Source organism: Bombina bombina, chromosome 4 (assembly GCF_027579735.1).
Source record: "Bombina bombina isolate aBomBom1 chromosome 4, aBomBom1.pri, whole genome shotgun sequence".
NCBI classification, from domain to species: Eukaryota; Metazoa; Chordata; class Amphibia; order Anura; family Bombinatoridae; genus Bombina; species Bombina bombina.
Window position 1 is genome coordinate 48,870,817 of NC_069502.1, and position 144,179 is coordinate 49,014,995.

Consider the following 144,179-nt stretch of genomic DNA (forward strand, 5'->3'; position numbering starts at 1 on the left):
TAGGCCTAGATTTAGAGTTGGGCGGTAGCCGTCAAAACCAGCATTAAGGGCTCCTAACGCTGGTTTTTACCGCCCGCTGGTATTTGGAGTCAGTCAGGAAAGGGTCTAACGCTCACTTTGCAGCCGCGACTTTTCCATACCGCAGATCCCCCTACGCCATTTGCGCATCCTATCTTTTCAATGGGATCTTTCTAACACCGGTATTTAGAGTCTTGGCTGAAGTGAGCGTTAGAAATCTAACGACAAAACTCCAGCCGCAGAAAAAAGTCAGTAGTTAAGAGCTTTCTGGGCTAACGCCGGTTCATAAAGCTCTTAACTACTGTGCTCTAAAGTACACTAACACCCATAAACTACCTATACACCCCTAAACCGAGGTCCCCCCACATCGCTGCCACTCTATTAAAAAATTTTAACCCCTAATCTGCCGCTCCGTACATCGCTGCCAGCTACGTTATCCCTATGTACCCCTAATCTGCTGCCCCTAACATAGCCGACCACTATGTTATATTTATTAACTCCTAATCTGCCGCCCCCGCTATCGCTGACACCTGCATATTATTATTAACCCCTAATCTGCCGCTCCGTACACCGACGCAACCTACATTATCCCTATGTACCCCTAATCTGCTGCCCCTAACACCGCTGACCCCTATATTATATTTATTAACCCCTAATCTGCCGCCCCCAACGTCGCCTCCACCTACCTACAATTATTAACCCCTAATCTGCCGACCGGATCTCACCGCTACTATAATAAATGTATTAACCCCTAAAGCTAAGTCTAACCCTAACACTAACACCCCCCTAAGTTAAATATTATTTAAATCTAACGAAATAAATTAACTCCTATTAAATAACTTATTCCTATTTAAAGCTAAATACTTACCTGTAAAATAAAGCCTAATATAGCTACAATATAAATTATAATTATATTGTAGCTATTTTAGGATTAATATTTATTTTACAGGCAACTTTGTAATTATATTAACCAGGTACAATAGCTATTAAATAGTCTATAACTATTTAATAGTTACCTAGTTAAAATAATTACAAAATTACCTGTAAAATAAATCCTAACCTAAGTTACAATTAAACCTAACACTACACTATCATTAAATAAATTAAACTACCTACAATTACCTACAATTAAACCTAACACTACACTATCAATAAATTAATTAAATACAATACCTACAAATAAATACAATTAAATAAACTAACTAAAGTACAAAAAAATAAAAAAGAACTAAGTTACAAAAAATAAAAAAATATTTACAAACATTAGAAAAATATTACAACAATTTTAAACTAATTACACCTACTCTAAGCCCCCTAATAAAATAACAAAGCCCCCCAAAATAAAAAAATGCCCTACCCTATTCTAAATTTAAAAAGTTCAAAGCTCTTTTACCTTACCAGCCCTGAAAAGGGCCCTTTGCGGGCCATGCCCCAAAGAATTCAGCTCTTTTGCCTGTAAAAAAAACACATACAATACCCCCCCACCAACATTACAACCCACCACCCACATACCCCTAATCTAACCCAAACCCCCCTTAAATAAACCTAACACTAAGCCCCTGAAGATCTTCCTACCTTATCTTCACCTCGCCGGGTATCACACCGATCCGTCCTGGCTCCGATGTCTTGATCCAAGCCCAAGCGGGGGGCTGAAGATGTCCATGATCCGGCTGAAGTCTTCATCCAAGCGGGAGCTGAAGAGGTCCATGATCCGACTGAAGTCTTCTATCAACGGCATCTTCAATCTTCTTTCTTCCGGATCCATGTTCATCCCGCCGACGCGGAACATCCATCTTCACCGACAACTTCCCGACGAATGACGGTTCCTTTAAGGGACATCATCCAAGATGGCGTCCCTCGAATTCCGATTGGCTGATAGGATTCCATCAGCCAATCGGAATTAAGGTAGGAAAATTCTGATTGGCTGATGGAATCAGCCAATCAGAATCAAGTTCAATCCGATTGGCTGATCCGATCAGCCAATCAGATTGAGCTTGCATTCTATTGGCTGTTCCGATCAGCCAATAGAATGCGAGCTCAATCTGATTGGCTGATCGGATCAGCCAATCGGAATGAACTTGATTCTGATTGGCTGATTCCATCAGCCAATCCGAATTTTCCTACCTTAATTCCGATTGGCTGATGGAATCCTATCAGCCAATCGGAATTCAAGGGACGCCATCTTGGATGACGTCCCTTAAAGGAACCGTCATTTGTCGGGAAGTCGTCGGTGAAGATGGATGGATCCGCGCTGGAGGTCTTGAAGATCAGCCGGTCGTCATCGGATTGAAGAACATAGAAGATGCGGCTTGGATGAAGATGTTTGCCGGTCCGGATGTCCTCTTCTGCCCGCTTGGATCAAGACTTCAGCCGGAGGATGGATGTCACTCTTCAGCCCCCACTTGGGCTTGGATCAAGATTTCGGAGGCTTGGATCAAGACTTCGGTGGACGGATCGGTGAACCTGGCATGGTGAAGATAAGGTTGGAAGATCTTCAGGGGCTTAGTGTTAGGTTTATTTAAAGGGGGTTTGGGTTAGATTAGGGGTATGTGGGTGGTGGGTTGTAATGTTGGGGGGGGGGTATTGTATGTTTTTTTTTACAGGCAAAAGAGCTGAATTATTTGGGGCATGCCCCGCAAATGGCCCTTTTCAGGGCTGGTAAGGTAAAAGAGCTTTGAACTTTTTTAATTTAGAATAGGGTAGGGCATTTTTTTATTTTGGGGGGCTTTGTTATTTTATTAGGGGGCTTAGAGTAGGTGTAATTAGTTTAAAATTGTTGTAATATTTTTCTATTTTTTGTAACTTAGTTCTTTTTTATTTTTTGTACTTTAGTTAGTTTATTTAAATGTATTTATTTGTAGGTATTGTATTTAATTAATTTATTGATAGTGTAGTGTTAGGTTTAATTGTAGATAATTGTAGGTATTTTATTTAATTTATTTATTGATAGTGTAGTGTTAGGTTTAATTGTAACTTAGGTTAGGATTTATTTTACAGGTAATTTTTTAATTATTTTAACTAGGTAGCTATTAAATAGTTATTAACTATTTAATAGCTATTGTACCTGGTTAAAATAAATACAATGTTGTCTGTAAAATAAATATAAATCCTAAAATAGCTACAATATAATTATTTGTTATATTGTAGCTATATTAGGATTTATTTTACAGGTAAGTATTTAGCTTTAAATAGGAATAATTTATTTAATAAGAGTTAATTTATTTTGTTAGATTTAAATTATATTTAACTTATAGGGGGGTGTTAGTGTTAGGGTTAGACTTAGCTTTAGGGGTTAATACATTTATTATAGTAGCGGTGAGATCCGGTCGGCAGATTAGGGGTTAATAATAATATGCAGGTGTCAGCGATAGCGGGGGCGGCAGATTAGGGGTTAATAAATATAACATTGTGGTCGGCGATGTTAGGGCAGCAGATTAGGGATACATAGGGATAATTTAGGTTGCGGCGGTGTACGGAGCGGCAGATTAGGGGTTAACAATAATATGCAGTGGTCAGCGATAGCGGGGGCGGCAGATTAGGGGTTAATAAGTGTAAGGCTAGGGGTCTTTAGAGTCGGGGTTCATGTTAGGGTGTTAGGTGCAGACTTAGAAACTGTTTCCCCATAGGAAACAATGTAGCTGCGTTAGGAGCTAAACGCTGCTTATGCTGCTTTTTTGCAGGTGTTAGGTTTTTTTTCAGCTCAAACAGCCCCATTGTTTCCTATGGGGGAATCGTGCACAAGCACGTTTTTGAAGCTGGACGCGTCCGTAAGCACCGCTGGTATCGAGAGTTTCAGTGGCGGTAAATATGCTCTACGCTCCCTTTTTGGAGCCTAACGCAGCCCTTCTGTGAACTCTAAATACCAGCGGTATTTAAAAGGTGCGGGAGAAAAAAAGCACGCGTAGCTAACGCACCCCTTTGGCCGCAGAACTCTAAATCTAGCCGTAGGTGTGTTCAGCTAGCTGCGAGTAGTGCAATGCTGTTCATACAACAAAGAATTAATGAAGAATATTTGATAAAAGAAGTAAATTAAAAAGTTGTTTTAAATGGTGTGCTCTACCCAAACCATGAAAGAAAATGTGGGGGTTTCCAGTCGCTTTTTGAGATGGATAAAAACAGATGTTTTCATTACCAATGTCTGCAAGTCACAAAGTCAAAAATACATTACCTGGTCCATTACACCAAGCCCACTGACCATCTCGGTCATAATTGTCTGTGAGTGAGCACCAATAGGACCTCGCTTGTCCAGCCAATGTGCACGCCGTGTATGTGATTCCATTAGCGATGAAAGGGAAATAACAAGGTGGCGTACGAACTGAAAATAGATTGTATTATGTTTCTATTAACACAAGAATTTTATCAAAAGAAACAAGATATATGACAAAAGCTACTGATTTATTATAAAGGTTGTGAAAATTTAAAGAAACGTGAAACACAAACTTTTTCTATGATGATTCAGATAGATAGATAGATAAATATATAGATAATAGATAGATACAGATATATAGAGATATAGATATATTGATTGATAGATAGACAGACAGATAGATAGATATTTAGATAGATATTTAGATAGATAGATGATACATAGATAAATGATTGATAGATAGATGATAGATAGATAAATATATAGATAATAGATAGATGATAGATAGATACAGATAGATAGAGATATAGATATATTGATATATGATAGATAGATGGATAGAGATAGATAGATAGATAGAAAGAGAGATTATATAGATATATGATAGATAGATAGATAATAGATATAGAAATAGATAGATAAATATATAGATAATAGATAGATTATAGATAGATAGATGATAGATAGATAGATACACATAGATAGAGATATAGATATATTGATAGATATATAGATATATGGTCTATGATTAAGGCATTTCTAGCCGAAACGCGTAAGACCGGCTATGGCTTGATCTGATGGCACTAGCTATTTTTATCTTTTTTATGTCGATGTGTTGATTTTATACCTGATGTCCAATAAATGAGTTTATGCTTTCAAGATGGTTCGCTGGATTTCCATTATTTGATGCCATATAGATAGATAGATAGATAGATATATAGATGATAGATCGATGGATATATTGAAAGATAGATAGATAGATACATAATAGATGATAGATAGATATAGAGATAGGTAGATAGATGATAGATAGACAGATACAGATCGATAGATAGATAGATAGATAGATAGATAGATAGATAGATAGATAGATAGATAGATAGATAATAGATGACAGATATAGAGATAAAGATAGATAGATAGATAGATAGATAGATAGATAGATAGATGATACATAGATACATGATTGATAGATAGATAGATAGATAGATAGATAGATAGATAGATAGATAGATAGATGTTAGATAGCTAAATATATAGATAATAGATAGATGATAGACAGATAGATAGATAGATAGATAGATAGATAGATAGATAGATAGATAGATAGATAGAGATATATAGAGATATATATATACTGATAGATAGATGGATAGATAGATAGATAGATAGATAGATAGATAGATTGATAGAGAGATTAGATAAATAGATAGATGATAGATAGATAGATAGATAGATAGATAGATAGATAGATAGGTAGATAGATAGATGATAGATAGATAGATGATAGATAAACAGAGATAGATAGATAGATAGATAGATAGATAGATAGATAGATAGATAGATAGATAGATAGATAGATAGATAGATAGATAATAGATTAATTAATAGATTAATGATAGATAGATTATAAATAGATACAGATAGAGATATAGATATATTGATAGATAGATGACAGATGGAAAGATAGATATATGATAGATAGATAGATAGATTGATAGATAGATTGAAAGGGAGATATAGATAGATGATAGATAGACAGATAATAGATGATAGATAGATAGATAGATAGATAGATGTAGAGATACAGATAGATAGATAGATAGATAGATAAATAAATAGATAGATGATAAATAGATGATAGATAGATAGATAGATAGATAGAGATATATTGATTGATAGATAGATAGATAGATAGATAGATAGATAGATAGATAGATAGATAGATAGATAAATAGATATAGATAGATATATAATAGATAGATAGATAAATAGATGATAGATAGAGAGATGTAGATAGAGAGAGAGATAGCTACAGATAGATAGATAGATAGATAGATAGATAGATAGATAGATAGATAGATAGATAGAGAAGTTTCTCTGTCAGAAAAATATTGTTACCTTTGCAAATTGTACCATTCAAAAGCAAATATATACATTTGGTGACTAAATTGAACCTCAGTGCTTTGGTACCTTAATGTTACCTTAAAAAATGGTGTCAATTTGGCCTTTTAAGGGTAATGCCCCAGTGACAAATTTGGACTCAAATTATATTAAAGGGATCAGTCAAGTCCAAAAAAAACTTTCATGATTCGGATAGGGCATGTAATTGTAAACAACTTCCCCCTTTACTTTTATCACCAATTTTGCTTTGTTCTCTTGGTATTCTTAGTTGAAAGCTAAACCTAGGAGGTTCATATGCTAATTTCTTAGACCTTGAAGGCCGCCTCTAATGAAAATGCATTTTGATAGTTTTTCACCACTAGAGGGCATTAGTTCATGTGTTTCATATAGATAGCATTGAGTTCATGCACGTGAATTTACCATGGAGACAGCTCTGAATTCAGCTCTAAACTGCAAGTCTGTGAAAAGAACTGAAATAAGGGAGCAGTCTGCTGGGGCTTAGATACAAGGTAATCCCAAAGGTAAAACGTGTATTTCTATAACAGTGTTGGTTATGCAAAACTGGGGAATTGGTAATTAAGGGATTATCTATCTTTTTAAACAACAATAATTCTGGTGTTGGCTGTCCCTTTAAAAATGCTTAAAGGCTGTTCCATCAAATGTATTAAATAACATTCAAATATACATTCACCTGCTGTGCTCTTGCTCAGTAAGTTAAGTAAGTATGTGACTAGCATTAAACATAAAGTTAAGGCTGTGACACACTGCAAGCGGAGCGGTGCGCAGCGTGTAGATGCAGCTGTGCGCGCTCAGTGTGTCCTGCCTTTTCATCTCTGAGCACTCTGCTGCGTCAGGTCGCATAGCTAAGCGCTCAGAGATGAAATATTTGAACTTCAGAAGCGATGCGCCGCGGAGCGAAGCAGCTGCTTCGCCTCGCGCAGCATCGCTTGCAGTGTGTCACAGCCTTTATCAATCGTTGGCGCTGTGCTACTCAATGGCAAGGAACTTTCAACCAATAGATGGCGCTGTCTTACACAATGTATAGCCCCTTATAGGGACATTAAACCCAAAAATGTTCTTTCAGGATTCAGATAGAGAATACAATTTTAAACAACATTCCAATTGACTTGCTTTTCAGCAAAGGATATCAAGAGAATGAAGCAAATTAGACAATAGAAGTTAATTAGAAAGTTGTTTAAAATTGCATGCTCTTGAACGACTTCCGGTGGGAGGGCCAAGGGAGAAGCAGCAGGCGAGAGGAGCTCCGCATACAGCAGCACAGAAACTAACTTTAAAACCTATTTTGGGCTGCCTCTTGCCTTGCTGTTATAACCCCTGTGGTCACTAATAAACAATAGGCAGAAGTTTGCTGCCCGGAGCGGAGGAGAAGTGGGAGAGACCCCCCTCCGCATTTAGTTCAGGAGCCGCACACCGCTCCACCACCGAAGTCACAGTCTTACAAGAAGCGCTGAAGTGGCGCACTAAAAACCCACTACACCGGAGGCAGCAACAGGATTTGCTTACCAGCTCGGATCAGTGGTATTGCTCAGAGGGAGACTGACCCCATCGGGGAGACACCTGCCGAGAGGAAAGCCCTGCCGCAACCCCACGTGGACTACGACCCTCTCCTACCTCTACACCGCTACGGGAACACTCACCCAGTTCGCTGACTACCCAATTCCGAGGTGGACCTGCTGGACACCAGACACGGCATCGGCCGATCCGTCCAGACTGATCCCACTGGGGCGCAAGATACGGAGGGAGCTCCGATTGGCGCGAGAACAGGCGCCATCTTGAAGGAGAGGCTCTTCACTCTGGCGGCTGAAGCGGGTTCCGGAGCGCACACTGGGTAAAGTAAAGCTTTGCACTCACACACTGCTTGGGAAACCTCTACCACAGCTAACATCTCTGCTCCTGGGGACATTTACACACTGCTACGCCAACAATTTATTTATGGGACTGGGGAAACCGGCCTTATCGCTGCAGACATTGGGCCTAGCATTGCATGAGAGAGGCCTGATTTTACCTAAAGTAACAGCCAACAGCGACAGCATTCCCCAAAGGAGGTTACCAGGGTCAGGTAGTTTGGACCTTGCAAGGCTTTGCATAAAAAGAACCTGGGAACAAATTTCAGTCTATCTTTTGGCTATACCATTCAGCCCACCTGACCACCCCTTCTCACTCCTGGTAGTGAAACTGTGTAATTCCTACTGCAGGCCGCATTTACCACACCTTTAATGGCGGACGCTAACCCTGCCACCATATGAGTGAGTCTTGTCCCTGTCTCAAAGAACTGGCAGTACTGGAGGCACAACGCACCCCAGGGGACATTACTAAAAGCAGGAACCTTGATCCTTGCAACACCTTTACATAGACAGAACTTGTGGGCAAATTGCAGTGCAACTTTTTAGGTACCACACTCAGTCCAATCAACCTGTTCTCCTCATCTCTTGCAGCCAAGCCGTAGTAAACTGAAAGACTGTACTACCGGACAACACTGCTACCCTCAGCCCATATACAACCAAACACAGGGCCTCCACCCTCCTGAAGGGGCATATGAAGGACGCTGTGCTGACAGGCTTGTGTTGCCCCCCATTTACTCTAGAGGGGGAAGAGTTGTATAAACTGTATAACCATTATTGTGTTGTTTATCTGTACTAACCCATGTCTTTCTCCCATTAACACATGGTTTCCCTCACTGATAGGACATTGCTATTATTGGTTAAGTCACTCACATACATTGTGTCATATATTGGTTGAAAGTGGTCTTAGTAGCCTATTGTTAGAACAACATCTGCATATGTTAACTGTTTTGTCACTTGTAAAGGTATATGGAGAAATACTTAACGAATACCCCCATGGCAAGTCGCAGCAAAACTAGCTCTGGCAGAAATAAATCTGGAGCTGACTCCTCCAACGTGGGAGCTAGCACAGAAAACTGCCCAGATAACGTTTCAATTGACACACACCCCATTGTTAAGCAGATATCTTTACTATTTATGCCCAAAATTGACAATCTGCAGAGGGGGGTTGATACTCTCACAGACGATGTTAAACAGTTCTACACACGTGTAGCAGAAGCTGAGAATAGAATCTCTGACTTGGAAGATTCTAATGTGTCTAACTCAAATAAAATTGAATCCTTAGAAAGACAAGCCATGCCCCTGCAATTAAAAATAGATGACCTGGAAAATAGGTCAAGACGCAATAATGTGCGCCTCTTGGGTCTCCCTGAATCAGTAAAACCAGCAGACATCATCCACTTTGTTGAAAATATACTTCCCACATTATTGAAGATCCCTACACAGGATCTTGAGGGTGGGGTGGAACGTGCTCATAGAGTAGGTCCTGAAAGGGCTGGCTTAGATAACTTACCCCAACCCCGGCCAATCATGATCAAGTTTCTACATTTCCAGACCAAAACGGCATTATTAAGAGCTTACAGAAAAATGGACAATGTGATGTATGAAAATGCACGCTTGCGCCTGTTTCAAGATTTCTCGGTGGATCTTATGAAACGCCGAAGGGAATTTTCACCAATCTGCTCACAACTTCATAGGGAGGGTAGACAAGCCTTCCTGCTATACCCAGCTAGGCTTAAAATTATGACCCCCAGAGGCCCAAAATTTTTTGACAATCCAACTGCAGCCCAAAACTTCCTAGAAGGTGGGGGGGTCCCCCCACGCAGCCCACGCCAGAATCACCCAAGAGGGGAGGAGGGTTGAGAACTGTAGCGGAATAAGAGTCTGAGACACCTTCCTTAAAGGGACAGTCTACACCAGAATTCTTATTGTTTTAAAAGATAGATAATCCCTTTATTACCCATTTCCCAGTTTTGCATAACCAACACAGTTATAATAATATACTTTTAACCTCTGTGATTATCTTGTATCTAAGCCTCTGCAAACCACCCCTATTTTTCAGTTCTTTTGACAGACTTGCAGTCTAGCCAATTAGTGCCTGCTCCCAGATAACTTCTCGTGCACGAGCACAGTGTTATCTATATGAAATACGTGAACTAACACCCTCTAGTGGTGAAAAACTGTTAAAATGCAATCTGAAAGAGGTGGGCTTCAAGGTCTAAGAAATTAGCATATGAACCTCCTAGGTTAAGCTTTCAACTAAGAATACCAAGAGAACAAAGCAAAATTGGTGATAAAAGTAAATTGGAAAATTGTTTAAAATTACATGCTCTATCTGAATCATGAAGTTTATTTTGGCCTAGACTGTTCCTTTAAATAGGGACTCGCTCTAGGTTTAAAATCAAACAGTCTGTCCTGATGGCCACTGAAATAATTGACAATGGGTCTGCGGCTACACGCAGACCCAGAGCTTTGAAGTTAAGTTTAAGTTTGAGTTTTATATGTTTGTATGTTACCATGGGTTACTTTCAAGGTTTAGGGCACTTAGAACGCATAAGCAGAGGAGATAGATCATTTATGTGTGAATACGGTTGGGCGGTAAGCCTTTATAAACCACTTTTCTTAATTACACCCCAAGCACAGGTTATGTTAGAATGTACAGTGCTGATGAGAGATTTAATATGCTCGCTTGGTTATTGGAACGAAGCAACTCATCTGTTAAATGTTTCATGGTTTTTGAACACATATGTCCATATACATTATTTACAGGTTATAACTTACTTGGACATAGTCCGATCTGTGGAATCTATTACAACCTGTATGAAAGTTCTTATTGTTCTTCTACTGCTTCTCCATATGCATGTTAAACAGTTCACGAAATATGTCAGGGTAACAATTCTTCTATGTTTCTTCATTTTAGAACTACTTTTAATTTATGCTAGTAGAGGCCGGGCGGTGGTGCATAGTGGTAGAGGACTGAACCGGGAGTCTGACTGCTGCGGTGAGATTTTTTTTTTTTTTTTCTCTCTCTCCTTGTTGCCCTTTCCTCTCCCTCCTATCCTTCCCCTTTCACACCCTCACACTTGGAACATTATTCACATATCCATATACCAGATACCAAAACAAGATACAGGACCCAGTTAAAAATTAAAATTTAACATCTATTCCTGGAACATTGGGGGCCTTCACTCCCCAATAAAAAGAAAAACAATACTCACACAGCTTAGGAAAAAGAAAGCAGAGATCGCATTTCTTCAAGAGACGCATCTTTTAGATGCAGAACATGAGAAGTTGAGATCTGACTGGGTGGGGAGGGTTGAATACGCCTCATATAGCTCTGCCAGTAGGGGGGTCGCAATACTTCTAGGTAAAAGACTTGAACACGAGGTCAGGGAGGTACTTAAAGACCCGGAAGGCAGATATATAATAGTGCAAATATGTGTTGCAGAGCAAACCTATACACTGTGCAACATTTACGCCCCCGAACTTAAACGATAGGGGGTTCTGGAATAACATTGTAACAGTTCTCTCTCCCTAACTGGCTACACACATTATACTGGGGGGTGATTTTAACCTCACTCCTAATCCTCATTGTGATAGGTTAAGAGGGACACATAGTGGGAAGCCTAGAAAGACGGCTAAAACCTCAGAAAAATTTGAAAAGGATACTTTTGCGCTGCTTGGGAACTCCCTGGGCATGGTGGACATATGGAGGCAACTGAACCCTGATGGGAAAGACTATACCTGTGCATCACGCGCATCACCCTCTATGTCCCGCATAGATATGTTTCTAATCTCAAATTCTCTCATTACACATATCATAGACACCAAAATTGGGGAAGTGGCGGTCTCAGACCATGCACCCATAGCGCTTTTCATAGATAAGAATCCGTCGGTTAGCAATAGACGAACCCTTAAATTCTCAAAATACTTACTGTATTCTCAGGAATTCCAGAGCCACCTAACTCATTGTTGGGATGACTACTGGGTGAACAATGCCCAGCATATAAGCTCACCGGAACTATTCTGGGCAACCGCTAAGGCTGTCTTGTCGGGCAACATTGTTGCCTATTTGGCGCGCAGGAAAAAGCAATCCACTGAGAAAATTAGGAAACTGAGAGACCGCCTAGCGGAGACTTACTGCACCTATTGTGCGACCCCCTCTAGTCTCAATTACCGCAATTACATTGACACAAAGAAGGAATATGATGCCTTACTGGCCAATCAGGTCTCACAGGCTCTCCTGCGAAACAGGGGTAAATATTATAGATTTGGGGATAAGTCAGGGAAGCTCATGGCAGCGTTAGTGAATATGAACACGTCCTCTAAACATGTCTCAGCCCTGAAAAGGCAGGGAAAATTAGTGAGAGACGCTGATTCAATAGCAGAAGCATTCGCGTCTTATTATACCACTCTATATACCAGTGAGGGCTCCCCAAACGCCGAGCTAAAAGATACGTTTTGGGAAAATATCAACATTCCACAGATCTCAGATTCTCAACTGGAGAAACTAAATGCCCCCATAGGGGAGGAGGAGATCCAGAGAACGATAATGTCCATGTTGCTGGGCAAAGCCTCAGGCCCGGATGGATTGCCGATAGAATTCTATCGGCTCCTAAAGGATCAGGTCTCCACGACATTGGCGAGTTTATATACTACTTACTTCGAGGGGGAGAAAGCACCGGTACCGGAATTCTCTGCGGCATATATCACTCTCATACTCAAGCCGGGGAAGGACAGCGTTCTACCAGAGTCCTACCGGCCAATCTCTTTACTAAACTCTGATTACAAGATATTAACTAAACTATTGGCAGAAAGACTTAAATTTAGACAACCTGACATTATCCACATGGATCAAACGGGATTCATGTATGCAAGATCGTCAGTGGTCAATGTCCGTAGGGTTCTACAGGTCATCCAACACTTTTGGACCAAAAGGAAGGGTGATGTAGTGAGAGATGACACGGAGGCCTTCCTGCTGTCGCTTGACGCAGAGAAGGCCTTAGACCGAGTGGAGTGGGACCACCTTTTCTACACCTTGGCTAAGGCTCGCTTCTCTGGCCCCTTTCTAACTTTTATCAAAAATTTGTATCGTGCCCCCTTTGCTAATATACAAGTCAACAATATATTCTTGGCAAACATCTATTTACATATTGCCCTTGAACCGCTGGCTATCAAGTTAAAACAGGTCTTCCCTGGCATAGATTTGGCAGGACACCCACAGCATCTGGCGCTATATGCGGATGACATGCTCTTGTTTGTACAAAACCCCCATACATATATACCACATATACTAGAAACTCTCACAGACTTTGGCCTGTTCTCAGGTTATAAAGTCAATATGCATAAATCTGAGATCCTGTGGCTTCTCAGAAAAGTTGACTCAAGCAGGGAATTCCCATTCTTGGTGGCTAAATATTATATCACATATCTTGGCATTAAGATTTCTGCAAACCCAAACAAGCTATACGCTAATAATTTGACACCTGTATGCGCAAAACTGCAGGTGCAGATGAATAGCTGGAGATCACTTCCTTTGTCACTCTCAGGTAGGATCAATCTCCTTAAAATGGTGATACTCCCCCGCCTTCTTTATCCGCTTCTTATGCTCCCTCTACTCTTAAGCAAAGCAGATGTCAAAATGTTAAACTCAGCGGCGACCCGCTTCATTTGGAAGGGGGGTAAGCCACGAATCTCGAGGGAAAAATTGAGCATGGGTTTTCTTAATGGGGGTCTGGCTTTGCCAGACTTCAGGCTGTATAATTGGGCGGCCCCAATTCGCCTAGTACTGGACTGGCAGGTGGGAACTCATCACTTTTGTCGACCCTCTCTGGAGCAGGCGGTTCTGGGGGACGTTTCCCTAGCATACCTACCACATATCTCAAATATGAGATCTGTGAGGGCTCTGGGCCTTAATATGTTATTCAGCGAACCATTAAAGGCTTGGCATCAGGCTCATAAGTTTCTGAAGAAATCCTGTCATGCTTCAAGCTACCTGCCTATTGTCAAAAACCCGGACTACCGTCAGGTTCGGAAACCCAGCCCTTTATGGTCTGGGAGCAGAAAGGACTGAAATCACTCAAACAATTATTAACCCCGCTTACAAAGGAGGTAAAAAATTTTGGTGCCTTACAGAGAGAGTTTGGGATACCGAGAACACACTTCTTTGCCTTCCTACAGGTACGCCACTATATTAATACTCTAATTCGGAACACACCTGAATTTTGGGAGGGTTCACCCTTCCGCATTACACAAACATTGTACAAAATGGGTAAGTTCTCCTTATCGGAAATCTATCAGACACTCATACAGCAAAGAGCACAGAGCACAAGGGCAAGCAGGGTGGGCTCGTGAGAGAATTGAGGGCATTACTTGGGAGGACATAAGAAGAGGTCTCGAAAGAACTAAATCAGCCACGTTGTCCGCCATGTACAGGGAATCCCAGATACGTTTCCTCCATAGGGCCTATCTCCCACCAAGAGCAATAGCCAAATGGGTGCCTATGCGCCCTAATCAATGCGTGAGATGTGCAGTAGAGGCCCCTACTCTCTTACATTATATGTGGGAATGTCCAGCAGTCAGACAATACTGGAGTAAAATACAATATTGGATTAATAAGTCCTTACAGATACACCTCACGCTCCGTCCAGAAACTATCTTCTTTTTACACTGGGAAACACAACACAGACAACAGGACGCAGTATTGAGTCTAGTAATATTGTTAGCTAGAAAATGTATCTTAAAAAACTGGACAATAAGGAAGAGCCCTTCCTTTGCGGGCTTTAGGAACCTACTTAGAACACAGATATTTACGGAACAAATGGATGTTAGGTTGGATGTTCAGAACAGACTGGGTTTATTCCTGCGTAAATGGCGCAGACTCATACTTAAATTTGAATTGGAGATTCAAAGATTGATTCTGACCCCATTTAAAGACTCAGTTCTTTTTACTGAAGCGGAACTGAGAGGGGAGTGGGCACATTTATTTTAAACGACAATTACTCCGTAAGTGGAATGACTCCCCCTCCTTTCTCCCCCTTTCCCCCCATCCTCCCCTCCCCCCCCTCTTTTTTTTTTTTACCACCGCTGGGCCTCAAGAGTAACAACACTGGATTTATAGGTTTATTAATGTTGTTAGTTAGATTTGGTTAAATATAGGTTTAGTCTTAATTGTGATAAAGATAATGGAAAAAGATTATGTCGGGGAAGTGTAGTCACACAGACCAGAAAGATATCAAGTAAGATAGAAGTGTAGACAAAAGAAGAAAATACTTTGCACTCAACAATTTGACATTACTTTGTGTTATCCTGTGTATAATTTATGAGCTGCACTGTAAATTGTATCACCTGACATGATGACCGCACAAACTGTAATAACTGGAATGTGTGTATTGCCTTACCGGACAACAATAAAAAAGATATTTAAAAAAAAAAAATTGCATGCTCTTTCTATATCATGAAAGAAAAAATTTTGGTTTCATGTCTCTTTAAGGACAGGGCATTTCAGACAAAAACTTCCCTAAAACACCAGAGCATTTTTAGCATTTTTGCCATCACTACATTTAAACAGAAACAGAGCCTTTATTATTTTTACCTATCAAAACTATATATTTTTTTTAGTAGACACCCCAAAGTATTGATCTAGGCCCATTTTGGTATATTTCACGGCACCATTTCACCGCCAAATGCGATCAAATAAAAAATAAACGTTAACTTTTTCACAATTTTAGGTTTCTCACTGAAATTATTTACAAAAAGGCTGTGCAATTATGGCACAAATGGTTGTAAAAGCTTCTCTGGGATCCCCTTTGTTCATAAATAGCAGACATATATGGCTTTGGCGTTGCTTTTTGGTAATTAGAAGGCCGCTAAATGCCGCTGCGCACCACACTTGTATTATGCCCAGCAGTGAAGGGGTTAATTTGAGAGCTTGTAAGGTTAATTTTAGCTTTAGTGTAGAGATCAGCCTCCCACCTTACATATCCCACCCCCTGATCCCTTCCCTCCCCCACCTTACAATTGTCACCGCCATCTTAAGTACTGGCAAAAAGTCTGCCAGTATGAAAATAAAAGCCTTATTTTTTATTTATTTTTTATATATGTTTTTTTTTTAAATATATTTGCTGCAGTGTAGGTTCCCCCCTAATCCCCCAAGCTCCCTGATCCCCCCCCCAAAAAAAAAGCTCACTAGCCCTCCCCCTCTACCTATTTTACACCATCTTAGGTACTGGCAGTTGTCTGCCAGTACCAAGTTTGCTGCAAATTAGGCTTTTTTTTTTTAATTAATTGAAAATCCCCATTTTTTCTGTAGTGTAGTTGCCCCCCTCAATACCCTCCCACCCTCCCAGATCCCTTTATGATAATGGATCCCACTGTGAATCCCCCTCATTGCCCCTACCTCCCTCCTTCCCCCTCAATTACGCCATATATTTTTTTGTAGCGTGGCCAAGCGGTCCAGCCCTCCTCCCGCCTCCTCCAGCAATGTGCCACACACCCGCCTCCCTCCTTTCGCTCCCACCCACCAACAATCGGCACCACAGTTGTGCATGCAGAAATAGCGTAATCTTGCTATTCTGAGCGAGATCGCAGCAGAGAGAAGCCCAGGACTGCAGCAACGTACAGGGTATGTTGCTGATCCTTAAGGGCATAAGGGGTTAGGAACAAATTATATGGACTTGCAGGTTTGACAGCCTTGAACCACCCATTCCCCTCACTCTTTTGGTAACACAAGTGATTGTACCTTTTTGGAGGGATTAAATGGTACAAACATGGACCCTTTGACAGTTGGAAACATATTTGTACCTTATTTACCCCTAAATGGTACATATTAGTTCCTTAAGGTGTAATTATGACCCATTGAGTGTACAACCACAGCAGTTGGGGTCCATTTCACAAATGGACCCCAACCATACCCTTTTTTCTGACAGGAGAGATAGAGATAGAAAGCGAGAGATAGAGAGAGAGATAGATATTATGTTCTAAAAAGCATTGACCATATAACAGAACATTTTATTATTATCGTCTATATTCTACTTACCTGCAACTCTCTTGTTTCTTCCTTCCATACTCCATGAACCATTTGTGGAAAAACTGATGTTTCTCTAACAAAATATCAATCAAAGTTAAAATATTGTACAGAAGAGGAAATGTTTAGATTCACAAACTTAAGAACTTGTGAGGTGAGAGAGTGTTAAAAAGGGTTAAAATGTGTTTTTGTTAAAGACTAAATTATTCTACTTCACTCTAACCTTATTCATGACACCAGTTAGTTCTAAGCACCACTGACCAAATAACATTATGTTATGCAGTGAACAAACTAAGGGGTCAATCACAATCCAAATATGCAACAAAATTGGTCATTGAGTCTTTAAAATATTGTTTCTGCCTATGAGACCCTTAAACGAAAGTGCATTTCAGAGTACTTGCTCCTATCTTATGGAACTTACTTTCGCAAAGGCGCAGTGCAGTTTCCAAGTCCCATAATGTAGGTGCAAGCACAATGAAACACACTCTTTTGACCTTGTTTGAACTTTTAGGTGCGTCCCCAATAAATAAAATGGTCACAAATGGTTATAAGGCAGCGGGTTCAAGATTTACAGTTTAAGTAATATTAAAATTCAGTATAAGAAGAGCTCAAGAGTGTGCACATGTCTGCAATGGTATATAACAGCAGCAGTTTTATAACAATGTTATACATTAGCAAGAGCACTAGATGGCAGCAGTTTTATAACAATGTTATGCATTAGCAAGAGCACTAGATGGCAGCAGTTTTATAACAATGTTATACATTAGCAAGAGCACTAGATGGCAGCAGTTTTATAATAATGTTATACATTAGCAAGAGCACTAGATGGCAGCAGCTTTATAATAATGTTATACATTAGCAAGAGCACTAGATGGCAGCAGTTTTATAACAATGTTATACATTAGCAAGAGCACTAGATGGCAGCAGATTTATAACAATGTTATACATTAGCAAGAGCACTAGATGGCAGCAGTTTTATAATAATGTTATACATTAGCAAGAGCACTAGATGGCAGCAGTATTATAACAACGTTATACATTAGCAAGAGCACTAGATGGCAGCAGTATTATAACAATGTTATACATTAGCAAGAGCACTAGATTATTTCTTTAATAAAGAATAATATGAGAATGAAGCTAATTTGATAATAGAAGTCAATTGGAAACTTTTTTCAATTGTCCGCACTTATCTGAAACATGAAATAAACATTTTGGGTTCCATGTCTCTTTAACAAACAACAGAAATAAATAGTCAAAAACACTACTTGTCAAAGATTAAAAGCGACCATAAGGCAATAGTAAAATGGTGAATAGTTCCCACGAGTGGAAAGTAAAGGAGCTCACAAAAAAGGGAAACTTTGCAGGGTAGAGTGAAGTTAGCAGTCAGCAGAGGGAGCACTTTAAAAATGAATTAAGCCGATATAAAACCCATTACGCTGCTTTCTGCATATAGCATCTTACACTTGCCTATATTTATTATATAATAAGTACAAATTTCTAAGTTTTGTTTGCACATCCTGTGTACTTAAAGGGACAGTCTACTCCAGAATTTTTACTGTTTAAAAAGTTAGATAATCCCTTTCTTACGCATTCCCTAGTTTTGCATAACCAACACGGTTATATTAATACACTTTTTACCTCTGTGATTACCTTCTCCCTAAGCCTCTGCAGACTGCCCCCTTATCTCAGTTCTTATGACAGACTTGCATTTTAGCCAATCAGGACTGACTCATACATAACTCCACTGGAGTGAGCACAATGTTACCAATAACCAACATGACACACATGAATTGGCGCTGTCTAACTGTGAAAAACTGTCAAAATGCACTTTGAGGCGGCCTTTAAGGCGTAAAAATTAGCATATGAGCCTACCTAGGTTTAGCATTCAACAAAGAATACTAAGAGAACAAAGCAAATTTGATCATAAAAGTAAATTGGAAAGTTAGGTTAAGATTGCATTCCCTATCTGAATCATGAAAGTTTCATTTTGACTAGACTGTCCCTTTAAATTAATTTTTTTTTTTTTTTTTTTTTTTTTTTTTATATTTAAAGTTTTTTATTGAGGTTGTTCAAAGATACAGCTCCAATTAGATGTTCAATAGCAAAAACAACATATACATTGAGTTGCACGATTATGACTTGCAAATACAAACAAAGGGTTACTATAATAAATAGAAAGCAACCTAACATCATCACACAGAAAGCTACTGAACACTAGTAATGGACCTCATTTTATGGTTTTAACAAATATACTGTATGTGCGCCCCAAAACCTCAAAAGGCCACTTATGGGCCCATGTAAATATGAGTAACTCAATAATGGGGACCCTAATGATAGATACGGTCACTTTTGGACCTTAGAACTTGGTGATTAAAGTTTGATATGTGGAGTGGTCGCATATGGACCAAAAAGTTAGTAAGTCTTTACACTTAAGTGTTACAAAAAGTAAAAATAGGTCAGGCACCTAGTGTTATGGGCATGGGCAAAATCCATTTTAAAAAGCAACAGGAACACTCCTAAGCCACCATTTTGAGCACAACTCTAGTGTCCAAGTAGCACAAAGGCGTAGAAGGGGTAAGAATGGCATGTGGGCTATAGGGGGCCGAAGGTAATTTATGTAGGAATATATACCGGTGTCCACTTATATATTGTGGAATCATCTAGTTGATATAAATAAATACCATGGTACAGGGGCATCTTCAAGTTGAACAATAACAGCAAGATATATAAAGGCAAAACCTAGCAGGGTATGAGCATCAAGACCTTGGGCTACTCATACATATATAATACTCTAAACATAACATGCACAAATATCTACACAGGTGATCTCCAATAGTAAAATATACAAAGGCTAGGCCTAGCATGATTTAAGTAACTGAACTCTGGGCTATTCATGCAGATATGGTCCTGTAAACATGGTATATAGAAATAAGGATACAAACAATCTCTTATAATAAACTATATAAAAGCAAGACCTAGCACAGCTGGAAGTTCTAAATGATAATTCAACATGCATACTTATAAACTATGAAACAGTTTAACAGACCTATAAATGAACAAGCCTATATAACAAGGAAGGGAGAATAGGTTTCCCCCAAGAATCAGGCAAAAACGCCATCATTAATAGAGAGTAACTCTCTGGGGAATGTTATGTGAAGTCAAAGTGAAATAGGTCCCAATGTGGATTCAAATAAAGTTTTCTTATAAAGTCACTGTAAGGGCTAGTACCTGCCATGTAGCCATCTGAGCAAGATATGTGTAACCCAGGCTCGACAATTATCTGGTTTTCCATGAAAAGAGCAGCCTACCCAATACCTTGTCGCCAATCTCTGAGGGCTCTCGTAGGAAGAATGTCTCGGTCAGTTAAATTACCTTTCTTTATAATCGGCAAACAGTGGTTCTCTTGATGCCTTGGGATAGAAGAGGGAAGTTCCTCCGATTGAGGTGCATTATTTGTTTTTCTGGGCAGTGTTGTAGTTAGGCCCTTCCCTGTTCCTGCGGCCATGCCGGGCTGGAGTTGCTTATCGAGCCGCCCTACGCCAATTACCGGTACTTCTGCGGGCATTTGGCTAGTCTCATCTAACAGATCAGCCATCTTCACATAAAGAGGCCGTCTCGTCACTCCGACCCCTGGAGGTGCGGCAGAGCGTTCTGCTTGTTCCGGCACTGCCGTTATCCGCCTAGTCTCCTGCGGGTTCTTGGGTGCTGTGTATACTTCAGTAGTCAGAGCCTTTTCCAGCACGTTCTCTGCAGTACTCTCTACGGTGTCGAAGGTTACCACTCCGCTGTCCGTGGGAGATGTGTCTGACCTCTGGCATGTAGGAGTGTTGTTCCAGGCATTTTTTATACTTTTAGATAGGCTCAAAAAATGGTCTTGTAGTATGCGTTGCATGTCCTGTGCAGTAATGGCATCTCTAGGCGCCGTCATATTACCGTGTAATTGTAGATGCAATTTGCAGTAGTAGCAGTAATTAGTACTGCTCGTAACCCCAGTCACCTAGGGGGGGGGATATGCGGTAGCCCCGGCTCCACGAGCTGCCAGACACCAGATGAATGCAGCAGCCGCGTGGCCTAACTGCAGAGCATAGGCAGAGATGTGAATCCAAAGAATTTCCCCCAGGATTATCAATTTCTTGAATCCTATAGCAGTCTGCTGGTCTCCAGTCATAGAATGATATACTTTCTTTATAGAAAACAATAAAATATTGCATAAAACCCTATGATAGAACCAGGAGCTCCCACAAGACACGTCCTGCCGCTACAGCTGTAGGCTCCGCCCCCCTCAAATTAATTTTTTTGATGTGCATATTTAATACGATTTATTCATGTCTATTTTACATTTAAAAAATTAAATTTTTGATAAAAACATAATTTATGTAAGAACTTACCTGATAAATTCATTTCTTTCATATTAGCAAGAGTCCATGAGCTAGTGACGTATGGGATATACGTTCCTACCAGGAGGGGCAAAGTTTCCCAAACCTCAAAATGCCTATAAATACACCCCTCATCACACCCTCAAATCAGTTTAACGTATAGCCAAGAAGTGGGGAGATAAGAAAAAAGTGCGAAAGCATAAAAAATAAGGAATTGGAATAATTGTGCTTTATACAAAAAAATCATAACCACCACAAAAAAGGGTGGGCCTCATGGACTCTTGCTAATATGAAAGAAATGAATTTATCAGGTAAGTTCTTACATAAATTATGTTTTCTTTCATGTAATTAGCAAGAGTCCATGAGCTAGTGACGTATGGGATAATGACTACCCAAGATGTGGATCTTCCACGCAAGAGTCACTAGAGAGGGAGGGATAAAATAAAGACAGCCAATTCCGCTGAAAAAAAATCCACACCCAAAATAAAGTTTAAATCTTATAATGAAAAAAACTGAAATTATAAGCAGAAGAATCAAACTGAAACAGCTGCCTGAAGTACTTTTCTACCAAAAACTGCTTCAGAAGAAGAAAACACATCAAAATGGTAGAATTTAGTAAAAGTATGCAAAGAAGACCAAGTGACTGCTTTGCAAATCGGATCAACTGAAGCTTCATTCCTATACGCCCAGGAAGTAGAAACTGACCTAGTAGAATGAGCTGTAATCCTTTGAGGCAGAGTTTTACCCGACTCGACATAGGCATGATGAAACAAAGATTTTAACCAAGATGCCAAAGAAATGGCAGAAGCCTTCTGACCTTTCCTAGAACCGGAAAAGATAACAAATAGACTAGAAGTCTTTCGGAAATCCTTAGTAGCTTCAACATAATATTTCAAAGCTCTAACTACATCCAAAGAATGCAACGACTTTTCCTTAGAATTATTAGGATTAGGACACAATGAAGGAACCACAATTTCTCTACTAATGTTGTTAGAATTCACAACCTTAGGTAAAAATTTAAAAGAAGTTCGCAACACCGCCTTATCCTGATGAAAAATCAGAAAAGGAGACTCACAAGAAAGAGCAGATAATTCAGAAACTCTTCTAGCAGAAGAGATGGCCAAAAGAAACAAAGCTTTCCAAGAAAGTAATTTAATGTCCAGCGAATGCATAGGTTCAAACGGAGGAGCTTGAAGAGCCCCCAGAACCAAATTCAAACTCCAAGGAGGAGAGATTGACTTAATAACAGGTTTTATACGAGCCAAAGCTTGTACAAAACAATGAATATCAGGAAGACTAGCAATCTTTCTGTGAAAAAGAACAGAAAGAGCAGAGATTTGACCTTTCAAGGAACTTGCAGACAAACCTTATCCAAACCATCCTGAAGAAACTGTAAAATTCTAGGAATTCTAAAAGAATGCCAAGAAAAATGATGAGAAAAACATCAAGAAATGTAAATCTTCCAGACTCGATAATATATCTTCCTAGATACAGTTTTATGAGCCTGTAACATAGTATTAATCACAGAGTCAGAGAAGCCTCTATGACTGAGAATCAAGCGTTCAATCTCCATACCTTCAAATTTAAGGATTTGAGAACCTGATGGAAAAAAGGACCTTGCGAAAGAAGGTCTGGTCTTAACGGAAGAGTCCACGGTTGGCAAGTGGCCATCTGGACAAGATCCGCATACCAAAACCTGTGAGGCCATGCTGGAGCCACCAGCAGAATAAACAAACGTTCCTTTAGAATCTTGGAAAAAGAACTATAGGCGGAAAGATATAAGCAGGATGATACTTCCAAGGAAGTGACAATGCATCCACTGCTTCTGCCTGAGGATCCCTGGATCTGGACAGATACCTGGGAAGCTTCTTCTTTAGATGAGAAGCCATCAGATCTATTTCTGGAAGTCCCCATATTTGAACAATCTGAAGAAATACCTCTGGGTGAAGAAACCATTCGCCCGGATGTAGCGTTTGGCGACTGAGATAATCCGCTTCCCAATTGTCTATACCTGGGATATGAACCGCAGAAATTAGACAGGAGCTGGATTCCGCCCATACAAGTATTCGAGAGACTTCTTTCATAGCCAGAGGACTGTGAGTTCCTCCTTGATGATTGACATATGCCACGGTTGTGACATCGTCCGTCTAGAAACAAATGAACGACTCTCTCTTTAGAAGAGGCCACGAATGAAGAGCTCTGAAAATTGCACGGAGTTCCAAAAATGTTGATTGGTAATCTCGAGATTCCCAAACCCCTTGTGCTGTCAGAAACCCCCATACAGCTCCCCAACCTGTCAGACTTGCATCTGTTGAGATCACAGTCTAGGTTGGAAGAACAAAAGAAGCCCCCTGAACTAAACGATGGTGGTCTGTCCAACACGTCAGAGAGTGTCGAACAATCGGTTTTAAAGATATTAATTGAGATATCTTTGTATAATCCCTGCACCACTGGTTCAGCATACAGAGCTGAAGAGGTCGCATGTGAAAACGAGCAAAGGGGATCGCGTCCAATGCAGCAGTCATAAGACCTAGAATTTCCATGCATAAGGCTACCGAAGGGAAAGATTGAGACTGAAGGTTTCGATAAGCTGAAACCAATTTCAGATGCCTCTTGTCCGTCAGAGACAGAATCAAGAACACTGAATCTATCAGGAAACCTAAAAAGGTTACCCTTGTCTGAGGAATCAAACGAACTTTTTGGTAAATTGATCCTCCAACCATGTTCTTGAAGAAACAACACTTATAAAAGACTGGAAAGGTTCTTTCTAGTGAAAATGAGCAAAGGGAATTGAATCCAATGCTGTGGCCATAAGACCTAAAACTTCTATGCATATATAGCAACTGAAGGAAATAATAGAGTCTAAAGGTACCGATAGACAGAACCCAATAACATTATCCCTTGTCTGATAGAGACAAGGACAGTGACACAAACTATCTGGAAACCTAAAAAAGGTGACCCTTGTGTGAGGAATCAAGAGCTTTTGAAAAGAAGATCCTCTAACTATGTCCTGAAGAGTAAGTGAATCATATGAGATTCCGCATCCTCAGAAAATAATCTGAATGAAAACAGAAAAATGAAAATATGCATTTATTGTATCTAATGAAAACAAATAATGCTATCAATGACCATAAAAAGGCAAAATAGTTTGAATAAAACTCCAAAACCCGGTTCCTCAAAAGGAACTGGAAGAAATACCCCAGAAGATTACAGGTCTGAGCAGCGCTTGAACCCCATGGGTGCCCAGCCATGCTTCAACAGTACAAAAAATATATAGGACAGAAACACAGTTAAAGAAAGTGTTAGCCTTACTAGAATAAAATCAAAGAAATTTGGACAAAATAAATTTCAAAGAAGCCTTAACCTGCCCCTTACCAGCCAAGCTGGAATACGGCACGTACATCACAAAATTAGGGAGCTGATTTCGAACTCCAATTATAGACATGTTACTTGGGAAAGAACTCAGGAATTCGTTCCTTAATAAGAACAACCAAACCAGTATAAGCTTAAAGTTTTAGTCTTAGAACTCAACCTTGAAGCCCAGAGTAAAAGTTAAGAATTGAATCCAATTATAAAACAAATAATTGATTATCTTAGAACAAAAGAAATTTATTTTTATTTTTTTTAAATCACAAAATTCTTCTAGCTAAAAAAGCTAAAGACATAGATTAACCCTCATTTGCGAAAATATTCAATAAAATGAAGACACAAATTAAATTATTAGCATGATAGTCCAGTTTAAAGGACCAGCCAATACAGTGGACTTGCATAATCAATAAATGCAAAACAACAAGACAAATGCAACAGCACCTAGTCTAGTAAATGTTGTCCCTTTAACAATGCTAAAATAAATCATAATCTGATACTTGATCTTAAAGTAAACAGAGAAAATGAAGCAATTGCAATATCCAAATAAATCACAGGACCAAGAAAAGTACCTGAAACTAAATAATTTTCCATAAATAAGATACAACTATCTAAATGAAAATAAATACTATTTTGCTATAGAAACAATAGCATAATTAGTAGAATTAGAGATAGCCCCAATAAATTGGAGAACCCTCCAAATTGAGTTTAACTGCTGGCAAAGAATATAGTTTAAAACCTTTGAAGAAGGAATAAAAGAAAATTCTCAGCCTATTCCATTCCCTAGTATAGGGAATTTGGAAAGAAAACCTCTGAAAACACAGAAGAAATAAATAGGCAGAAATAATGTCAGCTAGTCTTAAAGAACTAGTTACCTTAATATCCAAAATAATCAACACCTTTTCAACAAAGAACAAATGTACTTTAATAATAGAAAAATAATAAAAAAGTAGATTTGTTAGTGTCAATATCTGATGAAGAAAATTTCTGAAAGAGAAAAAAACATCATCAGAGAAGGATAAATCAGTATGTTGTTGGTCATTTGAAACTTCAATAATTAAAAAAGAAGTGAAAAAGACCTAAAAATTTTATTAGAAGGCACAAAGTCAGACAAAGCCTTTAACATAGAATCAGAAAAATATTTCTTATAAGTCTTCTAAATATTTCTTGTAAGAAAAGAATATATATTAAGCATAAATACTAATGGATTCCGCATGTAAAAGTATAACATAATAACTTATTACAAACCATAGCTAAAGATAAACATTTATAACATTAAAATAAATGAACTTAGCTTTGGTAGAACTGAAACTCAGTTAAGCGTTTTTCCAGAAGTGGCTTCTGATTCAGAGTCCATCTGAGACATCTTGCAATATGTAATAGAAAAAACAACATATAAAGCAAAATTGATCAAATTCCTTAAATGACAGTTTCAGGAATGGGAAAAAAATGCCAATGAACAAGCTTCTAGCAACCAGAAGCAATAAATAATGAGACTTAAATATTGTGGAGACAACAATGACGCTCAAATTTTTTAGCACCAAAAAAGCCGTCCACATTATTTGGCGCCTAAATGCTTTTGGCGCCAAAAATGGCGCCACATCCGGTAACGCCGACGTTTTTTGGCGCAAAAACGTCAACAAAATGACGCAACTTCCGGCGACACGTATGACACCGGAAATGACAAGAACATTTTTGCGCCAAGAAAGTCGGCGCCAAGAATGACGCAATAAAATGAAGCATTTTCAGCCCCCGCGAGCCTAACAGCCCACAGGAAAAAAAGTCAAATTTTAAGGTAAGAAAAAATTGAATTATTCATATGCATTATCCCAAATATGAAACTGACTGTCTGAAAATAAGGAACGTTGAACATCCTGAGTCAAGGCAAATAAATGTTTGAACACATATATTTAGAACTTTATATAAAAGTGCCCAACCATAGCTTAGAGTGTCACAGAAAATAAGACTTACTTATCCCAGGACACTCATCTACATATAGTAGAAAGCCAAACCAGTACTGAAACGAGAATCAGTAGAGGTAATGGTATATATAAGAGTATATCGTCGATCTGAAAAGGGAGGTAAGAGATGAATCTCTACGACCGATAACAGAGAACCTATGAAATAGACCCCGTAGAAGGAGATCATTGAATTCAAATAGGCAATACTCTCTTCACATCCCTCTGACATTCACTGCACGCTGAGAGGAAAACCGGGCTCCAACCTGCTGCGGAGCGCATATCAACGTAGAATCTAGCACAAACTTACTTCACCACCTCCACAGGAGGCAAAGTTTGTAAAAACTGATTTGTGGGTGTGGTGAGGGGTGTATTTATAGGCATTTTGAGGTTTGGGAAACTTTGCCCCTCCTGGTAGGATTGTATATCCCATACGTCACTAGCTCATGGACTACATGAAAGAAATGAATTTTTTGGTGAACAATTTTTTAATGACATTTGATGCACCTTAACAATACAATCTCTCCTGAGCTCACCTAGGATTACTCTTTAACAAAGGATACCAAGAGAATTAATCAAAATTCATAACAGAAGTAAATTGGAAATTTGTTTAAAATCTCATGTTCTATCAAGTCAATTTCAGTTTAATTTTGACTTTACTGTCCCTTTAATTTAAAGGTTTACTAATTTTGGATTCAAATGGTTTAACAAACTAAGCTGAGTTTGTTTACAATCTACTGGATATACAACATAAACTCATTTTCTTTGCCGTTTCAAATACCTAAGCTCTTTATTTTTGCATTAATTACTTTACTAAACTTTACATATAGCATAAAAAAATGTAATGACCTTTAAATCTATCTTTAAAATCTCATGAAGGACCATTTGCATACAGAGCATATTTGTAAACATTAAAGGGTCCTAAATAGTAACTGACCTTTGGGGTAGATTTATCATAGAGCGAGCGGACATGATACAATGTAGCGTATCATGTCCGCCATATATCGATAAATGCCAACAGCATACACTATTGGCATTTATCATTGCACCAGCAGTTCTTGTGAATTGCTTGTGCAATGCTGCCCCCTGCAGATTCGCAGCCGCTAGCAGGGGGTGTCAATCAACCCGATCGTATTCAATGGGGTTGATTTCTGTCTGCCAGACAAGGCCTCTTTGCATTAACACGGTAAAGGATGAAACCATCAGAAAAGCATAAAGTATAAAACCAAAGTTTTATCTCAAAACAGAACTATCCATTTTACAAAAATAAAAAATGTAATAAACGTTTGAATGTCCTATTTAAGAAGCAACAAAAACACATTAAGGTCCCTTTAAACAGACAGTGCACCCTAAAATGTTCTCCCCTTTCATTTGTTCCCAACTATCCATTTTACTTGTTGGAGCGCATTAAATTGTTAACAGCCCTTCTATTTCCCTGGTGGAATGAAATAAAAACACTTTTTACGCAGGGTGTCTCGCTATGGGACGTATACTGCATTTTCGTATGGGGAGGAGATGCAGATATTACTAAAGTGCACAATAAAATAATAAATATGCAGGATAAAATTGTATTGTTAAGGTGCATCAAATTCATAACAAAATTGTTCACCAAAAATCATATTTTATAAAAAATAAATTGTAGGTAATTTACACAGTAATAAATCGTATTGACTATGCACAGCATAAATCGTAATTTAAGTACACTGGATGTGCGGAAAAAGGCAAGTAATTTGTACTTAAAAGGACAAAATACAAAGCGTAATTGTTGAACATGGGCGTTCCATGGGCGTATATGAAACTGTCTCTCAACTCCAGACGTAATTCTATAAACATTTTCGCACTACAGTTCTCACTGTTTTTTCTCGCCAGTTAAAAGGTGATGAGATTTAACCAAAATGCTCAAAACACAAATTACTCTGAAAGGAAAACGTATGCAAAGGAAAATAACAGAGAATTTAAGGTACAGTACTCTGAAACAACGTAATTTAATTTGTATTAAGCGTAATATTCATATTTTAAAAGATACCAGTTCCCGCCCCCGACATTGTGAACTGAGCTCTCATTATTTGTATCGGAGGCATCTTGCTACTCACAGGGAAAGCCACTTTTTTATAGAATTTCATGAGAGCTGCCCCTAAGAGTGTTATTGTGAAAAACTCCGTCTTGACCAGCAAATATTTTAGAATTGGGCCTAAGTATTTTGATTTGGTTGAAAGAGATACTTTAAAGAATCATGTGTGTGTATGGAAAGTGATAAAATACGGAGATATGATTTGCCTACAAGCTCATCCCATTTAGGGCCAGATTAAAGTAGAGCACACTAACTCTGCTAGAAGAAAGCTTTTTGCGCGTGTTGGGTAGTGCTTGTATTACAAGTTGAAAGTAAAAGGTTTTCGCTTGCGTGCTAACCTGATGCGAGCAAAAGTCCGATCTTCAAATATCGCATTAACGTATTCCCTCATAGAAGTCAATGGAGCAAAAAAAAGTGAAAAAAAACCACCCCACTCACACCCAAACCGAATCGCATATTCTCGTGTGCACTAATCCAACATAAAAATATAAATATTTCACATTTCATTGTACTTCACATAACAGAATATGTTCTGTTTCTTTAGAAATACATATTTCTACATATATCTGATGGTATTTTGGTACAATACATATCTATCTATCTATCTATCTATCTCTATATATATATATATATATATATATATATGCATGATTATATATAGGTTTAGATATTTACAGATATACCTATATATATGAATATCTATTTATAAATAATTAGATTTACATTTATAAATACTTAGACTTACATTTTCCTCTATGTGCAGAGCATTGGAATGTGAAATATTTACAGTAAATACACAGTATAACACTTTATTTAAAATACATTTTTCATAAATCTGCATTTTCCTGTTTTCATCTACTTAGCTGCAAAGGGCTCCAATGCATGTATATATGTGTGTATACATGTATTCATATGTATTTATGTGTTTATATGTGTATATATGTCTGTAAATACATAAATACATATGTACACACATATAGACATTAATATAGATATTTAGGGATGTACTGTATATGTATGTATCTCTAAGCCCTTTGTCTGACTTTTTTTTCTAACACTTGAGGTGCGTTAACTTAAATTTCACTCAAGAGATTGTGTTTACTTTTAACTTGTAATACGAGCGCTACACCTGAAGCGCGCATAAACCCTTGATAAACCCCTTTTGCTTGCACATTACTGTTAGCGCACCACTCATAATCTGTACATAAATGGGTTGTGGTTTCAAAGAACAGCTCTTTCATATACAAAAATAAACTCCATGAATCATTTTTATATGCTGCAACTGTTAGTTGGAAACGCATTAAGGAAAAACTATTTTACAGTACACTCTCCTTTTAAGACAATTTTTTGATTTATTACTTAAACACACACAACTATAAACATTTTAACTTAGCAACAAGTTGAAAACTTTAATTTAAACATTTATGTGGTGAAGAAGATATACATTTTGGAATTTTAATTAAAGGGATATGAAACCCAAACATTTTCTTTAATTATTCAGATAGATCCTGCAATTTACTTATATTATCAATGTTTTGTTCTCTTGGTATCTTTTCTTGAAAAGCAGGGATGTATGTATGCTTAGGAGCTGGCCATTTCTGGAGCACTATAGATTGTTATCTATTTCCAAGAGCACTAGAGGGAAGCACTATGTCCTGTCATGTAGTGCACCAGATGCCTACCTAGGTATCTCTTCAACACAGAGTATCATGAGAAAGAAGCAAATTTTATAATAGAAGTAAATTGGAAACTTTTTTAAATGATTTGCTCTGTCTGAATCACAAAACAAAATGTTGGGGTTTTATATCCCTTTAAGTGACTAGTAATTCTAAAGTTTTAGGGAAAGATAGCATTCAGTTTATTCTGTATGCGATAATAATAATGTTATTCCACTGAATGACATGACAATATTTTGTTTTCATGCTTAAGAGGCGTCTCCCTGTTGTCTGCCAGAAATAAAGCTAACTACAGATGCATCTTCTGATGGTTTCAAGAAAAATGTAAACCTATGCATTTAACCTGTGTGCATGCAGAAGTATTTTACTGTGTTTCATTTTTGTTTGGCTGTAAATGCCCCTTTAATTATTTATTTTGTAATTATGACAAGCACATGGTAAATAAGTTTTGAAGAACTAATTTCAAAATTGATAAATCTTTATAAAAGTGTTCACCAGTAACAACACAAATATTTCCCAGCTTTAATAATTCATTCAAATGTTGTATAGGAATAACTTTGTTTTTATAACTAATCTGACTTGTTTACTAACTAATATCTGAACGTGATATTATTTTCACAACTAAAGAAAAAGCCAATACTCACAGGAAGTTTTATTTCTTCTTCCAAACGTTCTACAGCCTGCAGGTGACGGATCAATATGCATAAAAACAGATTCCTGATCATTATCACTGGCCAATCCATGCTACGTCCTATACAATGAATCATATAGACTGAGCTAATCCCAGCACCAATACTGCAGCTGTAGAAACAATGCAAATTTGCACACACAGATCTAGCAAGGACGTACACTGTCAGCGCGACAAAATTATGTGAAAGAGTAAAAGGTTTAAAAGGGACATGGAAGGAATTTAAAATGAAATGTTCATAATTTTCAGGGAGAGCATAAAAATACTTTCTAATTTACCTTGTTATGTTTTGTTGAAACTATGAGAGCATAATAGGGTACATGGATACACTATATATAAAATTGTATCAAACATTGTTGCAAATATAGTTGCCATATAGTGATTAAAGAGATAGGGGCCTTTGTTAAATAGAGGCCGTAAGACCTTTGTTAAATAGAGGCCATATTCTGCTCTTTGTGATACGTTAAAGGGATAGTAAAATCCAAATTAAACTTTCATGATTCAGACAGTGCATATCATTTTAAACAACTTTCTAATTTACTTTTATCATCAAATTTGCTTTGTTCTCTTGGTATTATTAGTTGAAAACTAAAGCTCATATGCTAATTTCTAAGCCCTTGAAGGCCGCCTCTTATCTGAAAGCATTTGACAGTTTTTCACAGCTAGAGGGCGTTAGTTCATGTCTTTTATATAGATAACATTGCGCTCAAGCACGTGAAGTTATTTATTTATTCTAATTGCCTGAAATGCAAGTCTATCAAAAGATCTGAGATAAGGAGGCAGTCTGCAGAAGCTTAGATACAAAGTAATTACAGAGGTAAAAGGTGTATTTCTATAACAGTGCTGGTTATGCAAACTGAGGAATGGTAAATAAAGCAACTATCTCTCTTTTTAAACAATAACATTTTTGGTGTTTACTATCCCTTTAAATTATACTTAACTTAAAAATTTGTGTTTTATTTTAACCACTGCATTATAAACACTCTGGACCCGATGATCAAAAGTTTGCAAGTGAGAACATTAAAAACCACGTTTAGCCTCACAGGGACAGTCTTGATGCAGTTATCAAATAAATAGTCTGTCCCTGCGAGTGATGAGATGTCTCCCATAGAAATAATGTCTCAGATATGTGAAAGTTCGCAATGGAGAACGAACTGCACAGGAAGAAACCAGAAGTCTGTTTTTTTGCTAAGAGGTGACGTTTTCACCTCTTAGCCAATAGCCGTGCGGTAAATTTACCGCACAGCTATTGGCTAAGAGGTGAAAACGTCACCTCTTAGCAAAAAATGTTTTAGCCGTGTGCTGCAGTAGCAGCTCAGATTGACGATCGATTGAAACAAATAAAGGAGCTTTCTACATGAAGTATCTTATACTTCATGAATAAAAGTCCCCTTTATTTGTTTTAAAAGTCAATCCTAGCATTTGTAAAACTCTAGGATTTACTTTCACTTTAATACAATGTGTTTTGAGTATTTTAATAAAAGATTGCAACCTTTTAATTTGCGAGAAAAACAGTGTAGGGTGAAAATGTTTAGATAATTACACTTGAATTTCAGACACAATTTTATACGCTCCCATGGAACGCCCATGTTCAGCCCATTTTACCAAAAAAAAAAACAATTACGATTTTAAAGTGTGCTTTTGCACATCCAGTGTACTTAAATTACGATTTAAGATGTGCATATTTAATATGATTTATTCCTGTTCCCTTCACATACAAATTTTACGATTTTGATAAAATATAATTTTTTGATGATAAATTTTGTTATGCTTTTTGATGCACCTTAACAATTATTATTATTATTATCAGGTATAGTAAAGCATCAAAAGATTCTGCAGCGCTATAAACATAGGTGGCATACAAGATTACATTTACAGAGATCAAATGGGTAGGTGAACTACAAACAGATGGGCTCATAGGCTTACATGCTTAGGGGTTCAAGGGGATAGCAGTGGAGATAGGAATGTTAGTGTAGGTTGTAAGCGTCCCTGAATAGTACAGTCTTTAGGGAGCACTTGAAACTTTTAAACTAGGGGAGAGTCTTGTGAAGCGAGGCAGAGAGTTCCATAAGATGGGAGCCAGTCTGGAGAAATCTTGTAAATGGGAATGTGAGGAGGTAACAAGAGAGGTGGAGAGTAGAAGGTCATGAGCAGAGTGAAGGGGACGGGAGGGAGAGTATCTGGAGACAAGGTCTGAGATATAGGGGGGAGCAGTGCAGTTGAGGGCTTTGTATGTCAGAGTGAGAATTTTGTGTTTGATCCTGGAGGCAAGAGGAAGCCAGTGAAGGGACTGGCAGAGAGGTGCAGCAAATGAAGAGCGACGTGTAAGGAAGATGAGCCTGGCAGAGGCATTAATTATAGATTGTAAATGAGCTAGGCGGCAGCTAGGGAGACCAGAGGATAGAGTTGCAGTAGTCGAGGCGGGAATGGATTAGAGAGTGAGGAAGGAAATGTCTAATTTTAAAGATGTTTTTAAGGTGGAAGCCGCAGGCTTTAGCCAAGGACTGAATGTGATGAGTGAAAGAAAGATCTGAGTCAAGTGTAACCCCAAGGCATCGGGCATGTGGGGTAGGGGTAATGATGGAGTTATCAACAGTTATAGAGAAATGGGGGGTGGAGATTTTGGAAAAAGGGGGGAAAATAAGGAGCTCAGTTTTGGAGAGATTTAGCTTGAGATATGAGAGAGACAGTTAGTGACATGAGTTAGCCAGGAAGGAGATAGATCTGGTGCAGAGAGGTAGATTTGGGTGTCGTCAGCATACAAATGATATTGAAACCCGTGGGATTTTATTAAGGAACCTAACAATGACGTGTAGATTAAGCAAGAGAAGGGGACTGAGGACAGAGCATTGCAGTACCCCAACAGAAAGTGGTTAAGGGGCAGAGGATGCCCCAGAGAAGGCTACACTTAGACAGGTACAGTACAAGGTACAGTTAGACAGATAGGAAGAGAACCACGAGAGAGCTGTGTCGCAGATGCCAAAAGATTGGAGGGTTTGGAGCAAAAGAGGGTGGTCGACAGTATCAAAGGCTGCAGACAGATCAAGGAGGATAATCAATAAGAAGTAGCCTTTGGATTTTGCTTTAAGTAGGTCATTGGTAACCTTAACAATTGCTGTCTCTGTTCAGTTAAGGGGGCGAAATCCAGATTGCAGTGGGTCAAGCAGGGAGTTTAATGTAAGGAAATGGAATACAGATGCATATACTAGCTTTTCAAGAAGGTAGTAGGGAAATAGCACGGTAGTTGGATGGGGAGGTTGGATCGAGGGAAGGTTTTTTTGAGGATAGGTGTGACCAGTGCTTAAGAAATGAGGGAAATATACCAGTGCTGAGAGAGAGGTTGAAGATGTGTGTGAGTATAGCGTTAAGGGTAGAAGAGAGGGAGGGGAGTAGCTGTGAGGTTATGGGGTCGAGGGGACAGGTAGTGAGGCGAGAGGACAGTATAAGGGCAGAAACTTCTTCCTCTGTAACAAGGGCAAAAGAGCTAAATTTATGATTCAGTTTTTTCCCGCGGATATCTGTAAGATTTTTGATAAATGTTATTGTGTAATGTATACCTCTCCTACCCATACGAAAATGCAGTATACGCCCCTTAGAGAGACACCCTGTTTTCAGGGTAAAAAGTTGCTTTAGATCATTCCACCAGTGAAATAGAAGTACTGGCACGCATTCATAAATTATCTCGCCAGCCCAGAGACTTTTAGATTATCGGGCCCTAAACCGTTACCCTTATTTTAAAAAAAAACTATTATTGTAGTAATAATAATAACAATTGTAAAATAATAATAGTAATAACCATTGTACAAATAATAATAAAAATAATAATAAATCTGCATATTATTCTAAGGTTCATCTTTGCTTTGAATACATCATTATTAATTTAGAGCCAGATCACGAGCGGCGCGTTAACAGTTATACGCGTGCGATAAGGAATATTTTGAGGGTGTTTGGGTCAGGTTTTCCACTCGTATTACAAATTGAAAGTAAACGCGATCGCTTGAACACGATTGAAGTTATCGCTCATCAGGTTAGCGCAACCTCAGAGCTCTGGTCTCATAAAATGCATCAAAAGTGCATTACAAAGTAGATTTACACTCATAATAACACTGTCTAATAAAAAGTATTGGAAAAAAAAGTTGCATAAAAAAGTTATAAGGGCTCAAAGATATGAGGCAGGCAAAGGGCATTAACATGAGATACAGTACATACATATACATGTCTAAAGATGTATATGTATGTATATTTATATGTACATATATGTGTACATATGTATTTATATTTATTTACAAGCACATACACACATATAAACACATATATACATATGTACACACACATATATATATATATATATATATATATATATATATATATATATATATATATATATATATATAAATATATATATATATATATATATATATATAAGTGCATTGGAGCCCTTTGCAGTTAAGTAGATGAAAACATTGAAAATCATATTTATGCAATATTCATATTAAATAAAGTGTTATACTGTGTGTTTACTGTAAATATTTGACATTCCAATGTTCTGCACATAGCAGAATATGATCTATGTATTTATAAATAGATATTCCTATATATATATCTGTATATATCTATACTTATATATAATTGTATATATATATATATATATATATATATATATATATATATAGCTATATATTGTACAAAAATACCATCAGATATATGTAGAAATACGTATTTATGAATAAATAGAACATATTCTGCTATGTACAGAACATTGGAATGTCAAATATTCATATTTTCATGTCGGTTTAGTACACTTGAGAAGATGCAATCAGGTTTGTGCGTAGAGTGTTTTTTTGCTCTATTGACCTCTATGGGGGAATACGTTATAGAGTGCTCAATATTCTAAGTTCGTCTTTTTACGTGCATCGGGTTAGTATACAAGCGACAATAGTTTACTTTCAACTAATAATATGAGCGCAATGCGACGCACGTAGAAAACATACTTATAGTGATTAATGCCCCTTTAAGACATGCACGCTCCTGAGACTTCATCATGTTTTTTTCCTCTCCTGTAACTCTATTTTGGTATGTGAATATATTCCTCGTCACCCCGCAAAGTATTCACTGCGCTCTGGTTTTTTTCCTCTCCTGTAACTCTATTTTGGTATGTGAATATATTCCTTGTCACCCTGCAAAGTATTCACTGCTCTCTGGGTTTTTTCCTCTCTTCTAACTCTTTTTTTGGTATGTGAATATATTCCTTGTCATCCTGCAAAGTATTCACTGCACTCTGGGTTTTTTCCTCTCCTGTAACTCTATTTTGTTATTTGAATATATTCCTTGTCACCCTGCAAAGTATTCACTGATCTCTGGGTTTTTTCCTCTCCTGTAACTCTATTTTGGTATGTGACTATATTCCTTGTCACCCTGCAAAGTATTCACTGCACTCTGTTTTTTTTCCTCTCCTGTAACTCTATTTTGGTATGTGAATATATTCCTTGTCACCCTGCAAAGTATTCACTGCACTCTGTTTTTTTTCCTCTCCTGTAACTATTTTGGTATGTGAATATTTACATTTAGCAAATAATTCTAGCTTGTTAATTTAGTCTCACATTTGTTGTACTATTATTCAATGTCATACTTCTAATGTTTTGTTAATTGCCATGTGTTGCTCAATCCTTGTCAATACTTGCTATTATTCTAAATTTTATAGCTGTCTTATGCCACAGTTTTAACCCCTCCAAATGTTATTGTCTTTTTACTTAGCATCTCACCCTGACCAGACCAGAATCTAACTTGCCAATTGTCTTAGATTAAGCAATCAACTACATTTAGTGGACTCAGCTGACTGCCCTGTCTACATATATTTCACACTAGTCTGGGCTGTGCATTGCTATAACAACATATGTTCACATTTTCAAAGTGAACATTTTATAAGTGAGGCATTATCAATAGAATTATACAAGAATTGAACAAACATTGGGCAAGACACAAGGCAAGTACTTCTGTAATATTATGTTTCATATACCTTTTTGATTTCTTATGCAATTGCTAATGTACTTCTGTGTCTTTTGTGTTTAACTGGTTCCCACTTTTGTAAAAATGCTCAAAATATTCATATTCATTTTTGCTACCTCTTGTCTCTATAACAAACAACATTATTTAATCACTCCTTCTCCCTCTCCACCTGCACTGTTCATTAGCCCATCTCTTTTAAACTCACCTTACTTTTGTACTCATGAACTACCTATTCCTAAACACTCTCTCTCCGCCCTGCAGCTCAACTCAAAAACAGTCTCACTACTGCAAATCCGTATCTCATGTCACTCTCCCTCTTGCTTTTACTTACTGCTGGTGACATCTCCCCTAATCCTGGTCCTCAACCACTGCCTAGCCGTGCACATCCATTCAGAAAACAAAACTCTGCAAACCTTACTCACATTCCTTATGCATCAAAAGCCACTACCCCTTTCACTTGCGCACTCTGGAACTCTCGCTCTGTTTGCAACAAGCTCACTTCTATACATGACCTCTTCATCTCCCGCTCCCTCAACCTTCTGGCCCTAACAGAAACCTGGTTCTCTCCCCTAGACACAGCATCCACTGCTGCTCTGTCACATGGGGGTCACTTCAGCCACACTCCTAGGTCTGGTAATAGACAAGGAGGTGTTGTAGGTATTTTACTTTCCTCTTGTTGCACCTTTCAACAAATACATCCCATCTCCTCCCTCATATTTCCCTCATTCAAAACCCACATGATTTGCTTATTTTCCCCTCTCTCTGTACGTGTTGCAGTCATATACCGACCCCCTGGCTCTGAAACTCAATTTCTAGATCACTTGGTTGCCTGGCTACCTTATTTCCTTTCCTCAGACACCCCTGCCCTCATTCTTGGTGACTTCAACATCCCTCTTGACAATCTCACTGCCTCATCTGCAAAACAACTTCCGCAACTCGCTTCCTCTTTCGGTTTGTCACAATTGACTGATTCTCCCACTCACAAAGATGGTCACTCTCTTGACCTGATCTTTAGCTATCGATGCACTCTCTCAAACTCCCCCTTTCCTCTTTCTGACCACCATCTCCTTACTTGAAACATATCATCCCTCCCTACAACTCTCCCTCCTTCTACTCCTCACACCAAACTTCACAGAAGCATTATGTCTTTAGATCAGCAACAGCTTGCTAATTCCCTCAAACCTCTCCTCTCATCCTTCTCCTCCTTTTCCTGCCCTGAAAGATCTATCTGCCACTATAATTCCACCCTTATATCCATCCTTGACAATCTCGCCCCTCTTACCATAGCTCGGAAATCACACATTCATCCTCAGCCCTGGCATACTCCTCTGACACGGTACCTATGCAGATGTTCCCGTACTGCTGAACGGCACTGGAGAAAATCTCGGCGTTCAGCTGATTTTCTTCATTACAAATTCATCCTGAACTCCTACTATTCTACCCTTAATCTCCATAAGCAACACAACTTCTCTACTCTTATCTCTAATCTTTCTTCAAACCCAAAACGTCTGTACTCTACTTTCAATACTCTCCTCTGCCCTCCCCCACCTCCTAATACAACTTCTCTGTCAGCTCAAGACTTTGCCAGCCACTTCAATAACAAAATTGACTCCATCAGAAATTAAATCAGCTCTCAACATAATTCCATTCTCTCCCCCCCCCTCAAATGCTCTCACTCAACCACAACCCACATAACCTTAAACTTAGCTCATTCTCCCCTGTTACTGAGGAAGAAGTTTCGGCACTTATACTGCGCTCTCACCTCACTACCTGTCCCCTGGACCCTATCCCCTCACAGCTGCTCCCCTCCCTCTCTGCTACCCTTACCCCTATACTAACACACATTTTCAACCTCTCCCTCAGCACCGGTATATTTCCCTCATCGCTGAAACATGTACTGGTCACACCTATACTCAAAAACCTTCCCTTGATCCTACCTCCCCATCCAACTACCGCCCTATTTCCCTCCTCCCTCTTGCCTCAAAGCTTCTCAAAAAATGAGTATATGCACGCCTATCCCATTTCCTTACGTTAAACTCCTTTTTTGACCCACTGCAATCTGGATTTCATCCCCATCAGTCCACAGAGACAGCTATTGTTAAGGTTACCAATTACCTACTTACAGCAAAATCAAAAGGTCACTTCTCTCTGCTTATTCTCCTTGATCTGTTCGCAGCCTTTGACACTGTTGACCACCCTCTTTTGCTCCAAACCCTCCAATCCTTCGGCATCTGTGACACAGCCCTTTCATGGCTCTCTTCCTACCTGTCAAACCGTACCTTTAGTGTAGCCTTCTCTGGGGCCTCCTCTGCCCCGTCACCACTTTCTGTCGGAGTACCGCAAGACTATGTCCTCGGTCCCCTTCTCTTCTCAATCTACACGTCATCACTAGGTTCCCTAATAAAGTCCCACGGTTTCCAATATCATTTGTATGCGGACGACACCCAAATCTACTTCTCTGCACCAGACCTATCTCCTTCCTTGCTAACCTGTGTCACTAACTGTCTTTCTCACATCTCTTCCTGGATGTCCTCTCACTACCTCAAGCTAAATCTCTCCAAAACTGAGCTCCTCATTTTCCCCCCTTCTTCCAAAATCTCCACCCCCAATCTCTCTATAACTGTTGACAACTCCATCATTACCCCTACCCCGCATGCCCGATGTCTCGGGGTCACATTTTACTCAGATCTTTCTTTCACTCCTCACATTCAGTCCTTGGCTAAAGCCTGCCGCTTCCACCTTAAAAATATTTCTAAAATTAGACACTTCCTTACACAAGACAAAACTAAGATTTTAATCCACTCTTTCATTTCTTTCCCACCTCGATTACTGCAACTCTGTCCTCTCTGGTCTCCCCACCTGCCGCCTTGCTCCTTTACAATCCATAATGAATGCCTCTGCCAGACTCATCTTCCTTACACGTCGCTCTTCATGTGCTGCACCTCTCTGCCAATCCCTTGACTGGCTTCCTCTTGCCTCTAGGATCAAACACAAAAATATCACTCTGACATGCAAAGCCCTCAACTGCACTGCTCCCCCCTATATCTCAGACCTTGTCTCCAGATACTCTCCCTCCCATCCCCTTCGCTCTGTTCATGACCTCCTACTCTCCTCCTCTCTGGTTACCTCATCGCACTCCCGTTTACAGGACTTCTCCAGACTAGCTCCCATCTTGTGGTACTCTCTGCCTCACCCCACAAGACTCTCCACTAGTTTTGAAAGCTTCAAGTGCTCCCTAAAGACTCTACTGTTCAGGGATGCATACAACCTATGCTAACCTTACTTTATACCAGTTCCACTCCTCCATTGCTATCCCCTGAACCCCCTTAGCATGTAAGCCTAAGAGTCCAGCTGTTTGTAGATCACCTTCTTAAGAGCTGACTACAACAGTGCAACTCTTGGCATGGCCCTCTACCCAGTTGATCCCTACAATTGTTTTGTTGTACTCCCCCTTTGTTTATAGCGCTGCGGAATCTGTTGGCGCTCTGCAAATAACCGATAATAATAATAAAATAATAATGTTCGTTTGGAAAGGTAAGTTTGAACAAAAGATAAAAAGTGAACAAAGTATATCTGGCAACAGGCAATCATTAGTGGAAAAGATGGGCCCCCCGGCCCATGGACCTTGGATAAAGATGGGCCCGACGTCAGATCAAGAGGAGCCGGACTCCCCATCAGATGCGAGTAACACTTTTGGGGTTAGATAGGGTTTTTTAAGGGTGGGTTTTTTATTTTTTAAGAATAGGCTTTGTTATGTTTCATTTTATTTCTTAGGCTAGTTAGATTTTTTTATATTGGGGGATGGGGGGTTACTTTAATGTAGGTGGGGGTTTTTGTACCTTTTTATTTTTTATGCAAAAGAGCTGGGGGCAATGCTCTACAAAAGGCCATTTTAAGGGCTATTGTAATTTATTTTAGAGTTAGGGTTTAGAGATTTTTTTTATTTTGGGGGGCATGTAGTTTAGTGTTAGGTATAAAAAAAGTTTTGGATAATGTAGTTTATTATTTTTTGTAACTTAGCTTTTCTATTTTTTGTAACTTAGTGGGGTTAGTTTAGAGGGGGAGTTTAGTTTAGAGGGGGGTTAGGTAGAGTAGGGTTAGGGTTATTTTTTATTTTCAGTTTAGGATTATTTTTTTTTAGTAAGATTTTGTTTTAATATTTTTAACTTAGGGGTTTAGTTTAGAGGGCGGTTAGGTGTTAGTTTAGTTTGCATTTGTGGTTTATGGCAGCATAGAGTGTTAATAGTTAGATCCTGCAGAGCGTTTATGGCGGCATAGGGGGTTAATATTTAGGACTTGGGGTGGGTTTATGGCGGCATAGGGGGTTAATAGTTAGGACTTGTGGAGGGTTTATGGTGGCATAGAGGGTTAATAGGACTTGTGGTACATTTATGGCAGCATAGGGGCTTAATAGTACTTGCGGTGGGTTTATGGTGGCAGAGGGGGTTAATAGTTAGGACTTGCGGTGGGTTTATGGTGGCATAGGGGGTTAATAATTAGATAGTGGCGGTGGGTATGTGGCGGCATAGGGTTTAATAGTTATATAGTAGGGGAGGGTATGTGGCAGCATAGGGCTTAATAGTTAGATAGTAGCAGTTGGTATGTGGTGGTTAAGAGGTTAATAGTAAGCGACTTGCGGTGGGTGTATGGTGGTTTAGGGGTGAATAGTTAGCAACTTGCTGTGGGTGTTTGGTGATTTAGATGTTTATTAGTTTAGTGTTAGTTTGCGATCATGGGGTACTTAGGTTTAGGGGTATTAGAAATAGCGCATAGGCAGATGACAGTTATTTAAAGGGATCATTTACTATACATCGCCAATATAGTAAGTGATGATGAGTGTTGTCTATAGCCAGCATCGCAAACCAATGGCATGAATAGTAAATATCTCACTGCAAAATGGCTATGCCGGGAGCTTGGAATATTCCGACAAGCTTGCTCGACATAGCCACGGATCACATGGAAAATTCCGCCACCTTTTAGCATTTTCCATCATCGGGGCCTTGGTACGCTACTAGAGTGCTAGACGAGAGTAGAAATATATAATAACAATAATTACCCAGTGCTGGCTATTGCATACAGTGCATGTATATGTTTATACTGTTACTAGCATACTATATTACTTTAGTACTCCTCGTATAATTGAAACTATATGTGTTATTGCTGGGGGGGCACCATGATCCTCATCCCTTGGAAGTGTATTGTGTGGGTTTGTGTACCAGATGCCTACCTAGTTCAGTAACTCTGCTACCTGCTTCTCCTGCTCTTGTCCATCCAGCCCAGTGGTGGTCATCATCAGTTAAATCCAAAAATCATATTGAACTGTTTGCTGCTGGGTACATGGCAGTGACGTTATGGTGAGGATAGAGGCTGGTGAGGCACTAGATTTGATACACCGGAGAAACACATAAACCGCAAGTACCCACAACAGTGCAGGTTTTAATTATAGCTGAACCAGTGCATATATTAAATAATCAGCTGATGTGTGAGAACAGGTTAGTAACCATGGTGTTACTGATCAGCTGATTATATCACCTGTGCACTGGTTCAGCTATAATAAAAACCTGACCCGCTGGGGATACTTGAGGAGCACAGTTAAGATACATTGCACTAAAGCACCAGCTCATCTGCAATATGTTAATTACATGGAGAATAAAGCAGGTTGTAATAGTGTGATCATATATTGCAGCAGTGGAAAATTGTATAGCAAATTAACTTTTTTAAAAACCTTTTTATTGAAACATTTCTTGATAGAATGTTTTTAAGTATTTGTCATATTACAAATAGTAATATATACACTCATGATAGGCATCTGACACTTATGCATGGCCCCATTTACTAAGCTTTAAAGGGACACTGAACCCAATTTTTTTCTTTCCTGGTTCAGATAGAGCATGCCATTTTAAGCAACTTTCTAATTTACTCCTATTAGCAAATGTTCTTCATTCTCTTGGTATCTTTATTTGAAAAGCAAGAATGTAAGTTTAGATGCCAGCCCATTTTTTGTGAAAAACCTGGGTTGTTCTTGCTGATTAGTGGATAAATTCATCCACCAATAAACAAGTGCTGTCCAGGGATCTGGACTTTCTTTTTCAAATAAAGATAGCAAGAGAATGAAGAAAAATGGATAATAGGAGTAAATTAGAAAGTTGCTTAAACTTGCATGCTCTATCTGAATTACGAAAGAAAAAACTTGGATTCAGTCTTCCTTTAAACCTTCAACATATCTCACAATGCAAACAGATCTTGTGGCTAGTGATTAGCTAATCCACAACCAAAGTTATCAAAAACTGAATACACTTGCAGCATTAAAGGGACATTTTACACCAATTTTCATTGAACTGCATGTAATAGACACTATTATAAAGGATAATATGCAGAGATACTGATATAAAAATCCAGCATAAAACAGTTTAAAAAATTACTTAGAAGCTCCCAGTTTAGCTCTGTTAAAAAGGTAGCTGGAAAATCTACTGCAAGTGGAAAATAGCAGCAAACAAGATATGCTCAGATACACAGAGAGGGTACTGGATCTAAACTAATATCTATAAGAGATAAATAGTAAATCAATAAAATATAACTAGATATATATAACAGACACAGTGGTATGCACACAATTATTAAAAAATATTAAAAAAAAATTAAAAAAAGGGGGGGGCGGAGATAGCTACTAGACCGGACGTTCGCATATTATTAAAGCTCTGTGCAAATGTGACAAATTGAGAAGCTAAATAGTATAAACTATGATGTACACCTGCAATATTATTTGGCTACTCCTTGCTTATGAGACTTTGTGACACTGACGGCATACCCAGCAGCAGTGGTCGTCCATAGCAAGCAATAGCGACTATCAGCATTAGGTGACCTGTTGCCCCGCTGTGACTTTGGAGAGGATACTGAGTAACTGCCACCCACACTTAGACACCGGAGGGTTGGGGCTCCGCTCCGGGTCTTTTTTCTAAACAGCCGCAGTTCAGAAGAGTAACTTACGTTCTGCAGCACACACTGTGGCAGTGTCGTTCAGGAGCATATCCGAGTCTCAGTGCTCAAATATTCCGGATTCCCTTCAGGTCAGAGGTCCGCTAGCTACCGGCTTTGAAGCTCTACGTTCCATCGATAGCAGCGGTGATTGATTTGAAGGAAAGGACCATCAGCATCTTTATTGCTGCATAAGCAGAACACCTCCAATATTATCATATTTGTGGTCTTTAGAGCTCTCTTGTAGCTAACACTTTTTCCAGATTGCCAACGCATTTGGGAAGGTTTATGAATATCACGTTTAGACTACTATCTTACAAATGTCATATATGTAGGCACTGAGACACATTCATGTACTGGCAGTAATACCCTTAACCAAGAAACCTGCTGCTAACTCTCCCCCTAGGTTGCCTTAGTCTATACTTGCTCAACAGGACTCTAATCCCAAAATGAGGGAGTAGGATGCTCCGCTAGGAGAGGGAGAAAGCCCCAATCCAAACATACTAAAGAAGCCTATCTCAGTGATATTCTCACCTATCTTAATACAGGTAGTAAACGGTGAAGCCTATAGTTATGTCTCACTCTAACAGGAGAAAGAACAAACATGCAGAAGGCACAAAAAGGACCGTAGCAGATCATTTTCACAGTAAATTCATGTCTGAAAGAGATATGTCTGATTAAGACTCCAGAGACTCACCGTCAAGAAAGGGGGAAGATGAAGCACATAACATACGCAAACGCACCCTGGACAACACAGAAAATGTCTCTCTTAAGGAACTCATAAACTCACTGTCTGTTAAAATGGACTCTCATCATACATCTTTAAAACAGGAAATTAAATCTTCAGTGGCGGAACTAAAGAGGGATATTTCTACCCTGGGTGAAAGGACAGACATCCTTTAGCAAAAGCATGAAGAGCTAGCGACAGACCATTCTAACCTCCTGTCCTTCACCCAATTGTTAGCTGAAATGACCTAGAGATGAAGCTTGCGGACTTAGAAGATAGGTCGAGGCGTAATAACATAAGTATTCGGGGCATACCCGAAAGTGTACCTACTAATGACCTCCCTACGTATCTCTCTGAATTGTTTGAAGCACTGCTCGACTCACCACAGGATCCTGACTAGAAAAGTGATAGAGCTCATAGAGAAACTTTAAACCACCCATTGGACCAAGGGGGTTATTTTCTAAGGTTAGAGAGCCAGTTATCTACTCTGCTGTATTGGTATATTACAGGGATAACAAACTAGGTGTTCACTGGGCCATTATGTAAGTCTAATATCATATTAATAGTTACCAGTAATTACCATAGGCCCCTGGACATGGTAGAGTAGGCTATCCGGGCATTTCCTTTTATCTCTCAAGATGTGAATAAACCACCAGAGTAAGTCTTCAATTAACTAAGAATAATGTGGGAGTAAGTAAAATTTGGATAGACATAATTTGTTTGGACTCTATATTAGCTAGGTTCACTTGAAACCCCCAACAATATCTGACATTATGATAATTTAGATTAATGGTCAAACTAGACACCCCTCCAAAGGCAAACTCCCACATCTTCGTTAATTATTTTTACAGGTTTAGCAGATCAGTTAAATGCATTAACGCAGCAGGTTTTAAAGCAGCTTCTTTGTTGTTATCTTAACTTTAACCATTGCGAAATTGGGGACTATCCTGCCTCCTGCTTGTTACTCAAAAGGGTTATTTTTCACACAGTGTAATTGTACTTATTTGTTTCTTCTCTCTTTTCTCCCTTGCTCACTGCTCTTTCTATAATCATTATTTTCCCTTATCGTTCTATCTTATCTTACTATTTGGTCATCCGCACCCCCGACGACCATTACTATCTCCCATATCATTATATCATATTATAAATATATGATAAAAATAAACACTTAGTGGTGCTTATCCGATAAATATTTCCCACTCTTCCCCCCCTCCTTTTTAGTTTTTTGCAACTTATTTTATGTTTTTCTTTCATTATTTACTCCACTTGCAATACATTTTAAAACCCTTTAAGAACTCAAGGTACTAGGATATCCAGACTAAATACCTGACACTCTTCCTCCTCCAGTATCATATACTACCTCCCCCCCCCACCTTTTTTTTCCCTCTCCTGTGATGGATCTGCAGGTAATTACTCACAATGTACAGGGCCTTAACTCCCCTACTAAAGAAGCCTCCTCGCCAACAGTCTTAGATGCTCCAAAGCCAATGTGGTATTTCTACAGGAGACCCATTGGACTAAGACTCCAGGTATCCCTTATTCCTTTAAGCATTTCTCCACTAAATTGGAAGCCTCACACTCTTCTAAATCAAAAGGCGTTGCCGTCTTAATTAAGGACGACCTAAAGGTAGAATGTAGAAACCGACCCAGGTGCCAGATATGTCATAGCTATTTGCAAACTGAATGCCCGCAAATACACGCTTGCCAACCTGTACGCTCCAAATACCCGGCAGATACCCTTCTTAAAAAGTGCACTCAAACTCATATCTAAGATTAAACAAGGAACCTTGATTATGGGGGGTGACTTTAATTTGCAATGGGATCCCCTAGTAGATAGAAAAGGGATTAAAGAGCCCAGTTCGGACCACTCAGTCAGCTCCTTGGCTTATGCTTTTAGATTCTTAATGTCTCAATATGCTCTATATGACGTATGGCGTGCTATGCATATGTCAGATAGGGACTACACGTTCTACTTGCACTCGCACAAAATGTTTTCAAAGATTGACTATTTCTTTGTCGAACCTTGGACATTGAACGAGATTCACAACTCCAAGATAGAATTAATACCCTGGTCTGATCATGACCCTGTCATTGTTACCTTTCCACCCCCCCAGTCGAGCCCAAACAGAACATGGAGATAGTCTGAGTGGATTCTAACAAACCCTGAAACCTTGCAGGAAGTTAAAAAAGAGATACTTGAGTTTCTAGAGTTTAACGATAAAGAACAGATTGATGTGCAGTATATATGGGCCTCGCTGAAAGCGTTTCTTAGAGGCTCCTTAATAAAAAAAACGAGCTTGCATTAAAAGAGAACAGGGTAAGTCACTGGCTGAATTAACTTGCTCTTACAGAGCTCAATCCAACCTACTAAAGTTAACTCCGACACTCCAGGGTGCGAGATACTTAGAGGCAATTAAAGCTGAACTTAATAAACTTGAGCTCGTTAGGGTTCAAAAGACTCTTAGTAAGTTTAGGCAAACTTACTATTTTCATAGCAATAAGGCTAATACATTATTGGCATCTCAGACTTCGACAGGCCCAGCATACCATACCCTCGATTCTCCATGAGGATAAATTGGCAGTTTCCCCTAGAGATATCGGGGAGTTATGCTAAACTTTACAGTTTGGACAGTGAGGCTCCTACAAACGTTTCTTCTATCGAGGAAATACAAAAGTTTCTGGAGTCCCTAGCCTGTACTAGATGAGAAAACAACAAAAATGTTGCGAACCACAATCTCTATGGAGGAACTAAAAACCGCTATCTCACAACTAAAAAGAGATAAAGCCCCGGGCTCGGATGGGTACACAGGGCAGTTCTACAAAACTTTTAGAGAGATCTTATGTCCTATACTCCTAAGGACTTTTAATGCTTTTATGGCCACTGGATCCTGTCTTAGTTGAAAGTCTTTGCCTGGTTTTAATATAGTTGTTATATCCGCCTCAAGAAATTCTCTATGTCAGAGTTATAGGTCCATTTCACTAATTAGTTCAGACATCAAACTATACTCCAAAATCTTGGCCAATCGTCTCTCGACGATACTGGGACTTGACAATACTGTAGACTCTTCTCTATACTATATGAAGCTAAGAGAAAAGGAAGTTCCCCTAGTGTTTGGCCCTGTCTCTTGACGCGGAGAAGGCGTTCGAGAGGGTCAGGTGGGAGGTCTTGGGGGTGTTTGTTATCCCCCCTAAATTTATTAGAGTGACTCAGGCTCTTTACTCGACTCCTTCAGCTAGAGTAAGTGGGGTGGGATTTGTTTCAGCCCCCTTTGAGATTTTAAACAGTACCAGGCATTGCTGCCCCCTATCCCCACTACTTTTGGCAATGTCCATAGAACCTCTAGCTCAATCAATTAGGCTTAACCCTAACATTTTATGTATGGAATTTAGAAGAAAAAAAGAGACAGAGGCACCAACATGGCCTAGTACCATCAGACAAGTGGATATTAAAATATAGAAGAATGGGTACTCACAAACGCAGCGCACCCAATGGTGCTAATGGGGCAGACTGGATCTTTGTAGTGGTCCAGCTCACACGGCACATATACACAGACTTGGTCAGCAATACATCAAAGGTGTCTGTAAAAGGTTACAAAAAGAAAAGGGCTACCATAGCCTAGTACAGTCCAATCAAGTGTAAGGGTAATATAAGGTCACGCTTACAGAAAGTACTGCACCTCCAGGTGCAGTAAAAGCAAGAAGGGACTTCTCAGTCACCCAGTAGACCACTCTCTTGACAAACAGAATCCTCACCAAAACTCCACGAACCGGCGTGAAAATAATCCATACGGCAGCGAGTGTATCATAAAAACAGATATTTTTATTTTAAAACAAAGCAACGCGTTTCTCAGCCTCGCAGGGGCTGTTTCCTCAGGCTATTCAGTGTGAAAATTACTGATACACTTGCTATTTAACAAAGCTGTCTTAATCAATGATAGGCTAATTAGTGACTACCAACAGCTGAGAGTATAATGCTGTTGCAAGGGTTGCCATGGTGACTAAAGTAAACTCCCATCTAGGTGAACAACAACATTTTGTTAAAAACAAAAGCCATCATGTCAACCCTGCATCAGCAGTGATGATAACAATACATATATATATAAAAATACAATAAAAAACAAATGAAAAACAAATCAGTGCATAAATTTGTAATGAAACTGACACAATCGGAGAGTATTTAGCCCAGAATTCTGATTAATATGTTATCTGTGCCATCATACAAACATAACTGCGAGATAGCAGCAAGAAGTATATATGCATACAAAAAATTATGCTAATACAAAATATACACATAATATATACATAAAATAAAATGCTGCATTGAGTGAATTTATAATTCTTAATTCTAAAATTAGTTCATATACCTATACATCAGACTAATTGTAACTAAATGTCATCTTATAACATAGATCTGGGAAATGTGATGCATTCGATATACCTAATAATAAAAACCCCCGGCACCTACCATCTAAAAAGTGATGATCTGGACATGCGATCGCAATCATAACATTACACTCAACTAAAAAGGACTTATCTCAAAAAGGGGTGTGTAACGGTTGTCACCCAGTAAGAACAGTCACTTGAGGCTAACATAGATGAATTGGTTACATCAGCGCCTACACCCACAGAGGCCCAACCTCCATACATTACCAAGTCATTCTATACTTGTGGAACGAGATACGTGCTAAGGGATTTATACATAGTGAAGACATCCTAACGCCCCACTGTGTATTTATAATACTACATCTATCCTATCAAACTTAGTTGCAATAGACCCTCGATCGGTCATTATCATACAAGAGGGTGTGTGTGTGGTGAACAGACCAATCATACTGAGGCTAAACAAGCCACCATAAGGAAGGTGATCCGATTGGTCAGCTATACGAATCGCCACCCCCAAAGTGAAAAAGAACTCCCTATGACGATAGAGAAAATACGCTTAATCTGTAAATGACCTGTCAGCAAACTAACGCTATGGTTAAAGTAGCCAACACAACGTGTCACTATTTGACGATAATGAAGGGATAGAGAACAGCCCCATTAGCACCATTGGGTGCGCTGCGTTTGTGAGTACCCATTTTTCTATATTTTAATATCCCCTTGTCTGATGGTACTAGGCCATGTTGGCGCCTCTGTCTCTTTTTTTCTTCTTCAGAATTTCGCTTCCCAGGGAATGACCATCCTTCACCAGAGAGCAGCCACAACAATGGACTCTTAAGATTTTATCACTGTATTTTATTTTATCTTTTTATCCTATTTAGTCTGGTTATTTTTGGTAAATATTTGTTTAGGGATATATGGTTGTGTTGTTTTATTATATTTCTATTTGTACATCTTATAGTAATTAATATCCACATACGCTTTTAGTAGTATACACTTAGGAAGCGCCCCCTATGGGTTGGATGCCTTGTTGCATTTTTCCCTAATTTTTATTTTCAGGTATGGAATTTAGTGGATCACAGCACAAAATCGCTCTATTTGTGGATGATGTGACACTGCTTCTTACTTCCCCCACAACGTCTATGCCATCAGTTTTCAAAAACATAGAATAATTTGCACAATGTAGCTACTACAAGCTAAATTATACGAAAACAGAGGTGCTTTATATGAATATTCCACTAAGCGAGCTAGAATCTTTACAAAAAAAATACCCTTTCAAGAGGTAGTCTATTTCTATTAAACACTTGGGTATTCACTTAAGCCCAGACTTTAATACCATGATATTGAGAAATTTCTCTGATCGCTTACCTGAGTTTAGAAAACTTTTGGAAAGTTGGGAGTTTAGGGAATTCTCTTGGACGGGCAGAATTGCAGCAGTCAAAATGTTGCTGCTACCAAAACTCACATATCTTTTCCGGTGCATAACCATATCGGTCCCTAGACCAATTCTGAATAAACTCCAAAGCCTTATTTCTACGTATATTTGGAAGGGCGGGAGACCTAGGGTGGCTACCTCGGTTATCCAACAACCTATACACAGGGGGGGACTGACATATCCAAGTATATTACTCTATCACGACGCTGCCCGGTTAGCCCACATTACAGGCTGGAATATGAAAGATCCTTTACTTTGTTGGCAAGAAATGGAACTATCATTTCTTCCTAAAGGCCTGCTTCTTTCAGATTTGCCCTGGATTCCAATTCACATGTGTAAAATGCTAAACTTAGATCAACCAATTATGTTAGACACTCTGAAGCTCTGGGATAATCACAACGATTTTTCCTCATCCCTCACCTATTGAAAGAATTCGTATTGTCCTGGTCTCAATGTTTGAGACCCATGTGAGTGCGTGGTCGGAAGCTGCTGACCTACCTATCTCCTCTCTATATAGAGATGGCGCTATCATAACCTTTGAAGAAGCGAGACATAAATTTTCTCTGCCTCCCTCACTTCATTTTGAATTTGTTAGACTAGCAAGCATCCTCAAATCCTGGGGATTAGCTGAACAATCTGTTCGGACACCCATTAAATGGGAACAGAGGTGGGATGTAGGTAAATCACTTAAAGGCTCCCTGTTGTTCCACTATAACTTAATGATTTCCTCCCCAGACCAATTAAACATAGCCAATACAGAGCATGGGATAGGGACCTTAATGCAGACGTGGAGATAACTGTATGGCTTGGGGAACTGACTAAAGCCAAAAATTTACTGCATTGTGCTACTATGTGGGAATTATACTACAAATTGACTATACATTGGTATCTGGTACCGGTCACTTTACAAAAATTCTATCAAGCATCTTCTTCCCTATGCTAGAGAGAGTGCGGTAACTTGGGGACACACATACATATTTGGTGGGAGTGTCCCAAAATAAGAGGCCTTTGGAGGGGTGTTTTTGGACTTTTGAATTCACTAAACATCCCAGTACGGATGAGTCCTGCTTTGGGTCTCCTGCATCACAGCTACCTAAATATGACTGAGGTGGAGAGAATTCTCACTACTTATTTACTCATGGCCACGAAGTTGGCTATAGCTATAGACTGGAAACAGTCTCCAACCCCAACATTGAGAAAAGTCAGAACTATTGTCGAATACATAAAAAGCATGTTGGAATATGCCTTTCGATCTTTAAACAAAATAGAACTATACTATGAGATTTGGCGTAAGTGTAATAAATCCAGCCCTTCCTAAAACCCACAGACCGCCTGCGTTTCTATCATGGAGAGGTGACTGTTTAATAATTTATTTATTTTTCCTTCCCCTCTCTTCCCTTTTCTCCCTTCTATCCCATGCTGTTTGTTTTAAAGTATTTTAATAAACTTTTTAATCATCTTCTCACTGCTGCTTTGTTTCTCCTATTGGATCCTTTGGACATTTGGTTTCAGTTGGCATCCCCCTGCCCTTGACTGGTGTCTGGGTGATTCCTGTGGCCGTGAGTGGATATCCCTGGACTCCTACTATCGTAGTACTTGGAAAACCCCTCATACAGCTTTGCCTGAGTGTCTGCCGGATGACTTTGTGAATCCGGCCTGCCTTACTTGCACTCTCTGTGCATTTCATCACGTGAGTAGGATTGACCTCTCTCTACTACTATCTTGGTGTGATATACTGATTTGCGCTATGTGGCGCCCTCTATTTTTTGCTTCTTGGAAAATAGCAGACACTCCCCTTCCCCTTCCTTTGCATATGAAAAGACCCTTTAAACAAACAGGAGCAAGCTGGAGTTGGTATATGTCGGTATTCTCCTAAAACTTTGGGGCTTGGTTAGGAGTCTGAAAATCAGAGCAATGTTATTTAAAAATAAGCAAAACTATACATTTTTAAAATAAAAAAAATGTATGGACTATATAAATAGATCATCTACAAAACATTTATGCATAGAAAAATCTAGTGAATAATGTCCCTTTAAGTTGAACACAAACATCTGCTATTTGTTAATAACTAATGGAGACATAACATACATGAATATTCAAGGTTATCTTTTCTTGAACATTAAATTCCAAAGGTTGTTAATAATCACATTATACTGTGTATTTTCCTATTCCCCTCAGTAAGATTTCTTTGCTCTGCCATATTGAAGGATGTATGCATAATATAAGTCTATTCAGATCTCTCAATGGTCTATCAAAATACTAACGGCTAGATTTAGAGTTTTGCGTTAGAAGGGGTGCGTTAGCTACGCATGCTTTTTCCCCCCCTGCACCTTTCAAATACCGCTGGTATTTAGAGTTCTCTGAAGGGCTGCGTTAGGCTCCAAAAAGGGAGCGTACAGGCATATTTACCGCCACTGCAACTCTCAATACCAGCAGTGCTTACGGACGCGGCCAGCTTCAAAAACGTGCTTGTGCACGATTCCCCCATAGGAAACAATGGGGCAGTTTGAGATGAAAAAAAACCTAACACCTGCAAAAAAGCCGCGTTCAGCTCCTAACGCAGCCCCATTGTTTCCTATGGGGAAACACTTCCTAAGTCTGCACCTAACACCCTAACATGTACCCCGAGTCTAAACACCCCTAACCTTACACTTATTAACCCCTAATCTGCCGCCCCCACTATCGCTGACCCCTGCATATTATTTTTAACCCCTAATCTGCCGCTCCGTACACCGCAGCAACCTACGTTATCCCTATGTACCCCTAATCTGCTGCCCCTAACACCGCCGACCCCTATATTATATTTATTAACCCCTAATCTGCCGCCCCCAACGTTGCCGCCACCTACCTACAATTATTAACCCCTAATCTGCCGACCGGACCTCACCGCTACTATAATAAAGTTATTAACCCCTAATCCGCCTCACTCCCGCCTCAAAAACCCTATAATAAATAGTATTAACCCCTAATCTGCCCTCCCTAACATCGCCGACACCTAACTTCAATTATTAACCCCTAATCGCCGCTACTCTAATAAATGGATTAACCCCTAAAGCTAAGTCTAACCCTAACACTAACACCCCCCTAAGTTAAATATAATTTTTATCTAACAAAATAAATTAACTCTTATTAAATAAATTAATCCTATTTAAATCTAAATACTTACCTGTAAAATAAACCCTAATATAGCTACAATATAACGAATAATTATATTGTAGCTATTTTAGGAATAATATTTATTTTACAGGCAACTTTGTATTTATTTTAACTAGGTACAATAGCTATTAAATAGTTAATAACTATTTAATAGCTACCTAGTTAAAATAATTACAAAATTACCTGTAAAATAAATCCTAACCTAAGTTACAATTAAACCTAACACTACACTATCAATAAATTAATTAAATAAAATACCTACAAATAAATACAATTAAATAAACTAACTAAAGTACAAAAAATAAAAAAAGAACTAAGTTACAAAAAATAAAAAAATAATTTACAAACATTATAAAAATATTACAACAATTTTAAGCTAATTACACCTACTCTAAGCCCCCTAATAAAATAACAAAGCCCCCCAAAATAAAAAAATGCCCTACCCTATTCTAAAATAAAAATTGAAAAGCTCTTTTACCTTACCAGCCCTTAAAAGGGCCTTTGCGGGACATGCCCCAAAGAAAACAGCTCTTTTGTCTGTAAAAAAAAACATACAATACCCCCCCCCAACATTACAACCCACCACCCACATACCCCTAATCTAACCCAAACCCCCCTTAAATAAACCTAACACTAAGCCCCTGAAGATCTCCCTACCTTATCTTCACCACGCCGGGTATCACTGATCCGTCCAGAAGAGGCTCCAAAATCTTCATCCAAGCCCAAGCGGGGGCTGGAGAGGTCCATCATCGGGCTGAAGAGGTCCATCATCCGGCTGAAGTCTTCATCCAAGCCCAAGCGGGGGCTGAAGAGGTCCATCATCGGGCTGAAGATATCCATCATCCGGCTGAAGTCTTCTATCAAGCGGCATCTTCAATCTTCTTTCCTCGGGATCCATCTTCATCCCGCCGACGCGGAACATCCATCCTGGCCGATGACTTCCTGACGAATGACGGTTCCTTTAAGGGACATCATCCAAGATGGCGTCCCTCGAATTCCGATTGGCTGATAGGATTCTATCAGCCAATCGGAATTAAGGTAGGAAAATTCTGATTGGCTGATTGAATCAGCCAGTCAGATTCAAGTTCAATCCGATTGGCTGATCCAATCAGCCAATCAGATTGAGCTTGCATTCTATTGGCTGTTCCGATCAGCCAATAGAATGCAGCGAGGTCCGGTCGGCAGATTAGGGGTTAATAATTGAAGTTAGGTGTCGGCGATGTTAGGGAGGGCAGATTAGGGGTTAATACTATTTATTATAGGGTTTTTGAGGCGGGAGTGAGGCAGATTAGGGGTTAATAACTTTATTATAGTAGCGGTGCGGTCCGGCCGGCATATTAGGGGTTAATAATTGTAGGTAGGTGGCGGCGACATTGGGGGGGCAGATTAGGGGTTAATAAATATAATATAGGGGTCGGCGGTGTTAGGGGCAGCAGATTAGGGGTACATAGGGATAACGGAGGTTGCGGCGGTGTGCGGTCGGCAGATTAGGGGTTAAAAATTTTTATTAGAGTGGCGGCGATGTGGGGGGGACCTCGGTTTAGGGGTGCATAGGTAGTTTATGGGTGTTAGTGTACTTTAGAGCACAGTAGTTAAGAGCTTTATGAACCGGCGTTAGCCCAAAAAGCTCTTAACTCCTGGCTTTTCTCTGCGGCTGGAGTTTTGTCGTTAGATTTCTTTTTTTTTTTTTTTTTTTTTTTTTAAACAAGCTTTATTAAACATAAAGAAACATCATACAAAGACAAAATGTTACACCATCATAGTATACAAGAGGGCTTGTGTTTAAGTTATCCAAAAACTGAAAGCTATGGAGAGATATTGACGTGAGTCCAATATTAAACAGTGTTCAGAAATGTGCCCTCCCCGAGGTCGGAGAGGGCGAGTCCTCTGCTGTGTTAACTACAATGTCCTCTGGTCATTAGTGAGAAAATTATCTCTGGCGTAACATTCAATATAATAAAACTCGGGTTTTTATTGCTAAACAGTTCAACATTTTTTTTGTACTTTGCTTGTTCTTGAAAAGAAGTAAACATTTTAACACGATACGGAAGACAGATAAGATAGGGTTCAGAGCGTTTAAGAAGGGAGAGAAAAAAAGGGGGAGGGAAGGGGAGGAGAGAGAAGTGGGAAAAAAAAATTGTCGCATTCTGGAAGAAAAAAAAAAAAAAAGGGAGGAGGATGGGTAGGGAAAGATATCGGACGATTAAAGTGTAAAGAAGGGTTAGTGAGGGCAATTAAAGGATATATGAAAGAATATAGTTTAAAGGTATAAAGAAATAGAAAAGAAAAGTGTACAGTCAAATACTAGTTAAGCATTCAACAAAAACAGTGAAACAAAAGTACTAACGGGGTAGTAACCCTCAGGCTAATTCAAACAATAGATACTTTCGTGTCCCCTATCATGGGTCTAGCCCATTCTCTATAGGGTATTTGTACAGTTGGCATATGATAATATATGGCGAGGGGAAAGGGGAGGGAGGGGGAAGGGAAAAATGAGGGAGGTTAGGGTAGGGGTAGGATAGGTTATGAGTGAGGGGGTGAAGGGGAAGAGGGAAGGCTATATGGAAAGGAGGTAACAATCTAAAACTATTAATAAGAATATTTGAACTTATTCCCACCTTTGATAACATGCAGTAATCAACATTATAAACCTTATATTAATCAATTTTATATAATCTAAGTGCAACAAATTCTAGAATCCATGGGTCTCTAGTTGAAGGCAGTCTCAACATTAAAGGCATCATGGTACATCATAAAATAACTGTGGGCCCTTATTTCCAGGTGAACCAGGAGGGTCACCAGGGTCATATATTTGACTAAAAGCGTAGTCAAATGAAAAAGGATACAATTTAGGCAGTTCTTGAAGTAAAGTTCCTGTAATCTCAATATGGGAAGTTTCCTGCTTTGGTTGTTGTTGATCACAGGCGTGAAGAAGAGTGTCCCTGAGGCGCCTCTGGGCCGGGCAGAGGCTCAGCAATGGAGAGGCTTGTATAGAAGGCTTGCAAGTCTGCTCCTGGGCTGAACACTGCAGTCTTGTTCTGGTGTGTTGCCACTAGTGATATCGGGAATCCCCAGCGGTACTGGATTTTATGTGCTCTTAATCTGGATGTAACATGACTCAGCTCCCTTCTCTTTTGGAGGGTGGTAGGTGACAAATCTGAGAAGACTTGAATTTCCTCACCTGCATGGTGAACAGGGCTCTTAAGGCAGGCAAATTTGAGGATCTCTTCCTTGTCTTTGTAATTTAAAAAGCGAACAATTATGTCCCTAGGGGGAGCCTTAGGTGGTGGCTTAGCTCTAAGAGCTCTGTGTGCACGTTCGAGCATTATATCTGGAGCTGACGGAGAGTCTTTTAGGGTTCGAAATAAACTTTGGAGGTATCCATCAATTGCCGGTGGATGAACAGATTCAGAGACCCCTCTGAAGCGTAAATTGTTACGGCGGCCCCTGTTATCCAGGTCCTCCACCTTGTCTGAGAGCTGTTGTATAGTTTCATTTTTGTGTTGGAGCTCCGTGTTCAATAATTGTACCGATGTTGCTTGTTCATGTTGCGTCGTTTCCACTTGCGAGACCCTGGCATCCAGTATTGTGATGTCTTTTCTAAGGTCATTGAAAAGGGTACGCATCTCTTGAACTGCATTTTTGATGTCCTCTTTTGAGGATAGATGTTTTAGATCTTCTTTCGTTATGCATTCACTGTTAGAGGCCATTTTGTCAAGATCTTTTTGCTGTACAGCAGAGTATGGCAGATTAGTCTCCACAATATCAATAGTTGGAGAGCAGGGTTGTTCCACTTGCTTTAGATATTTATTTAATGTGCTTGCAGTTGTAATTTTGTCAATTTTAACTTGTTTCTTGCCAGGCATTACTCAGTCTCTTATTGAAAGGAGGGGAAAAAAAAATCTCACTTTTCTCTTCTTTTTCTTCTCTTTTTTTTCCTTTTATTTGTTATTTTTTATTCTCCTTCCTCCTTCCCACTTTATTTTATCCCTTCCTATGAAGCTGCCAAGACTCTGCTGTGTTAAAGTAATGTGGATAACTTCACTTTCTCTTTATACCAATGCATATATTCTTACTTGGCCTGAAAGTTATGACTCATTAATATTATGATACATCGATGGTAAAAAAGAGTTTGCTAGACTAGAGTGATAATGTTAATGTATATCTCTAATTTTAATCTTAAAAATTGATGCAGTTTTTACACCTCTCTGAGTGATGTCAGACTTATAGTGCAGTATAAGTTACAGAAGCAATCAAAAAGATTCCCAGTAAGAAAAGGTGTCAGCCTGAGCAATGGGCCTTAATTACTCCGGTTAATTGTCAGGTGGCCTTCTCATGCATGTCATTGTATTGTTGACATGGGATAGCAGTGTGTTGGTGCCTCTAATCCCCTTATCAAATCTAGAGGTGGCTGTAGTAGCTTGTGAAGAGCTTGTGAAGATGCGTGACGCAACCAAGCCCCAGGCTGTATAATGCGGCGCGGCCGCGTGTAAAGCTGTGTATCCTACCTCGGGTCTGTGCGAGAAGGCTATAGTATCACTGAGAAGTCAGGCGATAAGCGTTATCTTCTTTTGCTTACTCCTCCGGTCCGCACGAAGGAGCGGTGTATAATGTATTATGTCGGCGCCACCGCACTTTCCTTGCTGAGTGTTCAGCTGCCTGAGGCCTGATCGCGGCTGTCTGCCCTATCTCCAAGGGGTCTCCGTCGGCAGTGGGGATTTGGTAGTCTAGCAAGGGGTGCTGTACAATTGTTCCTCCTTTTGAAAACTTTGAGCCATAAAATAAAAAGATTATGCCATTTTTATGTTAAATTCGCCTGAGGGTTTAAGGAGCAGACTTAAAACACAGCCATCTGCCTGCGTGGCTTGGCTCCGCCCCCCATGCACTCTTGTCGTTAGATTTCTAACGCTCACTTCAGCCAAGACTCTAAATACCGGCGTTAGAAAGATCCAATTGAAAAGATAGGATACGCAAATGGCGTAGGGGGATCTGCGGTATGGAAAAGTCGCGGCTGGAAAGTGAGCGTTAGACCCTTACCTACATGACTCTAAATACCAGCGGTAGCCCAAAACCAGCGTTAGGAGCCCCTAACGCTGGTTTTGACGGCTAACGCAAAACTCTAAATCTAGGCGTAAGTATATAGTATTCAATTGTAATACTATTCATGTCATTATTTAGAGGTAGCGTCATTTAAAAGATTTTAACCCCTTAGGGACCAGACCCCTTTTCCATTTGTTGACAGTCTGGGACCAGGGCTATTTTTACATTTCTGCTGTGTTTGTGTTTTGCTGTAACTTTCCTCTTACTCATTTACTGTACCCACACATATTATATATTGTTTTTCTCGCCATTAAATGGACTTTCAAAAGATACATTTGTTTTCATCATATCTTATAATTTACTATAAAAACAAATTTAAAATATGATAAAAAATGGAAAAAAACACACTTTTTCTAAATTTGACCCCCAAAATCTGTTACATATCTACAACCACCAAAAAACATCCATGCTAAATAGTTTCTAAATTTTGTCCTGAGTTTAGAAATATCCAATGTTTACATGTTCTTTTCTTTTTTTGCAAGTTATAGGGCAATAAGTACAAGTAGCACTTTGCTATTTCCAAACCATTTAAAACAAATAGCAATAGTTACATCGGAACACTGATATCTGTAAGGAATCCCTGAATATCCCTTGATATGTATATATTTATTTTTAGTAGACAGCCTAAAGTATTGATCTAGACCCATTTTGGTATATTTCATACCACCATTTCACCACCAAATGCGATCAAATAAAAATAATTGTTCACTTTTTCACAAACATTTTCACAAACTTTAGGTTTCTCACTGAAATGATTTACAAAAAGCTTGTGCAATTATGGCACAAATGGTTGTAAATGCTTCTCTGGGACCCCTTTGTGCAGAAAAAGCAGACATATCTGGCTTTGGCATTGCTTTTTGGTAATTAGAAGGTCACTAAATGCTGCTGCCCACCACATGTGTATTATGTCCAGCAGTTAAGGGGTTAATTAGATAGCTTGAAGGGTTAATTTTAGCTTTAGTGTAGAGATCAGCCTCCCATCTGACACATCCCACCCCCTTATTCCTTCCCTGACCCCCCTCAAATAGCTCTCTTCCCTCCCCCACCTCACAATTGTCACCGCCATTTTAAGTACTGGCAGAAAGTCTGCCAGTACTAAAATAGAAGGCATTTCATATTTTTTTCATTTATACTGTATATATATATTTAGTCTGCAGTGATGGATCCCCCCTTAGCCCCCAACCTCCCTGATCCCCCCATACATCTCTCTAACCCTCCCCCTCTACCTATTTTATATATATTAACTTTATATGTACTTTATAATGGAATTATACTATTATTAAGTGATATGGCATATTTTCTCAGTCTGAGCACACTCGTAGCTAGGGATGGGCGAATGTTTCTAAACATTCGAAATTTAAAACAAATTTTTATACATTCTTTTGTTCGAATCGAATTTCGAATGTTCGTTTTCAAATTTTTCGATTACATTCGAAAATATTTGTTCTAATAATAGAATGGTTGGCTTTGTATTATATTCAATATTCGAATTCGATATCTATATTTCACATTCGATTTCGAAATGTAATATTCGAATTTGATTCAATATATCACATTCGATTTCGAAATATAATATTCAAATTCGATTCCAATATATCAAATTTGATTTTGTTATGTAATATTCAAATTTTTCGATTTTAATTTCGAAATAGTATTTCTAAGCTACAATTTTCTTTTGTAATGTAATATTCAAATTTGAATTAGTTTTTATAATTCAGTTATCTTATAAATATTAGAATTATTTAATATTCAAATTTAAATATATAAATCAACTTATTCCCTCCCATATGCAAATGTTGTAGTTGTTAAAATTTCATTTGACAGGTTTAGTTTTGGAGAAAAGGGACGTACTGGTTTGGTGGTCGTGTTGGAATATTTTGATACTGATTTTTTTCTATATACTACTATTATCTATTTGCTCCTGCGTCATCTTTTATTTTTGTGTGGACACAACTGTGGAGGGTGGACTGCACACCATGAGAAGACGCATTTTTTATCTTCATCTTCAATCAATTTCATATATTTTTGGAGAGTTAATATGTGGTCTATTAGTTTTTTTATAGGCTAAAATGCAGGTGACAGTGATAGGTGGCTACATGCTTTTAATTTGTTCATTTATTTAGTTGTTTTTTCTAAGAATTTAATTTTAAAAATTATTAATCTTTATATTGTAATTTTGGAAGTCTAATCTACATTAGTGTTTCTTAACCAGAAGTGGCCCTAACAGGCCATATTTCCATGATGTCTTAAAGGGCCATCATACCCAAATGTTTAAACACTTGAAAGTGATGCAGTATAGCTGTAAAAACCTGACTAGAAAATATCACCTGAACATCTCTATGTAAAAATTGTAAAGGATTTCTAAGCAGCATTTTAGTGTGTCTGTCCTAGGACAGCTTAGGGGATGAGCCTCGTGAACTCTCATATTATTTCACCAATCAGGTAAAGGAAGCTTACTATGAAATCTCATGAGAGTTAAGTCAAATATCATGAGATCACAGTAAGAGTTCATGACCTCAGCACCGCTGATGCTGATTGGCTGCTGTTCATTTCTTCATTTTTTTTTTATTTTTACCTGCAGCTGGGAGCAGGTGAAGTATAACTTTTTACACAGAACTTACTCTGGTGAGCTGAGGATATTGTGAGGTAAAATATCTTCCTTTTTTACATAGAGATGCTCAGCTGATATTTTCCTGTCAGCTTTTTACAGTTATACTGCATCAGTTTCAAGTGATTTAGCATATTAGTATTATGTCCCTTTAACTAGAGCACTGTTAAAATAATCAGTACCTATGGTGAGAGCAAGGTTAGTTACCATGGTTACTGATTATTTTACATGTGCTCCAGTTAAGACGTTCTGAAGATATTGCCTACTAGCCTAGGTTTACTTGAGGACTGTGGTTGAGATGTACTGATGTTCACCATAGAGATGTTGTACTTGTAATGTAGTGCGGGTTGTGTTTTACTGTGCTAATCCTGCCTTGTATCTGGGTACTATTGAATGGGCATTGGCAGCCAGTGATGCTGACTGACTAGGGTCTAATTTATATTTGTAGACTAGATTTTCTTTTAGATTTGTGAAGCATGATATGTTAAAAAGATACATTTTGATACATTTCGAATATACAATTTCAATCAAATGTTTTCGAATGTTATATTCGATTTTCAGTCATATTCGAAATAATGCAATCCATTATGAATGTTCACAAAAAATCGAATATATACAATCAAATTTCGAATGTGTATATTCAATCTTTTATGTACAATCGAAATTGAAAGTGACATTCGTAATCGAATATACACATTCAAAATCAAAAGTGACATTCGAAAACTGTAATTAACATTCGAAAATAGAATTTTTAAGAATATTCGTTCTTATCAACATTTAAATTTGTAATTTGAATTTCGGTAATAACATTCGTTCTAACATTCAAATTAGAAAATGTACAGGGAGTGCAGAATTATTAGGCAAATGAGTATTTTGACCACATCATCCTCTTTATGCATGTTGTCTTACTCCAAGCTGTATAGGCTCGAAAGCCTGCTACCAATTAAGCATATTAGGTGATGTGCATCTCTGTAATGAGAAGGGGTGTGGTCTAATGACATCAACACCCTATATCAGGTGTGCATAATTATTAGGCAACTTCCTTTCCTTTGGCAAAATGGGTCAAAAGAAGGACTTGACAGGCTCAGAAAAGTCAAAAATAGTGAGATATCTTGCAGAGGGATGCAGCACTCTTAAAATTGCAAAGCTTCTGAAGCGTGATCATCGAACAATCAAGCGTTTCATTCAAAATAGTCAACAGGGTCGCAAGAAGCGTGTGGAAAAACCAAGGTGCAAAATAACTGCCCATGAACTGAGAAAAGTCAAGCGTGCAGCTGCCAAGATGCCACTTGCCACCAGTTTGGCCATATTTCAGAGCTGCAACATCACTTGATGCCCAAAAGCACAAGGTGTGCAATACTCAGAGACATGGCCAAGGTAAGAAAGGCTGAAAGACGACCACCACTGAACAAGACAAACAAGCTGAAACGTCAAGACTGGGCCAAGAAATATCTCAAGACTGATTTTTCTAAGGTTTTATGGACTGATGAAATGATAGTGAGTCTTGATGGGCCAGATGGATGGGCCCGTGGCTGGATTGGTAAAGGGCAGAGAGCTCCAGTCCGACTCAGACGCCAGCAAGGTGGAGGTGGAGTACTGGTTTGGGCTGGTATCATCAAAGATGAGCTTGTGGGGCCTTTTCGGGTTGAGGATGGAGTCAAGCTCAACTCCCAGTCCTACTGCCAGTTTCTGGAAGACACCTTCTTCAAGCAGTGGTACAGGAAGAAGTCTGCATCCTTCAAGAAAAACATGATTTTCATGCAGGACAATGCTCCATCACACGCGTCCAAGCACTCCACAGCGTGGCTGGCAAGAAAGGGTATAAAAGAAGAAAATCTAATGACATGGCCTCCTTGTTCACCTGATCTGAACCCCATTGAGAACCTGTGGTCCATGATCAAATGTGAGATTTACAAGGAGGGAAAACAGTACACCTCTCTGAACAGTGTCTGGGAGGCTGTGGTTGCTGCTGCACGCAATGTTGATGGTGAACAGATCAAAACACTGACAGAATCCATGGATGGCAGGCTTTTGAGTGTCCTTGCAAAGAAAGGTGGCTATATTGGTCACTGATTTGTTTTTGTTTTGTTTTTGAATGTCAGAAATGTATATTTGTGAATGTTGAGATGTTATATTGGTTTCACTGGTAAAAATAAATAATTGAAATGGGTATATATTTGTTTTTTACTAAGTTGCCTAATAATTATGCACAGTAATAGTCACCTGCACACACAGATATCCCCCTAAAATAGCTATAACTAAAAACAAACTAAAAACTACTTCCAAAACTATTCAGCTTTGATATTAATGAGTTTTTTGGGTTCATTGAGAACATGGTTGTTGTTCAATAATAAAATTAATCCTCAAAAATACAACTTGCCTAATAATTCTGCACTCCCTGTACACATTCGCCCATCCCTACTCATAGCCATAACTTTGTGCTAAACAACATAACTTAGCATGATTGTACACAGATTCTTTTACCCATCTCTGTGCCCAACCCCTGTAACTCTGTACCAGCTGAATTTACCTAAACACTGTAAGTCTATGCCATTTGTGCCCAAACACCATTCATTTACCAACTGATTTTACCCAAATATCATAAGTATGTGTCATCTTTATTTAATCACTACTTCTCTGCAATCTATATCCACACACCAAAACTCTGCCTAGTTTAACTGGGTCAAAACACCCCATGCCATCTGTGTCCAACACCAAATCTCTATGAAATCTAAACACTTTCATACTGTGCAGTTGTACCTAAATACCATAATGCTGTGAAATTTAAATGTGCTCCCCAAAAAACCCCATTATATTTCTGTTTGATCTGAATGTATCCCATTATCACAGCTGTGAGCAATGTGCCCTAATAACATAACTATGTACTCCCTTCACTGTGTTTATTCCCAGGTTCACCAGTCAGCTCATCTCATGCACTGTCTGAATGACCCTTGTTCCTTATAGTCTGTATATACTACACTGTCTTACACACACTAACAGGCTCAGCTAAGAGTGCTTAAAACTTTTTAAAAGGCAATAAGGGCATAGCATACTTTTTGCTATTAATTAATTAATGGGCACTGGGTGTGGGCAGCTGAGATCCAGCGTCAACTTATACTAACACCACCACAAGTCCGCATCCACAACTGTCTGGCACCTGCCACCATCTCTCTCTTTCTGTCAGCTCTCTCCTGCTGTGCCTGCAACAACACGGCGGGTGACGGGTCTCTCTCTCACTCACAGTCCGAGACAATGACAGGACACACTCACTGACATGTGAGGACTTGGCACAGGCAGCAGCTACCTCCTGCTTCACTGCGTACTGTTCCCGCCAACGCCACTTCACTCACGTCCAAGGCAGCTCGGCACGCTTTGATAGCTGATTGGCTGTCCAGATTAGCTCCATCATAGAGGCGGTTCTGAGAACCTCCTCTATTGGAGCGTGGTATGGGCCCGGGGTAACACCACCTCAATGGAGGGCAGCTTAACCGCTCACTGCCTCTTAATTGCGCAACATGGATGATCATCTGATGAATTATATGTGTTTGTACTTCACTATGGAATCTGTGGCACCGGCGGAGGGAAGGGGGGGGGCGTACCTGGGGGGGGCATGGTCAAAAAAGTTTAGACAGAAAAATACTCAACTTTTTTTCCCTCATTAATAATTAAAAACTTTTTTCTGATTTGACAGGGGAAAAGGTGCCTCCCCAGCCTCCTATTACTGCACGTCACTGGTACAAGAAACTCTAGAGACGTGTTTATCCTCACTTGGGGTTTGTGTACCAGAGGCCAATCTATTTCAGTAATAAAACACTGCCTCTCCTGCTCCTACACTTCCTGTTCTGTGGTGGTCATTATCCATTAGTGCCAAATACTTAAAGGGACATGAAACCCAAGTTTTTACTTTCATGATTCAGATAGAGAATACATTTTAAACAACTTTCTAATTTACTTCTATTATCTAATTTGTTTAATGCTCTTGGTATCATTTGTTGAAGGAGCAGCAATGCACTACTGGTTTCTAACTGAACTCTTGTGTGAGCAAATCACAATCGATATATATATATATATATAGCTACCAATCAACAGCTAGAACCTAGGTTCTCTGCTGCTCCTGAGCTTTGCTAGATAAAGCTTTTAGCAAAGGATAACAAGAGAAGGAAGCAAATCAAATAATAGAAGTAAATTGGAAAGTTGTTTAAAATTGTATTATCCATCTGAATCATGAAAAAAAACAACATTTTGGGTTTCATGTCCCTTTAAAGAACTGCTGGTCACTGTGTCCAATGGACTTGAGTCATGTCTTTGGTGTATTTTTGAGGCTTATGTACTATTGTTATCAGAAGCCTAGTTCAGTAACTCTGCTTCCTGCTGCTGCCTCTCCTTCTGCCCTTTTCTGAATTGAGTCACCAAGAATAACTATTAACTACAATCTTGGTATGGGGCAGGTGTGTGAGAAAGTGAATAATGTCAGTACTTTAGCATGAGAGAGTTGAAAAAAGAGAGAGTTAAAAAAATAAAATGTCTTTTCTCTTTCCAATAGCTTGAGAAATGCTTGCAGCAGATAGTCGCTATTTCCTCTCTGTGTGAGCATGGCTAGCTGTGAACCTTCGTGACATTATTTAACTTTATTTAACCACATGATACAAATAGAAGCTGTGAGCAAACTGTGCTTGTGTATTTTACAAATAAAGGTGCCTGCTCACTGCTTATAGAGGAGTGTTCATTTCCATAAAACATCTGTAAGCAAACAAGGCATAGTATGAGCACTTAAATAAATAACCAAATTTGACCTGTTCATATAAACAAGATCAGAGGCTCAGATATGTATGCAATAACCACAGAGATAGCAGCATACATACTGCTTGCTTCCGGGCTTCAGTTTAAATACTATCCAGTTGTATAGAGCAGGGTTCTTCAAACCACAGGTTGGGACCCATTACTGGGTCACTACACCATCTTTACTGGGTTACGACTTTTGTCTGTGTTGTAGGAGTGTTTGTATGTGGTTTGTGTGTTGTAAGAGAGTGTGTGTGGTGTGTGTGTGTGTTATATGAGAGTGTGTGTGATGTGTGTGTTATATGAGAGTGTGTGTGGTGTGTGTGTGTGTGTGTTATATAAGAGTGTGGGTGGTGTGTACTGTATGAGAGAGTGTGTGGTGTTTGTTATATTAGAGTGTGGGTAGTGTGTGTTATATTAGAGTGTGGGTAGTGTGTCCTGTATTAGAGTGTGTGTGGTGTGTGTGTTATATGAAAGTGTGTGTGGTGTGTGATGTATGAGAGTGTGTGTGTTGTATGAGAGTGTATATGTGTGTGTGTTGCAGTAGAGTGTGTAAGGTGAATGTGTTACATAAGATAGTGGGTGGTGTGTCTTCTATAGTGTGTGTGTTGTATTAGTGTGTATGTGTGTTGTACTAGAGTGTGTGTGGTAAGTGTGTTATATAAGAGTGTGGGTGGTGTGTCTTGTATAACAGTGTGTGTGTGTTATATGAGTGTGTATGTGTGGTGAGTGTGTTATATCAGTGTGTGGCGTGTGCTTGTTATATCGGTGTGTGGTATGTGTGTTGTATGAGAGTGTGTGTGTGTTATATAAACATTGCAGCTATCTTGTATATCTTGTTTATTACCTCAGATTTTAAAACCCAGCATAAAAATAGGGTTGCATAGGTATGTGGTATCATGGCATTGGGTCTTGGTGAAAAATATTTGAACAACTCTTGAGTATGTTTATCTTATTGTCTTTGCTATGCTCAATTATGGACATCTATAAATGAGTTCCTACACTGATCAGGCAATTACTGTGTATATACGTGCCAACTATGACCATGTTCTTGTGCACTGTGTAAGTGTTATAGGAGTATAGTGTGTATGGATAGTATATGTACAGTACTGTATGTGTAGTTTGTGTAATTTGCATATGTTCAGTATGTGTAGTGTGTGTATGGTTAGTGTATGTGGTGTGTGTGGCTGCTGTGTGTATGGGTAGTATATCTGATGTGTGCTGTGTGTATGAGTAGTACAGGGAGTGTAGAATTATTAGGCAAATGAGTATTTTGACCACATCATCCTCTTTATGCATGTTGTCTTACTCCAAGCTGTATAGGCTCGAAAGCCTACTACCAATTAAGCATATTAGGTGATGTGCATCTCTGTAATGAGAAGGGGTGTGGTCTAATGACATCAACACCCTATATCAGGTGTGCATAATTATTAGGCAACTTCCTTTCCTTTGGCAAAATGGGTCAAAAGAAGGACTTGACAGGCTCAGAAAAGTCAAAAATAGTGAGATATCTTGCAGAGGGATGCAGCACTCTTAAAATTGCAAAGCTTCTGAAGCGTGATCATCGAACAATCAAGCGTTTCATTCAAAATAGTTAACAGGGTCGCAAGAAGCGTGTGGAAAAACCAAGGCGCAAAATAACTGCCCATGAACTGAGAAAAGTCAAGCGTGCAGCTGCCAAGATGCCACTTGCCACCAGTTTGGCCATATTTCAGAGCTGCAACATCACTGGAGTGCCCAAAAGCACAAGGTGTGCAATACTCAGAGACATGGCCAAGGTAAGAAAGGCTGAAAGATGACCACCACTGAACAAGACACACAAGCTGAAACGTCAAGACTGGGCCAAGAAATATCTCAAGACTGATTTTTCTAAGGTTTTATGGACTGATGAAATGAGAGTGAGTCTTGATGGGCCAGATGGATGGGCCCGTGGCTGGATTGGTAAAGGGCAGAGAGCTCCAGTCCGACTCAGACGCCAGCAAGGTGGAGGTGGAGTACTGGTTTGGGCTGGTATCATCAAAGATGAGCTTGTGGGGCCTTTTCGGGTTGCGGATGGAGTCAAGCTCAACTCCCAGTCCTACTGCCAGTTTCTGGAAGACACCTTCTTCAAGCAGTGGTACAGGAAGAAGTCTAAATCCTTCAAGAAAAACATGATTTTCATGCAGGACAATGCTCCATCACACGCGTCCAAGTACTCCACAGCGTGGCTGGCAAGAAAGGGTATAAAAGAAGAAAATCTAATGACATGGCCTCCTTGTTCACCTGATCTGAACCCCATTGAGAACCTGTGGTCCATCATCAAATGTGAGATTTACAAGGAGGGAAAACAGTACACCTCTCTGAACAGTGTCTGGGAGGCTGTGGTTGCTGCTGCACGCAATGTTGATGGTGAACAGATCAAAACACTGACAGAATCCATGGATGGCAGGCTTTTGAGTGTCCTTGCAAAGAAAGGTGGCTATATTGGTCACTGATTTGTTTTTGTTTTGTTTTTGAATGTCAGAAATGTATATTTGTGAATGTTGAGATGTTATATTGGTTTTACTGGTAAAAATAAATAATTGAAATGGGTATATATTTGTTTTTTGTTAAGTTGCCTAATAATTATGCACAGTAATAGTCACCTGCACACACAGATATCCCCCTAAAATAGCTATAACTAAAAACAAACTAAAAACTACTTCCAAAACTATTCAGCTTTGATATTAATGAGTTTTTTGGGTTCATTGAGAACATGGTTGTTGTTCAATAATAAAATTAATCCTCAAAAATACAACTTGCCTAATAATTCTGCACTCCCTGTATATGTACTGTATGTATGTGTAGTGTGTGTAATTTGCATATGTTCAGTATGTGTACAGAGTGTATGTGTAGTGTGTGTGTTTTGTGCTGTGTGTATGTGTAGTATATGTGTAGTGTGTATGTGTAGTATATGTGTAGTGTGCGTGTGTACTGTGTGTATGGGTAGTATATGTGTAGTGTGTGTGCTTTGTGCTGTATGTATGTGTAGTGTGTGTGTGTGTGTGTATATGTAGTATATGTGTAGTGTGTGTGTATGGGAAGTGTATGTGTAGCGTGTGTGTACTGTGTGTATGGGTAGTATATGTGTAGTGTGTGTGTGTGCTGTGTGTTAGGGTAGTATATGTGTAGTGTGTGTTTTGTGCGTTGTATATGTGTAGTATATGTGTAGTGTGTGTGTTTTGTGCTGTGTGTATGTGTAGTATATGTGTAGTCTGTGTGTGTGTGTGTGCTGTGTACATGGGAAGTGTGTGTATTGTATGTGTCTGTAGTGTGTTATTTGCATATCTTCAGTATGTGTACAGACTAGAGTGTATGTGTATGTGTAGTGTGTGTGTATTGTGTGTATGTGTAGTATATGTGTAGTGTGTGTGTACTGTCTGTATGTGTAGTATATGTGGAGTGTGTGTGCTTTGTGCTGTATGTATGTGTAGTGTGTGTGTGTGCTCTGTGTGTAAATGTAGTATATGTGTAGTGTGTGTGTATGGGAAGTGTATGTGTAGCATGTAGTGTGTGTGTACTGTGTGTATGGGTAGTATATGTGTAGTGTGTGTGTGTACTGTGTGTATGGGTAGTATATGTGTAGTGTGTGTGTTTTGTGCTGTGTGTATGTGTAGTATATGTGTAGTGTGTGTGTGTACTGTGTGTATGGGTAGTATATGTGTAGTGTGTGTGTTTTGTGCTGTGTGTATGTGTAGTATATGTGTAGTGTGTATGTTTGTGCTGTGTGTATGGGTAGTATATGTGTAGTGGGTGTGTACCATGTGTATGGGTAGTGTATGTGTAGTGTGTGTTTTGTGTTGTGTGTATAAGTAGTATATGTACTGTGTGTATGTGTAGTATATGTGTAGGGTGTGTGTGTACTTTGTGTATGGGTAGTGTATGTGTAGTCTGTGTGTGTACTGTGTGCATGTGTAGTATATGTGTAGTGTGTGTATGTGTGTACTGTGTGTATGGGTAATATATGTGTAGTGTGTGTGTTTTGTGCTGTGTGTATGGGTAGTATATGGGTAGTGTGTGTGTGTATGGGTAGTATATGTGGTGTGTGTGTGTGTGTGTGCTGTGTGTATGAGTAGTATATGTACTGTATGTATGTGTAGTGTGTGTAATTTGCATATGTTCAGTATATGTACAGTGTATATATAGTGGGTGTTTAGTTTCTGTAATTTGCATATGTGTAGTATGTTTACAGAGTGCATGTGTAGTGAGTGTGTTCTGTAAGTATGGGTAGTGTGTGTACTGTATGTATGTGTAGTTTAGGTAATTTGCATATGTGTAGTATGTGTGTGTACTGTGTGCAGGGCCGCCATCAGGGGGTGACAGGGGTGACTCCTGTCAGTGGCCCAATGGGCCAGGGGGCCCCATGAGGCAAGAACAACTATTATTTAAAAAAAAAAATAATAATAATTTTGTCAGCCACCAGAGGGTACTACAGCAGAGTGCTGCTGAGCATGGGAAATGTCATTACAAGGAGTAAAGCATTAGCATTTGAGAGGATTTATGAGTGTGCACTAAACCACTATGCACAGTGTGAGACAGACTTGACACTTAAGTTTGTACAGTGTTGAGTCAGACATCAGATCACTTTTTGCAGAGGAGGTAGAACTTAAATAAGTAAATGTTTTTATTTCTTTGTGCAATTTCGGATTGTAACTTCAGTGTGGTAGTAGTTGTATGGTGGGGCCAGGGGTCAATAAAAATACATTTTTTTTAGCAATATGCAGTAGTGTATTTATGATTATTTGACAATGTTGTAGAAATTCTATATTTAAAGCCATGCTTTTTTTAAATTAATATATATATTAATTACATTCCAGTTTACTGCCCCTTTATGCAAGGACTTTCCAGGTGCAAGAAGGCATTTTACGTCGGCATAAAATGTTATGCTGTCAGATTAAGATTGCTCACTGTTTGAAAGGAGATAGGTTAAATTAACACTGTTCAGTTTACACTACAGCTGACTAAATTTTGAAATGCATACAAACAAGCCTAAATCCTGCATTTAACCAGATCTAATGGTATGAGACTGCGTACCACAGCTTATGGTTCCACCAAGACCATATAGAGTACAGCATTTTCAAAATCCATAAGTACAGCTGACAGATGGGAACATTTGTACACCATATTTAAAGTGGTGCTCTTGGTTGGGGAAAATGTGGGGGGAAACAAACATATGTCAACCTTTCAAAAGTACTTTTCTTCATCTAGCCATCTACCCAGATCATTAATGTACAATTTTGAATTCACAGAATTATTTTTGTTTGCACATTTTCAAATATGATTCGTTAAAAAGTGATCTCTTAATTTCTGCATTTTTTTTATCATGCATGTCACACACTGTTGATTTAGGGGATGCAATGTGCAGAAATGTTACCTCCTGTGAGTGTTTCTTTGGGAGTCTGTGTTTATGTTTGTTCTTTTGTTTGTGTCTCTATAAGTGTGTATATATTTTTTTTTTCTGTGGGTCTCTCTGTGAGGGTGGGTGTGTATCATTTTGTTCTTTTTCTATGGGTGTCTCTGTGAGGGTGTGTGTATGTCTTTGTGTGTTTTCTGTGGATGTCTCAGTGAGGGTGTGTGTGTGCATGTATGTCTGTGTATTTTATGTGGTTGTCTGTGTGTGTGTGTGTGTGTGTGTGTATGTCTTTGTGTGTTTTCTGTGGGTGTCTCTGTGTGAGTGTGTATATCTTTGTGTATTTTCTGAGGCTGTCTCTGTCGGTGTTTGCTTGGGTGTATGTGCAAGTTTGAATTTGTGTGTGTGTGTGTGTCCATTGTCTGTTCCTTTTTAGGACATTTTGACCTTACTACCGATTATTTACATCTTCCTACAGACTTTGAGACTAATGAGACCTTTCCGGAAAGTCACCAATCCACCATTTAACCTTTAAATTATTTTTTAGGCAGATCAGGGCCCTTCCTTTCAGCCACTGCATGCCGTTGTCATAATTTAGTTGGCATCTTCCTTGACAAAAAGATAATCAGAACTCCATATTTTGTTTTGTAAATCTCATTTTTTGACAAAACTGTAGTCTACCTCATTACTTGTCAGGTCAATGTAAATAAGTGCTGAGTATCTGTTTGGCTGTCTGTGTCTGAGTGTGTTTGTGTGTTTCTTTCCGTGTCTGCTAGAGTCTCTATATGTAAATCCTTATGTGTGAGTGTGTGTTTCAATGTATGAGTGTGTCTGTGTGTTTCTGTGTTTGTGTGTTACTACCTTTACATCATTTCCAAGTTTGACTACACTTAAGAATAAAGTGCATATAAGTTTTAGTCACTTGGTCAAAAATTGCACATGTCAAAGGGGGGGCCCTGATCAATGGTTAAGTCAGGGGCCCCAAAATTTCTAGCGGCGGCCCTGACTCTGTGTATGGGTAGTGAGTGTACTATGTGTATGTGTAGTGTGCAGTGTGTGTATCTGTACACAGTGTATTTGTAGTGTATGTACTGTATGCATGTGTACTTTGTGTAATTTGCATATGTGTAGTATGTGTATAGAGTGTATGTGTAGTGTGTGTGTTCTGTATTGACCCCAAATTAGGCATACATTACGCTTAATAAATAATGCAACACACAACTGAAATGGGTGTAAAGGCCGCAGCCTGCATTTATTAAATTCTTTAATAAATATATAACTTATAAATTTGATAAAACTCAAAATAACCTGTAAAAAATATTAACATGAGGAAACATTAGGTGCTTGTTACAAGAGATGTACCTTCCACCGACTTACAGCCAGATACATCCCCAAACCAACTCTCCGGCCTCTTTAGGGAGGTATCAATTTACCTAAACTTACAGCATAAAAAACAAGCACCCCCACCACAGCACGTCACAGACGAGTAAACCCCACATGGGCTAAGGCCTTTAACACCCCTTCTCTGATGTTAAAATTAAAAAGATGTAAACCGACCTCGTTCAGGTGTACCCCATCCTTTAAGAAAAAACAAAGACCCGTCTCCCCTTCAAACTCCACATGACGAATACGAAACCCCCCAATCTTAGCTACAAAACTACTAATGGTTCTATTAATCTTTTTTCTAGAGGCCTCCAGCTTCCGGAAATTCCATGCTGCCCTCCACACTGATCGAGGTTCAATGTCAGACCATACAATGATCAAATTAGGAAACGACTCTCTTAACCTGCCCAAATATTTCCGTATGCTCTCCACAAAATCCCTCTGGGACTGAAAACCCAAGTCGTTACCCCCCACATGGATCACCAAAATAGCCGGAGGCCGAAACAACCTAGCATAATCCACCACTTTTCTAAGAATCTGATCCCACCCCGAACCCCAAACCAATGTAACAACACTGTCTCCTCATATAAGTACAACTGCGTTCCTTGACTCTTCACTGCAGCTGCCTTACAAGCCCAATATATATAGGAGTGGCCTACAATCCAACAGTGCACTGGACCTGTCGAAACAAATAAACCTTCTAAACCTTTAGCTCTGGTCTAAGATACAAACGAAAACATCCTGACTTCCAACAGTCAATTCTTCTAATCACACTCTCACCTAAACCCAAGTTGGCAGCTGACAAAACCTGATGGAAAATGGCTAAAAACTGAAAACGGGATAATGCCGACCCGTCCTTAACAAATAAAGGAAGTTAAGCGACGGGCCGAACCTTCAGGAATGCAGACAAATTGGCTACTGGACAACAAATCTCAAAGATTCTGATCCCCCCCTAACCCCTCTTGATCTGTTTTTTACTTTCTAAGCCAGATCCATAACACCCCGTCTCTGATCGAAAAATCTTTAGCCATTAGGCCCCCAACGTCCCTCCTATTAACCCCAACTAACTCGGAAATGTGGAAAGCCCCTGAAAAACGCCAACATGAATGCAGCCCAGAGCAAAATCATCTCAAATTCTGATGAGCACACTGACACTAGGGTCTCAATCAACTTCACCAGTATTTTCAAAACTCACTGGCCACCTCCTATCCCTACAAAACTTCCCTTTGCAAACCCCCTTTACTGCTAATTGAACCACAAACAATTTCGTTATGTCTCTCCAACCCAACAATTTGAAAAGAAACGCCAACACTGCCACATTCCTCCTCACCACTGAATTTGACAAGCCTCTAACACCCCATTCCTCAATCCATGACAGCAAACCCTGAATCCACCCTTCTCTTGAGGCGTCTACACCTTTTTCATTTAAAACTTGAAGCCATTTACCCCATGTTCGGACATTTGCATCCCAAGTACCTCGAGCTAAAGCTCCCCTTGCCACTTTAACTCCAAAACTTCAACAGCTCTGGTGAACAGCTGACTCCTTCTTCCTCCGGTGCTGCCTCCCGTAATCGTGACCACTGGAAACGAGAAAGAGCATCAGCAATTACATTAAGACAGCCTGGTACATGAACAGCACGAAAAACACATTCAGCTGCATGCACTCCAACACAAACAGCCTAAGCAAGCGCACCACTGGCAGGAGAGCTAGACAATAACTTGTTAATCGCGTAGACAACCCCTAAATTATCTGTATAAAAAACACCCTCCTATCCCGCAATCTCTTCTGCCAAACCTTCAGCGCTACCAGTAAAGGGAAAAGCTCAAGAAATACTAGATTCTTAGTGAGTCCTTGCTCCTTCCAAAGGACTGGCCACTTTCCACACCAGCTCTCCTGGCAATATGCCCCAAAAGCCACCGAAACTGATGTGTCCGTAAACAGATGCAACTCTTCATTTGAAACAGCCCCTTCCTGCACTAACGTCTTGCCATTAAAATTTTCCAGAAATATCCACCAAACCTTAAGGTCCACTTTTAGCTCGGCAGCCAAACGGATCCAGTGCTGGGGATCCATCACCCCTGCAGTAGCCATCGACAGCCTCCTGCAGAATACTTTCTCCACTGGGATAATCCTGCAAGCAAATTTAAGCTTGCCCACCAAAGATTGAATGTCCCGAAGCTGAAGTTTCTTTTCCCATATCACCCCCGCGATGGAACCTTTCAGGTCCACCAACTTGTCCTGCGGCAAGCGACATTCCATCTGACTCAATTTCAATACCCAAGAAACTCAAAGAAGTTACAGGACCTTCGGTCTTTCTCATGTGCAACCGGGATCCCAAAATCGTCTGCCACCTTAAAGAAATGCTCCATTAACCTTAAACAATCCCCCGTTCCCGATTCTCCAACAAATAGGATAAATAATGGACAACCGAAGACAAACCAGAAATCTGATGCATGACCCATTCCACAAAGGTGCTAAACTTCTTGAAGTATGCACACAAAATGGAACATCCCATCGGAAAGGCATAAAACAACATAAGGCTCGCCCGGAAAAAAACAACCCAGCAAATGATGACATACCGGATGCACCGGCAACAGCCAAAAGGCAACCTCCACATCCACCTTCCCTGTCGTCCCATCTCAGGCCTCGCCGCCAACCTCTGCCGGAACTGTTTGTCATACAACCACCATGCCAAACCCCTGTACGTCCAATAGGCCCCTGCAATCTCGTTGCAATAGCAAAATAGTGCAGAACGCCTTTGACCAATTACTCAATGTTTTTGGTAACTTGCGGTACCTCTTCTTCCTCTCATCTTCTTCTTTCTTCTCCTTGATGCCCTTTGTGTCTTCTTTAATCTCCAGCACCTGATCTAAAGGTAATAGTGAGAAAATTTCCAAGAATTCTCTTTTCCAGATCTTCTCCTTCACATCCTGCGCAAGGTGTATCCCCAGTGGGCCGATAGAACACAGGCAATGTCTCCTCATAGCATTATCCGCTACTTTCAGAACACTTCCTGAGCTAGTCCCGCTGGCCTGCGCCACTGTAGCCCCTCTTGCACCTGGCCAAAACCTCCTGACACGGGAACCCCCGTTCCCGACCTCACTTCCCACGCCAACGCTACATTCCCTTGTTGTCACGCCAGCTGTTTCTCAAATTGCGCCAGTAGATACCTTAAACCACTCAACAATGAACTCTGAGCCACACCTAAACCATGCGCACTGACATCCACACTCAATGCGTTGTTAGCACCCTCACCTTCGCTCCTGGGTGCCGTAGATGCTCCCACCATCCTGGGTCCCACTGCTCTCTCCACCACCCTAGCCTATGTCTGCCGCCCGACACCTTCTCCCTGGGCCACGTAGTGCTTCTCCTTGGCGTCAGGGATCTGGACCTCCTCCTTCTGCCACTCCTGTCAGCTGCCCTCTCCAGTCTCCCCCATGTAGGAGACCGTCTCGCTGCCCAATTCCTCTCCCACTCCCTTGGCGAACGAGACTTGTCCCGCCGCCGTCCTTTTCCAGACCTCCGTAGGCTGTGGCGCACCAGGGGTTCCCTTACCTGTGGCTGTGTCTGTTGAGAGGAGACAGTGCAAGCCCTATCCTGCCTACCACCCCCTCCTTCTCTCCTAATTCTCCCCTCCCTAATGCTGACCCTAACCTGAGCTCCCTACTCACCCCCCCCCCCCAGACTCCTGCCCCCGCTGCCCTGGTACCAAAGAACGGAGCAATTGCTCCAACGCAACCAGGTCTCCTGCCTGCAGTGATGCTACTGGTCCAGATGACGGTCCTTCCCCCCGGATCCTCCAGCTCAAAGTCGCTGTATGAGTGGTCCACCCACAGCACATCACTATCCAGGTCCTGCCTTGGAGATTCCACAGAAGCCTCTGCCCCCAACCATCTGCTCTTCTGGCTCACCCCTTGCACCTGCGGAAGTTAAACAAGCCAACTTATCCCACCATTGCTTATCCCCCCCGCTATTCTGTATTTCCTGTCCTATCACTTGCAGTCTTCCCTTCCCTGGTCCCCTCTTTCTTCCTTTCCCCCTAACCCCAGTAGCAGCTCTTTTTATAGGTCTCTTAGTAGCCCCCTTAACCAATACTGGCCTCCCCTCCCCTTGTCGCACCAACCACTGCTGCCCCACACTACCCCCTAGTCTATCAATCCCTTGAAGTGCACTCACACTAGATACATTCTCTACCCGGCCTCCTTTATTACCCCTTTTCTTAACTCTCTTCCTTGTGCTAAAAAATGACTTCAGGGAGTTAGGTAGCAAGCTTAAAGCAAGGACCTCCAAAGTAATATTTTCTGAGATATTACCAGTGCCGTGTGCTAATTCAGTAAGGCAGAAGGAGTTAAGGTCTGTTAATTCATGGCTAAAGACATGGTGTAAAAATGAGGGGTTTGACTTTTTAGAACACTGGGCTGATTTTTCACTAGGGTACAATTTGTACAGTAAGGATGGATTGCACCGGAATGACATGGGTGCAGGTGTGTTGGGGGAAAGGATGGTAGCACGTTTAGAGAACCTTTTAAACTAGGCAAAGGGGGGAGGGTCAGTTAGAACAAAATAGAACAGAGAGATCAGTCTGTAAATATGACAATCCCTTAATATCTCAAGGAAGGGATGACTTAAGAAATGTCACATTAGAAAATATAGAGGAAAGCACACAGAGTAGCAGCAGAAAGCACATGAAAATTAAATGTATGACAACAAATGCAAGAAGCATGACAGGTAAAATGGGGGAGCTGACGCTCTTAGTTGCAGAAGAGGACTATGATGTTATCAGTATAACTGAAACTTGGTGGGATGATTCACATGACTGGGCAGTTAACTTAGAGGGGTATACATTATTTAGGAGGGACAGGAATAATAAAAGGGGTGGAGGAATCTGCATGTATATTAAACCTAACCTTAAACCTACAATAAGGGAAGATATTTATGATACAAGTGACAATGTAGAGACCCTGTGGGTTGAAATAAAGAGTGGGGGGAAAAATCCTAAAAAAATATTACTAGGAACATGCTACAAGCCTCCCAACATTAGTGACCCGGAGGAAACTCAACTACTTATCCAAATAGGTAAGGCTGCTAATAACAGTGCTGTAATTATGGGAGATTTTAACTACCCTTATATAAACTGGGCCAATGAAACTAGTAATTCAGCTAAGGGGGATAGATTTTTAAATGTTCTCAGGGATAACTTCTTGTCACAATTAATAGAGGAGCCAACTAGGAGTAAAGCTATATTGGATTTAGTGCTATCAAACAATACAGATATAATATCAAACATAGAAGTTAAAGAACATTTGGGTAACAGTGATCATAACATGGTCACATTTGAAATCTATTTTCAAATGCAGTGTTTTAAAGGCTTAACTAAGACTTTTAATTTCAAGAAAGCAAAATTCAACGATTTAAGGAAATCATTAAATAATATAAATTGGGACAATGTATTTTCTAATAAAAATACAGAGAATAAGGGGCAGAGCCGACCAGCGCCAAAGATGGTCGTGTAAGTGAGGAGCTCCGTGTAGATAACAACTAATACATCTACAGTTAGCGACATCAATGCACATAACTAGCTGAAACTACTCCCTACCGGTAAGCTGCACACTGCAGAGTTTAGAGAGGAGACCGGAGGATCGAAGGAGGAAGGTGCCGTCACTATTTTGGGCAATTCAACAGAGCGCTGTATGCGGCCTGCCCGCCTCGCCTCCACTACGCTATTGATCTCCTGCAACCCTTACAAACGGGCACTGATGCGATCGGTGGCCTTTCTATAATCAGAGAGCAGGAAGTTTGCGGTCGGACCCCAGAGAAGATTGTAAGACAAGCTGCAGAAGCAGGTATAAGTTGATAATATGGGACTTTGACATCAAACAAAAGGCGCGAAAGACGCCATGTTGACTTGCTTGCTGACACAGCCGTGACCGACAACCAGAGCATATTACACAGGATGCCTGTATGAGTGAATGCGCAAGGGGCTTACAGTCTGTGAATATCTTGTGACATGTATTTAAACACACTGTGGGTTACAGCACTGGGACTCTATATTCCACACCGCGAGCAAAGAGCTTAAGTTTTCACATATTTCCCTCAGGGAACTGCAGTTATAGCTCAGAGAATTCACGTCTTTTAGCAGCAAAGTCCAGTGTTTACACTCAGTATCAAGAGACATTTTACTTATATGATAAACATGTCATCAAAACGCCTTCCAAGAGCAGACAAGTCTTCTAAAGGTGGGGGCACTCCTAACCCTAGATTACATAACTTTTTCAATCCAAATGACACGGCTTCTACAGAGCCTAGGGAGGGGGAGGAGAATACCACTGATACCACAGAATCTGAAGTAGACATAGAGACGCAAGCTCCGCTAACAAGAGCGGACTTGCAATCTCTGCCGACTAAAGAGGATTTTACTGCTCTGATCTCGCATGTCACCCAGATCATGAAGTCAAGTATAGCAGAGGTTAAAAAAGAAGTCAATGAGATTGGGAACCGCATAATGGTATTAGAAGAAGATGCAGAGCTGACTAACACATTCCTTGACCAACATGCCAGGCAGTCCTCTCACCAACAAACTCTAATAGCACAGCTTCAAGACCAGGTAGAGGACCTGGATAATAGAGGGCGCCGCCAGAATGTTAGGCTAAGAGGTATACCAGAAATGGTCAACTTGGAAGCACTTCTTCCCTACTTGCAGAGACTGTTTAACTCTATCACCAACAACAAGGAGGAAGTTGACTACCCCCTGGATATATACCATAGGGCACTGAGACCGGTCCCCAAGGAAAATGCACCACCTCGGGACGTCATTATTAAGTTTACTAGCTTCAGGGACAAAGAAAACATCCTTTCTGCCGCCAGACAAAGACACCCTATCTCATTTGAAGGTCACCCCATCCTTTTCTTTGCGGATCTTAGCCCCATGACACTCTCTAGACGAAGAGAAACAAGATATCTTACGCTGCACCTAAGAGATCTAGGGATACCATACAGGTGGGGCTTCCCCTTTTGTTTGAAAGTAGTTAAAGGAAACACTACAGCAATATACAGAATACAGGAGGACATTGATCACTTCTGCTCGCAGCTGAGCATACCAAAACCCACTTTGCCAAGTCTGAGGACTGGGACTGATAACAAAATGGACACTAATGAAACGTTATCAAAGTCTCCACTCACAGGATGGAATAAAGTGGTCAAGAAGAAAAAGAACAAAAACCAGGAAGGGGGACACTCCCTTTCTCCAACACATGCAGACCCCACTTGAAAATATAATGTATATTTGGTGTCACATTATATTTAAGGGAAGTAACCCCAGTTGGTAAGATCACTGAAAGGGTATATTCAGGACATGTTAAGGTTTATCCTATAAATTGCCCATATTAGTTTATTCAAGCTAGACACTGTTGCAATATCATACAGTTTAAAGTTTATTAGTTGCAAAACTGTTTAAACAATGTGATTTTAAATTTGCAGGTTGTTATTTCACGTCACAAAGTGACTTGAACCCCCCCCCCCCCCCGTGTTACCATTCAGTTTGAGATCTTTAGTTGGAAGGGATCTCTTATTGTTTATTGTTCAATGAATCAGAGTATTTTTATGATTGCAATTTTTTTGTTGTTCCAACACAGACCCTGCAGGACCTTTGGAAGCCTTGCTCTCTCCCCTCCCTTCTCTTTTCTATTCTATTCTGCTTCTCTCTTCCCCTCTAGGTTGATAAACATGCCACGGACTGGGGTACACAGACTGTCTGTCCGGATGATAACTTGTGAGTATGACTCTGTCCAGCTTCGCTGCATGGATACACTGTTGACACTTAGCTACACCCTCTACAGTACAAATGGTAGATAACAAAATTAAACTAATTTCCCAGAATGTTAAGGGGTTAAACTCGCCCACTAAAAGATCGGTAGCTCTATCGAGTTTTAAAAAGATGGCAGGGGGAATAATATTCGTTCAAGAGACGCACTTTGCTAGAGATAACATACCCCACTTTCACAACAAAGAATTTCCCGTAGGCTATTTTGCATCTAATATACAGAAAAAAAATGGAGTGGGCATATTATTTTAAAAAAAAATACCCTTCCAATTACTACATAAAGTGGAGGACGCAGACGTTAGATGGATCATTCTAGTGGGCAAATTATACCATAAGACTATTACTCTAGTTAACATATATGCCCCAAATCATAAGCAGGGGAAGTTTTTTCAAAAATTGACTAACGTAATACTGGCAGAATATAAAGGGGCATTGATTCTCGCAGGAGATCTCAATGTAGCTCTTGAACCTGACATGGACTGCTCAACTGGTCGCAGTCCGGTTGCTCCAGCATCAATTCGCAAAATCTGCATGAACCTTAGGAAACTGACTCTGTTAGACTCCTGGAGAACAAGTCACCCAGGACAAAGAAACTTTACCTTTTATTCCCACCCCCATAAGAGTTACTCCCGTATTGATTATGTGTTTACAGACCAAACAACATATAGCTTAGTTTCAGATTCCAATATAGAGACTGTCAGCTGGTCTGATCATGCCGCGGTTAGCATTGACCTTAGATGGTCGGAGAAGCCTCTTACACCTTATATTTGGAGGTTAGACGAAACACTCTTACATAAGCCTATAATAGTGGACAGAATCACAACCTCTATGAAAGAGTTCTTTAGCTTCAACCCACATCAACACACTTCTTGCTTAATAACATGGGAAGCCCACAAAGCGGTAATGAGGGGAGAGTTTATTAAACAGAGGGCCATACTCACTAAACAATACCGCACAGCATATATGGAAGCTGTGGCCACCTTGCAATCGACTGAAAGCTTACATAAGACCAACCCTCAGGACCCTTCCCTAAGTCAGCAGCTTCGGTTAGCTAGAAGAAATCTCAACCATTTATTATACAGGGAAGCTCAGGATAAGGCTTTTTACATCAAAAAAGTATATTATGCGGAATCAAATAAGGCAGGAACTCTCCTGGCTAGGCTGCTGCGCACAAAAAGAAACAACTCATACATACACAAGATAAGAACACCTGGGGGTGAACACATACATGATTCTAGGGGTATAGTTGAAGGTTTTAAAACATACTATAGAGACCTGTATAATTTGCAAACACCGACCTCTTTGAATAGGAGGGAAGACCATATTACATACCTGAATGAGATAGACCTCCCAACATTGCCATCCAAAATTATGGAGGAACTAGAAAGCCCTATCACACAACAAGAAGTAGTGGCGGTAATCAATAGCTTACCAGGACATAAAAGTCCTGGACCGGATGGTTTCTCTAACACTTACTATAAGCAATTTAAGGACATATTAGCCCCACACTTAACTAGCCTATTCACCGCGATAGACGAAGACACAACATGGTCTAAACAGATATTAGAAGCACACATAGTGATTATACCCAAACCAGGGAAAGATAACACTAGAGTAGAGAATTATAGGCCTATATCTTTACTAAACTCAGATATAAAGATTTATACAAAAATTCTGGCCAAAAGATTAAACAAAATCTTACCCCAACTTATACATGTAGACCAATCGGGTTTTGTCCCTGGCAGGGAAGCCAGGGACAATACTATACGTACAGTACACCTCATAGAACATGTAAATAGAACTAGAGAACCAACAATTTTTATTTCTACAGATGCCGAAAAGGAGTTTGATCGTCTGGATTGGGGGTTTCTCGAGGCATGTTTGGTTAGATTTGGCTTTGGAACCAAAATGATAGCTAGAATTTTTAGTGTCTATAATAAACCCTCCGCGAGGGTGAAGGCCAACGATACTCTGTCAGATAGTTTTCAGATATATAACGGGACGAGGCAGGGGTGTCCACTATCCCCGCTCCTGTTCGCATTGTCCATGGAAGGTCTAGAGGCACATATCCGTGAAAATGATAAGATCCACGGGATTAAAATAGGCCCGAATGAATATAAACTTACATTATACGCGGACGATGTATTAATATCTATGACATCACCGAACACATCATTCCCACACTTACTATCTGAATTTAAAAAGTTTGGAGGGATCTCAAATTTTTTAATAAACCCGCAAAAATCGGAAATCCTTAACATAAATATGAAAACTGAAAAATTCTCACTCTTAAAACACATTTGCCCATATAAATTACAAACTCTCCAGATTAAATACTTAGGTATTGCATTAACACCCTTAACATCTCAACTCTACCAACAAAATTATGTACCCCTGCTACATAGATTAAGATTGGAACTACAAACTTGGCGAGATAAACCTTTGTCCTGGTGGGGTAGGATACAGGCTATCAAAATGACCATACTGCCACAAATTTTATACATCTTACAGACAGTTCCGGTGCCCCTTCCTAGGGCTTTCCTGTTTAATATCCAAAAAGACATTAACTTATTCATATGGGGGAAGATTAGGTCCAGAATAAATAAGACGACTATGTATAGACCTTTGGGCAGTGGGGGTATTGGGGTCCCTAACATAGGCCTAAATTTGGAGTTTGGCGGTAGATGGGCTGTTAACGCTCCGCGGGCTTTTTTCTGGCCGCACCATAAAATTAACTCTGGTATCGAGAGTTCAAAAAAATGCTGCGTTAGGCTCCAAAAAAGGAGCGTAGAGCATTTTTACCGCAAATGCAACTCTCGATACCAGAGTTGCTTACGGACGCGGCCAGCCTCAAAAACGTGCTCGTGCACGATTCTCCCATAGGAAACAATGGGGCTGTTTGAGCTGAAAAAAAACCTAACACCTGCAAAAAAGCAGCGTTCAGCTCCTAACGCAGCCCCATTGTTTCCTATGGGGAAACACTTCCTACGTCTGCACCTAACACTCTAACATGTACCCCGAGTCTAAACACCCCTACCCTTACACTTATTAACCCCTAATCTGCCGCCCCCGCTATCGCTGACCCCTGCATTATATTATTAACCCCTAATCTTCCGCTCCGTAAACCGCCGCAACTTACATTATCCCTATGTACCCCTAATCTGCTGCCCCTAACACCGCTGACCCCTATATTATATTTATTAACCCCTAACCTGCCCCCCACAACGTCGCCGCCAGCTACTTACAATAATTAACCCCTAATCTGCCGAGCGGACCTGAGCGCTACTATAATAAAGTTATTAACCCCTAATCCGCCTCACTAACCCTATCATAAATAGTATTAACCCCTAATCTGCCCTCCCTAACATCGCCGACACCTAACTTCAATTATTAACCCCTAATCTGACGACCGGAGCTCATCGCTACTATAATAAATGGATTAACCCCTAAAGCTAAGTCTAACCCTAACACTAACACCCCCCTAAATTAAATATAATTTAAATCTAACGAAAATTAATTAACTCTTATTAAATAAATTATTCCTATTTAAAGCTAAATACTTACCTGTAAAATACATCCTAATATAGCTACAATATAAATTATAATTATATTGTAGCTATTTTAGGATTAATATTTATTTTACAGGCAACTTTGCAATTATTTTAACCAGGTACAATAGCTATTAAATAGTTAAGAACTATTTAATAGTTACCTAGTTAAAATAATAACAAAATTACCTGTAAAATAAGTCCTAACCTAAGTTATAATTAAACCTAACACTACCCTATCAATAAATTAATTAAATAAAATACCTACAATTACATACAATAAAACCTAACACTACACTATCAATAAATAAATTAAATACAATTTCTACAAATAACTACAATTGCATAAACTAACTAAAGTACAAAAAATAAAAAAGAACTAAGTTACAAAAAATAAAAAAATATTTACAAACATAAGAAAAATATTACAACAATTTTAAACTAATTACACCTACTCTAAGCCCCCTAATAAAATAACAAAGACCCCCAAAATAAAAAAATGCCCTACCCTATTCTAAATTAATAGAGTTAAAAGCTCTTTTACCTTACCAGCCCTGAACAGGGCCCTTTGCGGGGCATGCCCCAAGAAAATCAGCTCTTTTGCCTGTAAAAAAAAACATACAATACCCCCCCCAACATTACAACCCACCACCCACATACCCCTAATCTAACCCAAACCCCCCTTAAATAAACCTAACACTAAGCCCCTGAAGATCTTCCTACCTTGTCTTCACCATCCAGGTATCACCGATCCGTCCTGGCATCCGGTGCTGAAGAGGTCCAGAAGAGGCTCCAAAGTCTTCCTCCTATCCGGCAAGAAGAGGACATCCGGACCGGCAAACATCTTCTCCAAGCGGCATCTTCGATCTTCTTCCATCCGGTGCGGAGCGGGTCCATCTTGAAGCAGCCGACGCGGATCCATCCTCTTCTTCCGGCGTCTCCCGACGAATGACGGTTCCTTTAAGGGACGTCATCCAAGATGGCGTCCCTCGAATTCCGATTGGCTGATAGGATTCTATCAGCCAATCGGAAATAAGGTAGGAATATTCTGATTGGCTGATGGAATCAGACAATCAGAATCAAGTTCAATCCTATTGGCTGATCCAATCAGCCAATCAGATTGAGCTCGCATTCTATTGGCTGATCGGAACAGCCAATAGAATGCAAGCTCAATCTGATTGGCTGATTGGATCAGCCAATAGGATTGAACTTGATTCTGATTGGCTGATTCCATCAGCCAATCAGAATATTCCTACCTTAATTCCGATTGGCTGATAGAATCCTATCAGCCAATCGGAATTCGAGGGACGCCATCTTGGATGACGTCCCTTAAAGGAACCGTCATTCGTCGGGAGACGCCGGAAGAAGAGGATGGATCCGCGTCGGCTGCTTCAAGATGGACCCGCTCCGCACCGGATGGAAGAAGATCGAAGATGCCGCTTGGAGAAGATGTTTGCCGGTCCGGATGTCCTCTTCTTGCCGGATAGGAGGAAGACTTTGGACCTCTTCAGCACCGGATGCCAGGACGGATCGGTGATACCTGGATGGTGAAGACAAGGTAGGAAGATCTTCAGGGGCTTAGTGTTAGGTTTATTTAAGGGGGGTTTGGGTTAGATTAGGGGTATGTGGGTGGTGGGTTGTAATGTTGGGGGGGGTATTGTATGTTTTTTTTTACAGGCAAAAGAGCTGATTTTCTTGGGGCATGCCCCGCAAAGGGCCCTGTTCAGGGCTGGTAAGGTAAAAGAGCTTTTAACTCTATTAATTTAGAATAGGGTAGGGCATTTTTTTATTTTCGTTAGATTTAAATTATATTTAACTTAGGGGGGTGTTAGTGTTAGGGTTAGACTTAGCTTTAGGGGTTAATCCATTTATTATAGTAGCGATGAGCTCCGGTCGTCAGATTAGGGGTTAATAATTGAAGTTAGGTGTCGGCGATGTTATGGAGGGCAGATTAGGGGTTAATACTATTTATGATAGGGTTAGTGAGGCGGATTAGGGGTTAATAACTTTATTATAGTAGCGCTCAGGTCCGCTCGGCAGATTAGGGGTTAATAAGTGTAGGCAGGTGTCGGCGACGTTGAGGGGGGCAGATTAGGGGTTAATAAATATAATATAGGGGTCGGCGGTGTTAGGGGCAGCAGATTAGGGGTACATAAGGATAACGTAGGTGGCGGCGCTTTACGGTCGGCAGATTAGGGGTTAATTATTGTAAGTAGCTTGCGGCGACGTTGTGGGGGGCAGGTTAGGGGTTAATAAATATAATACAGGGGTCGGCGGGGTTAGGGGCAGCAGATTAGGGGTACATAAGTATAACGTAGGTGGCGGTCGGCAGATTAGGGGTTAAAAAAATTTAATCGAGTGGCGGCGATGTGGGGGGACCTCAGTTTAGGGGTACATAGGTAGTTTATGGGTGTTAGTGTACTTTAGGGTACAGTAGTTAAGAGCTTTATAAACCGGCGTTAGCCCAGAAAGCTCTTAACTCCTGCTTTTTTCCTGCGGCTGGAGTTTTGTCGTTAGATGTCTAACGCTCACTTCAGAAACGACTCTAAATACCGGCGTTAGGAAGATCCCATTGAAAAGATAGGATACGCAATTGACGTAAGGGGATCTGCGGTATGGAAAAGTCGCGGCTGAAAAGTGAGCGTTAGACCCTATTTTGAGTGACTCCAAATACCGGCGGTAGCCTAAAACCAGCGTTAGGAGCCTCTAACGCTGGTTTTCACGGCTACCGCCGAACTCTAAATCTAGGCCATAGAGAGGTACTACAACGCGATAATAATCCAGCGAGTGCTGGATTGGCACGGTAAAATAGAACAAAAGGCATGGACGACTATAGATTCTCATCTCTTGAGAGCCCCGACCCCAGGTGCACTGTGCTGGATATCCCCAGGAGCTAGACCACCCTTAGTTGAAGCCTCAGGGCTGTACACGCATATTTTTGAAAAATGGGACTCGTTGAGGGACTCCAAGTTAGGCATATCCTCCAGAGTCTCCCCGTTAGCCCCTATCTCATAAAACGCAGAATTTATGGGGGGCCTAGAGTTCCACAGACACACTAGGGGCGAACTGGGATACACAGTACTATTTATAAAATTGACCACTAATGGCACATTAAAGCAAAGACAGGATTTGGAGGTGGTAGAGGGGGGTGGATTTTCCTCCTGGCTAAAGTATGCGCAATTGAAACATCTGATTCACAACTCTAAATATAAAAAGGACCTATTAAGACCCACTACAAGATTCGAGAAATTGTGCTTACTAGAGGTAATACCTAGAGGAACCCTATCAATAGCGAGAGGATTATTGGAAGATACACTAATTAACTCTCTCCCTTCATACACCACACGTTGGCAGGTAGAATTGGGGACACCCCTTACAACTCAGGACTGGGAGAACATATTTTTTAACACTCGCAAATCTTCTGCAGCGCCCAAAATTCTAGAACTTAATCATAAGATTCTGACTCGCTGGTACTTAACCCCTGAACGCTTACGATATATTTACCCTAACGTAGATGACAGATGCTGGAGGGGGTGCGGGGGGAGAGGCACTATGTCGCATATTTGGTGGCAATGTGAGAAAATACAACCCTTCTGGTTAATAGTTGAGACGGTTTTCCAGTCCATCATTGACATATCTTTTGTGTTGATCCCTGTAATGGCCTTGCTGAACCACAGACCAGAGGGAATGTGCATAGTTAGATGGAAACTCTTGCAAATAGGACTAAATAGTGCAAGGAATTTGATAGCTAAGAGGTGGAAATCCACTACACCTCCCTCTAGAACAGAGTGGATCCAGAACACCACCATGCTCCTATCACAGGAGGAGTATGTGTACTTTCGAAAGAAAATGCTTACTAGATTTTATGATATTAAGTTTTATTGGGAAACTTATTTGGGTACCCAACCGGACTCCTAAACCTGAATCACAGCTTTCTCTCCTGACCAGAGAAACTCACCCTTACTTATTAAACCCCTATTTAACCCCTCTTGCTTCTGCATTTCTTCTTTTTCCTTTTCCTTCTATCCTGTCCCACTTTGTTTTTCTCTTCTCTTTCTAACTGTAGGGTCTTGCTTCAGATTTCACATTTGAGTTTTAAATTTTTTCCTTAAATTTACGTATAAGTTTATGTAAATGTTCTTATTTTTTAATTTTTTACTTTGGGTTTTATTTTTTTGATTCATTTTTTGTTACTGGAAGGACAAGTAAACAAGTCAATATGTATTAATAAGCTATAAGTGTATGGAGATTGTAAACTATATATATGGAATCAGTACACTGTTAATAACAAATGTTTGAGGGGATGAGTAGGTCATTCATTTTTGGCAGTGAAACACATGGACTTATCGACTGCACTGATATATGTACAATCACAACTCCGCTTTTGTATATTACAATGTACCTTCTATGTTATGCGCAATATTGTAAAATTCAATAAAAATATTGTTAAAAAAAAAAAAAATACAGAGAATAAATGGATAATATTTAAAAATGTGTTAAATAAATATACATATCAACACATACCATATGGTTATAAAAGTAAAAATAAAAAAACAAAGCCGTTATGGCTAAATAAAAATGTGTTAAGAGAAATTAGGAAAAAACGTAGGGCATTTAAATTATTAAAAGAAAATAGTACAGACTCAGCATACAATATTTATAAGGAATGTAACAAAGCATGCAAAAAAGCAATCAAATTAGCCAAAATTGAAAATGAAAAATTAATTGCTAAGGATTCTAAGTCTAACCCTAAAAGGTTCTTTAAGTACATAAATAACAAAAAATCTAAGAAGGATAATATAGGTACATTAAAATGCGTGGACGGTAGCATGATAAATAATGACAGGGAGAAGGCTGAGGTACTAAACCAGTTTTTTTCTTCAGTATACACAAGAGAGGAACCATTGAATGATAGTTTTGAACATAATAGAACATGCCAGTCCATACCACTAACTGGGTTTTGTTTAGAGGATATCAGGAAAAAACTGGAAAATATTAAGGTAAATAAAACTCCAGGCCCAGATGGAATACACCCAAGGGTGTTAAGGGAACTTAGCACTGTTATAGACAAACCTTTACTCTTAATTTTTCAAGACTCATTATCCTCAGGCATGGTACCCCAGGATTGGCGTAAAGCTGATGTGGTGCCACTCTTCAAAAAGGGAAGCAGGGATGATCCAGGAAGCTATAGACCAGTTAGTCTGACATCAATAGTGGGGAAGATATTTGAAGGGATTATAAGGGATTATATTGATGAGCATATTCGTGTAAACAAGATTATGAGTTCTAATCAGCATGGCTTTAGGAGAAATAGATCATGTCAAACTAATCTAATTAGATTCTACGAGGAAGTAAGTAAAAATATAGATAAAGGGGAATCAGTGGATGTGATATACTTAGATTTTGCAAAGGCATTTGATACAGTGCCACATGAGAGATTAATGCACAAAATTAAGGGACTGGGAATAGCTGAAAATGTTAGCTCATGGATAAATAACTGGATAAAAGATAGGGAGCAACGAGTAGTAGTAAATGGATCCTACTCAGATTGGACAAAGGTAATCAGTGGCGTCCCCCAGGGATCAGTACTGGGCCCTGTTCTTTTTAATATTTTTATAAATGACTTGGAGCAAGGATTAAATAGCGACATCTCTATTTTTGCAGATGATACTAAGTTAAGTAAGGTCATAAGGTCAGAGCAGGACGAACTGTCTTTACAAAGGGATTTGCTAAAATTAGAACTATGGGCAAGTGAATGGAAAATGAGATTTAATACGGAAAAATGCAAGGTTCTACATTTTGGAAGTAAAAATAAGCAGGCTACGTATTTTTTTAATGGGACAAGACTTAGCCAAACACAGGAGGAAAGGGATTTGGGAGTAGTAATAGATAACAAGCTAAAAATGGGTGCACAATGCAGGGCAGAGGCTTCAAAGGCTAATAAGATACTAGCATGTATTAAAAGAGGCATTGATTCAAGGGAGGAAAGCATAATTCTGTCATTATATAAAGCCCTGGTAAGACCTCACCTTGAGTTTGGAGTGCAGTTCTGGGGAACAATTGCTAAAAAAGATATTGCAGAACTAGAAAAAGTTCAGAGAAAGGCCACAAAGCTAATAAGGGGATTGGAGAAATTAACCTATGAGGAGAGGCTAGCCAAACTGGGTCTGTTTTCTTTAGAAAAAAGGCGCTTGAGAGGTGACATGATTACCTTATATAAATATATTCAAGGCCCATATACAGAGATGGCAGAAGCTCTGTTTATTCCAAGAAAATTGTTTCTGACAAGAGGTCATAATTTAAGGTTGGAGGAAAGGAGATTTAATCTCCTGCAACGGAAACGTTTTTTCACTGTGAGAGCAGTGTGGAACTCATTACCAAAGGAGGTGGTGAATGCCAATACCATAGATACATTTAAAAATAGTCTGGATAAGTTTCTGTATACAAACAAAATTCATGGATATGATTGCTAGTATTAAATGGGTCACATTTTAATGGGGTTATTTAAGCTTAACTGGAGCTTTTTGTAAGTATTTTAGATTTGTATAGGTTGAACTCGATGGACTTCAGTCTTTTTTTCAACCTTATCTACTATGTTACTATGTTACTATGTTACTATGTTACTCAGTTCCCTCCACTGCTCCCCCATCCTATCTCTTGTCCCCTCCAGCTGCTCCCGACCCCCACTTCCAGCCTGGGGAATGCCCTCCCCCACCATTATCCCCACCATGTGTGCTGATGTCCTCCGGGCCCGTGCCACATTCTCCCACCCTGCCACACCTAGATGCTGATCAAGGCCCAGCTCTGCTTCACCTCCTGCCTTACCTGCCGCAACTCTGCTCCGGATGGATGCCCTCCTCGTGTTGCCAGCTTACACCATATGCACCGCCACTTGCTCCCAGGCCTCTGATCTGCTGTGACTCCTCCCCGTTCAGCGCATGGGTCCACTGGCACCATGTACTGGCCCATCACCGTCCTGACTTTTCCCGCCTCTGCCGCCATCTGCTCCCGCTTCCATCTGCCTACTCCAACACTCTTGGCAGTTTAGCTGCGGCCAGGTAATCCTGGAGCCAAGCCATACCCCTCTCCTCGGCCATTCTCCTGACATCCGCCAGTAAGCTATCCATCCTCCTCGGTCTCTGCAACTACAAGCCTTAATCGCTGAACTTCACCTTGCAGTTGCAGGAACTCAAGAGGAGGATGTAATTTCCGCCCCTTACATACCTTCCTATCTAACTGAACCCCTTCTAACTCCTCGCGCTCCATTGCCTTCATAGGGGCCAAAATCCCCTCCATCCATGCTCTCCTCCAGGGTGCATGTATGGGTAGTGAGTGTACGATATGTATGTGTAGTGGGTGTATGTGTACATAGTGTAATTGTAGTGTGTGTACTATATGAATGTGTAGTTTATGTAATTTCTATAAGTTTAATATGTATAAAGAATGTATGTGTAGTGTGTGTAATATGACTTCTACTGTATATACGATGCAGGTAATAGGACACTGCTGCAGGTACTCACCGTTTTATCAGACTGCAGCTCCAATACAGACTAAGTCCCACAATCCTCTGTGGCAAAATACTGTTACTGAGTATGACTTTGTTAATTTTTGTCAGCTGTTTCTACTGAGCATCTTCAAAATATATCAAAAGAGTTTTCCCACCAAATAATAAAAGCAATACATAGGCAATAACATCTATCATGGAAAATGAGGAAACTAAAGTTTGGTACAGCATTTTTTGCTGTAGGTTTAACTAAGTGTTTTCAGTGCTAAGAGAAATAAGTGACTTTTCGACACTGCAGATATGCTCAGTCAGTTCCACAATAGATTTTCCATTATTTCAGCAGTGAAGATGTAGAAAAGGAGGAAAGTATTTCTTGTGAGAACCATGTGGCCAAAAGAAGCAATCTTTATAAATCAAATGCAGCTGATTTAACTCATTAATTCCCATGTACTATAAGTATGCCAATTCAAGATACATAGTGATCTGTGGGAATTTGTGACCATTCAGCCACAGTAGTCTGTCTATCTATCTATCTATCTATCTATCGTATCTATTATTTATCTAATATATCTATCTACAGTATCTGTCTTCCTATCTGTATCTATCTATCTTTATCTATCTACAGTATCTATTTACTCTATCTATCTATCTATCTATCTATCTATATATCTCTCTCTCTCTCTCTCTATATATATATATATATATATATATATATACACAGGTAGGCCTCAGTTTACGCCGGGGTTAGGTTCCAGAAGGGATGGTTGTAAATCGAAACCGTTGTAAATTGAAACCCAGTTTATAATGTAAGTCAATGGGAAGTGAGGGAGATAGGTTCCAGGCCCCTCTCAAAATTGTCATAAGTAACACCTAATACATTATTTTTAAAGCTTTGAAATGAAGACTTTAAATGCTAAACAGCATTATAAACGTAATAAAATAATCACACAACACAGAATATATAATTAAACTAAGTTAAATGAACAAAAACATTTGCTAAACAGCATTATAAACCTAATAAAATAATCACACAACACAGACTTCACTTGCATTTTTCTGCAAACAGTTCTTTCTATGCATTCCAATCTGGACTGATTTATAGACAGGAAGATCTTGTTCCTTAGAAATCTGCTCGATAGCTCAGGTCTGGTTAAACTGATTAATTTCAGCTTGCTTGGCTTTGCTGCAACACAAGCGGACAGCTCCACCTACTGGCTATTTTAATAAATGCACTGCTTCTCAATGCTTTTCAATAGCAGTCACATGACTGGAAAAAAAGGTTGTTATTCTGAAACGGTGTAAATTGAACCGTTGTAAAACGAGGGCCACCTGTATATATATATATCTCATCTATCTATCTGTCTGTATCTATCTGCAATATATATCTATCTATATCTATTTACTGTATCTATTTATCTACCTATTTCTGACTCTAGCACCATAAACATATGATGTTGAACCGTAACTGTACAACACAAACTCCACTTTGAGTTCCGCGTCATATCTTTAGGCAGATAACGAGCCGAGCTTATTCACAAAACTACTCAGTGTGCAGCAAATTAACAACGTTATGCAACATTGTGAACTTCAGACTTTTTACATTTACAGTTGATTATATTATTAAGTTTTATGTTTCTCTAAGTACTTTATAACACCTAGTTGGACTTGTATTTAACTACATGAGTATGCATTCCTAATGGTTTCTTAGTAACGAAGGCAAGAGATAATTGCTGACAAAGTATGAAGGAAATGTACCCAAGGAATTACTGGAATGCAAAATAAGCACATGTCAAGTGAGTGATTCCTACAAAGAAAATAAAAATAAAACACATTTTCAATAGACTTTGTGGCACATAAATATCCCCTATGCCATGCTTAAAGGGACATGAAAAAAAAATTATTTCATGATTCACATAGATTATACAATTTTAAACAACTTATACATTTACTTCTATTATCTAATTTACTTCATTGTCTTGGTATCCTTTGATGAAGAAGCAGTAATGAACAACTGGGAGCTAGCTAAAAGCCAATTACAAGAGGCATATATGTGCAGCCACCAATCACCAGCTTCTGAGCCTTCCTAGTTATACTCTTCAACAAACGATACAAAAAGATCAAAACAAATTAGATAATACAAATAAATTGGAAAGTTCTATAAAATTGCAAGCTTTATGAATCATGAAAGAAAAACATTTGGATTAATGTCCCTTTAAGACCAGTTTTGCATCCCCCAGGAAACACTGGGAAAACATTTTTTGAACAACTTTTCAAAGGATTTTTTTGAGTCTTTGAATTGATCAACTTTGATATCACGGCTGGTGATTGGTGAGGCTTCTGTATCTGATTGGCTGAAAGGATGTGCTCCTTTAAAGGGATACTAAACCCAATTTAGCCACCAATCAGCAAGAACTACCTACCCAGGTGCTGAACCAAGAATGGGCTGTCAACCAAAGTTTATATTTCTGCTTTTCAAATAAAGATACCAAGAGAACGAAGAAATGTGATAATAGGAGTAAATTAGAAAGTTGCTTAAAATTGTATGCTCTATCCAAATCATGAAGAAAAAAAAAATTGGGTTTAGTATCCCTATAAGGATGTAATATAACATTTTTGCATCAAATTTGCTGTCTATTGCAAATCATTTCAAAAGGGAAAAATGTAGAAAAGGAGGACAGTATTTTTGTGAGAACCATGGTAACCATAATAGTCCATCTTTATAAATGAAATGCAGTTGATTTAACTCATTAATTCTCATGTACTAAGAATACCAATTCATGATACATAGTGATCAAATCATGGGCGGATTGAGACCAAACAGGGCCCCAGGCAAAAATTAGGGAAGGGACCGCACTGTCTCACACTAACTCAAATTTATTCAAATTGATTCACATGGTAGCCTCCCTGCCCTGCCTCCACCAGGCGCCCTAACCTCTATGGCTAGGACCCCCAACGTCAAGGGCCAGAGACATGGTCCATAACCTCCAAGGCCAGACCCCACACTCCATGGCCCTTACAGCGACAGACCCCCAACATAACCACCACACTCTAGGCCCCCAAGCAACAAACCCCACATCCAGACACAAGGCCTCCCTCTGGTCCAGGGGCCCCACTAAACCCACACTTAACTGCTTAGTTACTGATAGGGCAACTGTTAACCCCAGCCATGGTGATGCCAGGAGCCATGGTGATGCCATTTCTGGGCCCCTTACATGCTGGGCCCTCGGTCCAAGTCCTATTTGCCCAGCTGATCAGTCTACCCCTGTATCAAATGTAAGAGTGAAATGAGAAAAAGTAAAATAATTGCTCTCTTATGTATAGGAGATCATATATCTAAAAAACAAATTCATTAAGTGTACTAAGCCTGGATTTTAAAAACTAACCATCACATACATTATATATCTATATCAACACCTCACCATTACACCTATATGAACTTGTTGGACATCTCATAAACCCAAAGCCATTGCTATTAAAATGGAGTTGGTACCCCCGTTACAGCTATAACAGTTGTCAATCTTCTGGGCTTTCCACCAGATTTTGTAGTGTGTCTGTGGGAATTTGTGTCCATTCATTCAAAAGAGCATCTGTGAGGTCAGGCACTGATGTTGGACTAAAAGATCTGACTAACAATTTTGGTTCCAATTCACAAAAAAGGGGCATTAAATATGGTAAATTGTATGTACTGTATATAGCAGAGGTTTAACACACAGTTATATACAATAAATAGTGTCATTATAAACACTCTAACATATTAGGTCATTTTCATTTGAACTTTTATAGCCTTTAAATAAAATAAATATCTACAATTATCAAGAAAAAGAAAAGCTTTGCAAAGGCAATTTCTGCTGTAGTTGTTTTTTGTTTTTTTTTAATGTTCACTTTTGTAAACTATTCAAAACATAGCAGAGAATCTATTTAGGGTCAAAGGCTTCAAAATAATCCTGTGACTCCAGTAAACAAACAGACAATTAAAGATAAAGAATGAGACAATGTTATCGTAGAACTCGCTCTTCTGGCAACAAATGAAATATTTTTTGGGACAGCAAAATTGCAGAGAAAAGGGTCAGTAACTTTCATCTTTGGCTAAGTGTCAGAACATGCAGCCTTGGGGCAAACTCATTATTTTTCATTGGAATCTGATTTTATGGTTCTTGTAACAACAATAATGTGTAACCCACACTATGTGCTGCACTTTATTTCTGTGTCATGTCTATTTATAGCTATCTATATTTTTATTTAATGCAAAAATGACACGCCCTGTTTTATCTATTTTATAGCATTTAAAGAAAAAATACAAATAATATTTACAATTTACAATCAGTTTATTAGAGTAACTTTGTGTGTTTTAACTTGTTATTAATTGAGGTACAATGTATCCATTTACGGAGCTTCCAAGTGCATTACCTATGTGAAGTTGGCACCCCATGTTTGTAAAAACTGAATTAAAATATACCATTTGTTTGTGCTGCGTTTGTGCTGATTTGTGCCGCAAAAATGAACGTTTGTGCCGGTTTGGTTTAGGAGATATTGTGCATTATTTTTTAATGAAACCCAGCCCACTTTGCACCCCATGTTATGCAATTTTAAAAACAAATATCCCATTTGTTTGTGCTGCGTTTGTGCTGATTTGTGCCGCAAAAACGAACGTTTGTGCCATTTTGGTTTCGGAGATATAGCGCATTATTTTTTATGAAACCTCGCCCACTTTGCACCCCATGTTATTCAATTTTATAAACAAATATACCATTCGTTTGTGCTGTGTTTGTGCTTATTTGTGCCGCAAAAACGAACGTTTGTGCCAGTTTGGTTTCAGAGATATAGTGCATTATATTTGCTGAAACTCTGCCCACTTTGCACCCCATGTTATGCAATTTCAAAAACAAATATCCCATTTGTTTGTGCTGCGTTTGTGCTGATTTGTGCTGCAAAAATGAACATTTGTGCCATTTTGGTTTCGGAGATATAGCGCATTATTTTTTATAAAAACCCCGCCCACTTTGCACCCCATGTTATTCAATTTTATAAACAAATATACCATTCGTTTGTGCTGTGTTTGTGCTTATTTGTGCCGCAAAAACGAACGTTTGTGCCAGTTTGGTTTCAGAGATATAGTGCATTATATTTGCTGAAACTCTGCCCACTTTGCACCCCATGTTATGCAATTTCAAAAACAAATATCCCATTTGTTTGTGCTGCGTTTGTGCTGATTTGTGCTGCAAAAATGAACATTTGTGCCATTTTGGTTTCGGAGATATAGCGCATTATTTTTTATAAAAACCCCGCCCACTTTGCACCCCATGTTATTCCATTTTAAAAACAAATATACCATTCGTTTGTGCTGTGTTTGTGCGGATTTGTGCCGCAAGAACGAACGTTTGTGCTGGTTTGGTTTCAGAGATATTGTGCATTTTTTTAAATGAAATCGCGCCCACTTTGAACCCCATGTTATTCAATTTCAAAAACAAATATACCATTTGTTTGTTCTGCGTTTGTGCTGATTTGTGTCGCAAAAACAAAGTTGGTGCCGGTTTAGTTTCTGAGATATTACGCATTATTTTTGTGAAACCCCGCCCACTTTGCACCCCATGTTATGCAATTTTAAAAACAAATATGCCATTTGTTTGTGCTTCGTTTGTGCTGATTTGTGCCGCAAAAACGAACGTTTATGCCAGTTTGGTTTTGGAGATATTGCGCATTTTATTTGCTAAAATCCCGCCCACTTTGCACCCCATGTTATGCAATTTTAAAAACAAATATACCATTTGTTTGTGCTGCGTTTGTGCTGATTTGTGCTGCAAAAATGAACGTTTGTTCCGGTTTGATTTCGGAGATATTACCCATTATATTTTCTGAAACTCCGCCCACTTTGCACCCCATGTTATGCAATTTTAAAAACAAATATAGCATTTGTTTGTGCGGATTTGTGCTACAAAAACAATTGTTTGTGCCGGTTCGATTTCTGAGATAATGGATATTCAAGATTTTTAGATTATGTAAACTCAAGCACCACCAACTTTGCACCCATGTTATTAAATTTAAAAAACAAAATCCCATTTGTTTGCGCTTGATTTGTGCCACAAAAAAGAAACGTTTGTGTCGATTTGGTTTCGAAGATACTGCATATTATATGTTATCAATCCTCACTGACTTTACACTTTATGTTATAAAATGTTACATACAACTATATTCATTTGTTACCTGTTTGTGCCGAATTGGTGGATATTGAACATAATATTTTAGTTAATCTGTTTACTTTTGCCTACTGAGATATTACACATATGTTAGGACATGTATCCTCAGTCTGCAACCAGTTATTAATTGTAAATAAAAATAAACTATTGTGCTGGATAGAGACAATTTGTGGATGTTTTTTAAAGGGAAATATAGAACACCAGTGATTAAAGGGACATTATACACTCATTTTTTCTTTGCATAAATGTTTTGTAGATGATCTATTTATATAGCCCATAAAGTTGTTGTTTTTTTAAAAAATTGATAGTTTTTGCTTATTCTAAAATAACATTGCTCTGATTTTGAGACTCCTAACCAAGCCCCAAAGCTTTAGGAGAATACCGAACTATACCTACTCCAGCTTGCTTCTGTTTGTGTAAAGGGCCTTTTCATATGCAAAGGAAGGGCGAGGGGGAGTGTCTGATATTTCCCACTTGCAATGGGTGCTCCAGTAACCTTTTAAACAGAGCTAAACTGGAAGCTTCTAAGTAAGTTTTTAAATGGTTTTATACCAGATTTTTACATCATTATCTGTATATATAATTCTTTATAATAGTGTCTATTACATGCAGTTATATGAAAATTGGTGTATACTGTCCCTTTAACATTGCACCAGAAAGTAAAATGTAAGAGGGTTAATATTGCACCAGAGAGATTAATGTGGCATTTACAGGGCCAAATTTGTAATGAGGCAGAGTAGGCATGTGCCTACAGGCGCCCTCCATAGAGGGGAGCCGTGCCCGTGCCTAATTGCTGGTGTTCTGTCAACTAATTTGACAGAACACCGGCAACAACAAGGAGGGTGTGCTCTATATAGAACACTATTCAGAGTGCACCTCCTTCTTTTCCATGACCGTGGGGGCAGAGAGGGACCTCGGTGTAGGCTGCCCATTAAAAAGCCTGTCCAGCACAGGCAGGCATTTCATTGGGCAGCCTACACAGGGGTCTTTCCCTGCTACCACGGAAGCCGCCGGTAACAGAAAACAAGGGGGATGCGCCCTGTATAGTGCACTCTGTGCCTATGGGCGCCCGAAATGTAAATCCGGCCCTGGGCATTAAGGGATTAACATGGTAACATATCGGTTTATACGGCATACATGGGGTTATGGAAGAGTAATGGATGGGAAGGAGTCCAAACCATAGCTTAAGTAATTTAACTGCAAAGTGAATAAGTAGAAACCCACTACTTAATTGAAAAAGGAAATTTTCGATTAAATTGCAGTAAAGCCCTCTTCAACCCCATTAGGCCGAATAAACCTCCTTTAGCCAATTTAACCTCTTTGTTGCCATATTAATCGCCTGTAATTTCATGTTAACCACAGACAGCCCAATATTAACTTGCTTAGAGTTAACAAGCGCTTAAAAGCACTCAAGCAAGTTTTCTTATATAAGTCACTTCTTTTTTAGTCGCTTTTTTTTTTTTAAACATTTAGGGGGGCATTACATCCCTGGTGATGGGGAAAAAAATTGTCTCACTAGTTTTCTATGCAGCGCAGCAGTGTAGTTACGCAGCGCAACAGTCTAGTTTCAGCGTAGAAAACTGAAACAGGTTTTTTTTTCCAGTTGCCAGGGATGTAATCTCCCCCATATGTTTTTAAATATTTTTTTCTGGTGTGGAAGTCACATCTCTCCTTTTGTATACCCCAAACTTTTATAATTCTATTTGTACTTACGAACATTTTTGTTGTTATAATATTTTTGAATCAAAGTGTACATGTACACATAATGCGCAATATCTCCGAAATCAAACCGGAACAAACGTTCATTTTTGCAGCACAAAATCAGCACAAACAAATGGGATATTTGATTTTAAAATTGCATAACATGGGGTGCAAAGTGGGCAGGGTTTCATAAAAAATAATGCACTATATCTCCGAAACCAAACTGGCACAAACGTTCATTTTTGCGGCACAAATCAGCACAAATGCAGCACAAACAAATGATATATTTGTTTTTAAAATTGGGGTGCAAAATGGGCGGAGTTTCACCAAATATAATGCTTAATATCTCCAAAACCAAACCAGCACAAACGTTCATTTTTGTGGCACAAATCAGCACAAACACAGCACAAACAAATGGTATATTTTTTTTAAAATTGCATAACATGGGGTGCAAAGTGAGGGAAGTTTCAGCAAATATAATATATTATATCTCCTAAACCATACCGGCACAAACGTTCGTTTTTGTGGCACAAATCAGCACAAACACAGCACAAACAAATGGTATATTTGTTTTTAAAATTGCATAACATGGGGTGCAAAGTGGGCGCGGTTTCATAAAAAATAATGCGCTATATCTCTGAAACCAAAACGGCACAAACGTTCGTTTTTGCAGCACAAATTAGCACAAACGCAGCACAAACAAATGGTATATTTGTTTTTAAAGTTGCATAACATGGGGTGCAAAGTGGGCGGAGTTTCAGCAAATATAATGCATTATACCTCCAAAACCAAACCGGCACAATCGTTTTTTTTTGCGGCACAAATCAGCACAAACGAATACATGGGGTGCAAAGTGGGCGGGATTTCTTAAAAAAATAATGCGCCATATCTCCTAAACCAAACCGGCAGTCGGCACAAACGTTCGTTTTTGCGGCACAAATCAGCACGAATGCAGCACAAACGAATGGTATATTTTAATTCAGTTTTTACAAACATGGGGTGCCAACTTCACATAGGTAAGGGAATTTCATATTGCAGGATTCTCACAGATCTACGCTCCTGTCCCTCCAGCTACCTATCTCTGAGATATAAATGCCCTGGTTTCGAAAGTGATTATAGTTGCAGACATCCAAAACCCTGCCCACTGCATGTCCACCCTTCCATACTGCACTTACCCCTGCCCACTACATGCCCACCCTTCCCATACTGCACCAACCCCTGCCCACTGCATGTCCACCCTTCCCATACTGCACCTACCCCTGCCCACTGCATGTCCACCCTTCCCATACTGCACCTACCCCTGCCCACTGCATGCCCACCCTTCCCATACTGCACCTACCCCTGCCCACTGCATGTCCACCCTTCCCATACTGCACCTACTCCTGCCCACTGAATGCCCACCCATCCCATACTGCACCAACCCCTGCCCACTGCATGTCCACCCTTCCTATACTGCACCTACCCCTGCCCACTGCATGTCCACCCTTCCCATACTGCACCTACCCCTGCCCACTGCATGTCCACCCTTCCCATATGGCACCTACCCTTGCCCACTGCATGTCCATCCTTGACATACTACACCTACCCTTGCCCACTGCATGTTCACCCTTCCCATACTGCACCTACCCCACCCACTGCATGTTAAACCTTCCCATACTGCAACTACCCCTGCCCACTGCATGTTCACCCTTCCCATACTGCAACTACCCCACCCACTGCATGTTAACCCTTTCCATACTGCAACTACCCCTGCCCACTGCATGTTCACCCTTCCCATACTGCATCAACCTCTGTCCACTGCATTTCCACCCTTTCCATACTGCAACTACCCCTGCCCACTGCATGCTCACCCTTCCCATACTGCACCTTCCCCTATCCACTGCATATCCACCCTTCCCATACTGCCCCTCCCCCTACCCACTGCATGTTCACCCTTCCCATACTGCATCGACCTCTGCCCACTGCATCTCCACCCTTTCCATACTGCAACTACCCCTGCCCACTGCATGTTCACCCTTCCCATACTGCACCTTCCCCTATCCACTGCATATCCACCCTTCCCATACTGCCCCTCCCCCTACCCACTGCATATCCACCCTTCCCATACTGCCCCTCCCCCTACCCACTGCATGTTCACCCTTCCCATACTGCACCTACCCCTGCCCACTGCATGTCCACCCTTCCCATACTGCACCTACTCCTGCCCACTGAATGCCCACCCATCCCATACTGCACCTACCCCTGCCCACTGCATGTCCACCCTTCCCATACTGCACCTACCCCTGCCCACTGCATGTCCACCCTTCCCATACTGCACCTACCCCTGCCCACTGCATGTCCACCCTTCCCATATGGCACCTACCCTTGCCCACTGCATGTCCATCCTTGACATACTACACCTACCCTTGCCCACTGCATGTTCACCCTTCCCATACTGCACCTACCCCACCCACTGCATGTTAAACCTTCCCATACTGCAACTACCCCTGCCCACTGCATGTTCACCCTTCCCATACTGCAACTACCCCACCCACTGCATGTTAACCCTTTCCATACTGCAACTACTCCTGCCCACTGCATGTTCACCCTTCCCATACTGCATCAACCTCTGTCCACTGCATTTCCACCCTTTCCATACTGCAACTACCCCTGCCCACTGCATGTTCACCCTTCCCATACTGCACCTTCCCCTATCCACTGCATATCCACCCTTCCCATACTGCCCCTCCCCCTACCCACTGCATGTTCACCCTTCCCATACTGCATCGACCTCTGCCCACTGCATCTCCACCCTTCCCATACTGCACCCACGCCTGCCCACTGCATGTTCACCCTTCCAATACTGCACCTACCCCTGCCAACTGCATCCCCACCCTTCCCGAACTGCACCTACCCCTCCCCACTGCATGTCCACCCTTCCCATACTGCACCTACCCACTGCATGTCTACCCTTCCCATACTGCTCCTTCCCCTGCCCACTACATGTTCACCCTTCCCATACTGCACCTTCCCCTGCCCACTGCATGTCCACCCTTCCCATACTGCACCTTTCCCTGCCCATTGCATGTCCACCCTTCCCATACTGCAACTTCCCCTACCCACTGCATATCCATCCTTCCTATACTGCACATTCCCCTGCCCACTGCATATCCACCCTTCCCATACTGCACCTTCCCCTGCCCACTGCATGTCCACCCTTCCTATACTGCACCATCCCCTACCCACTGCATGTCCACCCTTCCCATAATGCACCTTCCCCTGCCCACTGCATGTCCACCCTTCCCATTCTGTGCCTTCGCCTGCCCACTGCATGTCTATCCTTCCAATACTGCACCTTCCTCTGCCCACTGCATGTCCACCCTTCCAATACTGCACCTACCCCTTCCCACTGCATGTCCACACTTCCCATACTGCACCTACACCTACCAACTGCATGTCCACCCTTCCCATACTGCTGCTTCCCCTGCCCACTACATGTTCACCCTTCCCATACTGCGCCTTCCCCTGCCCACTGCATGTCCACCCTTCCTATTCTGTGCCTTCTCCTGCCCACTGCATGTCCATCTTTCCAATATTGCACCTTCCTCTACCCACTGCATGTCCACCCTTCCCATACTGCACCTTCCCTGTCCACTGCATGTCCACCCTTCCCATACTGCACCTTCCCCTGCCCACTGCATGTCCATCCTTCCCATGCAGCACCTTCCCCTGCCAACTGCATGTCCACCGTTCCATATTGCACCTTCCCCTGCCCACTGCATCCACCCTTTCCATATTGCACCTTCCTCTGCCCACTGTATGTCCACCCTGACCCTTCCCACTGTATGTCCACCCTGACCCTTTCCATACTGCACCTTCCCCTGCCCATTGCATCTCCATCCTTCCCATGGCTCAACTAGCTATGCCCACTGCATTTCCACCCTTCCCATACTGCACCTACCCCTGCCCACTGCATGTTCATCCTTCCCAAAGCACACCTTCCCCTGCCCACTGCATGTCCACCCTTTCCATACTGCACCTACCCCTGCTAACTGCATGTCCATCCTTAGCATGGCACACCTACCCCTGCCCACTGCATGTCCCCCCTTCCCATACTGCACCAACCTCTTCCAAATGCATGTCCACCCTTCCTATGGCACAACTACCCCTGCCCACTGCATGTCCACCACTAATGCATGCCCATCTACCACTACCCAATATATACCCACCCATCTCATTGTACACTTGTCCCTGTCCACTGCATGTCTACCCTTCCCATGGCAAACCTACCTGTGCCCACTTCACGTTCACCCTTCCCATGGCACACCTACCCCTGCCCAATGCCTTTCCATTCTTCCAATGGAACATCTACCGCTGCCCACTACATGTCCATCCTTCCAATGGCACACTTACCACTACCCACGGCATGTCCACCTTTCCCATAGCACACCTACCCCTACCCACTGCATGTCCACCCTTCCTATGGTACACCTACCCCTGCCCACTGCATGTCCACCCTTCCCATGACACACCTACCCCTGCCCACGGCATGCCCACCATTCTCATGGCACACTTATGCCTGCCCTCTGCATGTCCACCCTTGCCCTCTGAATGTCAATCCTTCCCATGGCACACCTATCTCTACCAATTACATGTCCACCTCATGGCATATATACCCCTGCCAACTTTATGTCCACCCTTCCCATGACACACCTACCCCTGCCTACTGCATGTCCACCCTTCCCATGGCACACCTACCCCTACCCACTGCATGTCCACCCTACCCACTGCATGTCCACCCTTCCCAAGGCACACCTACCCCTATTCACTGCATGTCCACCCCTCTCATGGCACACCTTCCCCTACTCACTGCATGTCCACCCTTACAATACTGCACCTTCCCTGCCCACTGCATGTCCATCTTTCCCATGCAGCACCTTCCCCTGCCCACTGCATGTTCACCCTTTCATATTGCACCTTCCCCTGCCCACTTCATGGCCACCCTTTCCATATTGCACCTTCCCCTGCCCACTGTATGTCCCCCCTGACCCTTCCCATACTGCACCTACCCCTGCCCAATACATTTCAATCCTTCCAATGGAACACCTACCCCTGCCCACTACATGTCCATCCTTCCGATGGCACACTTACCCCTACCCACGGCATGTCCACCTTTCCCATAGCACACCTACCCCTACCCACTGCATGTCCACCCTTCCCATGGTACACCTACCCCTACCCACTGCATGTCCACCCTTCCCATGGTACACCTACCCCTGCCCATTGCATGTCCACTATTCCCATGATACACCCACTGCATGTCCACCATTCCCATGACACACTTATGCCTGCCCTCTGCATGTCCACCCCTGCCCTCTGAATGTCAATCCTTCCCATGGCACACCTACCTCTACCAATTACATGTCCACCTCATGGCATATATACCCTGTCAACTTTATGTCCACTTTTCCCATGACACACATACCCCTGCCTACTGCATGTCTACCCTTCCCATGGCACACCTACCCCTACCCACTGCATGCCCACCCTTCCCATGGCACACCTACCCCTACCCACTGCATGCCCACCCTTCCCATGGCACACCTACCCCTACCCACTGCATGCCCACCCTTCCCATGGCACATCTTCCCCTACGCATTGCATGCCCACCCTTCCCATGGCACACCTACCCCTAACCACTGCATGTCCACCCTTCCCATGGCACACCTACCCCTGCCCACTGCATGTCCACCCTTCCCATGGCACACCACCCCTGCTGACTGCATTTCCACCCTTCTGATGGCACAATTACCCCTGCCCACTGCATATCCACTAAAAGTCCACCTTATTCAGATGTTTTAAAATTTGGCAGATAATACAGTAGTGCAGCCAGTAAGGCCAGTTAGAAGCAGAAATAATAAGGTTCTTATTCTACTTTAAAGACTAGTTAGGCCTCATCTGAAATATGTTATACAGTTCTGGAGACCATATCTTCAAAAGTAAATGAATAAACTAGAAACTGTCCAAAAGAGGGATACAAAAATGGTGCATGGTCTAAAAAATGAAACATACAAAAGAAAGACTTTATTATCTAAATGTGTGACATGATAAAAACCTTCAAATATATGAATGAACTTAAAGGGACACTAAACTCAAATGTTTTCTGTCATGATTCAGATAGCGCAGCAATTGTAAGCAACTTTCTAATTTACTCCTATTAGCAATTTTTCTTCGTTCTCTTGGTATCTTTATTTGAAAAAGAAGGCATGTAAGCTAAGGAGCCAGTCAATTTTTGGTTCAGCCCCTGGACAGCACTTGTTTATTGGTGCTGTCCAATCAGCAAACACAAAACAGGTTGTGAACAAAAAATGGGCCGGCATCTAAGGAGCCAGACAATTATTGGTTCAGACCCTGGACAGCACTGTCCAATCGGCAAGCACAAAACAGGTTGTGAACCAGAAATGGGCCGGCATCTAAACTTACATTCTTGCTTTTCAAATAAAGATAGCAAGAGAATCAAGAAAAATTGATAATAGGAGTTGCTTAAAATTGCTGCTCTGAAATCTGAATCATGAAAGAAAAAAAATGGGCTCAGTGTCTCTTTAAAGGGAAAATCTTTCATGATTTGGGTAGAACATACAATGTTAAACCACTTTCCAGTTTACTTCTATCAAATCTGCTTCATTCTCTTGGTATCAAATCGGTATATATATATATATATATATAAGCAGCCACCAATCAGCAGCTAGAACCTAGGTAAACCTTTTAGCAAAGGATAACAAGACAAGGATGCAATTGTATGGTCTGTCTAAATCAGGAAAAAAAAATCTTAGGTTAGAGGGTAGCAGGTTCAGCAGAAATGTGAGGAAGCAGTTGTGTACAGAATATATGGTAGTTTCATGGATTAAACTTCCTATTGAGGTGGTAAACACAGGGAATGTAAAATAATAAAAAATGCCTGGTACATGCATAAGGCTATCCTAAGTAACCAGTGACAGGTAATATAGGCCTTTTGGTTCGTATCTACTGTAAAATTCTATGTTTCTATGTTTTTAATCGCCCACATACCCCTGCCCACTTCATCTCCACTTCATGTGGCTGTGCAGTGGACCCATGTCCACTGCACAGCCACCCTTCGTATGGCACACCTACCCATGTCCACTGCACAGCCACCCTTCTTATGGCACACCTACCCATGTCCACTGCAGAGCCACCCTTCTTATGGCACACCTACCCATGTCCACTGAACAGCCACCCTTCTTATGGCACACCTACCCATGTCCACTGAACAGCCACCCTTCTTATGGCACACCTACCCATGTCCAATGCACAGCCACCCTTCTTATGGCACACCTACCCATGTCCACTGAACAGCCACCCTTCTTATGGTACACCTACCCATGTCCACTGCACAGCCACCCTTCTTATGGCACACCTACCCATGTCCACTGCACAGCCACCCTTCTTATGGCACACCTACCCATGTCCACTGCACACCTATCCATGTCCACTGCACAGCCACCCTTCTTATGGCACACCTATCCATGTCCACTGCACAGCCACCCTTCTTATGGCACACCTATCCATGTACACTGCACAGCCACCCTTCTTATGGCACACCTACCCATGTCCACTGCACAGCCACCCTTCTTATCGCACACCTACCCATGTCCACTGCACAGCCACCCTTCCCATGGCACACCTACCCATGTCCACTGCACAGCCACCCTTCCCATGGCACACCTATCCATGTCCACTGCACAGCCACCCTTCTTATGGAACACCTATCCATGTACACTGCACAGCCACCCTTCCCATGGCACACCTACCCATGTCCACTGAACAGCCACCCTTCTTATGGCACACCTACCCATGTCCACTGCACAGCCACCCTTCCCATGGCACACCTATCCATGTCCACTGCACAGCCACCCTTCTTATGGCACACCTACCCATGTCCACTGCACAGCCACCCTTCTTATGGCACACCTACCCATGTCCACTGCACAGCCACCCTTCTTATGGCACACCTACCCATGTCCACTGCACAGCCACCCTTCCCATGGCACACCTACCCATGTCCACTGCACAGCCACCCTTCTTATGGCACACCTACCCATGTCCACTGCACAGCCACCCTTCTTATGGCACACCTACCCATGTCCACTGCACAGCCACCCTTCCCATGGCACACCTATCCATGTCCACTGCACAGCCACCCTTCCCATGGCACACCTATCCATGTCCACTGCACAGCCACCCTTCTTATGGCACACCTATCCATGTACACTGCACAGCCACTCTTCTTATGGCACACCTACCCATGTCCACTGCACAGCCACCCTTCTTATGGCACACCTACCCATGTCCACTGCACAGCCACCCTTCTTATGGCACACCTACCCATGTCCACTAGACAGCCACCCTTCCCATGGCACACCTACCCCTGCCCACTGCACATCCACCCTTCTTATGGCACACCTACCCATGTCCACTGAACAGCCACCCTTCTTATGGCACACCTACCCATGTCCACTGCACAGCCACCCTTCTTATGGCACACCTATCCATGTCCACTGCACAGCCACCCTTCTTATGGCACACCTATCCATGTCTACTGCACAGCCACCCTTCCCATGGCACACCTATCCATGTCCACTGCACAGCCACCCTTCTTATGGCACACCTATCCATGTACACTGCACAGCCACCCTTCTTATGGCACACCTACCCATGTCCACTGCACAGCCACCCTTCTTATGGCACACCTACCCATGTCCACTGAACAGCCACCCTTCTTATGGCACACCTACCCATGTCCACTGCACAGCCACCCTTCTTATGGCACACCTACCCATGTCCACTGCACATCCACCTTTCTTATGGAACACCTATCCATGTACACTGCACAGCCACCCTTCCCATGGCACACCTACCCATGTCCACTGCACAGCCACCATTCTTATGGCACACCTACCCATGTCCACTGCACAGCCACCCTTCCCATGGCACACCTACCCATGTCCACTGCACAGCCACCCTTCTTATGGCACACCTATCCATGTCCACTGCACAGCCACCCTTCCCATGGCACACCTACCCATGTCCACTGCACAGCCACCCTTCCCATGGCACACCTACCCATGTCCACTGTACAGCCACCCTTCCCATGGCACACCTATCCATGTCCACTGCACAGCCACCCTTCCCATGGCACACCTATCCATGTCCACTGTACAGCTACCCTTCTTATGGCACACCTATCCATGTCCACTGCACAGCCACCCTTCTTATGGCACACCTATCCATGTCCACTGCACAGCCACCCTTCTTATGGCACACCTACCCATGTCCACTGCACAGCCACCCTTCTTATGCAAACCTACCAATGTCCACTGCACAGCCACCCTTCTTATGGCACACCTACCCATGTCCACTGCACAGCCACCCTTCCCATGGCACACCTACCCATGTCCACTGCACAGCCACCCTTCTTATGGCACACCTACCCATGTCCACTGCACAGCCACCCTTCTTATGGCACACCTACCCATGTCCACTGCACAGCCACCCTTCATATGCAAACCTACCAATGTCCACTGCACATCCACCCTTCTTATGGCACACCTACCCATGTCCACTTCTCAGCCACCCTTCTTATGGCACACCTACCCATGTCCACTGCACAGCCACCCTTCCCATGGCACATATACCCCTGCTTATTGCACATCCACCCTTCCCATGGCACACCTACTCCTGCCCACTTTATGTCCACCTCTCCCATGGCACACACCCTTGCCAACTGTGGGCCAAATTACGAGAGAAGCGCAAACTTTTGCATGCAAGCGATATTGGGTTTTTGCAATCGTTGGCTTGAAGGTTAAATTGCAATTTACGCTAGAATGATATCGCGATAGCAGCGGGTTAACTGTTTTGCAAAAATAAAAAGCGTCACAAAACACATAAAAAATACAGTTATCATAAAAACATTGTCTAATAAAACTTCTTTAAAAAGAATATTGCACACAAAAGTTATAAAGGCTCAAAGATATGAGGTCTCAGGTGTTAAGAAAAAAAAGGGAAATGGCTTTAACATTGAGATAGATACATATACTTGTCTAAAGATAGATATGTATGTATGTATATCTTGGTGTTGTACAGACCTGGGTGCAATCCTCAAATGAAACTTGTATAGATTATATTTGTAAAGAAGGGCACTCTCAGGGTATTTTTTTCAAGATATACATAAGTTTATTCTAACGGCATCAGAATTATAATTACAGAAAATCATAGTCAACGTTTCGGCTCCTATATGAGCCTTCTTCAAGAAAAAACATATCTAGAAAAAGAACAAAAGAAGAAAACCTTACACTCAATATATGATCAGTGATGACACACAACAGAAACACCCAGCACCATATACACAATTTAAAAATACTGATGGATAAACTAACTCAATCCAGCCGAGATGCCAAACACCCACAGCAAGTCAGAGTACTAGAACTACAGAATTATGGAATACAAGCGGAAATGGTAGCGATCTGCTAGAATGCACAGGCTCATAATAGAGCCAGTCGGCATCTGTCAGAATAAACATATTCATCAAACATAAAGGTGTATAGGGACAAGACATATGTAATACTGAAATGGTTAAACATAGCACCACATGACCTAGAATTAGTACTGAGTCATATATACTATGAAAATAACTACACATACATGGCAACCCCACATATAATGAAGCTGCTATAGAGTGTTTCAAGCAGAACATATAATCGGACAAAGAAAGCTAGGTAAATTCACAGAACAAGTCACTAGAAGTTGCAAGTCACAGCATAGTTACAGTAAACTAATGGCTGAGCATTTATTAGCTGCTACAGACTGAATAACTGCCAGGACTCTGGTTAACCCAGTGAAAGACAGTGGAAACATATAGGGAATCACAGCATAGTTGCTAAAGCCAGCGTAACCTCTAACTGTATACCTAACTATTTGTCCACCATCCAACATATTACAAAAGAGTCATCACACGCAATAGGGAGGAAGCTCAACCAATAGGAGAGATGAAAATTTAAATGAGCTGAAAACTGAGTTTAAATCTAGACAACATGAAGTAACCATGCAGAATCTAAAGTTATTACTAAATATAACCCGTGATAGTACGTAAGGCATACAGGCCAAGCTCTAATATGTTGTCTTCAGTCATAAACAGCTATAATGGAAAACAGACAAACGCTCCCTAACCCACTGTACTAATTCTAGGTCATGTGGTGCTATGTTTAACCACTTCAGTATTACAGATGTCTTGTCCCTATACACCTTTATGTTTGATGAATATGTTTATTCTGACAGATGCCGACTGGCTCTATTATGAGCCTGTGCATTCTAGCAGATCACTATCATTTCCGATTGTATTCCATAATTCTAGTACTCTGACTTGCTGTGGGTGTTTGGCCTCTCAGCTGGATTGAGTTACAGTTTATCCATCAGTATTCTTAAATTGTGTATATGGTGCTGGGTGTTTCTGTTGTATGTCATCACTGATCATATATTGAGTGTAAGGTTTTCTTCTTTTGTTCTTTTTCTAGATATATTTTGTCTCGAAGAAGGCTCATATAGGAGCCGAAACGTAAAATATGATATTCTGTAATTATAATTCTGATGCCGTCAGAATAAACTTATGTATAGCTTGAAACAAATACCCCGAGTGTGCCCTTCTTTACAAATATAATCTATATAAATATATATATATAGTATATATATATATATATATATATATATATATTTGTGTGTACATATGTATTTATATGTGTATCTGTGTATTTACAGTATGTATTTATATGTGTATATATGTATTTATATGTGTATATGTGTATTTACAGTATGTATTTATATGTGTATACATGTATTTATATGTGTATATATGTATTTATATGTGTATATGTGTATTTACAGTATGTATTTATATGTGTATATATGTATTTAAAGACATATATACACATATAAACGCATAAATACATATGTACACACATATAGACATATATAGAAGTGCTTTAGAGCCCTGTGCAATTAAGTAGATGAAAACATGAAAAAGCATATATATGCCATATTCATATTTAATAAAGTGTTATTCTGTGTATTTAGGGCTAGATTACAAGTGGTGCGGTATATATATTTTTCTGCTAGAGTTGAGCTTTTTCTGCTCGTCGAGTTGCGCTCACATTACAAGTTAAAAAAAAGTATTTTGCGCTAACAGTAACCCAAATTGCGCTTAAAGTTGAAATTCAAAAATTGTGATTGTGTTTTCGCATTCCCCATAGAAGTGAATGGAGCAAAACAAGTTGAGAAAAACACCCACTCTCGCGCAAACACCATGACATATTCGCAATAGCGCTAACTTAACATGAAAATGTGAATATTTCATATTCCAATGTTCTTTAACATGCTTTTTTGTAATATACACATACCCGATCGCATACTGTAATATGCGCAAAAGCTCTGAGATCGCAGTAAGGATTCTCACGTAAATCAAGATTGCACTAGCGATACTGCGTTTTCGCTCCACTTGTGATATCAGCGCAATTAATAATGCTCGCGAAAAGATGATATTGCTTGCACAAAACCTTTTGCACCTCATTTGTAATCTTGCCCTTAGTGTATATATTTGACATTCCAATGTTCTGCACATAGCAGAATATGCTCTATGTATTTCTTTATAGATATTCCTATATATAGCTGTAAATATCTATACCTATATATAATCATGTTTGTGTATATATATATATATATATATATATATATATATTGTACCAAAATACCATCAGATATATATATATATATATTTATTTCTGAATGAATAGAACATATTCTGCTATGTGCAGAACATTGGAATGTGAACTAGTCATATTTTCATGTTGGGTTAGCGCACTTGAGATTACGCGGTCAGGTTAGCGCACTTTAGAATTGACGGTCAAGTGTGTGCATATGAGAATATGAGTTGAGGTTAGTGCATTTGTGAATACGCGGTCAGGAGTGCGCATAGCTATCGGGTTAGCACGCAATTTGGGTGGGTTTTTTTCACACTTTTTTTTTCTCCATTGACTTCTATGGGGGAATAGGTTATCTTTTGAGTGACAGTCTAATTGCGCTAGAATTAAGCTGTTTGTGCTTGTCAGGCAATGCAAGTTTACTTTTAGCGCAATTAGCACTCTAGCGGACGTGCAAAATACTTCTCCACTTGTAATCGAGCCCTGTATGTTTACCCTTGCCTGCCAAACCTACCCCTTCCCACTGCATGTCTAGTTGTCTACCATTCCCATGGCACACCTACCACTTCCAATTGCACGTCCACCCTTCCCATGGCACACATATCCCTGCCCACTACATATTTACCTTTCCCATGATACACCTACCCCTACCCACTGTATGTCTACCCTTCCCATGGCACCCCTACCAACTGCATGTCTACCCTTCCCATGGCATACTGACCCCTACCGACTGCATGTCTACCCTTCCCATGGCACACCTACCCCTACCCACTGCATGTCTACCCTTCCCATCGCAAACCGACCCCTACCGATTATATGTCTACCCTTCCCATGGCACACCTACCCCTACCCACTGCACGTCTACCCTTTCCATGGCACACCTACCCCTACCCACTGTATGTCTACCCTTCCCATGGCACACCTACCCCTACCCACTGCATGTCTACCCTTCCCATGGCATACCGACCCCTACCGACTGCATGTCTACCCTTCCCATGGCACACCTACCCCTACCCACTGCATGTCTACCCTTTCCATGGCGTACCGACCCCTACCGACTGCATGTCTACCCTTCCCATGGCACACCTACCCCTACCCACTGCATGTCTACCCTTTCCATGGCACACCTACCCCTACCCACTGTATGTCTACCCTTCCCATGGCACACCTACCCCTACCCACTGCATACCGACCCCTACCGACTGCATGTCTACCCTTCCCATGGCACACCTACCCCTATCCACTGCATGTCTACCCTTTCCATGGCACACCTACCCCTACCCACTGTATGTCTACCCTTCCCATGGCACACCTACCCCTACCCACTGCATGTCTACCCTTCCCATGGCACACCTACCCCTACCCACTACATGTCTACCCTTCCCATGGCATACTGACCCCTACCCACTACATGTCTACCCTTCCCATGGCACACCTACCCCTACCCACTGCATGTCTACCCTTTCCATGGCACACCTACCCCTACCCACTACATGTCTACCCTTCCCATGGCACACCTACCCCTACCCACTGCATATCTACCCTTCCCATGGCACACCTACCACTACCCACTGCATGTCTACCCTTCCCATGGCACACCTACCCCTACCCACTGCATGTCTGCCCTTTCCATGGCCCACCTACCCCTACCCACTGCATGTCTACCCTTTCCATGGCACACCTACCCCTACCCACTGCATGTCTACCCTTCCCATGGCACACCTACCCCTACCCACTGCATATCTACCCTTCCCATGGCACACCTACCCCTACCCACTGCATATCTACCCTTCCCATGGCATACCTACCCATGCCCACTGCATGTCTACCCTTCCCATGGCACACCTACCTACCCATGCCCACTGGATGTCTACCATTCCCATGGCACACCTACCTCTGCCCACTACATGTTTACCCTTCCCATGGCACACCTACCTCTGCTCACTACATGTTTACCATTCCCATGACACACCTACCCATGCCTATTCATGTTTACCCTTCCTATGGTACACCTACCCCTGGAGATAACACTGCCCTAAATATCTATGACTTTACCTCCAGGTTCCTTGACTCCAGCTTTTGGGCCCAGCATAGAGCTCTGCAGGTTAGGTACTTTACCCCAAAAATGTAATTTCTGAAACAGCCATTGCAAATGTTACTCAAATTGTTCTCAGATCTTTCTGTTTCCATATATACATGTCAAACCTATATTTATTTATTTTAAATTTTTATTTATATCCAACACCGTGTACAGTCATACATATTATATATCATTGCGCCATGCAGGGCAAAACCTTATTGACATTAAAGGAGTTATGCTGATGTAAAAAAATTTTTAGCTTTCTATTACAGAGTCAGTGGTTATCATTTATGAAGTATGTGTACACAACATTGGGGTTTTTATATATTTTATAAACCTAACAAAACTAAACATCAATAAACTAAAAATAACACTAAGTAAAAAAAATAAATAAAAAACAAAACCAAACAAAACCAGTATCTTCTCCTGTTAAAAGTATATATTCGATCCTGTGAGCTGTGTAAGTAAAGTATCCACATATGTAGATTTTCATGGTCATGATGAGTGACAATACAGTGCGAGTTGAAATATAACATGGTCTGTGAAATGGAGAGTAAGACAAACAAATACACGGACTGAGCCACTCATCCCAAGAGTGCTTGCAGGCGTCATATATAATTATCATGCGAGGATATGAACTAGGGATCAGTTTTTTGTGAGGTAGGGCCTATCCCAATGTGGTCTTTTATGAATTAGGACTAATAATAATAAGCAAGGTTTAAAGGGGGTAAGATAAGATTAGTGAGGGTACTGAGCATGTACAAATGTTCAATGGTATAATGCGGTGTGTATAGCATTGATTCTAGGGATGGTGCAGTAAGGGCGTTTCCTTGATTAGCTGTATTGTGATACATCGTGGGATATTTTGTTATGGCAATTATGCCATATAAGTCTTATAGTGAATAGGGCTGGATTAATTTAGGAGTTAGCAGTATGCATTTATAAAGCCTCTATGAGGGTGGAGATATTGGTAGTCTTCAATGAGGCAGTGGGGGTATAGCTTGCAGGTGCTATTTTTGATGATAAAGTGAATACCGCCTTTGAGGTAGTATCATGAGTACTGTGAGCAAACACACTCAATCTATTACAGTAGGTGACAGATTACATGGCAAATCAGAGTAATGATCATAGTAGATGCTTAATAAAACTCAAAGGGATAAATACCCGTAAAACAAAATTTACACATTAATAAAGCAACAAATGCATAATTGTGTGGATAGCAGTAGTGGCCTAAATGGCGATTTAGTAGTCTGATACTATGGTAGAATATTTAAGCATAGGTAGGACTAGATCTTGAGCTGCGGGGGCCAATTGGTTACAGTAGTTAGAGTCATGAATTATTACAATATCCTTTAGGGATCTATGTCTTCATCAAATCTGCAAGGCCAGCATACGGTACAGAGAGAAAAAACAAACAAACAAAAAAAACACGGGAACATATAAAATAATAAACAAACCAGCACACAACACTTGACAAATAAAAGACACAGGAACTATAGAGGTATTTAACAATAACATTTGCTATATCTGAGTTTGCGATGCCTTGGGAAAAGATCATTTAATTTAGAGTACCAGAATGGATATCAGTCTAGAACACAAACATATGTAAGAAAGTTCAACCGGGTCCGGTAAGCAAACCAATTTCACTGTGCCTGGAGATCTAGCCAGAATAAGCAGGAAAGTTGTAATTCAGCCAACACCCACCGCTACCCGAATCACACACTGTCTCCACCCTTGCTGAACCCTGCAGGGACGGAGACAATCAAGCTGCCTATCTACATTACCCTTCATGTCCGTTTATTTAGCTATGGCCGCAGGCATGTATGCAGATTGCATTTTATAGTGGTCATGCAGGTTTCCACTCGCGCTGGTATATGTATTTTGCGGTCTGTAGAAAACATTTGCTGCTGTCCCGGAGTTAGAGAGGGTGTGTGCGGCCCCTACCACCCATCCTGGTCCGGGATCAATGTCTGGGACTAGGTTATTCACCGGGGAAGGTGCTGAAGGCATCCGTGCGTCTCTCTTTTAATTTAGTATGGGCTTCGACTGGCAGGGGGAGAAGTAAGTGTCAATGTTGCGTAGTGGTGTAATGTCAGCCGCTCTGAAATTCAATATCACCTCCTCCATAACTCTGGTAGGGTCTTTTGTTGTGTAGCAGTGATTCGGCGAAGCTGAACTCCGTAGCTGCGGCCACATCCATTGCCCCTGCGATCTCTCCTGCAACTCTGTGTGATGTGCCTCAGTAGACACGCAAAGATCACTGCGATATGGCTCCGCCGGGAGTTGGCGCCTTTTTGACATTAGCCCTGAGAGATTCTCTACCCGGGTGTCGGCCAGTAGTTTTTGCATAGTAGATTCCAGCTTACTCAAAGCTGGCATAAAGATGTCCTGTAGTAAAACCAACATGTCCTTATGTTGGGGTATTGTTTCAGCAGGGAGGGTTTCCATTCTTTTTCCCAGCTACGTTGCAAGTATTGTGTGTGTCGCAGCTGCTCTCTCTCCTTCCTTATACCCTTTATTCGTTCCGGGGGCCAAGAGATGTTTATCTTGATCCTTGAAAGTGCCCGAATAGCTAAGACCATTAAGGGCTAATAGGATGGCAAAGGATTAATCCTGGAAAATGGTAAAAGTCTTTATCCTTAAGCAGAGCCCTTCAGACTTGCGACCATCTTAGAACACCACCCCGTGTTACCTGTCAAACCTATATTTATTGTACTCTTTGTATAGTGGTGTGGAATATGTTGGTGCATTAAAACTTAATGATAATTATAATAATAAATAAATACTCTGCAGCGCCACCTGTAGATATAAACAATATTTCCATTATATTCAGGCTTTATAGGCCTTTGGGTAATACAATGACCACAATACAAAGTCTATAAGAAACTAAATCTATATTTGGAGTTATATGTTGCTCGTGCTAAACTCTCCCCTATAATGGAAATCTAATTCTGCTTGTGTCCTTGTATTGCATTTCATGTTTCAGCACAGAAGGAAAAGGACACTTTGCACTCTTTAGAGACCAGTATGATAGTTGTTAACAGGAGGGCAATGTGGGATGGATACCTAGATAAATCCGCAAGCAAAAACAAACCCAAACATTCCCTCATTACATGTCTGAAGCAGATAAGGAGCTATTACACGGTGCTCTCTCCTCATTATCCGCAAAGCTAGGGGGATGCAACACTTCAGAGAACCGGCCATAAATTATCTCTTAGGAATCCTCTTTCCTCTCCAAATTAGTTTCTTCTAACAAGATACGGGAAATCATTTTTTTTTTTTAAATAAAGTTTATATTCTAGGTCTTAAAATGAGTTAAAGGAAGCTTTACTTTTAACAAAGTTGCAGCCAGGTAGGATTATGATGGACGCTGGGGGACTTATTACTGGAGATGCTCATCATGAATGGACAGCCTATACCTCTCTATCAGCCACTCCTACCAAAAGCAAAAAGGAGAGAGGCAGCCTAGTGAAAAATCATCAGCCAAGACACAACAGGATAAAAAAACTGAAACTCAACACTCCATCTGTAAGTAACATTACCAAAGTACCTAGCAAACTATGGAGAAACTTATCTAGAACAGTGTTCCTTAAACTCTTTGGTAGAAAAAAACCCTTAGAAATATAGTATCTTCCCTATGTTCTTCTTAAAGGGACATGAAACCCCCCAAAAATCTTTCATAATTCAGATAGAGAAGACAATTTTAAACAACATTCCAATTTAGTTATATTATTGAATTTGCTTCATTCTTCAGATATCCTTTCTTGAAGAAATATCAATGCACATGGATGATCCAATTGCATGAGGCATCTATGAGCAACCACCAATCAGCAGCAACTGAGTCCATTTAGATATGCTTTTCAACAAAGAATATCAAGATAATGAAGCAAATTAGATCATAGAAGTAAATTAGAAAGCTGTTTAAAATTGATTGCTCTTTCTAAATCATAACAAAAAAATTGGGTTTCATGTCCCTTTAACTACAACAAAAATATATATTATGAATTTAAAGGGTAATTAAACACTATGAGATTGTTACTCTATAGGTTTGTATTGGTTTCAGCAGAGAAGATTAGATAAGCTAACAGTCATTGTAACCTAGATTACAACATGCAGAGATAATTATGTAAATTAAAATTAAAAGTTTCACATTTATTTTATATTTAAACAACTAATATAATTTTAGACATATTCTTCTCAAGCTAAACTTTTTTTTAAGAGCCAACGTGTAGCTTTTGTTGTATTTCCCTTTAATAAACGCATATAGTTACAAATAAAATGAGACACTACTTTATATGTTAAATCTTGTCAAATGTGCTTTGGATATATGAACCTGACAAAAAAAAACAGAAGTCTGTATTATTTTAAAATCTACTATTTGCAGATTCAGAAAGAGCGTTAGTTGTTATAATGCAAACACCTACTGATTGTTAATCTCCTGTTTCTTTGAAAATGAAGAAGAAAATCAGCAAATTTTAGTGTGCAATTAAAGGGACATTTTAGTGTGCAATTAAAGGGACATTTTAGTATACAATTGAAGGGACATTTTAGTGTGCAATTAAAGGGAAATTTTAGTGTGCAATTAAAGGGAAATTTTAGTGTGCAATTAAAGGGTCATTTGTTACATCTAAAAAAAGAGCATTGCAAAAATGAATTTATTTTTTAATAGATGTTCATTGCTATCTTCCAATATGGTAGTGGGAGATCTGCCCTTAAATGGCGTAAAAGTAAAAATTTAACTTTTGTGGGTGAGTGTGCATTTTACATACTGTGGACTTCTATTATCAATTCAAGGTAGGCTCCGGGGCAGCGCCACACTGCTGGGAGCTAGCTGGTGATTGGTGGCTACACACATATTCCTCTTGTCACTGGCTCTGTGTTCATCTAGCTCCCAGTAGTCTTTAATCCATTTGCAAAAATAAAAATTTTGTTAGACATTTGAATCTTTCATTTTACATGTTTTCATGTCCCTTTAAGGCACAGCTACACTTCTGTTGGTATCAAAATCATATTAACTAGTATAACTATTTTTTTATGCAAACTATATCTTTAACATGTTGAAATCATTTTCTTTTATATGCACAATAGAAATTCTCTGTCCCATTAGCCATGATACCAACATATTTTAAGAGTCATTAAAATTGAAGAATGTTTTTGTTTGCGTTGATATAAATAAATACAAAGGCTGTAGGGTCATGAAATGGTTTTACTAGTAGTTTTGATGGATAACCATAGAAGATATGAGAGCAAGTTTTTGTGGGTAATATTGTGTGACAGGAGCAAGTTGTTGTGGGTAATATTGTGTGACAGGAGCAAGTTGTTGTGGGTAATATTGTGTGACAGGAGCAAGTTGTTGTGGGTAATATTGTGTGGCAGGAGCAAGTTGTTGTGGGTAATATTGTATGACAGGAGCAAGTTGTTGTGGGTAATATTGTGTGACAGGAGCAAGTTGTTGTGGGTAATATTGTGTGACAGGAGCAAGTTGTTGTGGGTAATATTGTGTGACAGGAGCAAGTTGTTGTTGGTAATATTGTGTGACAGGAGCAAGTTGTTGTTGGTAATATTGTGTGACAGGAGCAAGTTGTTGTGGGTAATATTATGTGGCAGGAGCAAGTTGTTGTGGGTAATATTGTGTGACAGGAGCAAGTTGTTGTGGGTAATATAGTGTGACAGGAGCAAGTTGTTGTGGGTAATATTGTGTGACAGGAGCAAGTTATTGTGGGTAATATTGTGTGACAGGAGCAAGTTGTTGTGGGTAATATTGTGTGACAGGAGCAAGTTGTTGTTGGTAATATTGTGTGACAGGAGCAAGTTGTGGGTAATATTGTGTGACAGGCGCAAGTTGTTGTGGGTAATATTGTGTGACAGGAGCAAGTTGTTGTGGGTAATATTGTATGACAGGAGCAAGTTGTTGTGGGTAATATTGTGTGGCAGGAGCAAGTTATTGTGTGTAATATTGTGTGGCAGGAGCAAGTTGTTGTGTGTAATATTGTGTGGCAGGAGCAAGTTGTTGTGGGTAATATTGTGTGACAGGAGCAAGTTGTTGTGGGTAATATTGTGTGACAGGAGCAAGTTGTTGTGGATAATATTGTATGACAGGAGCAAGTTGTTGTGGGTAATATTGTGTGACAGGAGCAAGTTGTTGTGGGTAATATTGTGTGGCAGGAGCAAGTTGTTGTGGGTAATATTGTATGACAGGAGCAAGTTGTTGTGGGTAATATTGTGTGACAGGAGCAAGTTGTTGTGGGTAAAATTGTGTGACAGGAGCAAGTTTTTGTTGGTAATATTGTGTGACAGGAGCAAGTTGTTGTGGGTAATATTGTGTGGCAGGAGCAAGTTGTTGTGGGTAATATTGTGTGACAGGAGCAAGTTGTTGTGGGTTATATTGTGTGACAGGAGCAAGTTGTTGTGGGTAATATTGTGTAACAGGAGCAAGTTGTTGTGGGTAATATTGTGTGGCAGGAGCAAGTTGTTGTGGGTAATATTGTGTGACAGGAGCAAGTTGTTGTTGGTAATATTGTGTGACAGGAGCAAGTTGTTGTGGGTAATATTGTGTGACAGGAGCAAGTTGTTGTGGGTAATATTGTGTGACAGGAGCAAGTTGTTGTGGGTAATATTGTGTGACGAGCAAGTTGTTGTGGGTAATATTGTGTGACAGGAGCAAGTTGTTGTGGGTAATATTGTGTGACAGGAGCAAGTTGTTGTGGGTAATATTGTGTGGCAGGACACACAAGTTTTGTTATTGTTCTATATCTATGAAGATCAGTTCTGTTCAGGGTGTATTTTGGCCAAGGCACTAGCCTAGGGTAGTAGATTAGGAGGGGGCAGCACTTTTTATGGCTATATTTGTAAGAAGCTTACAGTTATTTTAGAAGTATTATACAGGTATATTGGGAGATTGTGCCCAAAGAGCTTAGATTCCAAGGGGGTATAAGAGACTGCCAATGGAGCTTACAGCTTAGAGGTGGCTCGGAAACATTTTGTTATTCAGCTAGCTAACCTTAACTTATGTTGGCTTTAAACACTTACGGCTAGATTTGGAGTTTGGCGGTAAAAGGGCTGTTAACGCTCCGCGGGTTTTTTTCTGGCCGCACCATAAATTTAACTCTGGTATCGAGAGTTCAAACAAATGCTGCGTTAGGCTCCAAAAAAGGAGCGTAGAGCATATTTAGCGCAAATGCAACTCTCGATACCAGAGTTGCTTACGGACGCGGCCGGCCTCAAAAACGTGCTCGTGCACGATTCTCCCATAGGAAACAATGGGGCTGTTTGAGCTGAAAAAAAACCTAACACCTGCAAAAAAGCAGCGTTCAGCTCCTAACGCAGCCCCATTGTTTCCTATGGGGAAACACTTCCTACGTCTGCACCTAACACTCTAACATGTACCCCGAGTCTAAACACCCCTAGCCTTACACTTATTAACCCCTAATCCGCCTCACTAACCCTATCATAAATAGTATTAACCCCTAATCTGCCCTCCCTAACATCGCCGACACCTAACTTCAATTATTAACCCCTAAACTTCCGATCGGAGCTCACCGCTATTCTAATAAATGTATTAACCCCTAAAGCTAAGTCTAACCCTAACACTAACACCCCCCTAAGTTAAATATAATTTTTATCTAACGAAATAAATTAACTCTTATTAAATAAATGATTCCTATTTAAAGCTAAATACTTACCTGTAAAATAAATCCTAATATAGCTACAATATAAATTACATTGATATTATAGCTATTTTAGGATTAATATTTATTTTACAGGTAACTTTGTATTTATTTTAACCAGGTACAATAGCTATTAAATAGTTAAGAACTATTTAATAGTTACCTAGTTAAAATAATTACAAATTTACCTGTAAAATAAATCCTAACCTAAGATATAATTAAACCTAACACTAGACTATCAATAAAATAATTAAATAAACTACCTACAATTACCTACAATTAATCTAACACTACACTATCAATAAATTAATTAAACACAATTGCTACAAATAAATACAATTAAATAAACTATCTAAAGTACAAAAAATAAAAAAGAACTAAGTTACAGAAAATAAAAAAATATTTACAAACATAAGAAAAATATTACAACAATTTTAAACTAATTACACCTACTCTAAGCCCCCTAATAAAATAACAAAGACCCCCAAAATAAAAAATTCCCTACCCTATTCTAAAATACAAAAATTACAAGCTCTTTTACCTTACCAGCCCTGAACAGGGCCCTTTGCGGGGCATGCCCCAAGAATTTCAGCTCTTTTGCCTGTAAAAAAAAACATACAATACCCCCCCCCCAACATTACAACCCACCACCCACATACCCCTAATCTAACCCAAACCCCCTTAAATAAACCTAACACTAATCCCCTGAAGATCTTCCTACCTTGTCTTCACCATCCAGGTATCACCGATCCGTCCTGGCTCCAAGATCTTCATCCAACCCAAGCGGGGGTTGGCGATCCATAATCCGGTGCTCCAAAGTCTTCCTCCTATCCGGCAAGAAGAGGACATCCGGACCGGCAAACATCTTCTCCAAGCGGCATCTTCGATCTTCTTCCATCCGATGACGACCGGCTCCATCTTGAAGACCTCCAGCGCGGATCCATCCTCTTCTTCCGACGACTAGACGACGAATGACGGTTCCTTTAAGGGACGTCATCCAAGATGGCGTCCCTCGAATTCCGATTGGCTGATAGGATTCTATCAGCCAATCGGAATTAAGGTAGGAATATTCTGATTGGCTGATGGAATCAGCCAATCAGAATCAAGTTCAATCCGATTGGCTGATCCAATCAGCCAATCAGATTGAGCTCGCATTCTATTGGCTGATCGGAACAGCCAATAGAATGCGAGCTCAATCTGATTGGCTGATTGGATCAGCCAATCGGATTGAACTTGATTCTGATTGGCTGATTCCATCAGCCAATCAGAAAATTCCTACCTTAATTCCGATTGGCTGATAGAATCCTATCAGCCAATCGGAATTCGAGGGACGCCATCTTGGATGACGTCCCTTAAAGGAACCGTCATTCGTCGTCTAGTCGTCGGAAGAAGAGGATGGATCCGCGCTGGAGGTCTTCAAGATGGAGCCGGTCGTCATCGGATGGAAGAAGATCGAAGATGCCGCTTGGAGAAGATGTTTGCCGGTCCGGATGTCCTCTTCTTGCCGGATAGGAGGAAGACTTTGGAGCACCGGATTATGGATCGCCAACCCCCGCTTGGGTTGGATGAAGATCTTGGAGCCAGGACGGATCGGTGATACCTGGATGGTGAAGACAAGGTAGGAAGATCTTCAGGGGATTAGTGTTAGGTTTATTTAAGGGGGTTTGGGTTAGATTAGGGGTATGTGGGTGGTGGGTTGTAATGTTGGGGGGGGGGTATTGTATGTTTTTTTTTACAGGCAAAAGAGCTGAAATTCTTGGGGCATGCCCCGCAAAGGGCCCTGTTCAGGGCTGGTAAGGTAAAAGAGCTTGTAATTTTTGTATTTTAGAATAGGGTAGGGAATTTTTTATTTTGGGGGTCTTTGTTATTTTATTAGGGGGCTTAGAGTAGGTGTAATTAGTTTAAAATTGTTGTAATATTTTTCTTATGTTTGTAAATATTTTTTTATTTTCTGTAACTTAGTTCTTTTTTATTTTTTGTACTTTAGATAGTTTATTTAATTGTATTTATTTGTAGCAATTGTGTTTAATTAATTTATTGATAGTGTAGTGTTAGATTAATTGTAGGTAATTGTAGGTAGTTTATTTAATTATTTTATTGATAGGGTAGTGTTAGGTTTAATTATATCTTAGGTTAGGATTTATTTTACAGGTAAATTTGTAATTATTTTAACTAGGTAACTATTAAATAGTTCTTAACTATTTAATAGCTATTGTACCTGGTTAAAATAAATACAAAGTTACCTGTAAAATAAATATTAATCCTAAAATAGCTATAATATCAATGTAATTTATATTGTAGCTATATTAGGATTTATTTTACAGGTAAGTATTTAGCTTTAAATAGGAATCATTTATTTAATAAGAGTTAATTTATTTCGTTAGATAAAAATTATATTTAACTTAGGGGGGTGTTAGTGTTAGGGTTAGACTTAGCTTTAGGGGTTAATACATTTATTAGAATAGCGGTGAGCTCCGGTCGGCAGATTAGGGGTTAATAATTGAAGGTAGGTGTCGGCGATGTTAGGGAGGGCAGATTAGGGGTTAATACTATTTATGATAGGGTTAGTGAGGCGGATTAGGGGTTAATAACTTTATTATAGTAGCGCTCAGGTCCGCTCGGCAGATTAGGGGTTAATAAGTGTAGGTAGGTGTCGGCGACGTTGTGGGGGGCAGATTAGGGGTTAATAAATATAACATAGGGGTCGGCGATGTTAGGGGCAGCAGATTAGGGGTACATAGGGATAACGTAGGTGGCGGCGATTTGCGGTCGGAAGATTAGGGGTTAATTATTTTAAGTAGCTTGCGGCGACGTTGTGGGGGGCAAGTTAGGGGTTAATAAATATAATATAGGGGTCGGCGGGGTTAGGGGCAGCAGATTAGGGGTACATAAGTATAACGTAGGTGGCGGTCGGCAGATTATGGGTTAAAAATTTTAATCGAGTGGCGGCGATGTGGGGGGACCTCGGTTTAGGGGTACATAGGTAGTTTATGGGTGTTAGTGTACTTTAGGGTACAGTAGTTAAGAGCTTTATAAACCGGCGTTAGCCAGAAAGCTCTTAACTCCTGCTTTTTTCAGGCGGCTGGAATCTTGTCGTTAGAGCTCTAACGCTCACTGCAGAAACGACTCTAAATACCAGCGTTAGAAAGATCCCATTGAAAAGATAGGCTACGCAAATGGCGTAGGGGGATCTGCGGTATGGAAAAGTCGCGGCTGTAAAGTGAGCGTTAGACCCTTTAATCACTGACTCCAAATACCAGCGGGCGGCCAAAACCAGCGTTAGGAGCCTCTAACGCTGGTTTTGACGGCTACCGCCGAACTCTAAATCTAGGCCTTAGTATTGTGTTTGGAGAAGTATTGTTTCAATAAATCTGTATTTGTTTTATATATATATTGCAGCAATAGATAGATGCGAGTGTGTATATGTGTGTCTGTGTGTGCATTTGTATATATATGTAAGAGTATGAGACAAGACAAGCGCCAAGAGGCACACTTCGTGTAATACGTTCAGATCATTTGCTTATAATGTAACAGTGGGAAAATCCGCTCTCACCTGGTTCAACCTCAACGTATGAGGTATATAAAAGGTCCCTTGTGGTCCTCCTTGATGTCCTCAGGTCTCCAATTATTCCTTGGAGTCTGCAGCGTGTCCCTGGAACTCTGCAACCTTTATTTAAACGGGGACTAGGGCATAGGTTCGCAGATCTGCTTTACATGAATTCGTAATAAAGCAGTCCAATCCTTTATGCAGCTCCGTGTAGATGTGTAGGCACAGCGTGCAATGTCAGCGTGTGGCGGGGGGCGGAGCCTAACGCGTTTCGTAACCAATGGGTTACTTCATCAGAGGTGTGGGCCGCCCCCCAACCTAGATATATTTATAGGCATTAGTGAGGCTGATTTGCCTCCTGAGTGCCCCTCCGTCTCCATTTTGAATGAGGGCAAGTGGATTTTCTTTCCTTTTGTATGTAAAAGAGTGTGTAATATTACGAGACCACATTATAATATCATAGACATTTCATCCGTTGTATACATGGATTAAATGTTCTGTCAGAGTATGCTAAAGATATTTTATGTCTACATTTCTTAGAGTATGTTAGTCTCCTCACACCTTAGTATCATATACCAAATTGTCTCAGCTAGAAATCATGCCAGCTGTTATATTAACATAAGAAAATATTATCATTAAAACACAGTTACAAATTTCACACAGACAGATAAAATATATATATAACATTTAGAACCTTTTAAAAGTACATTATAAAGGAACATATAAAAAGATTATATTTAATAAGGTTACCTGTTGTTATAACAGGACCTATTTAAAAACCGCTGCTAGCTTGTGGAACGTTAAGAAGTTTTTTTATTTTCAGATTTAAAACGTATTTTTCTATCTATCACACCCTTTGTATATAAAAATAGATTTTATGCCTTATAAATATATTTCTTATAATTTCTATTAATACGTATATAGGGTGGAAACAATAGAATGCTGTCAGTATATTTATGAAAATCTTAGCAGTGCTATCCAAATAATATATATAAGTTTATGGCAGGGTTATAAACAAAATACAAAGAAATAGTAACCCTTATCAACCATGCACCTACTAGACCATACAATTAATATAAATATCTGAATTCTTTTATTTAGTTAATATCCATAAACATATTGGAGTATATTTGCAGTAAAAGGAAACTAAATAAAAGTTTATATGCGTTAAAACCAACTCTTAAGATATGCTATCCTTCTTACAAAACCCAGAAAAATATACCTTCACAATTCAGCCTTTTATTTATTTAACACAATGGGACTAAAAACCTTTAACATCCAAGCAATACAATTCTAAACAGTGTTTATAAAACAATAGGATAATATATATATTCTGCTATTTAACTGCAATTTATCCTAATACAAAATTAACTGACAATATCAGAACTTGCATAGATGAGTTACTTGGTCAATCAGACGCAGATTTAAACAATATATATATAGGCTGTGAAATGCTAACTAAAACACACTGTTTCTTTAAATCTATTAAATACAAATTGACTATGCATATAACTTATCTTATAATAAAACTTTTATATACATCACCCAAATAAACAGCAATCCGGTTCCCAATGTTTTGCAACAGATCCAATTCACCTCAGAAATTCAAAATTGGGGTAAAGCATATGGAGTCCATATGGTAGGTGTGTGCTTTTGATTAATAACTGCCGCAGTTACTCCTTTCTGGATCAAAATAACACAACCTCTTCTTAGTCTCTATGCTGGGGTTAAATCATCTGATCTCACCCCTCCCCTTTTTGATTATTTATCAGTCATTGGTGAATATTGGAAACGCCCACGGCCTTGTCTTGGATTAGTTCTTTGCAACTGAACATGGATTGGTTTATTTGGTAAATGTGTTGTCAAGGAAATGCATTCTTTGCAACAACCAATCATCTCATGGTTGCAATTCCGCATCATAACACTAGGTGGCAGCATACAGTACAACATAGCAATACAATACAGCATTTCTGACATTTTTAAGCAAGTTAATTTTTTTTTTTTTTATAAAATGGTTATTTAATCAGATCACACTCTCTGCATTAATCATATATAACCCCAATTACAGATGGTTAATATTAGGTTATTTTTTTCTGATTATTCTGATACCAAATATGTTATATTATTAACATTTTATTATATTAAGGTAATTTAACACTGCTAATTATTAGCTTAAAATGCATTATAATTTTATCAGTATTCTGGCATTTCTTTGCAAATAACAGCTTATTTTTATATCTCCAGATTGGTAGTATTTAAAACTCCTGATATTTGCATCCACCCAGATATAGTATGTGACATTTCTGTGTATTTCTTCCTGAATACATAAATCCTGTTTATGTCGATCTGAAATAAAAATAAATGTTAATAATCACTTCTCTTCAGGTCCATAAACATCTATTCATGTTCTTAAACACACAGAGGCTAAGATATTCATGCCTTCAAAATATATATATATATATATATATATATATATATCATTCAATCTTTTACTTTCCATATATATATATATTTAGATGTTAATGTTTGATATCACATAAATATACATCTAATATCCATTAAAATATATATAGTTGTTTTGAAATCATAATGTAAGTCATGGGCCTTCACTGTATTATCCTAACATTCTAACTTTTCAGTAACTTCAGTTGCCAGACTTTTTGTCTCATACTCACCACATGGGGTCAATCCACGAGTAGTTGTAAAAGTCTTAATGCAGCATATTTCCTGTTTAGCCAGCAGTGCAGACGTGGATTTAAAAATTAACACCATGTGCATAAAAGCTGCCTCTCCATGATTTTGATCAGTTCCAAAAGGGTAATTCAGACATTTCGTCTCCATATATTTGCCTGTATCCTGAAACTGTTATATTTTAGTTCCTTGCTAAATTATACAATTGCATAATTTAACATATTGAGTGTGTGAGATCTGCCAGAGATAATCCTTTGTTCTCCTTTCAGCCAAGAATGTCTCCTGTGCAATTGGAGTGGGGGAGATCTAATCCTTTGTCCTACAGACCATGTTCACATCCACAGATTTATTAGATAAAGTTAAATATATTTCTATATATTATTTAATAATATTTCAAATACCTTGACATAAATCCCCCTTTCCAATTCAAAAATATGTAGGACACATGTATTTGAATTGGATCAAGGTTAGTGGTATTTGGTGAGGATGTTGACCGTACACATCATGGACAGTCTTCTATGTAGATAGTCTGTCAATTTTGAACCTTCATGTTTATCAGTTAGGCATCTTTAAACTATAGTATGTCTCTAGTTCATTTGGGGATAGGACACTTCATTTTCCCTCTATGACTTGTAGTTGGGATCTGGGATGACACGCTCGCAATTGATTGATATGGACCCATTTATTTATGAAACCTTCATTTTTGGGGATCCGTATTTTATAGGCCACTGGAGATATTTTGTCAGTAATGACAAAAGGACCTTTCCATGAGGGAAGAAATTTCTTCTCCCTAACCTGATCTCTTCCAAAGTTATAAAGATAAACTTTATCATTTATTTCATATTCCTTTTTGGATGTTTTGAGATCATAATAGGTTTTAGTGGCAGTTGCGGCTCTTTCTAAATTCCTTTGAGCAAATGCAAAGGCATGTTGCAGGTGTTTCCTTAGGTTTTCCACATATTGATGTGTATTGGCAGCGTTTATCAAATTTTGGTCTGATGTACGGTACAGCAGATGCTGAGGTAGAACCATTCTTCTACCAGTCATCAGTTCAAAAGGTGACATCTTGGTAGCACTACTTGGAGTTGCTCTTAATGCCATTAAGACTAGAGGTAGTTTTACATCCCAGTCTTTACCTGTTTCACTCACAAACTTTTTGAGGATTTTAACAATAGACTGGTTGTAACGCTCTACACCACCACTTGAGGCAGCTCTATAAGCAATATGGAGCTTTCTTTTAACCCCTAGTATTTTCCACATTTTTGTCATCACTTCGCTAGTGAAGTGGGTCCCCCGATCTGATTCGATTCTTTGGGGCAAACCAAATCTGGAAAATACATGGTTGATGAGCAATGCTGCACATGTTTCAGCACTATTGTTAGGTGCACTAATGCACTCTACCCATTTAGTGAACAGGCATGTCACTGTTAACATGTATTTGTTACCTCTTGATGACCTTGTTACTGGACCAATAAAATCAATTTGTATATCTGACCATGGAATTACCATCCCCCTTTTCTGCAATGGCGCTCTATGCATTGGTGCAGTGGGTTGGAACTGTGGGCAGATTAAACACCCTTGACAGTAGGTTTGAACGTCTTTCAACATGTGTGGCCAAAAAGCATAATCACGCAATATTTCATACGTGAGTTTGGCACCGCGATGTCCAGATGTGGGAGCATCATGGGCATGTTGGAGCATTAGACCTCTGAACTTGGTGGGTACTACCCACTGCTGGATGCCAGTTTTGGAGGTTCTAATTAACAAACCATCCTGTAATTTGAATTGTGATTTAGATTTTATTAAGATTCTAAGATCTTCTTTGCCAATGCAATCATCTTTTGAGATGGGGTTGCTTTCAGGATCTTCTATGTGTTTATAGAAGATGCCTACAATGGGGTCTTCTTTTTGACTAGTGATCAGGTCCTCACTAGGAGAATCCTGACTCCATTGTACCAAGTTAGGCTCACTCTGTTGTTTTGCCTGGTTTCTGGTAATGGCTTCTACCTGAATTGCACCCATTAAATGGTCAATATTAAGGAGTTCTCCAGTTATGGCTCCTTGTTTGGCTAATGAATCCGCAAGGTCATTGCCTTCCTTATCAGCACCTAGAACTCTGGAATGACCCTTGGTCTTTTTCCAGTGTATGGTTAAATCATTGGATACTACCAGATTATCAATCTCGCAGAACAATTTGCCATGCTTGACTGGTTTGTGATTGCTTTTCTGCATGCCATTTCTTTTCCAAGTTGGCAGGTATTCAACAAAGCTGTCACGCACATAATTTGAGTCAGTTATGATCACAAATTCATTAATACTATGTTCAATAGCCATTTCAATGGTTTTGAAAACAGCAGTTAGTTCTGCAACCTGACTTGATCTTGGTCCAATGTTGAAACCTATAGATATATTTGGGAATCCATTTGCCCCAGTTATACCAATGCCAGCGACTAATCTGCGCTCATTATCAATAGTGGCATGGTAAGAACAACCATCAACATATACCCAAGGTAATGTTTGACAATGGTCCTCATTGTACATTTTATATGGGGAAAGCAATTGTTCCTCCAGAAAATCATCTTCTGATAATTCTTCCCCAGGATCTCTAGCAGTACAGTCGTGGAGCTCAGCAAGCCCTTGTGCGACTGGATTCTTTTTATTCTGCTTGTAGCGAATTTCTAATGGCCAGCCTTGCAAGGAAAGAGTCCACGCTGTTATGCGGCTATTAGACAAATTCCCATCTCTTATTCTCTCACTTTGCAAAAATAGCAAAGGCTGGTGGGCCGTTTCTACAATAATTTTCTCGCCCTGTATATAGCTGCGGAAATTTTGTAGAGCCCATACAGTAGATAAGAGGGCTTTTTCGCAATTGCTAAATTTTATTTCTACTGGGGATAGATTTTTACTCGCATAAGCAATGGCTTTGTTCAAATTATCATGCTTTTGGTATAAAACAGCACTCATGCTTACATCTGTGTACCCTGTTTCTAAGTAGAAAGGTTTGCCACCTTCAGGGTACGCTAAGCAAGGTGCTTGAGTGAGTTTTCTCTTCAGCTCTCTGATGGCTGTCTCTTGAGACTCACTCCAGTGCCATTTCACATCTTTCTTCAGAAGAAGTAGTAGTGGTTTAGTTAATTCCGCATAATTATCAATGAATTTGCGAGAATAATTTGTCATACCCAGGAATGATCTCAATTCCTTTAAGTTAGTTGGGTTTTTAGAATTCACTATCGCTTCTACCTTTTTCTTCTGGGGATTTAATCCTTCAGAGGTAACTTCATGTCCCAAGAAGTTTACACGAGTGCGGCACCATTGAGCTTTTTGCAGGGATAATTTGACACCTGCCCTTTTAAGTTGGCTGAGGACGTGTTTAAGTTCTGTGATGTGTTTTTCAAAGTCGGTGCTTTTGATTAAAACATCATCAACATAAGATAAGGTCCCCCTTTCCAGTGCGTCAGGCATAGCCTTATGCATGAATACAGCAAATTCATGTCCAGAATTTATGTATCCAAATGGAAGTCTCTGGAATGCATATTGGACCTTTTGGAAAGAGAATGCCAGCTTATACTGGTCCTCCTCATGTACCTTTATGGTCCAATATCCCTGTGCACAATCAATGGCAGTGAATATTTTGGATCCCTGCATTTGTGCTAGGCACTGGTCAATGTATGGTACAGGCCAGCCAGACATGTATACTCGTTTGTTTAGCTGTCTTAAGTCAGCACACAAACGCCATTGTCCATTGGGCTTAAGGACACCTAGAATAGGATTATTGTAAGAGCTGTGCACCTGTCTGATAATACCTCTTTCTTCCAAATTCCTTATGATCTCTGCAAGAGAATCATATGAGGCTAAGGGAAGTCTGTATTGTTTGACAAATACAGGTGGCGCATTAGGATCTGTTTGTATTCTTGCAATGTGCAAATCTGTGGTACCACAGTCATAAGAGTCCTTAGCGAAAATATCCTTGTATTCCATTAGGAGTTCTCGCAGCTGTTGGCGTTCATCATCGCTGGAACAGCCATTAGCTAAGGATATTTGCTCTTCGACTATTTGCTGAAATCCTGGAAAGATTTCAGGCTGTCCTATTTCATAGGCTTCTTCCAGTCTAGAGGTGAGATCCCCTTGATTATAATTTACATTGCTCCCATGACTCTGGGTATTGGGGTAATCTTGCTGTTTGATTGGCTGATCAAACACTAGAGAGGCTTCTTCAATTTTACAGATGCCTTCCTCTGAGCTGAAGGGATAAATAGACTGAATATTAAATAGACCCTCTGGCATAGATGCAAAGGATTGTTCTATTAATTGTTCTTCAGTTAGGTATCCTTCAGGTATTAGCCCAATTACATTATTCTGGAATCCAAAAGTGTAATAACTTGATTCCAGTGCATATCCTAAGGTAGTTCCCTTGGATAATGTTATATCCTGTGGGGTCATGTTATGCACAATAATATGTATTGGAACAGTTCCAATATTCACCATAGGAGTGTAAGTCACTGTGACACCCAGATTTTGTATTCTATGGGAGAGGCAAATCAGTGTTTCAGAAGTTTTTAATTTCTGACCTCTCTTTACCTGTAAGGGTAAAAGAAATTTATCAGCCCCAGCAGGAATTATAACATCGCTAGATACCTGCATATTCACAGCATATGGCAATTGCTGGTTTGATTTCAGGGCTGCATTTTCATCCTGAAATACTTCAGGGTCCCCCTTTAACCTGCTCCAGAGGCAAGAATTAATCAAATCTATTTGTATGGCATATCTATGTAAGATATCATTGCCAATGTATATTTGATTATGGGGAGTATATAAAACTAAAAACAGGTGCTTCACTGACTTATTACCAATAGAGATAGATAATAAGCACTTAGCTGTGATGTTATAGCTTTCAGACCTGTCATCCAGGCCGTTGACACAGTGGTCTTGGGGAGAAAGATATTTAATCACTTTAGGTTCAGCTATTTGCGCTAATAAACCTTCGCTTATATAGCTAGCTTCCTGTTTTAAATTTATTTTAGCATACTTGGTTTTACCAAGGTCATGCACTTGTATAGGGATAAATAGATCCTCTTTAACTCTCTCAATCCCTGTGAGGTATTGAGTGTGGCCTCCCCCCTTAGGGATTTTATGATCCCCCTTGTGGAGTGCTATGGTTAATACATCGCCATCTAGGGAAATATTCGCTATCTTTCCAGGCGATATTTTAAAAGTATTACCATCAGAGCCACTAAAAGGAGTCTGATCATCTATTTGTAGAATAGTGATTTCAGGTGTAGGGTTATTCCTGAAATGAATCTCCACAGCATCTGGTTTCTCTTCCACCACGTGACAGCTATGTCGGGCGCGAGATGTACCAGATTTTTCATAATTGATAGGCCGTTTAACTTGCGACCAAATTACATTATTTATGCAATCAATTATGGTGCTTAATCGTTTCAGGAGATCACTACCAATAATTAAACGATCAGTTGGCAGATCCACTATAATGACAGGGTGTCTTATGACCCTGTTCCCCAATTTAAATTTTAACCAGGCAGTACCGTAGACTTTTAGGGAGTCACCCCCAACACCTATTAGAGAACCGTCAAATTCTTTTATTTTAGGTTTGTGGGGTGTTAGCTCATTTAGCTGTGTGTAGTACCTGTGGGATAAGATAGTTGCCTGTGACCCAGTGTCAAGTAATCCCCTGATAGGGTTGGAGACTGAATCTTGCAGCTCAACTAGTACATAATATCTTCCTGCAGTTTCTAACATTTCACACATAAAATTTGCATTCTTGTACATCTGTGGGCTTCGCCACGTTTTACCTGAATTCGCTGTGTCATTCGATGCAGAGGAACCTTCATACCTACCTGTTTCCTCTATGACAGGGTTGGTTGGATTCTTTTGTACTGCATCTGTGGAGATAAGGTTAGGAGAGAGCTGCAAGGGAAGAGATTTGTTAACTTTTCCCGGATGAGGTTGCTTGTCATCACGGCCAAATCGTCCGTTTCCGGTCTGTGGGGAGATAACATGATTAGTATCATTGATATTTATTATTACAGTTTGTATATCTCTACCCTCCCCTTCAGGTGATACTGCAGTATTTATGACTGTGCCTGTGGTCCACTGCTGACCACTGGCTGTACCCCTAAAAAAGTATTGTTCGGTTGCTGAGCCGTAGATTTTTGACTCATATTAGCGATTTGTTCGCTCAACCGATTTAATTGGGTAAACAGCATATCTACCTGATTGTACAAGTTACCTCTACCCCTGGGCCTATCTCTTGGTGCCCCATTGTACTGATTCCTGGACCATTGGGTTCCCTCAGAATCAGGGCCACTATTTCTATTCTGGCGTGGTTGCCCCTGGGGTTCAGCTTGTTCAGCATTAGTACTTTGGGGAGCATTATATACCTGGGGTGTCTGGTTACCCTGAGAATATCTTCGCCGTCTATTGTATCTACCCTTGCGCGGATACCAATTATTTGGTGAGTATTCTCTTTGTGAGTAATTATTCACCTGATTATGTCCCCCACTTTGGTTATAGTCTCCCTGCGCCTCAACCTGTGTAGGGGGAGGGGCAGAATTAAACCTCTGTGGAGATGGCCTGTTTTGACTGGCCACCTCTGCATAAGTCCTCTTGTTAGACTCCAAATTGAGGGGGCTAGGTGACACCCTAGTTTCAAGCGTATCCATAAAATCATTTAATTCACCCGCAATATTAAACTTCCCTTTAAGGTAACTTAAGATATCTTTCTTAAGGACCTGACCTTTAGTAATAGGTATGGTTATGGGACCATTTTCATTGCTATGTATAGAATTAAATGAGTCACTTCTGGCTACGGACATTATTATATTGGTTTAGTACTTAGTTAAACTAAAACGCTAATACAATTTTTGCCAATAAAAAGAGAGAAGGAAAATTTTTATATTTCAAAAAAAAAAAAAAAATATTATTAATTTTGAAATATGAAAAATTAATATTCCAAAATATGAGAAATTAATATTTTTGATTAACTTTGAAAATATGAAAAATCAATATTTTTGATTAATTTTGAAATATGAAAAATTAATATTTTTATTAATTTTTCAAAATTAATCTTTAATAATATTTCAAGATATTAATGTCAATCTCGAAATATGAAAATTAATATTTCAACTTTTCAAAAAAAAAATTATATCTTCAAAATATTAATATCGAAATATGAATTTTTTTTTTTTTTTTTTCTCTTTTATAATAATTTCTATTTACTTACAAATATATTATATCAATTATGATGGAATATTAATAAATCTCAGAAAAAGTGCCTCCAATTATTATGTCAGTATATTTATGAAAATCTTAGCAGTGCTATCCAAATAATATATATAAGTTTATGGCAGGGTTATAAACAAAATACAAAGAAATAGTAACCCTTATCAACCATGCACCTACTAGACCATACAATTAATATAAATATCTGAATTCTTTTATTTAGTTAATATCCATAAACATATTGGAGTATATTTGCAGTAAAAGGAAACTAAATAAAAGTTTATATGCGTTAAAACCAACTCTTAAGATATGCTATCCTTCTTACAAAACCCAGAAAAATATACCTTCACAATTCAGCCTTTTATTTATTTAACACAATGGGACTAAAAACCTTTAACATCCAAGCAATACAATTCTAAACAGTGTTTATAAAACAATAGGATAATATATATATTCTGCTATTTAACTGCAATTTATCCTAATACAAAATTAACTGACAATATCAGAACTTGCATAGATGAGTTACTTGGTCAATCAGACGCAGATTTAAACAATATATATATAGGCTGTGAAATGCTAACTAAAACACACTGTTTCTTTAAATCTATTAAATACAAATTGACTATGCATATAACTTATCTTATAATAAAACTTTTATATACATCACCCAAATAAACAGCAATCCGGTTCCCAATGTTTTGCAACAGATCCAATTCACCTCAGAAATTCAAAATTGGGGTAAAGCATATGGAGTCCATATGGTAGGTGTGTGCTTTTGATTAATAACTGCCGCAGTTACTCCTTTCTGGATCAAAATAACACAACCTCTTCTTAGTCTCTATGCTGGGGTTAAATCATCTGATCTCACCCCTCCCCTTTTTGATTATTTATCAGTCATTGGTGAATATTGGAAACGCCCACGGCCTTGTCTTGGATTAGTTCTTTGCAACTGAACATGGATTGGTTTATTTGGTAAATGTGTTGTCAAGGAAATGCATTCTTTGCAACAACCAATCATCTCATGGTTGCAATTCCGCATCATAACACTAGGTGGCAGCATACAGTACAACATAGCAATACAATACAGCATTTCTGACATTTTTAAGCAAGTTAATTTTTTTTTTTTTTATAAAATGGTTATTTAATCAGATCACACTCTCTGCATTAATCATATATAACCCCAATTACAGATGGTTAATATTAGGTTATTTTTTTCTGATTATTCTGATACCAAATATGTTATATTATTAACATTTTATTATATTAAGGTAATTTAACACTGCTAATTATTAGCTTAAAATGCATTATAATTTTATCAGTATTCTGGCATTTCTTTGCAAATAACAGCTTATTTTTATATCTCCAGATTGGTAGTATTTAAAACTCCTGATATTTGCATCCACCCAGATATAGTATGTGACATTTCTGTGTATTTCTTCCTGAATACATAAATCCTGTTTATGTCGATCTGAAATAAAAATAAATGTTAATAATCACTTCTCTTCAGGTCCATAAACATCTATTCATGTTCTTAAACACACAGAGGCTAAGATATTCATGCCTTCAAAATATATATATATATATATATATATATATATATATATATATCATTCAATCTTTTACTTTCCATATATATATATATTTAGATGTTAATGTTTGATATCACATAAATATACATCTAATATCCATTAAAATATATATAGTTGTTTTGAAATCATAATGTAAGTCATGGGCCTTCACTGTATTATCCTAACATTCTAACTTTTCAGTAACTTCAGTTGCCAGACTTTTTGTCTCATACTCACCACATGGGGTCAATCCACGAGTAGTTGTAAAAGTCTTAATGCAGCATATTTCCTGTTTAGCCAGCAGTGCAGACGTGGATTTAAAAATTAACACCATGTGCATAAAAGCTGCCTCTCCATGATTTTGATCAGTTCCAAAAGGGTAATTCAGACATTTCGTCTCCATATATTTGCCTGTATCCTGAAACTGTTATATTTTAGTTCCTTGCTAAATTATACAATTGCATAATTTAACATATTGAGTGTGTGAGATCTGCCAGAGATAATCCTTTGTTCTCCTTTCAGCCAAGAATGTCTCCTGTGCAATTGGAGTGGGGGAGATCTAATCCTTTGTCCTACAGACCATGTTCACATCCACAGATTTATTAGATAAAGTTAAATATATTTCTATATATTATTTAATAATATTTCAAATACCTTGACAATGCTTTCTTGAACTTTACAGGAAGGCTGCAAGATCAATATATCTGTTTAACCCTTTGGGTTCCAGAGTTTCTAATTTGTGAATCCACAAAAGTTACAAAAGAAGAGACTATTAAAATCTTTAACCTCTCCAAACATACACTAAGCCTAGAGGAGGCAAGTCTACTAAAAAGGGGCCTATCCTTTGCACCAACTCAGAAACCTAACCCGTTTGAGCTTTTCATTGACATAAACAAATTCATACGAAAACTCACACTAGTCAGACACTTTGAAAAAGAAAAGAGGCTACAAAATTCTGATAGCCTGACACAGACAGACATGGAAACACTAGAAGCCCTAATGGACTTAGAAAATGAGAGTGGAAATAACTTTCAGACTCAATTAGAACCCAATAATGATTCTGAAACAATAGAAGATTTTAAAATAATCAATAGTGGCTTACGACCAAAGTCCATATTCTTCCCGGTTCAATCACAGGGTAAATATATCAGTCAGTTCAAAGACAAGGTCACTCAAGATTGTATGGATCTGTGCAACAACTATAAGATCCATAATTATAACCTAAGTATAAAAGAAAAAAATGTCCTAAAAACATTAATGGACAATGAACAAATTATAATTCGTGAAGCCGATAAGGGAGGAGGGATTGTAATCCTAGATAGGATAGACTATTTGGAGGAAGCAATAAGTCAGCTGTCAGATACCACCACATATGTAACACTTAGGAGTGATCCTACCTCCGTATTTATAAGATCATATACAGAACTTATCAATAGTGGCTATCAAAATAGAGTACTGTCTGAAAGAGAGAGGAAATATCTAGCAAATGACGAACCAAAGACGGCAATATTTTATTACCTACCAAAAATCCACAAGAGTCTAGAGAAACCTCCCGGGAGACCAATTATCTCGGGAATAGATTCTCTCACATCTAGACTCTCAGAATATGTGGACCTATTTCTTAGACCAATGGTTGTAAATTTAAAGTCATACTTGAGAGACACTCCTCACCTCCTACAAATTATAGAGGGCCTAGAATGGAAGCCCACGTATAAATGGGCTACCTTAGATGTAACGGCGCTATATACATCAATCCCACATGAATGTGGGATTGATGCTATCAAAAGATCTTTAAACATGACAAATCAAATTGCACCTATACAGAGAAATTTCATACTAGAATCCATCAGGTATATCCTAAAAAACAATTACTTCAAATTTGAAGGAAATTTTTACCTACAGTGCACAGGGACCGCAATGGGCACTAAATTCGCGCTCAATTTTGCGAACCTGTACATGGGAGTCTTTGAGGAGGATATGATCTATGAAGATTCTAAGTTTAAATATAAAAACATAATCCGATGGCATCGGTTCATAGATGACATTCTAGTTATTTGGGATGGTGAAGTGGAATTATGGAACACCTTTGTACAAGAGTTAAATACAAATTGTATGAACCTCAAGTTCACCCAAAGATTAGAAGAGTCCTCTATTGACTTTCTAGACGTTACGCTATATATTTCTGAGGGAAATATATGTAGTAAACTCTATAGGAAATCTACAGATACAAATGGCTATCTAGATGCAAGAAGCAGCCACCACCCGAAGTGGATAGAAAACATCCCCTTAGGGCAGTTTCAAAGGCTGAGACGTAACTGCACCGATATCAATAACTTTAAATTAGAAGCACAAACTCTGAAAGATAAGTTTGTAGAGAAACATTATCCTATAGAGACAGTCCAGGGTGCTTATGAAAAAGCAATTAAACTGGACAGACAGACACTTATACAAGGAAAAGATACTAGTTTAGATAAATCGGTTTCCGATGAGAATAATAGAAGTAAAAATACTGCCAGACACAAAAGGGATAATAGAATTAACTTTGTAACTACATTTAATGAAGGACACTGGAAAATCAAAAATATACTACAAAATAATTAGTCAATACTAAAAAATGACCCCATACTTAAGGAAACTATAGGAAATAGACCAAATGTTACATATAAGAAAAACAAAAATTTGAAGAATTTTCTGGCACCTAGTGACACACAACTGACAAAGAAAAAAGGTAGTGGTAAGATCACGAATCTACAAGGCTTCTATAAGTGCTATAGAAAGAATTGCGTCTGTTGTGCACACACACATAAGGAGAAAAAGTATAATAAATATATTGACAGTGGGATAAAGGGAGATAACTACCCCATTAAAGGCCTATTAAACTGCAAATCAGACTTCGTGGTCTATATGTTAGAATGCACATGTAGCAATCCCAAAAGGTATATTGGGCGCACGACACGAGGTCTTAAAATCCGTTGCCTTGAGCATATGAAAAATATTGAGGCCGGTATTCTCAAAAACTCACTAATAACTCATTTCTCTCAGATTCATGGAAAAAATAAAAATGATTTTTTTATTAAAGCAATAGACCACATACTACCAGGTAAAAGAGGGGGTAGCAGACTCCTAGAATTACGCAAACGGGAGACAATGTGGATTCGCAAATTAGAAACTCTGGAACCCAAAGGGTTAAACAGATATATTGATCTTGCAGCCTTCCTGTAAAGTTCAAGAAAGCATTCTATTGTTTCCACCCTATATACGTATTAATAGAAATGATAAGAAATATATTTATAAGGCATAAAATCTATTTTTATATACAAAGGGTGTGATAGATAGAAAAATACGTTTTAAATCTGAAAATAAAAAAACTTCTTAACGTTCCACAAGCTAGCAGCGGTTTTTAAATAGGTCCTGTTATAACAACAGGTAACCTTATTAAATATAATCTTTTTATATGTTCCTTTATAATGTACTTTTAAAAGGTTCTAAATGTTATATATATATTTTATCTGTCTGTGTGAAATTTGTAACTGTGTTTTAATGATAATATTTTCTTATGTTAATATAACAGCTGGCATGATTTCTAGCTGAGACAATTTGGTATATGATACTAAGGTGTGAGGAGACTAACATACTCTAAGAAATGTAGACATAAAATATCTTTAGCATACTCTGACAGAACATTTAATCCATGTATACAACGGATGAAATGTCTATGATATTATAATGTGGTCTCGTAATATTACACACTCTTTTACATACAAAAGGAAAGAAAATCCACTTGCCCTCATTCAAAATGGCGACGGAGGGGCACTCAGGAGGCAAATCAGCCTCACTAATGCCTATAAATATATCTAGGTTGGGGGGCGGCCCACACCTCTGATGAAGTAACCCATTGGTTACGAAACGCGTTAGGCTCCGCCCCCGCCACACGCTGACATTGCACGCTGTGCCTACACATCTACACGGAGCTGCATAAAGGATTGGACTGCTTTATTACGAATTCATATAAAGCAGATCTGCGAACCTATGCCCTAGTCCCCGTTTAAATAAAGGTTGCAGAGTTCCAGGGACACGCTGCAGACTCCAAGGAATAATTGGAGACCTGAGGACATCAAGGAGGACCACAAGGGACAGGAGTACATTAATAGAAGTGCCTTTTATATACCTCATACGTTGAGGTTGAACCAGGTGAGAGCGGATTTTCCCACTGTTACATTATAAGCAAATGATCTGAACGTATTACACGAAGTGTGCCTCTTGGCGCTTGTCTTGTCTCATACTCTTTCAGATCTCTAAGAGGAACCTTGCCCTGCGGGGGATCATTTTTCTTCTCTCAGACGAGCAGCCTACTCCTTCATAGCACACAGGAACTAGCATTGTGGATATTAATGAACAATACATATCCATAGACTTGCCACATTTGACTGAATGAGACTGTTTGCTGCCTAATTGGCTAGTGTCTTTTGTATATATATATTTTCCAGTAGTGGATGGGAAGATATATTAAGACTAACAGCACACTCACACTTTTAGCGCTGATTTCTATAACCTCTAATATATATATATGTGTGTGTGTGTATGTGTGTCTAAGTGCCTAGGGCAGCACAAAACCTAAATACGCCACTGGTTCCGTTACTAAAAGGAATTCTAAGTGCACACATTCTGTTTATGTAAACAACTTTATTAGTCAGATGCACATGACAACAGACTACAAAGCACATACAAACTGATTATATATATATTACAAGAGATTAGCACAATGATCTAAAGTAAGATTATATATGATGCCTCAGCAGTAGTACGAGGTGAACTATAACCTTCCTTTTGTCTATGCTGTTGACCAGGAATTGCCAAGCTCTGAGGATAACACCACAAACCCAGTACAGCAGCTCCCCGAAAACGCTGCCAGGGAGAGGAGCAGAGTCCGTACCTTGCGACAGGCGTTTCTGTCCTTGCAGGCTGCACTTCCCTCTGTCCCCCCAGACACCAAACTGTCAAAGCTGGATGTGCTGGTCTTGGCAACAAGCTACATTGCCCACCTTACACATACACTGGACCAAGATGGGAGGTTAGCGGACAGCTCTCAGATGCTGCGAGGCCCTGGGTATCTGCACCCCATAAAGGTAACAACCCACAAAACATTTCACTAGTTGTCTGTAAGTCACTGTAAATAGAAGCAGGATTTATTTATAGTGGCAACTATTAGAGCCCTCTACTCATTTTATTAAAGGCCATAATACTCACAAAATGACAAGCTCTGATTGGCTGGACCATGTCATTTTAATTTTAGCGACTCAGCACATCTATGTGTTTAACAGCTGCAAAGGGGTTAAATACATAGTAGAAGTACAGCTCAGGGCCCGCAGAATGTTGAAGGTTCCAAGTCAAAACTGCCAGTGAGCCAATCAGCAGTGCTAGTAACAGAGTAGAGTTGTGCAACTAGCGCTGCTGATTGGGTCAGCAGCAGTTTCCACTTGGGACCAGCTGTACTCTTACTATGTGTTTAACCCTTTTGCAAGGGTTAAACACATACGGCTAGATTACGAGTGGAGCGCTAATAGTTACACACACGCAAGAAGGGGAATATTGTGGGTATTTGTGCGTGTTTGTATTTCAAGTTGGAATTAAATGTGATCTCTTGAGTGCAATTCAATTTAACGAGTCGGGTTAGCGTGACCTCAGAGCTCTGGTTAACGGGTTTTTTTTTTACGAAACAAAAAAAGTGTCCCAAAACACATATACATAAAACACACATATGTATAGGAATATCTACTTAAAAAATAACATAGTCCTCTGTGTACAGAACATTGGAATGTAAAATATTTACAGTAAATACACACTATAACACTTTATTAAAAATTAATATTGCATAGATATATTTTTAGAAGCTATAGAAGCTGTTGTCTATAATAAACAAACACAGTGTATATTATTTATCTTGTGAGTGCCAAGTGATCATTCTGCAACAGAATAAAACATTTATCCGAGCAGTGCATAATGGGAGTCTGCAATGCATGTTTGTCTTTATATTTATCTTGTGAGTGCCTATATAGAACATTGACTAGTTACACCTCTTAGAACCCTTAAACATTGATGGGGCCAAATTAATAACTTACTGAATAAACAAGGAAAGGCCAGATAAAAAAATCTTGAGGGCCGAATATGGCCCCTGGGCAGGTACTTTAAGATCACTGACTTAAAGGGATACTAAACCCCAATTTTGGATTTGGATAGAGCATGCAATTTTAAGCAAGTTTCTAATTTACTCCTATTATCAATTTTTCTTCATTCTTTTGGTATGTTTATTTGAAAAGCTAAATGTAGACACCAATCAGCAAGTGCTGTCCAGGGTCTAAACCAAAGCATTTGCCTGCATTTTTTTTTTCCTAACAGCTGAGACCTAATATCTTTGAGAATGTATAAGGATATTTGAGTTATTTCAGAAAGGTATATAACATTTCTCTTTTAAATTGTTGTTACTTGAATAGTTTGTACTTTCAGACAATATATTTTGTATTTCTATTAACTTTATATTTTGTTTTTTTATAGGTGGTAGACCTGAACTGTGAATTAGTTTCACTACAGAAATTGAATAGTTAAAGGTTTGAGTTAATTTACATTCTTTTGTATTCTGGTTTTTAGT